Source organism: Mirounga angustirostris, unplaced genomic scaffold, assembly GCF_029215605.1.
Source record: "Mirounga angustirostris isolate CCGP_5_RB_7025 unplaced genomic scaffold, mMirAng1.0.hap1 SCAF_9, whole genome shotgun sequence".
In the NCBI taxonomy this organism is placed as follows: domain Eukaryota; kingdom Metazoa; phylum Chordata; class Mammalia; order Carnivora; family Phocidae; genus Mirounga; species Mirounga angustirostris.
Window position 1 is genome coordinate 5,398,532 of NW_026991717.1, and position 142,148 is coordinate 5,540,679.

The 142,148-nt window shown below is 48.0% G+C and overlaps 1 protein-coding gene, 2 long non-coding RNA genes and 1 pseudogene across 9 annotated transcripts; 2 read left to right on the top strand and 2 right to left on the bottom strand.

Moving 5' to 3' along the window:
* Nucleotides 1-837: 837 nt before the first annotated feature.
* On the bottom strand, nt 838-3,756 carry LOC123862255 (uncharacterized). Of its 3 annotated transcripts, none has more exons than XR_010404822.1 (4): nt 3,208-3,756; nt 2,701-2,780; nt 1,259-1,380; nt 838-1,121 (listed from the first exon to the last, which is right to left on the bottom strand). It is a non-coding gene; the product is annotated as an uncharacterized LOC123862255 (long non-coding RNA). The 3 variants fall into 3 exon arrangements; XR_010404821.1 differs by having other exon boundaries at nt 2,989-3,756; XR_010404820.1 differs by having other exon boundaries at nt 2,957-3,756.
* Nucleotides 3,757-3,859: 103 nt separating this feature from the next.
* Nucleotides 3,860-104,817, top strand: CRTC3 (CREB regulated transcription coactivator 3). 4 transcript variants are annotated; one of them, XM_045899363.3, is made up of 15 exons: nt 3,860-4,150; nt 13,932-14,030; nt 63,877-63,996; nt 71,955-72,016; nt 73,990-74,052; nt 76,125-76,225; nt 82,515-82,550; nt 84,216-84,301; nt 85,958-86,007; nt 91,071-91,288; nt 94,262-94,560; nt 99,408-99,608; nt 99,696-99,776; nt 101,062-101,164; nt 101,464-104,817. In XM_045899363.3, exons 1-15 carry the CDS (start codon nt 4,019-4,021, stop codon nt 101,667-101,669), a joined length of 1,857 nt encoding a protein of 618 aa, XP_045755319.1. In that variant the 5' UTR covers nt 3,860-4,018; the 3' UTR covers nt 101,670-104,817. The 4 variants fall into 4 exon arrangements, with proteins under 4 accessions (XP_045755319.1, XP_045755320.1, XP_054369275.1 ...); XM_045899362.3 differs by having other exon boundaries at nt 3,861-4,150; nt 101,461-104,817; XM_045899364.3 differs by lacking the exon at nt 99,408-99,608 and having other exon boundaries at nt 101,461-104,817.
* Nucleotides 104,818-110,586: 5,769 nt separating this feature from the next.
* Nucleotides 110,587-127,229, top strand: LOC135361525 (uncharacterized). Of its 2 annotated transcripts, XR_010404827.1 has the most exons (4): nt 110,587-118,365; nt 119,717-120,430; nt 120,731-120,823; nt 126,248-127,229. It is a non-coding gene; the product is annotated as an uncharacterized LOC135361525 (long non-coding RNA). The 2 variants fall into 2 exon arrangements; XR_010404826.1 differs by lacking the exon at nt 126,248-127,229 and having other exon boundaries at nt 120,731-122,091.
* A 2,195-nt stretch (nt 127,230-129,424) lies between these two features.
* LOC135361524 (transcription factor BTF3-like) lies at nt 129,425-130,723 on the bottom strand (annotated as a pseudogene).
* Between the last annotated feature and the right edge of the window lie 11,425 nt (nt 130,724-142,148).

A 142,148-nucleotide genomic window follows, 5' to 3' on the forward strand; every position in this document is an offset into this window, starting at 1 on the left:
TCAGAAACCAGGAAAAAGCTCTTAGAAGTTAAAAATATAGCAGAAATAAAAGTTCAATTAGCAGAGTCAAAGGATAAAGTTGAGAAAATGTTATCAGGAAACAGAGCAACAAAAAAAGAAAAAGAAATAGAAAATAGAAGAGAAAATATATGAAAATTAGAAGAGCATTTTTTTAAGAAGAACAATTTAGAAGACCTATTAACTGAGAGATTTTCCAGAAAGAGCAAAGTAAATGAGAAGAAAATTATCCAAAAATAAGATGATTTTGGGGGTGCCTGGGTGGTTAAGTGGCTGACTCTGGATTTCAGCTCAGGTCATGACCTCAGGGTCCTGGGATGGAACCCCGGGTCGGGCTCCACACTCAGCGGGGAGTCTGCTTGAGGATTCTCTCTCCCTCTGCCCCTCCCCTTGCTCATAAGCAGGTGCTCTCTCTCTAAAATAAATAAATCTTTAAAAAAAAAAGACAATTTTTCAGAACTGAAGGACACAAGTGTCCAGTTTGTAGACACATATCACTGCCCAGACAGTGGACAACAACAAAAACCCCATACCAAGGCATATCATTGTAAAACATCAGAACATTAAGCCTTCAGAGAACGAGGGTGACAAAATAAAAATAAACAATAAGGGCCCTCAAAAACCGGGTCACCCACAAAGGAAAGAGAATGTGAATGGCCTTCTCAATAGCAATGTGAGAAGTGAGAAAACAGTGAAGCAATGTGTTCACAGATCTAAGTGAACAGGATTTCCAATGAAGAAGACTATTCTTAGCCAGACTATCAATCAAATATGAGCGTAAAATAAACACACACACACACACACACACACACAGTTGCATGGGTTTTATGTTTTATGTACTCTTTTTTTTCTCAGGAAACTAGTGGGGACTGTTCTCCACTACAGTGAAGGAGTACATGAAGTGCGAGCACAACGGGGGATGCAGGAAGCAGGTTAGAGGATGGGGGATGAAGGGACCCTCAGGATGATGGTGGGGGCCGCAGTCGGCCCCACAGAGCGACCGGTCCGGGTGGAGCAAGAAGTCCAAGTGCTCTAGGAGAGAAGATCCCCCCAGACTGACCATTCATAGACTCAGCCATGTCTTCCACTATTCTGTTGGAGAGCTGGAAGAAGGATTTGTAATGGGTTGAGAGAAATGTAAGCAAATAAAAATCAGAGGCAGTAATTAACTCCTCCTACCCCCACAACTGTAGAAAAATGGAACTATAGTATGCTATGTAAGCACTTACTACTGACTTACCAAAAATTATCATATAACCACACTGAAAGAATGGGAACAGGGAAGATCATACTTTTGTTGAGGATACAAAATAGCCAGAGCGTCCTTTTCCATCATAGAAAATGAATAGTCAATATCTAAAACTGAAAAAAAAAAATCACAAAACAGCAGGACAAGCTTATTTATAGAGGGAAATGGGAATTACTTCTTTTTAAAATTATAGGCTTTGGGGCACCTGGGTGGCTCAGTTGTTAAGCGTCTGCCTTCGTCTGCCTTCGGCTCAGGTCATGATCCCAAGATCCTGGGACTGAGCCCCGCATCAGCCTCCCTGCTCAGTGGGAAGCCTGCTTCTCCCTCTCCCACTCCCCCTGTTTGTGTTCCCTGTCTCTCTGTCAAATAAATAAGTAAAATCTTAAAAAAAAAAAAAATTATAGGCCTTGTAAAACTATTGACAATTTGCATGTATTTATTTGATTAAAAAATTGAAAATGATCAGGCTAACTATAATAAGAACAGAAATGGACTGAATATCTTCCAAATCATAGGCCCTGTAAAACTATTGTTAAATACTTCGCATGTATTCATTTGATTAAAAAATTGAGAATGATCAGGCTAACCATAATAAGAATAGAAATGGAATGAATATCTTCCAAATCAGATCGGGGAAATGTGGAAATAAAAACCAGTCATTCACTGCAATAAAATGCAGGCATGGTAGATAAATGCACTGGTGAGTCGCTGGATGAATATGGTGGAGTTAGCTCATTACCCATTCCTGTGTCCTCCTGGGCCTTCCTGTATTTCAGAAGCTGGGATTCTGGGTGCAATTTTGGCTCTTCCAATCACACTTTCTCTTATTTGATTTGTAAGGTGGAAGAGAAGCAGAGCCTGGGGGTGTGCTATTCCTGTGGGTGAGGACTGCTGTGGATGTGTCTGATTTCTCTGTGGTGGCTTCTTATCATGACACTAGCCATCCAGTTCAGGAGCTGGCAAGTGCAGCCACAACTTTCCCGTTTAAGAAGTGGCTTCCAGATTTCAGAAGGGGCAGTGGCTCTTTTGGTGGCCTGGTTCGGCCGCATGCCTCTCAAAGTCACTCCTGAAGGTTCAGCCTAGAATCTGCTTCTTTTGCCCTCCAGAGAAGCCCTTTAGCTATTTTATACCCTATAATAAATCCTTTTGTACTTAAACTATCTAGAATGAATACTGTTCTCTGAAACTGAACCCAGAGGATATAACAGGAATGCAGAAAATAAAATATAAAAAAAAGTGTGAAAAATACCCCAAAATACAACAGAAGAATTCAATGACAGTGAGAATTAATCCAATTATAATTAATAAAACAAGCTTAACTCTAGCTAATAGAGATATACTCTCATATTAAAATTTAAAAATCCAGCTATATGCTATGAGACAGTATGAGACACATGAAAAACAATGAAATACTACATAGCAGTTAATCATACCTACAGATGAATCTCCAAAACGTAACAGGAAATGAGAGAAGTTGCAAAAGATTATTCAGCATGACGTCGTTTTCGCAAACCTGAAAAACAAAAATTGGTATTCTATACAGTTGGCAGATCCATACATCATACATAATAAAACTATAAAAACACGAGTAGGAATGATATGCACCCACTTGAGCCCAGTGATTGGGAGGAAGGAGAAATAAGGGTAGGGCTCTAGTTAGGTCTAATTTTATATTTCTTTAGTGAGTACCAAGTAAATGAAGCAAAACGCTTTATGTTTACTCTTGAGTGGGGGGCGTGGGTGTCATCAGTATAATTTTCTGGACTCGTCCGCGTGTCTGGTGTTGCCTAGTTGACAAAACACAGCCCCACTCTCGGCGCGGTCCAGGCGCCGTCGTCCGGGAGCAGCTCCCGGGCTGCAGAAGTTGGGGCGACAGCGGGGAGACGGGCCCCTGGCTGGAGCCGGCGTCTGCGGAGGCCCGGGGGGGCCTCGAGAAGCACCTGGAAGAGGGGCCGGGCTGGGGAGCGAAGAGCTCGCACCGGGGCGGGGGTGGCGGCTCCAGGGTGCGCACATCACGAGGTGGTTTTTGAAAAACTGAGCTGCAGATTTGGCAGCTCCGGCGGCGCGGGCCGGGCGGCCCGTGAGCGGAGCCCCCCGACGGCGGCGCGGGCCGGGCGGCCCGTGAGCGGAGCCCCCCGACGGCGGCGCGGGCCGGGAGCGGGCCTGGCGGGCGGCCCGAGGCCCCGCAGCGCGGCAGGCGCGGGAGGGAAGAAGGCGCAGGCGTCGGGCGCCCAGTCGTCTCCCCGGGCGCGAAGCGGCGGCCCGGGAGAGGGCGGGCACGAGGCCGGGGGGCAGAAGCCGGTTCCAAGTCGTAACGCGAACCGCGCGGCCGGGATGGCCCCGCGCCGCGGCCCGTCAGTCACACCGCTGCTGCCACACGGCCGCGCCGGCGTGCTCTGCGGACGCGGCTCGCGACGAGTCTCGGCGCCCGGAGCGCCGGCTGCAGCCCTCGGGCCGCGGGCGCGGGGCCGGGCGGCGGGGGGGGCCGGGGCCGGCGGCAGGCAGCGCGCGGCGGGGGCCGGGGCCGGGCGGCGGGCGGGCCGCGGCGAGGGCGGGGCCGGCCGCGCGGGGGCGGACCTCGGCGCGCTCGCGGCCGCTCGCTGGCTGTGGGGCCGCGGCGGCTCCTCTGCCGGGTCGCGCCGGAGGACGGGCCTTCGGGCGGCGGCTCGGGCGGCCTGCGGACGGACGCGCGGGCCGACGCGCAGGCCCCGCGCCCGCCGTCTCCCTCTCCCGCCGGGCCGGGCCCGCGCCATGGCCGCCTCGCCGGGCTCGGGCAGCGCCAACCCGCGGAAGTTCAGTGAGAAGATCGCGCTGCACACGCAGCGGCAGGCCGAGGAGACGCGGGCCTTCGAGCAGCTCATGACCGACCTCACCCTGTCGCGGGTGAGCGCCCGGGGCCGGGGCCGGGGCCGGGGCCGGGACGCGCGCGGGCGGGGGCGGCCCCGGCAGCGGGCGAGAGCCGGCGGGGCCGAGGCGGCGGCGGCGGCGGCGGCGGCGGCGCGGCCGGGGCCGCGAGGCGCAGCGGGCGCCGGGAGCGGGGCCGGCGCGGCCGCGGCCTCGGCGCTGCCCGGCTCGCCGGCCTCCCGCGCAGCCCGCGGAGGCGGGAGGGTCGCGGGGCCCGGTGCGCGGGGAGCGGGAGGGGGCCGGGCGGGGCGCGGCGGGCGGCGGCGCGAGGGCGGCCTGAGGGGGAGGGCGAACGGAGCCCCGGGAGGAAATCACAAACAGCTCGGAGGCGGGCGGTGCGGCTTCTCGGGGCTCCGCACATCCTCCGCCGGCCGGCCCTCTGGACGGCGGGGCGAGGAGGGCCGCGGGGCCCGGGGTGGGGTGGGGGGAGTCCCGTGCACCGTGAGCCCGGGGCCCGCGCGGGCCGAGGGGGGCTGGGGGGGGTGCCGGGAAGGCATTGCGTGCCGAGCGAGGCTTTCGTCTCTCCGCGGAGGTGCCTTCTCCGGCCGCTTTACTGTGCTCAGCCCGGAGATTTAACGAGCACTGGCAAGGTGCACAGCGTCGCTGGTGACGGAGGAGGGTCCAGGAGCAATGAGTAAGGCGCGAGCCGGGACAAACACCCGGAGGTTGGGAAACTGTTGAGTGAGGCAGTGGAGGATGGAGAGCCAAGAGGAGTGTCCGCGCAGGGCTGCGGGGAGGAGAGTCAGCGGGAGCGGGCCAGGCCTTGAGGCTCCCTAATGCTGACCTTGAAGGACCGTCGCGGGCCCGGGGGAGGATGTGCAGATGCTGGGCAGGGGGCAGGCTTGGAAGGAAGGGGAGCTGAGAGCGGAGTTGCACGCTGCGGGTCCCCCTCACTTAGCTGCAGACACGGTATCTTTTTTGGCCAAGTACAGTGTTTGGGAGAACGTCTTGAATCTGTTGCCAGAACTTTTTAATTGGAAGATTTTCATATAAAACCTTTCCTCTCGCTCTCTCTTCCTTTCTTCTTTCCTTCCTCTCTCTGTCCCCCCTTTCCCTCTCCCTCTCTCTCTCCTCCCTTCTTCCCTCCCAGGTCTCTCCCCTCCTTTTCTTCTTTTCTTGTCTTTAGATATATATTTAAAATTGGGAGACCTGGTAGCAGTCATCCTGAATTCCCATATGACAGCTTTTGGCTGGAGCTGGGTGGTGGTCGCCCCCTCAGCTGGAGAGTGGATTCCCTAGTAGGCCACAGTTCACACCACACCCTGTCGTGAGCTCCCACACCGAAGCTAGGTGTCATTTGCCATTTATCATATTTTTGATGTCTTCTTTAAATGAAGTAAATGGGAAATGAAATCTTTCTTATACACTTATATTTTTATGCTAAGAAAAAATATAGAGAGATAAAGAAGGCTGAGGATTTCTTTTATTTATTTTTTTTAAGATTTTATTTATTTGAGAGAGAAAGAGGGAGAGCACAGAGGGAGAAGCAGACTCCCTGCTCAGCAGAGAGCCTGCATGGGGCTCAATCCCAGGACCCGGAGATCATGACCTGAGCCAAAGGCAGGTGCTTAACCCACTGAGCCATCCAGGCGCCCCAACGCTGAGGATTTCAATAAATTTTTTTCCTCATGCCCTGAATAGCTTCACTCATTTATTTATCTGCCTGATGTCCACAGGCATATACATGTGTGACCTTGCTTAGATTCAGGGATGAGCATGATGAGCTCAAAGCATATTGAGAATGGTTGGGTGAAAGCTGAGAATTAATGCTGGGGCGTGGGTTGTTATATGTTGTTTAGATAAAGTGTATGTACAATACAGGCACTCTGTTTGTCCATATACCTAGAGTTAATCCAGTCTCACCCAATTCATAAACCGTCTTTAAAGCATCCCTGATAGATAAAGCCACGAGTAACGTATAGACTCTTTTAAGGCAAAATTTTTTCACAGATCCTTTGTGTTTATTTAAACGAGTTTGGTTATGTTACTTAAATATGCTCAAACATCCACTGTGCATGGAGTCCTTTGATCATAGCTGTGTTACAACCATAACTAAAAGACATGCACAAAATAAATTCACTCAACATTAAAAAATGCAATAAATTCAAATTCACATCATTAATTTGATGTGACATATGCTATTTTGCTGAACTCAGTTGAAACTCTCAGTATGGATATGATGCTAACCCCTCTAGTTCAGGTTTTCTCGAGTTTAGCAAGGCTGATCAGGTATGCCCCATGGGGTAACTCAATTCAGCCACCACTGTTCTGTGTTCTAATTACTACAAAATTATGACGTCACTTTGCCCTTCACCTGGTACAGGACATCATTTACGTGTTAATTCCTCCTGTGTTCTTTCTGTGCTACCAATTGCAGGTAAAGTAATACTACTTTGGTCCACTGTGTTTATATTTTTTAATGTATTTTTAATTTTGTTTTGAAAGTAATCTCTATGTCCACCTGGGTCTTGAACTCATGACCTCGAGATCAAGAGTTGCATGCTCTTCTGACTGAGCCGGCCGGGCGCCCCAGGGTCCAATGTATCTATAAACACAAAGGCAGATGAGAACACTGCATTTGCCGAGTTGTATTTGCTTACTTAAAAACTTTAAGGATTTGGGGCACCTGGGTGGCTCAGTCAGTTAAGCGGCTGCCTTCGGCTCAGGTCATGATCCCAGGTCCTGGGATTGAGCCCCGCATTGGGCTCCCCGCTCAGCGGGGAGCCTGCTTCTCCCTCTCCAACTCTCCCTACTTGTGTTCTCTCTCTCGCTGTCTCTCTGTCAAATAAATAAATAAAATCTTTTAAAAAAATTTTTTTAAGGATTATTTTCATAATGAAATTTACAAAACTGAACACTCCTCATAGAGAACTCTTAGATTCCCAGGCATATGTCTGTAAACCTCCAAGGGTCCAAAGATCCCAGATGGAGAAGGATCCGTCCAGCTCATTATATTCACTTATTTTATATTAATTAATTAATTATGAGAGCCAAGGGAGAGGGAGAGAGAGAATCCTAAGCAGGCTCTGTGCCCAGTGTGGAGTCAATCTCACAACCCTGAGATCATGACCTGAGTTGCAATCAAGAGTTGGATGCTTAACCACTGAGCCACCCAGGCACCTCCAACTAGTTCATTACTGGTCACTGGATGGCAGATATACTGACTTTCCATTATCAGCCCATGACAGACATCGATAATCAATCTAGATATTCTTTCCTCTCTGAGCCTGTGCTGGGCTCCAAGGCATTCTCTACATAATCAGAGCCAGTCCTTAGAGTTCGAGTTAAATCCTATTTGCCTAGTAGGTGGGATAGACCAGATTATGGGGAATTTTTCACTCTAGCTTCAGGGTTCAGCCTTATTAGGAAGCAGTGGGAATATTTTGAGAAGAGAATGCTAGTGGGGTTACTTAACCTGGGATGGTAAGAAGGGTTAAAAAGTAGAGGCAGGCGTGCCTGGAGAGAGGCTGTTCCTTTGTTCATTCATTAATTTGTCAGTACTGGAGTACCCACTGTGGTTAATGGGGTCTGGGGGGGGAGGGGGAGGTGAAGACGTGTCTTGCTTCAAAGGTCTTAGTAATTTGTTCATCAGATACTTACTGAGTCCCCAGTGTGTGCCAGAGGTTTAGGATGGACATTGGGGATTATAACAGTGAGCAAGCAAAACACAGTCTCCTTGTAGATTTTAGGGTTTAATGGAGAAGATATTCTTTTGACAAGTAAGGACACATTTTAATGAATATTACAAAAGGGGAAGCAGATGTAGCTCTGGAAATGAATGGTAGGGAGTCCTCACCTCTTCTAGTGGCCTAAAGGATTAGTGGGGGTAGGGAAGTCATTTGAGGGTATGAGGTTCAGCAAAGGGATAAAGAGGGTGATTTGAGTTGAGGCGTTCACAGGGATCAGATTGTAGAGACAGGAGATTTGGGACTTGATCCTAAGGACAATGGAGAGTCATGAAGGGGTTGAAGTAGGGGAGATTTGCATTTTAAAAGGATGCCTGTAGGGGCGCCTGGGTGGCTCAGTCGTTGAGCGTCTGCCTTCGGCTCAGGTCATGATCCCAGGGTCCTCGGATCGAGCCCCGCATTGGGCTCCCTGCTCGGCGGGAAGCCTGCTTCTCCCTCTGCCACCCCCCCTGCTTGTGTTCCCTCTCTCGCTGTGTCTCTCTCTTCAAATAAATAAATAAAATCTTTAAAAAAAAAAAAAAAAAGGATGCCTGTAGCTCCAGAGTGGTGGATAGAGCTGAGGGGAAGGTGGCAGAGAAGCCGGAGGGAGGTCGAGATAGTGGTCCAGGAGATGTGATGATGGCCTTGACACTGGGGTGGTAGCAGATCAATACTTAGGAGCTAGAAATGACCAAACTTGGTGAATGCGTGATGCCCGGCTTTCAGACTTGAGCCATTTCAAGGTATCCTCCATTAAGAGGGGGAACACTGGTGGGAGCAGCGGGGGCAGCAGATGCCTCAGTGTCAGGAGACCGTGGGGCACTGAGGTAGAGATGGTCCAGCAGGCCATTGTTTATATGGCCCTGAAGCCATATACGGATCTCCAAATAAGGAGGCAAGTCTAGACTAGTGATAGAAATGTGGGAACCTTTGGTGTGTAGTTGCGCTGCCCAAGCAGAATTCCTAGAACACACCTTGCACATTGCTGACCTGGATTCTAATTTGGTCCTTGTGGGGGTGTAGGGTGTGTGTGTACCTGGATGCTTTTTTTTTTTTTTAATTAGGACCAATGGTGAATATTGGGATTTTATATTAAAGTTTGGATTCTGGCTTCTTTTGAAAAATGAAATCATCTAACAACACTCACTACATTTCTGCATGACAGCAGTTGCCGGGAGCTCCCATAGTGGCTTCCCCATTGGAAAGTGCATGTATGTGTTCAGTTTGCCACAGTCCCCAGCGCTCCCTGTGGTGTTCCTCACAAGGATTCCAGCTACTTCACTTACTTCTCTTCCGCACTTGGCACCTGCAGACATTTGAGTTTGTGAGCCCTGCTATAGAGTGAAATGTGGAGAGGACCAAGAGAAGCCCAGGGAGCCCCACCATGTAAAGGGGAGGTAGAGGAAGGGAGCCAGCAAAAAAGACCAAAGAGCAACCAGAGAGGGAAAGGAGAGCATGTCAAGCAGCCAAGCCCAGTGCTGTTGACTCGGTCTGACATGATAAGGACGTGTCCTTTGGTTTAGTCAAGTGAGGCCATTGGTATTCTGGGTGAGAGCCCCTGTGTTCACAGTGAGGTGGTTGGGATGGAGGTTGTGAGGTATCCAGGACCAAATGGAAGGAAAGAGAGACTGGATTGGGAGCTTGTTCCAGAAGTTCAACTTTGAAGGACAACTTGTAGTTTTGAGAAACCACAGGGTAAACACGGCACATCAGCCTGGAGTGTTAATTTAGCTTGAATATTTGGGGAGAATCATTTTATATCATTTCATATTAAAACAAACAAATATTAGATGTGTTCTGTAGCAGTGAGGAGAGGAGAGAGGAGTGGGAGTAGGAGCGTCTGCCTTTGGCTCAGGTCATGATCTCGGGGTCCTGGGATCGAGTCCCACGTCGGGCTCCTTGTTCAGCTGGGAATCTGCTTCTCCCTCTGTGCCTCCCCCTGCTTGTGTGCTCTCTCTCTCTCTGACAAATAAATAAAGTCTTAAGAGAGAGAGAGGAGAAAAGACTAGACATACTGGATTTGGGCTAAATATTGAGTGCTATCTCTTTGCCAGATGCTGTGCTGACTCCTTTACATTCATTATCTCCTGTGGTTTTCACAGTGACCCTAGGGAATGTGTAGCTAGGTTATTCTTCATTTTGCAGATGAGCAAACTGACGCTTGAGAGGTATGGTTGCATGGCTGATGAGTAGCAGAGCTGGAGTATGAATATGGCTGTACCACTGAATGTCTGTGTGCTCCACTGCCTTTATCCCCCTCCACCCCCCAAGGATATCTACTTATACCCGCAGCATCTGTTGAAAACACTTTCCTCATTGAATTGCTGTGGTACTTTTGTCAAAAATCAATTGGCCAGATATTGTGTGGGTCCGTTTTTGGACTCTCTCTTCTGTTCTATTGATCTGTACATCTCTCCGACAGTAGCACATGCTTGAATTACTGTAGCTTTATAGTAAGTCTGGAAACAAGGTAACAGCCTTCCAACTTTGCTCTTTTTATTTTATTTTATTTATTTATTTTTAAAGATTTTATTTATTTGACAGAGACACAGGGAACACAAGCAGGGGGAGTGGGAGAAGGAGAAGCAGGCTTCCCGCCGAGCAGGGAGCCCGATGCGGGGCTTGATCCCAAGACCCTGGGATCATGACCTGAGCCGAAGGCAGACACTTAACAACTGAGCCACCCAGACACCCCAACTTTGCTCTCTTTAAAAATTGCTTTGACTATTGTAGGTTAGTCTTTTGCAGAGCTGTAAATTTTAGGATTATGTTGTCAGTTTCTATAAAAAGGTCTGCTGAGATTTTTGTTTGGGATTGGCTGCTGTGAGACTTTTTAAAAAGGGAATTAGTGAGGCGTGGCTCTCATTTCACAGAGACGTTGAAGGACGGTCCCCTCAAGTGTGTGGCTGTAAGCTGGAGGTTGCTAACTTAAGTTTCAAGGTGGGGCATGTAGGGAAGAGGAGTGGATGAGCCAGGAATGAGTAAGTGGTAGCTGATCTCAGGCCATGGGGGAGGAGTAGTAGGGCGCAGTGAGGTCTTGGGCAAATGATGCCTCAAGCCCTGTGCAGGGGGACAGCTGCTTCTCCGTTCCACGCATTGTTGCCTTGCAAGAACGTACATTTGGTGTTGCTTGATCTTTCTGTCAAGAGAAGTTGGAAATCCAGGTTTTTATACAGTCTTCTGATTCAAAATGGAAGTGTAAAGCATTGAGTGGGTCAGTATCATGTGGGTCAAACAGAACTCTCTAAACATGGCCCCTGACCTGCCAACCTGTGACCTCTGCCTTTGGCTACTCATTCTTCGGTGCCCATTTTCATCCTCAGGAAGCATGACGGCGTTGAAGACAGTCTCTAAAGTTCTTTCTAGCTCATCGATTCTAGATTTCAAAAGAGGAATATATCAAAGTTACTCAGGGGTTTAGGAGGAAGCTGAGAATATCCACAATAATGATGATACTTTGAGAAGTTGTGCAGAGCTTTCCATTTTATACCCCACTGTCATATCTGTTCTCTCTTTTAATCCTTACGTTGTCTTTGTGAAGTAGACGGCAGAATAATTTCCCCAACCGCGTGGGAGCTTCAGGGCACACAGTCAGGTCTTCCGGTTCTGAATGCAGTCCTCTTTTCCCCATAACTCAGCAGCCTGTGAAGACTCTAGAACAGGCACTTTGGGAGGGAGAGCAGGTATGGGAGGTTGTGGGAGGGCGGGCCTTAGGCTCAGGTGAAGGCAGGTGTCTAGCTAGATTTAGAACTTAGCTTGGTTGAAGTGTCAAGGCTTTTGGGTACAAGTTGAAGCCTTTGTGGGAACTCTCTGAAGGCAGGAACCTTGGCATGTATTCATCTTAGCAAGACAGTGCCTGGCACAGTACCTAACGCACACAGTTAAAAGTTTCTGTATAAGTGAATAAATGGATGGATTGATGGAAGAAGGAATCAAAGGCTTGAGATCAAGGGGGCCAGGAATTTTGTCTAGAGAATTTCAAGGACGGAGAGTCAAATGCTTCTGGTAAATGCTTTGAGAATGTTAAGATCAAAAGCTGAGACTTTATTGTTATAATTCAGCTGATAGATGGAAAAGGCTAACTATGTCCTCCTCATATTTGACTCTTGGATCTGGGTTCTGATGAATAGATTATAGCTGCCTCCCAGTGCAGTGTGTTTGGGAAATCAAATACTGTGGGTACAAGGAAGTTAAGGCCGCCAGGGGGTTTTGTATGCCTTTAAAACTTCCAGCCAGATGTAGGCTCTTATCTTTTGGAGATGCATATTGAAATATGGAATGATACAATGTCTGGATTTCTTTCAGTGGGGTGCCATGGGTAGTCAGGGGGTAAAGCTGAGTCAAGACTGGACATAAGATCATCGTGGAAGCTGGAAGCTATTAGTGGGGTTTCATTGTATTCATCTTTATTTTGTATATATTTGAAATTTTTCATAATAAATATAAAGACTGAACAAAATCAGAGAGCTTCATAGGCCCAGCAATGCTTTTGATCAACCAAACTTCATTTTTCTCTGAGCTTGTAAATACTATGATCATTGAGAGAGAAATGGGGGGGGGGAATGCCTGGGTGGCTCATTCGGTTAAGCCTCTGCCTTTGGCTCAGGTCATGATCCTGGGGTCCTGGGATCGAGCCCCATGTTGGGCTCCCTGCTCATTGGGGGTCTGCTTCTCCCTCTCTCTCTGTCCCTCCTCCCTGCTTGTGTTCTTTCTCTCAAATAAATAAATAAATAAATCCTAAAAAAGAGAGAGATAGAGAAATGGAGCAAAGAAAAGGACTACGGCAGATATAAGAATGTGTGTGTGTGTGTGTGTGTGTGTTTGTGTGTTTAAGAGAGGGAAGGGGTGGGGGGAGGGAGAGAGAGAGTCTTAAGCAGGCTCCATGCCCAGTGCGGAGATGATCTCACAACCCTGAGATTATAACCTGAGCCCAAATCAGGAGTCAAATACTTAACCAACTGAGGCCAGGTGCCCAAGAATGTGGGTTTTGAGGTGGCCATAGCTTGGCCTCCTCTAGCTGTGTGACCTTGGGCAAATGTTGAGCTTCCTTAAGTCTGGGTCTCTAGGTCTATAAAAGCAGGATGATATGGTGTCCCTTGGTGGTTGTGGAGAGGGTTAGAGATGAATTGGGTAAAGCACCTGAGGACAGCATCTCGCTCATCTTAGGGGCTTCTATCTGGTAGCTTTTTATTATTATTAGACAAAAGATCTAATAATGAAAGCCTTCAGGGTTCCCATTGCCTCTTTCTTCCCCACGTGAATTATAAGTGCCAAGGATTATGTAATCACAGAGGTAATTTATTGTTTTAGAAACAGAACTCTTAAAGACCAAATTGGGCCGCTTTGGGGTTTATAAGAACTGTAACCAGTTTACTGCGTTTTGAAAAATGAAGCAAGGAAGAACTTCCAGAAGAAAGGCATATGAAAGCAGTGGGATGCCATTTGATACCTGTTGAGTTGGCCTCCTCCTTTGCCCCAATTAAGGATGATATTCAGTGTTAGTGAGCTTTCTTGTGAAACTGTTTTCTCATACATACTTCATATACCCGCTGGGACGGCATTTTGACATTATGTGTTGAGAGCCGTCGAAAGACCCGGGCTCAGAGACTCAGGAATCACTCTTTGGAATGTGTTCTTAGCAAATATAGCCATTAAAGATGATGAATATCCTAGGAAAGAGTTCAGATGTAAGCACGCGGGATCGTACCTGAGTTATGACTCCTGCCATGCTGGTATTACTGGACAGGAGAAGGGAGAACGGTTAATGTGTTAGAGGCCTGGAGAATGGCTTAGTTTTCCTTTAAGAGACTCTTTTATTGCTGTTAGAAGTTGGGCCTGCTTACACACACACAAAGACCTTGCAAAGACCTCACTATCACTGCGCATGGGACATTTGGAACATGGGTAGATTCTTTCCAAAAATAGACTAGTCAAAAATCAAAAGGAACTGGAACCCTGAAGGTTTTAGGTAGAAAAGAAACCGAAACCAAGACTTTCACTCTTGAACCTTTCTGCTACAAAATACCCGTACTTCAATGCTTCCCTCAGATCTTTGCTGTCATCTCTCAACCGTCTTGAAATCTCTTTGTTTCCAGGTCCAATTTCAGAAGCTTCAGCAGCTGCGCCTCACTCAGTACCATGGCGGGTCCTTACCGAACGTGAGCCAGCTGCGGAGCAGCGCGGCGGAGTTCCAGGTACCTCCAGATACTTCCTTCCTCCAGTCTGAATCGGGTGTAAAAAGAAAGGCAGCGATTGTCCTTAGAAAGATTGGATCTTGAAGGATAAACTGGGCCGAGATACAGTTCAGTGTCTTCCGGGAAGCCCGTCATTCTTTTTCCTAGTTTCTGTAGCCTGCCGTAGCATTATCTCATGGGCTGGCTAAGGCAGCCCTGTCCAAGAGAAATATACCGTGAGCCACATACGTAATCCAGACTTCTCTAGTAGCCACGTCAAAGGCAAAGAAACAGGTGCAAATAATTTTATTATTATTTAAATAAATTATTATTTAACCCGGTAAATCCAAAATATTATCATTTCAACATATAATCAGTATAACAAACACAAATGAGATATTTCACATTCTTTTTAAAGTTTGGACTAAGTCTGAAATCTAGTGCATATTGAACGCATACAGCACGTCTCCGTTGAGACTAGCCATATTTTACTACCTTCATGTGGTTGGTTTCTACCATATTGGACAGTGCAGATCTAAGGCCCAGATAGGTGGTCTCTCGCATTTACATTAGTGCAGTGTCATACGGTGCCTCAATCATTCATATCATTGAAGAACTTTTTTTTTTTTTAAGATTTTATTTATTTATTTGAGAGAGTGAGAGAGAGAGCCCAAGAGGAGGTAGGGTCAGAGGGAGAAGCAGACTCCCTGCTGAGCAGGGAGCCCGATGTGGGACTCGATGCAGGGACTCCAGGATCATGACCTGAGCCGAAGGCAGTCGCTTAACCAACTGAGCCACCCAGGCGCCCCCATATCATTGAAGAACTTTGTTCAAAATAATGTGGAATCAGTATTTCAGACAATGATATAGGATACTGTTGTTAAGATCTGAAGTAGACATCCTAGTCTGAAAAATTAGGAGCCTGTCATAGTTCTAATTAAACAATTTAAGATTTGGTGTTGAAGTTGGGAACTTTAAGACAAGGTGTAAGTTAATTTATTTGGATGCCTGTCCATTTTAAAAGCACTATCTTCTTTCTTTGCTGTAAAAGCTGGGTGTACTTGTTTGGTGATGGTCCTATAAGGCAAAAGTAGTATTTAAAATAGAGACTTCCGTTTGAGAGTGCTAACAGGGGCTCTTAAATATAACGGTTATTAGAAAAAGCACAATGTGAACACACTTGTACCCTGTTATACTGGATGTTACATTTCCTACATTGACGTTGGAATCTCACTATGCTGCTGCCTGTATCAGAGGCCTGCCTCGGTAGACCAGATGATCTTCTGCGTTGGCCTCTTGGATCATTCGGTATCCAGATAAAGCAGGTCTCTGCTTTATGCTGGATTTCATGCTTCTGAAATCAGAGCACTGCCAAGGTGTGCTGTGTTTGAGATCCTGATTTTGTGGTACTTGATAGTCAACTTCAGAGGAATATAGATAGAACTTACTATCCTGCCCCTGTCCTGTTGCAGCAGGAGGTGGGATGAACTAACAGCCCTTGGCCTTCCCAGGATTCTTTCTTTGAGTATGTTTTTTTTTTTAATTTTTTTTAAAGATTTTATTTATTTATTTGAGAGAGAGAGAGCATCAACGGGAGGAGAGGAAGAGAGAGAGGGAGAAGCAGACTCCCCACTGAGCAGGGAGCTGGATGCAGAACTCAATCCCAGGACCCTGAGATCATGACCTGAGCCGAATGCAGATGCTTAACCGACTGAGCCACTCAGGCATCCCTGAATATTTTTTATTTTTATTTTTTTGCTTTGAAACAATCACAAACTTACAGAAAAGTTGGAAGTTCAGGATAAGTAACTTTTTTTTCTCCTTGAGAAAATAAGTTGCTAACCTAATGCTCTTTCAGCCCCAAACATTTCACTGTGTATTTTCCTACAAGCAAGGACATTGTCCCTTATAACCCAAACAGAGCCATCAAAATCATAAAATTAATAGTGGAATGTTATTATCATCTGATCCACGGGTCCCATTCATGTGTGGTTTCACCATGTGTCCCATTACTGTCCTCTGCAGCAAAAGGATCCAGTTCAGAATCACCTGTATTTATTGTCCTTAGTCTCCTTCAGTCTAGAACAGTTTTTCAGTCTTTTATTTTTATTTATTTATTTATTTATTTTTTTAAGATTTTATTTATTTATTCATGAGAGACAGAGAGAGAGAGGCAGAGGGAGAAGCAGGCTCCCAAGGAGCAGGGAGCCCGATGTGGGACTCGATCCCAGGACCCTGAGATCATGACCCGAGCCGAAGGCAGACGCTTAACCATCTGAGCCACCCAGGCGCCCCAGTCTTTTATTTTTGACATTAAAGAAATTATTTCTGACTTTTATGACCTTAGCCACTTTTGTAGAGCACCAGTCGGGTATTTTGTAGAATATCCCTCAGTTGAGGTTTGTCTGATGCTTCTTCATGATTCGAGTCAGATTTGTGTCTTTGACAGGAATAGTAGAGAAATGATGCTGTTATTGTGTCCCCTTAAGTGGATGATTTTCTTTTGTCCTATTACTACTGGTGTTCACTTTTATCAGTTAAGGTGGTGTTTGTCAGGCCTCTTCATGTTAAAGTTTCTCTTCCCCTTTGTAGTTAACAAATATTTTGTGAGGAGATACTTCATCCTGATCCTCTTCAAACTTGCATACATCCGTTTATTTATTTCTGTATATCTGATTTTGTGGCTTCTTATTTTATTCAGTGGGTTATAATCCAGAACTATTATTTTGATTTTGATGCTCACATTATCTCTGATTAGGCCAGTGGGAGCCTTCTTCTTGGGATTCTTGACAAACTGAGAAAAAAAGGGAATCCCAGGAACATAGTTTTGTTTTTGTTTTTTTTTTAAGTAAACTTTTTTCAGGTGCAATTTACAATACAATCGACCTTTCTTTTTAAAGATTTACTTATTTATTTATTGAGAGGGGGAGAGAGACAGCGCGCGCGCGCATGTGCGAGCAGGGGGAGGGGTGGGGGGAGAGAGAATCTCCAGCAGAGACTCCCTGTGGAGCGTGGAGCCTGACACAGGGCTCGATCCCAGGACCCTGAGACCGTGACCTGAGCTGAAACCAAGAGTCGGATGCTTAACTGACTGAGCCACCCAGGTGCCCCTCAACTGACCTTCCTTAGGCGTATAATTCTGTGTTGTATACTCACCGCCATAGCCAAGATACAGAACAGTTCTGTCACCCCCCAGCCAGAAGTTCCTATAGGTCCCTTAGTGATCTGCCTCCACCCCCCACCTCCAGCCTCTGGAAACCACTGGTCTGCAGTTCTGCCTATTGCAGTGTGTCCTGTAAAGGGAATCAACGGTGTGTAGTCTTTGGAGTTCTTCTTTCACTTAGTATGTTGCATTAGAGATGCATCCGTGTTGGTGCACACGTTCGTTTCCTAGGGCTGCACTAACAAAGTACATAAGCTGGGTGCCCTCAAACAGCAGAAATTGAGCCTCTTGCAGTTCCGAGGCTGGAAGGCTGAGATCGAGGCGTCAGGAGGACCGTGCTGTCTGGAGGCTTTAGGGAAGAATACTTCCTTGCCAGGTGCCGGGTGGCTCAGTCGTTGAGCGTCTGCCTTCAGCTCAGGTCATGGTCCCAGGGTCCTGGAAATCAGGCCTCGCGTCGGGCTCCCTGCTCAGCGGGGAGTCTGCTTCTCCCTCTCCCACTCCCCCTGCTTGTGTTCCCTCTCTCGCTGTGTCTCTCACTGTCAAATAAATAAAATCTTTTAAAAAAAAAAAAAAGAATCCTTCCTTGCCTCTTCCTAGCTTCTGTTGGTTGTTGCCAGTCCTTGGCGCCCCTGGGCTTATAGCTCCCTCCCTCCAGCCTCTGCCTCCATTCTGTAGGACCTTCTCCCCTGTGTGTGTGTGTGTGTTTGTGTGTCTAACACTCCTTCCCCCTTGTCTTTCAAAGCCACCACTCATTGGATCAAGGGCCCACTCTAATCCACTACGACCTCATCTTAAGTTAATTACCTCTGTCAAGATTCTGTTTCTTTATTTATTTGAGACAGAATGAGAGAGAGAGAGAGAGAGAGTACATGAGAGGGGGGAGGGTTAGAGGGAGAAGCAGGCTCCTCGCCGAGCAGGGAGCCCGATGCGGGACTCCAGGATCATGACCTGAGCCGAAGGCAGTCGCTTAACCAACTGAGCCACCCAGGCACCCAAGAATCTGTTTCTAAATAAGATCACATTCACAGGTACTGGGGGCTAGGATTTGAGCATATCTTTTCAGGGGAACATGATTCAACTCACTGCATTGCATTTGTCTGTAGTTCATTCTTTTTTATTGCTCAGTAATATTCCATTGTATGGGGGTACTGTAATTTCTCTGTCCATTCATCAGTTGATGGACTTTTGGATCATTTCCAGGCTTCGGCAATTGCGAATAAAGATACTCCCATATAGTTTTTTTTTTTTTTAAGATTTTATTTATTTATTTGAGAGACAGAGACACAGCGAGAGAGGGAACACAAGCAGGGGGAGTGGGAGAGGGAGAAGCAGGCTTCCCGAGGAGCAGGGAGCCTGATGTGGGGCTCGATCCCAGGACCCTGGGATCATGACCTGAGCTGAAGGCAGATGCTTTTTTTTTTTTTTTTTTTAAGATTTTATTTATTTACTTGAGATAGAGAAACAGAGAGCGAGAGAGGGAGGCAGAAGCAGGCTCCTCTCTGAGCAGGAAGTCCAACGCGGGGCTCGATCCCAGGACCCTGGGATCATGACCTGAGCCGAAGGCAGACGCTTAATGACTGAGTCTCCCAGGCGCCCACATACAGTTTTTATGTAAATACTGAGTAGAGAAATGGCTGGATCATATGGCAAGTGTATCTTCATAAGAAACTGCCAAGCTGTTTTACAATGTGTCTGTACTGTTTCACGTTCCCACCAGCAGTATAGAGAGTTGCAGTGATTCTACACTGCTCTCCAGTATTTCAGGGTGGTTTTTTCTTTTTTTTTTTAATTTTGGCAAAAAACACAACATAATATTTACCATCTTAACCATTTTTTTTTTTAAGATTTATTTATTTGCGAGAGCGAGAATGAGAGAGAGTACATGAGAGGGGGGAGGGTCAGAGGGAGAAGCAGGCTCCCCACCGAGCAGGGAGCCCGATGTGGGACTCGATCCAGGGACTCCAGGATCATGACCTGCGCCGAAGGCAGTCGCTTAACCAACTGAGCCACCCAGGCGCCCCCATCTTAACCATTTTTAAGTGTATGGTTCAGTGCTGTTAAGTATATTCACATTGTGCAACTTTTTCATCTTACAAAACTGACACTCGGTACCCATTGGACAACAACCGATTCCCCCTTCCCCGTGGCCCCACGACCACAGTCGTACTTTCTGGCTCTATGGCTTTGACTGCTCTAGGCACTTCATGCAAGTGGAATCCTACAGGATTGTCTTCTTGTGACTGGCTCATTTCACTTAACATGGTGTCCTCAAGGCTCACCCATATTACGGAGTGTGGCAAGACTTCCTTTTTATTTAAGGCAGAGCGTATTCCATTATATATAGAGACCACATTTTGTTTGTCCTTTCACCTGTTATGGACACCCGGTCACTTCCACCTCCTGGCTATTGTGAATAATGCCGCTACGAACGTGGGTGTGAAGGTATCTCCTAGAGATCCAGCTCTCCGTTCTTTTGGGGTGTATGCTCAGAAGTGGCATTGCTGGGTCATACGGTAATTCTATTTTAAGTATTTCGAGTAACAGCCGTACTGTTTTCCGTTGCGTCTGCACCGATTTCCACCTCCCACCAGCCGGGCACGAGGGCACCAGTGTGTCCACATCCTCTCCAGCACCTGTCACTTTCTGTGTGTCTCTGTTGGTTTGATAGTAGTCATCCTGACGGGTGTGAGGCGGTGCTATCTCAGTTTAAAAGATTTTTGTTATTCTAGTGCATGTGTAGTGCTATCTTATTATGTTTTAATTGGCATTTTCCTAGTGACTAATGATGTTGAACATCCTCTTGTGTGATTATTTGCCACCCTGATCTCTTCTTTGGTGAGATGTCTGTTCAGAGCTTTTGTCCAGTTTTTAAATGAGTTGTTCATTTTCCTGTTATGTTGTGAGAGTTCTTCATATTTTTTTGGATGCCATTTCTTTTTTCTTCTTCTTCTTCTTTTTTCTTAGAGAGTGAGCATGCATGTGCATGAGCGGCGCTGTGGTTGTGGGGGAGGGGCAGAGGGAGAAGGAGAGAGAATCTTCTGCAGGCTCCAGGACGGAGCCCGAGGCAGGGCTAGATCTCCTGACCCTGAGATCACGAAATCTGAGCTAAAATCAAGAGTCGGGCGCCCAGTGGACTGAGCCACCCAGGTGCCCCAGATGCCATTTCTTTATCAGATATGTATTTTGCAAGGTATTTTTTTTCCCTGTCTGTGGCTTATCTTCTCATTTTCTCAACAAAGTCTTGAAGAGCAGATGTTTTTACTTTCAATGAAGTTCATCAATTTTGTTGTTTTATGATTTGTGCCTTTCATGTCTTATTTAAGACTTATTTGCTTAACTCAAGGTCACAAAGATGTTTTTCCTGTGTGTTTTTTGGGAAGTTTTATAGTTTTAGGTTGTGCACTTAGATAATTTCAAGTTACTTTTTTTTTTTTATGTAGTGCAACATATGGATTGAGGACCACTCTCTTTGCATATGGAAGTTGAATTGTGCCAGCACCATATGTCAGAAGACTTTACTTGCCTGTTGAATTGCCTTCTCACATTTGTTCAAAGTCATTTGACCATGTATGTGTGGGTCTATTTCTGGATTCCATCTTCTGTTCCACTGATCTCCATGTGTCTCATTTTGTTAATACCACACTTTTTATCTATCTGCCTATTTATTTTTTACAGATTTTATTTTTGAGCAATCTCTGCACCCAACGCGGGGCTTGAACCCACAGCCCCGAGATCAAGAGTTGCATGCTCTTCTGACTGAGCCAGCCAGGTGCCCCTAATACCACACGTTTTTAAGAAGTATAATTGATGGGGTGCCTGGGTGGCTCAGTTGGTTGAGCGACTGCCTTCAGCTCAGGTCATAATCTTGGAGTCCCGGGATCGAGTCCCGCATCGGGCTCCCTGCTCGGCGGGGAGTCTGCTTCTCCCTCTGACCCTCCCCCCTCTCATGTGCTCTCTCTCTCTCTCTCATTCTCTCTCTCTCTCAAATAAATAAATAAAATCTTTAAAAAAAAAGTATAATTGACATATAACAGCATATTAGTTTCAGGCATGGAATATAATGATCCGATATTTGTATGTATTACAAAGTGATCACCACAATAAGACTAGTTAATGTCTGTCACCATACAGTTACCAAAAAAATTTTTTTCTTGTAATGAGAAATTTTTAAGATTTACTCTCTTAGCAACCTTCAAATAGGCAATACAGTGTATTAAGTATAGTCACCATGCTGTACATTATATTCTCATGACTTACTTTATTTTATACCTAGAAATTTGTGCCTCTTAACCCCCAAACCCGTTTCATCTGCCCCCCCCTTTAAGATTCCATATGTAAGTGAGATCCTACTAATACCAAATTATCTTGAGTGTTGTACCTTTACAGGAAGGCTTGGAATCAGGTAGTGAGAGTCTTCCAGCTTTGTTCTTTTTTAAAGTTGTGTGGCTTACTTCAGTTGCTTTACTTATCCATACAATTGTAGAATCAGCTTGTTGATTTCTACGAAGAAAGCCTGCTGCGATTTTAGGTGGGGTTACGTGGAATCCGTAGATCAGGTTGGGGAGAATTGACATCTCGATGATAATGAGTCTCCCAATCCATAAACATGGTACAGAAGCACATATTGTGATTCAAGTGAAGTTGCTTATGATTACTTATTTAAACACAGTCCTCTTCCTCTTATGTTTATAGATCACTTCGGAGTTTACCAAATGTTTTCACATCCTGTTATTTTACTGCTCTTTACTACAACATTAGTTTGGTAACCCCAGTACTGTTTGAATATTGGTTAAAGATCAATTTTCTGTCCTAATGGAGGATCTCAAAGCACATTCTTCTCCTCTCACCCATTGGGCACTTGTACAGAGAACAGAGACTTATCAGATGAGTAAGCCAAAGCAGGCTTTTCAGTCTGCCTTCTGCTAATCCTCAGTGAGGGGTGGGTCATCAGTCAGGGGTGGCTAGGGTTACAGCCCTCCAATCTCTAGGCAGGGCCCAGCATGTGTCCACTGAAGGCAGAGAGAGGAAATGGCATTATCTTCTTTGAAAGCTAGGGCTGTGTCTTGGGGGGTGGGGGGGACATGGGGGAGAGTTGACTGTTCTGCAGCGTGTCCCAGCCTGCCTGAGAGCTAAGGCACCTGTTTGTGGTGTGGCAGCTACAGAGAGAGGGACAGACGGCTTCTCTCTGTGAAGGGCTATTTGGGTGTAGTTAATAACCCTTCAGAGCCTCCATGCAACCTACCTTGTCCTTTTGAATTCTATCACTAAATCTAATCGCACTTTTTATATTTCTGATTACTACATTTTAAAAAAATTGCATCATCTTGTTTATAACTGAGGGTTTATAAGTTCTAACTGATTTAGGGAACAGTCTGGTAGCTAAAGGGAGAAAGCTGTGTTGCACAGCAGTAAAAGTGGGGAGGGCCAGGTCCAGGCCAGTGATTTTCTTGAGGTCTGCTGCCAACGTGAGAGCGTATAATGAGGCCCAGAGTTTGCACAGTAAGTATGTGAGAAAACCAGAACTTAAAAATCAAGTCTGAAAAAAAAAAAAATCAAGTCTGGCTCCTAGTTCAATTTTTATGGTTTTCTCTTCAAATTTTTATAAGATTCTTAAAAAAAAAAAAAGATTGGCAAAAGATATCTGAGTCAAATTCCAATAAATGGAAAACACTAGTAGTAATATTAATCTGAAAGTACTATGGATAATAGCTAGCATTTATTGAGCAGGTTTCACGATTTGTTTCTATGTCGCTTCAGCATATGAAACTTGAATCATGCCAGACAGTTGCCAAATCCACAGAAAACAGGTAACATCCCTGTTCACATTTTGGCTCTTTTCTTTCTCTTTTTTTTTTTAAGAGTTTATCCATTTATTTGAGAGAGAGAGAGAGAGAGCACGAGCAGTGGGGAGGAGCAGAGGGAGAGGGAGAAGCAGACTCCCCACTGAGCAAGGAGCCCAGTCATGGGGCTGAGTCCCAGGACCCTGGAATCATGACCTGAGCCGAAGGCAGATGCGTAACCGACTGAGCCACCCAGGCTCCCTTTGGCTCTTTTCTTTCAATAGTTTTTGCTGGGACCATAAATATTTTTAACAAAATCAGCATCATATTTACTGCATGTATAATTTCATATCTTACTTTTTCACATCGTAAACATTTTTCCATATGTTTAAATGGTCTTCAAGAGCATAATTTCTGGTGACTTAACAATATTCTATCACACAGATGTCCCACAGTTTAACTGCCCCCTTATCATTGGACATTTGGGTTGTTTTCACTGTTTATTCATAGGATGTATGTATGTGTGTATAAATTGATCGTGCACTAGGCCAAAGAAATTCTCAGTAAATTAAACAAGAGAAATTGATTTCAAACATAATCGAAAAAAATCGTAATCAATAATTAAAAAAAATCCAACCACTTGATCAAACATTTACATCTTTTAAAAAATTATTGCATATGTTGTCAATGGCAAGTTAGAATATATAGAGGGAAAAAAGATCACATTTGTAATAGCTTAACAATATATATGTATATGTGTATAAAACATTTGTTTTACTGAAAAAACTTGTTAAGAACTGTGTGAAAAAAATCTATAAAGCCTGAGAGAATATAAAGAGCTAAAAGTTTGCCTTCACTTTGAAAATCTGATGGAAGCTGTGAATCCTGCCTGAGAAAAATATATATACATGTACACATGCTCTCATTCACTTTCTTTTTTTTAAGATTTTATTTATTTTGTTTTTATTTATTTTTTTACAGATATATTTATTTATTTTTAGAGACAGAGAGTACAAGTGGGAGAGGGGCAAAGGGAGAGGGAAAGAGAATCTCAAGCAGACTCCCCACTGAGCATGGAGCCTTTCTCGGGGCTCCATCCCACAATCCTGAGATCATGACCTGAGCCGAAATCAGGTGTTGGCTGCTTAACCAACTGAGCCACCCAGGTGCCCCTCATTCGCTTTCTTAAACTTTTTATTAGGGAAAATTTCAAACATGTTAACACTCATATTTGCATGTATTTTGATCCCATGTGAAGAATTGTTGGCTTAAGATGATTACACTTATTTATAAGTTTGTATTAAATATTTAAAAAAATCACTTTCCTTATCTTCCTATGCCTGGTTTTCTGATTCTGTAAAATGCATCCAAAGAAAATTGTGGACAGTGTTTCAGTAACTTGGTACAAGGTTGGACGGGCAGAAAAAGGAGTTATTTAAAATCTTTGCTTTGCTCCCTTAATCCTTAAGCGGCCTTTTAGCAGCTTTTGATCCTCCTCTGTCCTCAAGCAGAAAATCCAGTCCTGTACACATTTTTTTTTTAATTATTTATTTTAGAGGGAGAGAGAGAGAGAGAAAGAGTGTGCGGGGCAGGGGCGAGGGGGAGAAGGAGAGGGAGTGAGAATCTCAAGCAGACTCCCCATGAGCTTGAGCACGGAGCCTGATGTGGGGCTGGATCCTAGGAGATCCTGACCTGAGCCGAAAACAAGAGTCGGATGCTTAACCCACTGAGCCTCCCAGGCGCCCCCCTAGTCCTATACGTGTTATTTGAAAGCCAGATCTTGAGAGCTGCTTCTTTGAATTTCAAAGTAATATTGTAGGTAGTGTATAGGTATCAGCACGCATGATCTGAAACACCTTCACTTCCTGCAGCCAAAGCTCCCCTCTCAGAGCTCTGCCCAGCTCTTGTCCTCCGCATGGTAGGCTGTGAGCGCTTGAGAGGGGGCAGGGGAGCGATGGAGTGTTGAGATCTGCCCGCCCACCCCATGGTACAAGGAACACTCCCAACCTCAGGAGCTGAATTCCAAGTAGGTGAGAAGCTCTGCAATGAAACGAGAGAGAATGATTCTCAGTGAATATCCTCACAGATTGCGGAGGGTGGAAGGACAGGATGAACAACACACCTGTTCACCTGGTAGTCCATTTTCCCGAAAGGAAGGGCTGAGGCTCCTCCCTGCTATCCGGACGGCTGTGGAGGGGCTGCAGACCACCCTTCCACTGAGTCCCCTTAGGCAAAGCACAGAATTCTCTGAACCTTATGATCATAATGAATCCTTGTTAAAAGGATTTAATGAATGCGGAATAAAAGCAGAAGGGCTTTGGAAACTGATGGCCAAAGCAACCATCGGTTATTAACACAAATACTGCTTAGAGACACTTTTGAAGTAGGAAGTTTGTATCTACTCATTTTTGTCTGTGCTCTTTTTTTTTTAAGATTTTGTTTATTTATTTGTCAGAGAGAGAGCACAAGCAGGGGGAGCGGCAGGCGGAGGGAGAGAGAGAAGCAGACTCTGCTGAGCAGGGAGCCCGACGCGGGGCTTGATCCCAGGACCCTGGGATCATGACCTGAGCCGAAGGCAGATGCTTAACTGACTGAGCCACCCAGGCGCCCCATCTGCACTCTTTTTATTTCCTCTCCCTGCAACCCCATGACCTGTGCTCTCCAGGTATGGTAGTCACTAGCCATATGTGACTGTTTACATTTAAACGAATTAAGATGAAATGCAATTCAGAATTCAGTTTCCCTGTCACACAAGCCCCATTTCCTGTGCCCAGTAGCCACACATGGCTGGCAGCTACTGTCCTGGGCAGGGAGCATTCTCATGCCGAGCTCTGGGCCCCAGTCTCAGCCCCAACTTGCCCCCCAGGCTTCCCCTTCCCATCCTGGCTGGTGCTTGAAGACCATCTTCGCCTCCCTCCTTTTCTTCATCAGCCAGTCAGAGTCCTATGTCCTGGCTAAAGTGCTTATTTAGCTGATAAGAAGAGCATTCTGATTAAATTGCATACAAAAAATTTTTGCAGGGCGCCTGGGTGGCTCAGTCGGTTAAGTGTCTGCCTTCAGCTCAGGGCATGATCCCAGGGTCCTGGGATCGCGTCCCGCATCGGTCTCCTGCTCGGTGGGGAGTCTGCTACTCCTTCTGCCTCTGCCCCTCCCCCCTGCTCATGCTCTGTCTCTCTGTCTCAAATAAATAAAATCTTAAAAAAGTTTTTTTTGCCTCCTCTGTGGCACATGCGTTTCAAAAGAGGATGCTTGCAAAATCAGATCTCTAGTGGGCAGAATTTCTCACACTGAAAGGTGGCAGTTAACCTGAAAGTCTGTGTGGAAGGGCTCATCCTTAAACTATATTGCAAGTGCACACACACATACACACACACAAGTAGGTGTGCATGGAAATGAACAGACTGCCCGGGAGAGGGCTTTGTGTTCTCCTGCTCCCTCTTCTAAGAGAGGAGTTCACTACTCTTCTTTTTTACTTCTCATTAACTGGCCGATAGAGAAATCATAAATAAACTCAGTGCATATTTCTTAAGCACCTGCTCTCGTGGCAGAAATCTAACACTTCTGCATGAGGTGTGGGAAACAGAAGGCGATTAAGCCAGCCACTCCACAGAAGATGGCGGCCCAGTTCGTCCTCGTGAAATACCACCAGCTTTGTGTCCTGAGGTTTGGTGGCCTGCATCCAGCCACTGCCCCTCACCGAAGGAAGGCTGCCCTGCCTCAAGTCATGAATGATCAAGGAGTCTTGGAGACTGTCCCCAAGTGGTTATGTCTTGAGTCACAGATGAGAGAGTCTCCACAGAGGCCTCAAAGCTGCCTCTCGTGCCTTCTGCTGTTCTTCAGACATTCTATCTCTGCCTTCAGCCCCCAGCTCTTCCTATTTACTCACCGTCCCTCATCAGTTCTTTTGTCCCCTGGAGTTTTGGCTGCACTAGCCACAAGCCTCTGCTTCCACTGGGTGCTCCCCAGGGGGAGGCTCTGGTGTAAGGCGGGGTCTGGTGGGCGTCCAGAGGCCCGGGCGTGAGTCCTGGCTGCACCACTGTTTCGCTCTGTGAGCCTGGGCACCTCTTCAACCTCTTGCAGCCTGTTTGTTCATATGTAAAATAAGGGCAGTAATAATTACCCATAGGATAAGCGGAGGAAATGGGGGACATGGAGGCACTGACCAAGAGATGTGGGAGCCAGAGCAAGTTCAGGGAGCGAGGATGTAGAGATAACTGATTCCTTCCCAAGCCACTAACTAACCTCTGTTTATGTGTGCTCATTCGTCACAGCTCGTGGCTTCTGTGGTGTAGTCATCTGCTCAAAAGTTATAAGTGAGAGGGAATTTTGTTCCCAAGGTCATAAACCTTAGCCAGCCCTGCTCTTAGGTACAACATGCTCTCTGCCAGCCATGAAACCCTTTTATCCAAATACTAGTAGATATAATGAGACAGGGCAGTGACCTTCTGCATGAGATTTAGAAGACATTCACACGTTATCTTAGTGTGTTTTACGGAAAGATTTTCACTGATTACTAATAGCTATTTTATGTTATGTCTTAGTTTCTTTTTCAGAGAATGACATTTTTCTGACCTTGTCCCTAAATTCTGTTTAGGAGTCCGTACCTCCTAATCCACATGCACTTTGCAACTGAGATTTTTTTTTTCTTTCTTTTTTATTTTGTTTCTATCTCTGTGTTTGACTTGCTCACTAGTTTACCTTTGACTTTTGACTTCCAGCAGCATGTTCGCCTCTTCTGCTTGAGGAAATGGTGAGATGCATAGAAAGGGGCTTATTTAATAGATTTGGAATACGCATCTGTCCCAAAATAGGAACTGTGTGACCAAGAGTATGGCAGTTGTATTTTTTTTTTTTTAAGTAGGCTCCACGCCCAGTGTGGAGCCCAACGCAGGGCCTGAACTCATGACCCTGAGATCGAGACCTGACCTGAGATCAAGAGTCCAGTGCTCAACTGACTGAGCCACTCAGGTGCCCCAGTAGTCGTATTTTTAATACAGATTTGGGTAGTACTTTTCCCCTTCCTTTTATCTAACGTGTTGAATAGAAGACTTAGGAAATAAAAGAGAAAAGTAGACAACTCATGAATCTCTAGCAGTCGGGAATAAAGGTCTTTGAAATCAAGGGGCAGGAAAACAGCGGCCCCACACACCGAATTAGGAACATCTGCATCCATGGGAACTCGAGCCTGGGGACTGGAATGATGCCACATTCATTCTGCCTTTCACGTGCTCCCAATTATTCATGCACTAGAGGGTCAGGGATAGCATGGGTACTCCAAATAGTGCTTTTGTAGCTGACTTGTATTCCGTTCATTTAAAGTTTCAATGCCAAGAAGGTTGTAAGAGATGGGAACTTCTGCGAAGTCCATCTTTTGGGTAAAACCAATGAAAAGAAGCACCGTGAGGACTAAAGCACCAACATAAGTTTTGTTTTAAAATTAAAGCTTTAGGGCAATACAGAGGCTGTGAGGTTCGCTGGCTGGAACGTCAGACTCTGAATTCAAGTCCAGCCTCTGCCACTTCCAGCTCTGTGACCTCTGGCCAATCACTTAACGTCTCCCATTGCCTCAGTTTGGGCATGGTAGTCCTGCTCAGATCAGAGTTTTGTTGTGAGGAGCAAACGAGTTAATGTATCTAACACTCTTAGAGCAGAGCCCGGCCCAGGGGGAGCTTGGTGGGGGAGTCTCCTCTCACTCTCAGGATTGTCGCCACCCCCACCCCCGCGGTAGTCCCCTCTGCAGCTGCTCCTGCGCCGCGGGCTTGAGGTCTGGCCCTGCCACTCACCAGCTGGGTGTCCTACTCAAGTCTGCAAGCCTCTAAGAAGGGGTGTGAATAAGGTAAAACAGATAGCACGTGGGAGGCGCCGAGCAGTGCCCCGAGCAGGCGGTGCCACCGTGTCCCTGTTGTGATTGCGGTGGCTCTCAGCAGGGGCGGCTCCCTCCTCTGCAAGTTGTGTCATAGGTTAATTTGTTCTTACTGACAGCTAAAACTTAACAGGTTGAATTTTAACAGGTAAAATGTATTTTTAAAAAGTCATGAGAGGGGGGCACCTGGGTGGCTCAGTTGGTTAAGTGACTGCCTTCAGCTCAGGTCATGATCCCGGGGTCCTGGGATCAAGTCCCGCATCGGGCTCCCTGCTCAGCGGGGAGTCTGCTTCGCCCTCTCCCACTCCTCCCTCTTGTGCTTTCTCTCTCAAATAAATAAATAAAATCTTTAAAAAAAAAAAAAGTCATGAGAGGGGCTTCTGAATGGCAGAGTCGGTTAAGCGTGGGACTCTTGGTTTTGGCTCAGGCGGTGATCTCAGGCAGGTGGATCCAGCTGGTAGTCGGCTTGCCTCAGAGGGCAGAACTTGGGATTCTCTCTCTCCCTCTCCTTCTCCTGTGGACCCATATGTGCATGCTCGCTCTCTCTCAAATAATTAAATTTATTTTTTTAAGATTTTATTTTGTTTATTTGACAGAGAGAGACACAGTGAAAGAGGGAACACAAAGCAGGGGGAGTGGGAGAGGGAGAAGCAGGCTTCCCCGCGGAGCAGGGAGCCCGATGCGGGGCTCTATCCCAGGACCCTGAGATCATGACCCGAGCCGAAGGCAGACGCTTAACAACTGAGCCACCCAGGCACCCCATAATTAAATAAATCTTAAAAAAGAAAAAGCCAGAGCTAGGACAAGGTTATCCCCACCATGACATTATTGCTGTTCAGTCCTATTTTGGGAAGTGGAGAGCACCTGTAGAAAGCAGGCCTGCGCCCCCAGGGTTGGGCACACCCCGGGGACACCGGTTGGAACACGGGCCCAAAATTGGAATGTTCAGTGTCCCGTGTGGGGGCAGAAAACATGTTTGAGAATCTCTGGTGGTGGAGTGCTGTGCTTTCTCCCACAGAGGCCACGACGCACACTCCCACATCCATGCTCCTCCACGTGGCAAACCTTTGCCCCCCCACTGCTTGCCAGGTGGCAGCCCCCACACCGAGCCGTTCTTTCCTGCCACACAAGGAAGAGGCGTGTTTGACTGCTGAAGTCACTTTTCACCATAGTAAACAGCTACCGTAACTTGCCCTGACTTCTTATTCATTAACTAATATTGGTTGAGTGCCTGTTATGAATGAGATATTATTGGGCTTATGAGGATTATTGAGAAAATGTCCATTTAAGAAGCTTGTAACTAAGCTTGATGGACGACAGGTCATAGACACAAGAACTGCAGCTGAAAAACCTTTTGCTTCTTCAGCTTCCATTTTTAGACTTTCACATTCAGGAGAAGTAATTCATTGTATTTGTTTATAGCTTGTTCTGTAGTTCTTTGTTGTTCATTATAAAAGTAATACATGCTCATTGTATACAATTTGGAAAATATGTAAAAATTTAAAAGGAATAGAAAAAATTCTATTTCATCAACAAAAATTTCCACTTTAATGTGTTTTTTGAAATTTTCATGCATGGGGCGCCTGGGTGGCTCAGTCGTTAAGCGTCTGCCTTCGGCTCAGGTCATGATCCCAGGGTCCTGGGATCGAGCCCCGCATCGGGCTCCCTGCCCGGCGGGAAGCCTGCTTCTCCCTCTCCCACTCCCCCTGCTTGTGTTCCCTCTCTCGCTGTGTCTCTCCCTGTCAAATAAATAAAATCTTTTTAAAAAAAAACTGTTAAAAAAATAAATAAAATTTTCATGCAACTTGTATAAAGGTAATATCACTCTCCATATTTATGTTATGTCCTGTTGGTTTTGTTTTTCATTTCAGCCATTACATAATCATTATTTCCCTATGTTATTAAAATACTTTATAAGTAGAATTTCATTTTTTTAAAGTAAGTTTGTTTTTTTGAGAGAGAGAGGGAGAGAAATGGGGGAAAGGGGTGAGGGAGAGAGAGAATCTCAAGCAGACTCCACACTGAGCACAGAGCCCAATGTGGGGCTTGATCTCACAACCCTGAGATCATGACCCAAGCCGAGATCAAGAGTCGGACACTTAACAAACTGAGCCACCCAGGTGCCTCTGTAAGTATAATTTTAATAGCAAAATATTTCATATATGATTTATAACCACTCCCCCTTTATGTTGGACATTTTGGTTGATTCCAGTTTTTCTTCATTAAGAGCAATATAATAATAAACACCTTGGTGTATGAGTCATCTGTATTTCTGATCATAGATTTCCATAGGCAGAATTATCCAGCCAAAGAGTAGAAATATTTGTTGTTGTTTTCTAAGAGTAGAAATATTTGTAAGGTTATTAATACACGTGGCTTCATTGCTTTTCGGCACAGATACTTAACCTAACAGAATTGTTTTGTTTTGCTCTGAATATTTATTACCTGAAGTATAAGAGATCCAAAGCCTTTGCACATGTAGCATTCCAAGCGTTGACTATTCAAGAATGACTCCAAAGTTCATGACATAAAGTCGTTTGCATATTTACTGAAGCACAGAATTAATCACATGGGCCTCGCAGCTGCTGTGTGTACAGTCAGGTCCCCTGGTTGTGGGTGACGAGGGCTGCCGGGCCGCCTCTGGAGTGGCTCTCATACATGGCTGTCAAACTGTACTTATTTTTTTAATATGGAGAACTTCTATGAAAACTGAAATGGCTGTTAATGTATGGCGTACAAATATGCAGAGAATATATGTGTCCGAGAAATGTGACCCCAGAGCAAACCAGGAGTTTGTACAGATGTTTACATATTAACAAGAGTGAAGATTTGCAAAAGTCTCCTGGTTTCTAATTGCTTGGTAGTCTGTGTGAACCTGTCATTTCTGGAAAATAAGTGCAATTTCATTTTTAGTGCCGACTGAAGAAATTCTTCTCTTTATAATAAATCATGAGATGGTTAATATGTATCTTTATAAGAAAATAGGAAAATAAGTACACAGATGAAATCATCAGACAATGAGCTGCTAATAGATATTGTGCCCTTACTTGCTTTAATTTTAAAACAGATTTCTCTGTATTTTGGTGGGAGTGTCTTGTCCTCCAGCTAGGAAAGAGAGTATTTCATCAGTGTCTAGGAGTCTGAGAATAAGCGTAGCAGAAGAGACCTCGCTTGGGCCAATCGCACGTTAATCTGCTTAACCTTGGGCTTCTGAGCAGAACAGCCATCCCACCCGCCCTCCACGCCACAGTCTACGAGCAGCTCCCCCTCACCCCTTTGTCTGAGCTGTTGCTCCTTGAGGTTGCTTTCTGTCCTTTCAGTGACAGGGAAGTGGTGGTAGCTATGGATGCCTCCTGTCTGGCCCCCCGAAAACTAGCACCCCGACTCTTCTCCCCATGAGGATCTCGGACTCATGCAAAATGGGGCCTCCTCGTGGGGTGGGGTTTTTGCACACCTGGACCTCTCACAGAGTGACTGGCCTCGTGGCCTGCCCATGTTAAAGGCCTAGAATCAGTCTGTAATATACCGATGTCACCCGATGATGTGGCTGTGGGTGCGCGTGGAGTCCATTCTGCCTGGTTTCTGGCTTCTGTGGTAGCCTTCTTTCCCAGACTCCGGGGCCACTTGGCCCCTGACTAGCCAGCCTATCACCCGTCTCTAGGACCCAGCTCTATCTGAGGCCGAGGGACTGAGGCCGCCTCAAACTCTGTAATTTGGCTTCAAGTCACTACGTTGGCCTTGTGCCTCAGCTCTGATAACTGGACTCTTGTCTGGCTCCTGGGTGCCAGAATCCCATGGTAACCTGCTCATATCCCAGTGCCTTGTTTTTTATCAGCTTCCCTCCCAGGAACTGAAGTCCTGCCCTGAAACACAGTGACCGATGCACTTTCCTGATTTTGCCTCTCTGACGGGATTCCAGAGTGCCCCAGATCTCTCATTGTTCTGCGGTGCCTGCAGTCAGGAAGCCTCTGTTCTGGACACTTATCTCAGCAAATGGCAACTCCATTCTTCAGTCAGTCAGGCCCAAACCGCGCCCCCCCCGCCGGCATACCCCGTCCCACATCTGAGCCTTCAGCACATTCTTGGTGCTACATTAAAAATCTATCCAGACTCTGAGTACCTCGGTCCGAGCCCCTGTCATCTCTGCCCCAGATTCTTGCAGAGAGCCTCCAGACCGCCCTCCTGGCTCCTGTCCTTGTCCCTTCCAGTTAGCCTCAACACTGCCATCTGAGTGACCTGTTTAAAATAGGAGCCAGACCATGTCACTTGTCTTTTCAGACTCTCCGATGGCTTCTTCTCTCACTTCTTGTAGAGCCAGAGTGCGAAGTGCAGTAATGCCCGGGAAGGGCCTGATTCCCTCTCCGCTCTTTCCCAGGACACATCTGTCTAGCTCCGGCCTCGCTTGCTCCACTCCAGCCACGCTCCCCGTTTTCTGTGCTCCTTGAGCCCTCCCTAGGATCTCTCTGCCAGGACAGCCTTTTCTGGCCATACTGTATGTTTCTTTTACTCTATCTTGTTTATATTCTGGGTCCTCATTACACTGCATTAGAACGCAAGCTCCCGGGCGCCTGGGTGGCTCAGTTGGTTAAGCGACTGCCTTCGGCTCAGGTCATGATCCTGGAGTCCTGGGATCGAGTCCCGCATCAAGCCTGCTTCTCCCTCTGACCCTCCCCCCTCTCGTGTGCTCTCTCTCATTCTCTCTCTTTCAAATAAATAAATAAAATCTTAAAAAAAATAAAAATAAAAAAAATAAATAAAAGGACGGGCCTTGGGCACCTGGGTGGCTCAGTTGGTTAAGCGACTGCCTTCGGCTCAGGTCATGATCCTGGAGTCCCTGGATCGAGTCCCACATCGGGCTCCCTGCTCAGCAGGGAGTCTGCTTCTCCCTCTGACCCTCCCCCCTCTCATGCTCTCTCTATCTCATTCTCTCTCTCAAATAAATAAATAAAATATTTAAAAAAAAAAAAAAAAAGAACGCAAGCTCCCTGCGGGCAAAGGCACTTCGGTTCACTGCCTTGTTTTCCAAAGCCTGGAACGGCGCCCGGCCAGGGTCTGGGTTCATTGAATATCTGTTGGGTGCACATGTCAGGTCATTGCAGATGTGCCACATGGCAGCCCTGTCCCCACGCGCTGTGTGCGCGTTATCTCATCCAACCCTCCCCATACCCTTGGGTGTTGGTCCTTCTGTGATTCCCATTTTGCCAGTGAGGAAACCAAGTCTTAGGTTAAGTGACTTGACTAACAGGATCCGAGTTGTGACACAAATATTCGGATAGGGCAGCATGTTGGAACAAACATAGACTTTGTTATTAGAGTTATTAGACTCTGTCAAGTATCATTTGAGTTAAAACCTCTTCAGGCTTAAGTTCAGTTATGAAATGTGGGCAGTGATTCTATCTCTTGGGTAGAAGGACTGTGTGAGATTGTGGCTATGTGATTTTCATATGTCTTTTCTTGATTGCGGGTCCAAGGTTGGTATTTTGTTCACGTATTTATTGGCCGTTCACATTTCTTCTTCTGGCAATTTCCTGACCATAAGCTTTGCCCACTTCTCTCTTCTCTCTCTCTCTCTTTTCTTTTCAATTTGCAGGAGTTCTTTGAATGTGTTAAACAGAGTTTCTTCCCCAGTAGCATTTGTCTTTTGAGAATGTTTTTGGAATCTTCCTTTATTCATATAGTTAGAAGTCCAGTGTTGGTGATTGGTCAAGTCAGTGAGAATACAGATTATTCATTCAACAAATATTTACTGAGTGCTAGAACTTTGTGGGATATTCTGTCAGTTGGGACAGCTCTAAATCCTGGCTTTTGGTCTACGTCACTGACGGCGGCTCTCTGCTCGGTTTTAGCAGATTCTTGAAAGAGAATGTGTTTTCTTAGAGTCAAGTAGACCCAAACATTTCCCAGACTTTGGCCACATAATCAGAAATTTCAAAAGAGTTCTGGAATTTATGGGCTTGGCTCCAAATGGTCAGGCATACGTTGTCTTCTCTGCGGGCAGTTTGCTTTCAGCTCACCCCACCCTCCCGGCAACTACCCAGCGTGAACAGGGCAGCTGATGAATACCTCAGACATCCCCTGTGGGGTGAACTGCACAGGCCGTCCCAGAAACCGGGTACACAACTCATGGTCAGAGCCCGAGAGGCTCTTCCACAGCACGTGACATAATGTCAGGCGCGGCCCTGCAGATCCTCACGGGACTGGGTGTCGCAGCCGTGGGGAACAGGCGCTGCAGCGCCCACAGGCTGCCCGCCCGCCACGCAGGTCCAGTTTGAGTCTGGAAGTCATGGAAGCACCTTGACATCACCTGTGTTTCGGTTTCAGTGTTAGTTTGTGGGGAAATCTCAGCCAAGAACTGTCCTGTCAGCCACTTGGGAGCTCAACCACACAGGTCCCTCACAGACCTTGGACACCACACCGGTCCTTGCTCTGAAAACACAGCTTCGGGAAATCTCTTCCATGAGTCTCTACGACCTGCCCCTCAGTGCGTCAAAGTAAACCCAGTTTTCATGCTGTGCTTCAGTGTTTCAGCATGGCGTCAGGAGTCACACCAGGGAACCTGTTTACCAGTCTCCGCACTAACCAGCATTGGGCCTTCGACACAATCCTTAACCTCTCCATGCCTCAGCCCACTCATCTGAGATGTGGTTGCTCCTTAGGACCTACTAGAAAGTTGGTGTGAGGCATAAATTAGTTAACGCATGTCTATCCTTAGAACCTCGCCCAGCACATAGTTATTGCTCAATAAATGCCGTAGAGCTCCTGCTACAGACTCTCCCCCTGTTGAGCAAAGTACTGGCAGCTGGACCTCCCGGCCTTCCAGCTTGACTCAACAGACGGCTGACACCACTGTCCTTTCTTTCTTTCTTTCTTTCCTTCTTCCCTTCTCTTTCTTTCTTTCTTTCTTTCTTTCTTTCTTTCTTTCTTTCTTTCTTTCTCTCTCTTTCTTTCTTTCCTTTTCTTTCTTACTTTTTTCCTTCCTTCCTTCTTTCTTTCTTTCTTTCTTTCTTTCTTTCTTTCTTTCTTTCTTTCTTTCTTTCTTTCCTTTTATTTATTTATTTGAGAGAGAGAGAGAGCATGCAGGGGGAGGGACAAAGGGAGAGGGAGAGAGAATCCCAAGCAGACTCCTTGCTAAGCACGGAGCCCAGTGTGGAGCTTGACCCCACAACCCCGAGATCACAACCCGAGTGGAAACTAAGAGTTGGCCACCCAACGGACTGTGCCCCCCAGGCGCCCCATCCTCTCTTTCATTGCAGTTACCCTCTCTAGGGCCAGAGACCGAAGCTTTAGCTATTTATATAAAAGCTTCTTCTATTCCAGATGGCTGGTTACATCCTACTCATTCTTCACTGACTAGATGAAAACACTTTGACTGAAAGTCTTCCTGAGCCTGTCCTGGGTCAGCCGGGCTGTGTGTCGATTGATGCCCTGATCCCGTGCAGCTTCTGGGAGACGCAGAGGGAAATGCCCAGAGGGAGGACAGGCCTGGGGGGCGGCAGAGCCAGCGCCAGGACCCAGCCCAGGTCCCCGGATTCCCTCGCCCTTTGATTTCCCGTGAAGTTCAAGTCATATTAATGTGAAGCTGAAGTTGAAGTCATATTAATGTGAAGCAGCCCTCCTCCCTCTCTTTCCCAGTCCATCCTTGGACTGCCAAGTCATAAAAGGGAGGGAGAAGCACTGTGTGGAGAGCTGTGGCCGTCTCTAACTGAACTTTCAAGTTCTCACATTTTTTTGGCCGTGGAACCCGCCAAAGTTTTGTCCCCATTCCCTGCAGTTTCACAATAGTTGGGAGTCAGAATCGGTCCCTCTGTTATGAAACAGCCAGTTTTCATACTTTAAACTTTAAAATGAAGCTTTTACTTGTTTATGATTACTTTGGACGTTTTCCAGGAGTCACGATAACATCTGTGGAAGATTCTACACAGGCCTTGATGCCAGATACCGAAGTGGTTTCCCTGTTCAAAGGCAACAGTCTGTGCCTCAAGGAACTCCCCGGGCATGGAAACTGGCTGCCTGGACAACAGCTCGCTAACGAACGCCTAGGCCCTTCTCCGTCTGTACCCCCAGCCTCTCGGGGATGTGACTGCAGAAAGCGCTATGCCCCCCGCCCTGGTTTCTCCTGCAGCCTCTTGGGGCGAGGAAGGGGGGAGTTGTCACTGTGGTAACCACCTGCTTTTACGCTGGTTTGCTGGGGTGCCGGGGAAAACCCCTCCCCATAGACAGTAATTAGGGAGAAGAGTACAGTCGGAGTCCCAGCCTCCTGTTGCCCTCACATCAGCCCTCCGACACAAGTATTGTTACCCCCCCCTTCACTGCTACTTTAACAGTCATGTGCCCGAGGTCACACAAAAGTTCAGTGACAGAGTCAGGATTCAAACCCAGGTTTATCTTTCCTAGGCTTTTGCTCGTATTTTGCCCATTAAACAAATAGACACACACAAAACCAACTCGTTGTCAGTTAGGAAGAGTGTCTTCTTCCTTTTTCTCAGCCTGGATAGATGCCTCTTTCTGGTCACCGGGGGCCCTCAGATGTGCAGTTCAGTGTGAACTTTGCTTGGCTCCTTTTAGATTATGCCATGCTCTGTTTGTTCACTCGCTCAGCCACCTGAGACGTCTTTTTGCTACTTTAATCCTACTTTCAGTCCATGCCTGACTATTGAGGAAATCTCTCCTTAGGTTAGTCTTACCCACCCCGCCCCCGAACTAGGATTTTCACCCTGGAACGTGGTCAGGAGAGGCCAGCCCTGTGACGCTAAAGCCAGGGTGGAGGAAGGGGATCGGTTAGCAAAGGAAGGAGCAGGCCAGTGGGGGTCCAAGAGGTTAGAGTCAGTGGGGGGCTGTCCACAAGAGCAGACATGGCCACACAGGCTGTGATTCGTCCTCCGCTCTTGAGACCGTGGTTGCCTGTGGCCTCAGGAGCTCGGGGACCTGACGTTGAATCAGAGATTGTGTTACGTCTGCTCGGTGTCTCTCGTCAGCCATCTTGTCATTGATGAAACTGCCCAAGAGATGCTTTCAACTAGTCTGTGCCTGTTCAGTCTCTAAGGAGTTTTGGGCGTTAATTTAGAATTAATTAAGTTAGGGCTATCGTTTAAAAGGTTTGAAGCAGCTTGTAAGTTAAAATGTAACTCAAAACAAAGCAGAGAGAATATTAAAGGGGAAACATTTATGGGAAGCAAAACAGCCTCGCTTGGGCTTCTGCCAATAATGGACAGCTCTAATTTGGAACAGAGCTCTTTCCAGGACTACTTGCCCTGGCAGATGAATCAGAATTCTTAGAACCAGAATAGACCCTGTAGCTCTTTTGATGTAATACTCTCACTTTATAGGTCAGAAAATTGAAAGCAAGAAAAATTAGGTAATTAGTTTAATGTTACTCAGCTAGCATAGTAAGTAGCTGGTGCTAGAATTAAAATCTGCTTATTTCGTGTGGAGATTTTCAACCGCTTCATACCATTTGACCAACACATTTGCACTTTGTTTCTGAATGCAGTGGAAAAGGAAATTTCCTCCCTCCCTCCCTTCCTCCCTCCCTCCCTCCCTCCCTCCCTTCCTTCCTTCCAGACAAGGTTACCACTCTTAGTATAAGTGCTACTGCTGCTTTTTCCACTCCCACTGTTGGTGGAAATGTCCTGAATCGGCACCAGGCACTATGGTTCAGTGCTTTGTACACATTATGTAATTTTCCTGGTGCTCCCAGAGGTAAGTAGTTACTGCCTCTATTTATGGGGGATGCAATGGAGGCTAAGAAGGATTTAGCAACTTCCTTAGATCACACAACCAGGCTAGAACCAGATTTCAAGTCTGGGCTCTTTGATTCTGGAGTCCACGCTAGTAACTACTAGCTATCCTTCTGGCAGGTTTTTTTTTGGTTGTTTCTTTTGTTGAATTACTAAAACAGAACTATTTTCTCTGAATGCAGAAGTTGAAACCTGTTGAGGAAATTCAACCAGCGTATTTCTTGAAGAAAAAAGAAATCATTTCCTGATTTCTTCATTTGTTAGCCCCATGACATCATTAGGGCTGGTCCTAGCTGCTCTCACCCTTGAAGTGGGAATAGTTCTGTAGAAACTCCAGAAGCTGCTCACAGGATCAGGCGCCCGACCGTCCTCTTTGGTTCTGTCTGCTCTGCACCAGGCCTGTAAGCCTGGGGAGCTCACCATCCCAGCCACTGGGGAAAGACAGGCCGTGAAGTCCCCAAGACTTGTCTCTGCAGTTACTGTGGACGTTCTTCTCTTGATTCTGATCTGCTTTTACTATAAACCCTGTCTTGCTCATTGTCAGAACCCTGGCTCTGGAATGGCAGCTCTCAAGCTCTCTCTGAGCCTTTGGACTTGTTCGTATTTGCCATGGGTAGAAAAGTCAGGAACTGGGAAGTTCACCCAGCAATGAAATCTTTGGGAATACGTTTGTTGTCGCTATAAGCCATGACACATGGACTACAACAATAATGAGACATCAGAGGCAAGAGTGGTTAGCTCTTGGTAGAGCTTGTAGCTCTTAGTGTTTGGGCACAGGATTTAGGCAGCTTGGATTCAAAGCCTCCTCCACCCTTCATGAGCTTCACACTCAGGAACATAAGATGAGGATAATAATGGTACCATTTCACAGGGCTGTTGCGACGCTTCCATGGGATGATGGGTATGAAGTGCCTGGTACTGTACCTGGAACACTGTAGATGCCAATAAAGGTTAATTATTATCCAAGTGACAATTTAGCGTTTTGCTCATTAAATCAGGAAAAAATTTTTGAGTTAATACTCAGTGTTGGTGAAGGGGTGATGAAATTTGCTCTTGTATGCATTCTTTTTTTTTTTTTTTTTAAAGATTTTATTTATTTGACAGAGAGAGACACAGCGAGAGAGGGAACACAAGCAGGGGGAGTGGGAGAGGGAGAAGCAGGCTTCCTGCAGAGCAGGGAGCCCGATGCGGGGCTCGATCCCAGGACCCTGGGATCATGACCTGAGCCGAAGGCAGATGCTTAACGACTGAGCCACCCAGGCGCCCTCTTGTATGCATTCTTACAGTTATTGTCAACTGGTGTACATCTTTCTGAAAGCAGTGTAGGGATGAAGAGTGAAGATATTTAGTGTGAAGAGTATTGAGATAGTTTTTTTTTTAAGATTTATTTGTTTATTTTAGAGCGAGCGTGCATGAATGGGCGGAGGGGCAGAGGGAGAGAGAGAATCCCAAGTAGGCTCCTCGCCCAGCATAGAGCCCGACTGGTTTGATCTTGTGACCCCGAGATCATGACCTGAGCTGAAATCAAGAGTGGGACGCTCAACCGACTGAGCCACCCAGGCACCCCTAAGGTATTCTTACTCTTTGATGAATTCTACTTATGGTACTGTATCCTGAGAAACTATTCCAGGGTATAAAAAGAAAACTTTAGGCCTGATAATGTTGCAGGATTATTTTTCATTGCAAATCATTGAAATATCATACATCTGCTTAGTACAGTGTAAAATTTTGAATGTAAAGGCTCTGCAGCTACCTGAGGAAGCGTTGAGCAAAAAACTTAAAAGGAGCTACAAATCTTATGCCCCGGCGATTACAGGAGCATATGAAGTTTCTACGTAGGTGCTAGAACGTAGCTGGTTTGTCTCCAGGGCCTTTCTGACAGGTGTCACTCTGTGACTACTTTTTCTTTCCGTGGAGCTTAAAAAAAAAAAAGAAAAGAAAAAAGAGAAAGAAAACCTAACAATGAGCAAAACATAGAACCTAATCCCATGCCTGGGTCTCATCCGCCTTGCCAACCTCTAATCTTGGGCTGGGGGTAGTGAGGGATGAGGCAGGGCTCTGAGGATTCACTTTATCTTATGTGGCTTTCTCTTCCAACTCAACCTTCTCTGGGTAGACCCTCAGTAGGGAGGCAGGAAGGGATATGCGGGCATCAGTGTGATCTCTTACCCTCTCTCACCTCACCACTGTTAGGGGTGTCCTTAGTGAAATTCTTAACAATTTCTTCAGTAATACAAACATTACATTAATGTTCTTTTTTTTTTTTTTAAGATTTTATTTATTCATTTGAGACACAGAGATACGGAGAGAGAGCATGAGCAGGGGGGAGACAGAGGGAGAGGGAGAAGCAGGCTTCCCGCTGAGCAGGGAGCCCAATGCGGGGCTCGATCCCAGGACCCCGGGATCATGACCTGAGCCGAAGGCAGACGCCCAACCATCTGAGCCACCCAGGCGCCCCTGCATTAATGTTCTGATACTTCTTTACAATGATAATTTTGGGGGTATAACAGTAAGTTTTAAAAATAAGCCACTAGGCTGTAAACTAATTACTAAGTACAAAGCGAAAGTCCTCAGGGGATGAGAGGTAGGTTAGTGGTGAGAAAGGGTCTGGGATGCCTGTGGTCTGCTGTACACATTACTTGATTATAAAAACAGTAATCTTTACTTCGGCTTATAAAAGCCTCATGTTTTGAAAGGGTGCAGCAAAATGTTCTCCAACCAAAATGACTGTGTCCCAAGGGCCTTGTCAAAATGTCTAGCTTGGGAATGCAGCTATGAGAAAACATGCCCAGGAACATAACTCTTGAGGGAACACTGTGGTTGTGTTTGGATGGAAGGATCCTAATTCCACCTTCCCCCTTCTGTGCTCCTCAGCTGTCTACGATGTGGTTTTATTTCTACAAGTCCAATCTGGCAAATAATTGCTGAATACCGTCTGTGTGTCAGACCCCGTCCTTGCTGCTGGGGATGGGACAGTGACCCATGACGGCATGGCCACTGTGTGGTTGAACTTCAGTGGGAGAGGCAGATGTGTTTACAAGCCACTGTGAGACCACGTGAAAGACGCAGGGTAGAGGAGTCCAGAGACTGGGTTGAATGCATCTTAGTGCTGCCTAACTGAGCCTGGGGGTGGCGGGGGCTTGGGGGGTGCACCAGGGAAGGCTTCCTGGAGGAAGAGACGTCTGAGCTGGGACCTGAGCAAAAGCAGCACTGTTTGGCAAAGTTGGGAGGCAAGAGAAAGTTTGTTCTGTTTGAGGAAGGGGAAGTTGGATGAGACTGGAACATAGCTGAGTGTGAGATGTGGTGGTGAGGGATGGGGCCGGAGGTTGAAGTAGGAACCACATCACGAAAGACCTTACTTTCTCATTTAGATTTTGTCCTAGGGGCAGTGTAAAGCTATTGGAAAATACTTATTTGCTTGCCCACTTGCTCACTTATTCTTCCAAATTAATTTCTTTTTTAAGATTTTTAAGTAATCTCAAAAAAAAAATATTTTTAAGTAGTCTCTACAGCCAGTGTGGCTCAAACCCACAATCCTGAGATCAAGATTCGCATTCTTGGGCGCCTGGGTGGCTCAGTCGTTAAGCGTCTGCCTTTGGCTCAGGTCATGATCCCAGGGTCCTGGGATGAAGCCCCGCATCTGGCTCCTTGCTAAGCGGGAAGCCTGCTTCTCCCTCTCCCACTCCCCCTGCTTGTTCCTGCTCTCACTATGTCTCTCTCTGTCAAATAAATAAATAAATAAAATCTTAAAAAAAGATTCGCATTCTCTTCCGATTGAGCCAGCCAGGCACCCCACCAAATTAATTTTTATATGAAAGTAATACACATTTGTTGCAAAAAACTCAAATAATATAGAAACATATAAAATTAAAAATATAAGTTTCCCTTTCCTTCACATCCTCCCCCAATCCTAATCCCCAGAGGTACCTACTAAGTGTTTCTTTAGCACCCTTCCAGAAGTTTCCTGTGTAAATGCAAGCATATATCGTATACACATACTTACTCTTCACACAAGTGAAAGCATGCTGTACTAAATAATTTCTGCCTTAAAAGCAAAACTTAACATCTTGGACATTTTTTCCGATTAGCATATAAAGATATATATTCTTTTCAATGGCTGTATTGTATACCTTCATATTGCTCTCCCATTATTTACCTAACCAGTTTCTTATTGAGGGACATTTAGACTGTGTCTACCTTTTCACTGTTATGAAGCAACACCACAGTGAGCGTTCTTGTTACATATATCTTTGAGTATTTCTAAAAGGGTATCTGTAGATATGTTCCTAGAAGTAAAACAACTGGGTAGGATTGTTTGCATATTTAAAATTAAGGTAGATATTGTAAAATTATTCACTATCGATAACATTTTTGGCTCCCACCAGTATCGTCAGAGTGTCTGTTCCTCACCCCAGAATATACCCATTTTAAAGATTTTATTTATTTATTTGCGAGAGAGAATGAGAGACAGAGAGCACGAGAGGGAGGAGAGTCAGAGGGAGAAGCAGACTCCCCGCCGAGCAGAGAGCCCGATGCGGGACTCGATCCCGGGACTCCAGGATCATGACCTGAGCCGAAGGCAGTGGCTTAACCAACTGAGCCACCCAGGCACCCCAGAATATACCCATTTTAAAACTTGTAAGAAACATATAAAATTTATCATCTTCACCATTTTTCAATGTACAGTTCAGGAATGTTATGTACATTCACAGTGTTGTGCAGCCAACCTCCAGACATTTTCCTCTCGCAAAACAGAAACTCTGTACCCATTAAACAACAGCTCCCCATTTATCCTTCCTCACCCCCACAACCACCAGTCTATTTTTTTTTTAAGATTTTATTTATTTATCTGACAGAGAGAGCAAGAGAGCACAAGCAGGGGGAACAGTAGAGGGAGAGGGAGAAGCAGGGTTCCTGCGGAGCAGGGAGCCCGACGCGGGGCTCGATCCCAGGACCCTGGGATCATGACCCGAGCCGAAGGCAGACGCTTAACGACTGAGCCACCCAGGTGTCCCCCACCAGTCTATTTTTGTCTTTGAATTTGACTTCTCTATGTAACTCATATAAGTGGAATCATACAGTACTTGTCTTCTTGTGGCTGGCTCATTTCACCTAGCATGACGTCCTCCAGACTCATCCATGTTGAAGCATGTGACAGGATGTCCGTCCTTTTTAAAGCTGAATAGTATTCCATTGTATGTGTATGTCACATTTTGTTTATCTGTTCTTCCATCAGCGAACGTTTGAGTTGCTTTCATGTCTTGGTTATTATGAATAATGCTACTGTCGACATGGGCATGCACATATTTCTTTGAAATCCTGCTTTCAGCTCTTTTGGGCATATACCCAGAAGCAGGATTGCTGGATCATATGATAATTCTATTTTCCATTTTTTGAGGAGTGACCATACTGGTTTCCGTAGTAGCCGCACCACTTTATGTCCCTGCAAGCAGTGCAGAAGGGTTTTAATTTCTCCATATCCGCACCAATGCTCATTATTTGGTGGGGGCGGGTAGTAGCCATTCTAACGTGTGTAAGGTAATAAATACCTTGTTGTGGTTGATTTGCAGTACAGCATCACTGAGCGTCTTTCCATACGCTTACTGGCCATTTGTGTATCATCTTTAGAGAAATGTCTGTTGTCTGTTCAAGTTGACTATCCATCTTTTCCATCTCTGCCAGCCTAATGGGTAAAAAATTATACCTTGTTTTATTTGGCATTTCTTTAATTATGAGCGAAATGTATTCATTTATTCAGCAAATAATATCGAGTGGCCCCTGTGTGTCCGGCACTGCTCTAAGGACGTAACACAAAACCCAGATGGAACCTCTCTTTACGCTTCTCCGGCCATTTGTACTTCCTATTCTGTAGACTGTGTTCTTTTTTTTTTTTTTTTTGGTAAAGATTTTATTTATTATTTATTTGACAGAGAGAGACACAGCGAGAGAGGGAACACAAGTAGGGGGAGCGGGAGAGGGAGAAGCAGGCTTCCCACTGAGCAGGGAGCCCAATGCGGGGCTCGATCCCAGGACCCTGGGATCATGACCTGAGCCGAAGGCAGACGCTTAACCGACTGAGCCACCCAGGTGCCCCTGTAGACTATGTTCTTAAGCCTTTTGCCTATTTATTTTTTATTTTATTTTATTTATTTATTTTTAAAGATTTTATTTATTTATTTGACAGAGAGAGAGAGCACAAGTAGGCAGAGTGGCAGGCAGAGGGAGAGGGAGAAGCAGGCTCTCCGCCGAGCAGGGAGCCGGACGTGGGGCTCGATCCCAGGACCCCAGGATCCTGACCTGAGCTGAAGGCAGCCGCTTAACCGACTGAGCCACCCAGGCGCCCCTTGCGTATTTTTTTTTTAAATCGTAGTGCTTTTTAAAAATTTTTTTTAAGATTTTTATTTATTGAGAGAGAGCACATACACACAGAGGGAGAGGAGAAACAGACTCCCCATGGAGCAGGGAGCCTGATGCAGGACTTGATCCCAGGACCCTGGGATCATGACCTGAGCCGAAGGCAGATGCTTAACCGACTGAGCCACCCAGGCTCCCTTTTTGCCTCTTTTTCTATTGAGTACTTTATTTTTTATTGGCCTATAAGAAGTCTTTATTATATATTAGGGGAATTGTCTCTTTGTGTATTGGTTTCTATTGCTATGTAACAAATGACCACAAATAAAAATTACCTTTTATTATCTGACAGTTTCTGTAGGTCAGAAATCTGGCTATGGCTTATTTGGTCTGTCTACTTTAGGGTCCCCCCAGGCTGCAGTCCACATATTGACTGGGGCTGTGGTCTCCTCACAGACTGAGCTGGGAATATGCTTCTGAGCTCCTTCAGGTGGTTGGCAGAATTCATGTCCCTGTGGTTGCAGGACGAAAGCATCACTTTTTGCCAAAGACTCCCTTAGCTCCTATGGGCCCCCCAAACTTCCTTGCCACGTGGGCTTCTCCAACACGGCCTCTGACTTCATGGCAGCTGATTTCTTCCAGGCCAGTGAAGAAGAATCTCTTAGCACCACTACTAACAAGACAGAGTCTTATAAATATCATAACATAATCATGGGAGCAATATTCCATCACTCTTGTGATATCCTGTTGATGAGAAGCAGGTGACACGTCCTACCCTCACTCACGGGCAGGGAATTACACCAGAATGTGAACACCAGGAGGTGGGGATCATCAGGTGACACCTTAGAATCTGTCCACCACAGTCTGCCATTTATATTCCAAATATTCTCTCCATTTAGTCATTTTTATTTGGGAGTTTTCTGCTCTAATTTTTATGAGACAAATGTATTGTTCTTTTTTGTGGCTTCTATGTTATAATTTGTAATATGTTTAGAATGGCCTTCATCACTCTAAGATTTCTTAAGCTTCACTTTTTTCAACTCATATTTTGTTCTAATACGATTATTACTTTGGAATTTATGGGTTTTTTTAAAGATTTTATTTTTAAGTCATCTCTACACCCAACATGGGGCTCGAACTCACAATCCTGAGATCAAGAGTTGCATGCTCTACCAACGGAGACAGCCAGGCATCCCACTTTGGAATTTATTTTGATGTGAGATTTGAGACAGAGATCCCACTTCTTTTCCTCTATGACCAGTCCATTGTCTCAGTTCTTGAATAATTTAATTTTTATATGGTTCTTTCTGTTTTCTTGCTTTGTTCCATTGATTTGGCCATTTAGTCTCCTTTCCATTCCACATCAGTATAGTTACTGTGGCTTTATGCTATGTTTTTGATTTTAATGTTACTTGTTTTTTGAATGTATATATGTACATATACATTCAAATATATATATACACATATATATAAAAGTAGACATTCATCTATGATATTTGTTTTTTGGCTTTCTTTATGATGGATTCTTTTTCCATATATATATATGTTCATGCAGTTCAAGATTAAAGATAATCAGAAGAGTGTCCAGTGAAAAATACTCCTTCCATCTCTATTCTAGACACTCAGTTCACTCCCCAGAGGCAATCAGTATTGTCATGTCTGTTTATTCTTTCAGGGATATTTTGTGTAGATAATCAGCAAATGTGAATGTGTAATGCATTATGCTACCCTTTTACCCTGAAGATAGCTAACCATACACATTTCTGTACCTTGTTTTTTTCTACTTAATAGATCTTGGAGATCTTTCCATAACAGCTCACATATAACATCCTTATTCTTGGGTTTGTTTGTTTTTTTTTGAATACTCAGTAGTATTCTGTTTATGGATCTACCATAATTTATTCAACTAGTTCCTTAATTATGAACATTTATTTACATACTTCCAAAAAATACACACCTTATATACATATAATTTTATACACATGCAGATATATCTGCAAGAAGAAATTTCTAGAAGTGGAATCTCTGGGGCATTTATAGTTTTGGTAGATAGTGTCAGTTCTCCCTCCGTAGAAGTTATACCAATTTACATCCCTATCTGCCATGTATGAGAGTGCTGTTTGCCCACATCCTCCCCAGCTCAGGGCTTTATCAAACTTTTTGATCTTTGTCAGTCTTATAGATGAAAAGTCATGTTTCTGTGTAGTTTTAAATCGCATTTCTCTTATTATGAGTGAGATGCGTTTTTTCCATGTTTATGAATCATTTGCATTATCTCTACTGTAAGCAATCTGTATCTTTTGACCTTAATTTTTTTGGGTGGTTGATCTTTTTCCTATTGGTGTTTTTAGGAGCTCTCTATGTATTAGTAAAAGTAGACATTTATCTATGAAATTTGTCTTTTGGCTTTCTCTTTGATGGATTCTTTTTCCATGCAGACATCTACATCTTTTTATGCAGCAAAATTTAATGTTTTTAAATGGCTTCTAGGTTTTTTGTCATGCTGTATTCTCTGATTCTTGTAATACTTTATGCCTTCATTTTTAGATTTAAAAATCTTTGATCCATCAGGAGCTTATGCTAATGTAAGGCATGCAGTGCAGTTCTGACTTAATTTTTTTTCCAGTTCGCTTGCCAGTTGTCCCAACACTGTTTATGAATAATCATCTTTTCTCCACTAATTTAAAATGCCACTTTTATCATATACAAAATTCCCACGTATTTTGATTATATTTTGAGACTTCCTTTTCTCTTTTATTGATTTATGTGTCTATTCATACACCAGAATCTCATTGTTTTAACTGATTTTTGTAGCTTTATGTTATGTATTATAACTCTGGTAGGGTTAATTCACTCTCATGCTTTTTTTCAATGATTTTTCCAGGCTATTCTTGCTTGTTTATTTTTCCGGGTGAACTTTAAAATCGGCTTGCTAGGATCTTTTTTTAAAAATCCTGTTATTAATGGGTTTTATGCAGCTGAAAATGTGATCAGATTTGTATTTTAGGAAGATTACTCTGACTGCAGTGTGGAAACTGGGTTGGAGGAAACAAGATTAGAGACAAAAAAGACCAATTACAAGGTTGTTACTGTAATCCCGAGAAGAGTGGATAGACAGAGAATGGATGATAGTAGTGGGTTTGAGAGGTGTTTAGGAGGTCAGAGTGGCCAGACCCGGAGATGCCAGGGATGGAGAGATTTGGGGGAGGTAACACTCAAGGATGACCCCAAGTGTCCTGGGTTAGGCAACTGGGTGGTGCCATTCCCAGAGATTCAAAACAGATGGAATTGGGCTGGTTTTGGAGGAAGAGGACAAATTCACTTCCAAACATGTTGAGTTTGAAATGCCTGTGGGCTCTCCTAGAAGAGTGTCCATGGGGCTGTGGACTACACAGTTCTGAAGCATTGGAGAGAGATCTGGGCTGGAGAGACAGAGTTGAAGGACAGCAGTGAAGAGCCTCAGCATTCAGAGGATGGTCAAGAAGTCCAGGAGTATGCAGAGAAGACTGGAAAGAAACACCCAGGAGTCATAGGAAGCCCGAAGAACGTTTTTTAAAAAAAGTGAATTGTTACTAATTTCAGACGCCACTGAGAGGTCGAGTAACCTAAGCGCTGAAAAGTACTGTTGGATTTAGTAACAAGGAGAATCCACAGTTACCTTGGGAAGGGACATTTCAGCGGAGTAGAGAGGGGAGGAGGCCGCGGGAGGGACTGTGGGGGGGGGGGGGGGAAGGAAGTCCTGGCGGTAAGCCCTTCATCTTGAAGCTTGGCTGCAAAGAAGAGAGGGGACATGGATGGATGAGCCAATAGAGGGGCAGAGGGTTGGGATCCTCTTTGAGGACAAGGCAACACTGACACGTTATAAGGACTTAGAGAAATTGGCCAACGTGAATGGTCTAAAAGAGAGTGATCCCATTATGATGTTGGCGTATGTTCTCTGACAGTTTTGACTTTCAATTTTGTTGAGTTTTCTAAATTTTTGTTTGACTCTTCTTACATTTTTCAACTTCAGACAAAGAACCAAGAAATTGGAATCAGGTTTACAAACTTCATTGGCGATGAAGTTGAAAAGCAAAGTACAGAGAAGTCTACTAATATGCCACCATTTATGTAAAAAAAAGGAGGAGCAGAAGTAATAGATATTCTTATTTGCTGTGCATGCATAATCCGTATTTGGAAGGACTTGCAAGAAACTAGCAATCAGGTTACCCATTGGGCATTGGGAACCGGACAGAAGGAAAACAACAGTGAGAGGTCGCCTCTTCACTGTCATCTTCATATCTTTTTATTTAAGAATGTAAACATATTACTTATTCAAATCATTTGATCTAAGCTGGTTGGTTATCTCTAAAAGCAATGGTTCTGGCAGAGCCTGAATTTTTTGTTAGTGATAGCCCTAATTGTCTGTGATTTATCTGTCCTCTGCATCCAAGAACCACTAAGAAGCACTCTTGCTTTATGCTCCAAGGTGTGGATCTTTGCCCTTTCTCTACTCTTCCCCACGGGACACCAGAACCCTTGGGGAAGTGGACAGTCCCGGATCTTGGGTCAGGGAGGAGGACTGTGGCCTGGCACTGCCTGGCCCTATTAGCCACAGCTTGACTGCGTGGGCGGTTAAGGGTTGCACACCCAATCCCACCATGGGCACCAGGGAGCAGTTCTCCTACAGTTCAGTCAGTTCTGATGCTATCTGGAGACAGGATCCGATCCTACAGATTAAGGGCTCCGTCCCACCTGACTGTTCCCCTCCTCCTCACATGCACACAACTTCAGGTCCCCAACTTACCTACAACTTCTGTCCAACTTGGCTACAAGTCAGAAGTTCTTATGACCTCCTTCCTCTTTGGATTCATTTAATTTGCTAGAGTGGCTCACAGAACTCAGGGAAATAGTACTTATGTTGACCAGTTTATTATAAAAGGATATGATAAAGGATGCAGATAAACATCCAGATGGAAGAGAGGCATAGGGCAAGGTATATCGGAAGGGGCACAGAGCTTATGCTTTCTCTACTCTCCCCAAAACTCCATGTGTTGAACCCCATCCTTTTGGGTTTGTACACAGGCTTCATTACTAGGTATGAGTGATTAAATCATTGGCCACTGGCGACTGAGTCAACCTCCAGTCCCTCTCCCCTCCGGGGAGATGTGAGGGGCCCTGAAAGTCCAGTCTCCAACCATGCGGTTGATTCTTCTGACAAGACATCTTTGTTGCTCTCATCACTTAGGAAATTACAAGGCTTTTAGGAGCTCTCTGCCAGAAACAGGGCTGAAAACCAAGTATTTGTTATAAATCACAGTATCAGTTATAAAGCTGGTTTATGGGGAAAGGAAAGGAGAAAGGAGATTAGTCCTTACCCTGATACAGGCAGAAGCTTCACCCTGACTCTCCCCTTCCCAGCTGTGGCACATCCCAGTGACAGTCCTGTGACTTTCTGTCTCTCCATGATCATTATAAATTATTCCCAGGGAAATGAAAACAGGATTTTAACAAGATATCTGCACTCCCATGTTAATCGCAGCAGTATTCACAATAGCCAAGATATGGAAACAACCCAAATGCCCGTGAACAGATGGATGGATAAAAAAGATGTGGTCCATATGCACAATGGAATATTATTCAGGTACGAGAAAGGAGGATATCCTGCCATTTGCAACACCATAGATGGACCTTGAGCACATTATGCTAAGCGAGGTAGGCCAGGGAAAGACAAGTACTGTACAGTATCACTTATATGTGGAATCTAAAAAAATTAAACTTGTAAAAGAGTAAAACAGCAGTGACCAGGGCGTGAGGGGAGAAGAGTGATGGCGTTTAGGGGTACAAGCTTGTCACAAGTAGTAAATAAGCCATAGAGATGTAATGTACAGCATGATGAATGTAGACAGTATTCCACTGTAATTGTTAATGTGATAAATACCACCATATGTGCAATCATATTACAATATATAACGTATTAAAGTAACATGCTGTATACTTTAAACTTACACAATGTTAGGTATCAAATTTATTCAATAAAAAAAATAAGTGTAGAAATGGAAAAAATTATTGCCTGGAACTCCAAAAGTTTTAAGATCTCAAAATTTTTCCAAAGAACAAATAAGTAAAATACACTGAAAATGAAAGAAAAAACTATTAGCTTTGCTCAGTAGGTTTCATTGTGGTTTTAGAGCAAATATCTGAATTATTGCACTGGTTAAACATATTTTACTTTTAATCTCTAGTTTTATAGTCCACGCTGATCGCACACCCCACTGTGGAACATCAGATGAAATACAAAAAAAATCACCACAAAATGTTGAAATCCCACAGACGTAACCAAGTTCACTAGTGCTAGTTTTCCTTTTCCACTTTCTAGGGTACCAGGTACTGAGGGATGGGTGATGTTAGGGCTGTGTTCGTACCTAATCTGAGTCAGCTGAACTCTCACTCTTCTTGCAACTAAGGAAGCTGGTTGATGACCGTTTTCTTTTCTGGGCTGCAATGGTGAGGACCCAACACAGGATCAAATCATTAGCTTTATGAGCTTCATTCCTGGCCACTCAGTAGCTCCCCAGGCTCCACGGGGCTGGGCCCTGGGATGAAAATGGGACATCCGCACCGTCCCTTCCCTCCTCCCTCTTCCCAGAAATGAGGCCATCTGAGCCTGCATAGGCAGGGCCAACCTGGCTCATCCCTCCAGTTACAGGCCAGACCTGGAGAAAGGCCCATCTTGCTTGTAAGGGACAGACCCTGCCGATCCGTTGGGAACCAGATGCTGCCCCTGGTGTGGAGCTCAATAGCCCATCCAAAGGAGGGAGAGCAGCTCACGTCCGTTTTCCCCCTGCCCTGTCTGTAGGCAGAGGTGGGCACTTGCAGATAAGAAAAAAAGGCTTCCTTTTATGAGTTCTGCCCATTTTTCTATTTGGTTGACAAAAGGAATGCCCAACCAACTGAACTCAGAGTCTCCAAACAAGCAACCGGACTCGCAGTTTTAACTCAAATTCAGTGAAGAACTCGGTCCCACCAACACATTCTTCCACTGATGTAGCTTGCTTGCTTCCTTCTGGAGAAGAACCCTCTGATGATGATGAATTTTTAGAAACCTCTCATCCGGGCAGATTCCCTCAAGAGATTTCTCCAGGGACGTGTCCCAGCCCCGTGTAAGGGAAAACATACCAGAAGCACGGCTGCATGAGAGAGGAGTGGCCGGCCTGGGAAAGTGGTGGGTCCCGTCTCTAGCACGGCTGCCGGGGGGCTGCACGGGCCTTCCCGACTTTCACGAGTGCGCGTACGGCCAGCTGCACGCTGTGTGTGTCTCTCTGTGAGCGAGGACCCACACGAGGAGAAGTACCTGGGCTCTTGGAAATCGAAAACAGGATATATTTTTTTAACTCAGTATGCTCTATTTAGGATTGCTATTGTAGCTAACTAAATGTACCAGATTATTTTATTCCCCCCAAAAAACATTTTCTCATGATACTTTTCTAGCTCCTTTGGGATATCATGCACTGATTTTGTCTTTTAAAAGTCATGTAAAAACAGTATTTTAGTCATAATTTTTGCTGGCTGTGTGGTAGAGAACCTCACCTTTTGCATGTCTTTGGAAGTTATTGGGGTAAAGCTTAAAAAGTGTTACAGTGCCACAATTTAATTTTTAAATAGTAAACTTTTGGGGGCGCCTGGGTGGCTCAGTGGGTTAAACGTCCAACTCTTGATTTCGGCTTAGGTCATGGTCTCGGGGTTGTGAGATAGAGCCCCCCGCCCCCCACGCACCACACATGCTCTCACCCACTCTCTCTCTCTCACATAAATAAATCTTTTAAAAAAATTAAACTTTCTTTTTTTAAGATTTTATTTATTTATTTGACAGAGAGAGACACAGCGAGAGAGGGAACACAAGGCGGAGTGGGAGAGGGAGAAGCAGGCTTCCCGTGGAGTACCGATGTGGGGCTTGATCCCAGGACCCAGGGATGACCTGAGCCGAAGGCAGACGCTTAACGCCTGAGCCACCCAGGCGCCCCCCAAAATTAAACTTTTTATTTGGAAATGTAAAATGTACCCAAAAGTAAGGAATAGAATAATGAATGCCCCCTTATACTCATCACCTATTTCAATATTTTTTCCAGTTTTATTGAGATACAGTTGACATGTAAATTGTATTAGTTCAAGGTGTACAACATAATGATTTGCTGTATGTATATGTTGTGAAGTGGTCCTCATAATAAGTTTAGTTAACATCCATTACTTAACAGTTACATTTTTTTTCTTGTGATGAGAACTTTTAAGATCTTCTCTCTCAGCAACTTTCCGATGTACAATATTGTTAACCACCACCATCGTGCTGTCCGTGACATTCCCAGAACTTACTTACCTTAACATGGAAGTTTGTACCTTTGGACCACCTTCACCACCACCTCCCATCCCCCAATATTTTTCAACATTTTGTCAGTTTCATTTATCCCCCCCTTGCTTTTTTTTTTTTAATTCCAAATTACAGATTTCTTCTAGACTCAGCAACATGTCTTAACACGTTTCATCACAGTGGTTTAGGCAGTGTGATTGGGAAGGCAGTGATTGTGATTGGGAAGGCAGTAATTGTGATTGGGAAGGCAGTGTGATTGGGAATGAGAGAGGGAAGGGAGCAGGGATAAAGGTGGTCAGCAGCGGTGGGGGGGGTGTTCCTTAACTCCCGTCCCTACTGCAGGAGGAGGCCCGTGCTGGGATGCAGCTGGGCTCAGGCACCCTGACCCCCTTTCCTGCCTGATCTGAAGTACCCCCCCCCCCCCGATCTGTCTGGCTTCCGAGGACACCTATGGCCTCACTCTACTGGCCAGCTGCGGTCCTGTATAACCTTGTATAACCTGCCTCTGGACCGGCCTCCTTTGCCCTGTTACTGCTCAAGTTGTAGCTCGCGAAAACCAACTCTCTGCTTCCACAGCTCCTCATCATTGTCGTCATCGTAAGAGGCAAATCAGCTTCTTCTGGAGGAAATAACTGGGCAGGCCCAGTTTACCCAGAACTAATCTCTGGGGTCACGATCATAGCCGCAGAGTTAGAGGTCAGACTGCACTCAACAGAAGGCCTCCCTCTCTACCAAACACATCACGCCAGGCAGGAGAATGGGGCAGGAATGGGCAGCTTCAGACCTCTCCCTTTGTGGGGGCTCGTGTGGCATTTCTGGAAAGATAGTAAGATGCCTTGAGAGGCTTGGGGTCTGCTTTAGCCCTTACCGTGCCCACACTCATCCCGGAGGGGCTGAAGGGGAAACTCTTCATTTTATTATGGAAAACTTTAGCCATCCACAAAACAGAAAGAGAATAATAAACTCCCATATAGCTGTCAAGAGTTTCAATAATTATCAGCATTTTGTCACTTAAACTTTCTGATCATGCACCCTCGCAGTAAAAAAGAGTTTTATATCCCCAATCTGGGTCTCTTTGTTTGTTTATAAATTATAGACACATACACTCTACTGTTACATCATGTACACAAAAAGTAGAAAACTGAGTGGAAACAGAGCTTCTGGTGTCTTCTTCACACCCCGTGCACATCTTGTACGCCCCCAGAGGGGCACACACTCTGCTTTGGAGCCCAGCTATTTGGAAACAGAACGAGAGAGCAAATGTGCATGGGAACCCACTGTGCTGAGAGGGAAGACTCTGGGGGCAGGATGACAGGTCTCACTACTTCCAGCCACTGCATCGCTGGGATGTCATCCCCACCTCTTCAGATAAGAAGGTGTGCAGCCCGGGGCGCCTGGGTGGCTCAGCTGGTTAAGCGACTGCCTTCGGCTCAGGTCATGATCCTGGAGTCCCGGGATCGAGTCCCAGGATCGAGTCCCGCGTCGGGCTCCCTGCTCGGCAGGGAGTCTGCTTCTCCCTCTGACCCTCCCGACCCTCCCCCCTCTCATGCTCTCTCTCAAATAAATAAATAAAATCTTTAAAAAAATAAATAAATAAAAGGACGGGTCTTGGGCGCCTGGGTGGCTCAGTTGGTTAAGCGACTGCCTTCGGCTCAGGTCATGATCCTGGAGTCCCGGGATCGAGTCCCACATCGGGCTCCCTGCTCAGAAGCAGGGAGTCTGCTTCTCCCTCTGACCCTTCTCCCTCTCATGCTGTCTCTCATTCTCTCTCTCGCAAATAAATAAAATCTTTAAAAAAAAAAAAAAAAAAAAAAAAAGAAGGTGTGCAGCCCGGCCCAGGACGCTGACCCCTCTGCCCCTTCCTGAACAGGAGCCCCCAGTGAGCTCTGGGCCCCACACTCTGGGTGCGTTTTATGCTTTGCTGTTCTTTCTTTCTTTCTTTCTTTTAAGATTTTATTTATTTATTTGACACAGAGAGAGAGAGAGAGCACAAGCAGGGGGAGGGGCAGAGGGAGAAGCAGACTCCCCACTGAGCAGGGAACCTGACACAGGGCTTGATCCCCTGGATCATGACCTGAGTCATGATCTCATGACCTGCCTTATTTCCCACACGTGTTAAGTCTTCTAACCGACTGAGCCACCCAGGCACCCCGCTTTGCTGTTATTTCTTATTCTGACAGATTATTTCTCCTGGCCCTCTAAGGTCATTTTGATTGCTTTTGTGTGTGTGTGTGTGTGTGTGTGTGTGTGTGTTTGGACCTTTGCTGCCATAAGAAACAAACTTTTATCTCTGTCATTTTTTAGAGTAATCTTTTAGTTTATCTCATTAACTTTACTTCCCTTTTAGTTTTCATTTATAATAAGGAGGAGGAAGGGGCAACATAAGGGCCCCAGATGTGGTGATAGGGCAGGTCTCTAGCCTCAAGGTGGGGTGCCAGCACCCCTCCTCCGGCCTGCTCTGTTCTTTGTAACTTCTTTGCACCTTCATGGTAGGGCTCGTTTGGTCCTTTGGAGATCACACCCCAAATTCATTTGGTCAAAAAGGGTATAGTCTCCAGGTTAAAAAACACACAAACAAAAACCGAAACATCCCTGGGGTGATTCAGGGGCTCTAAGGACCAAATCACCCTGCCAGGCTGGAGTAAGACTGGCCCGCTGCTGAGAGAGAAGCCTCACCTCGTTCCCCGAAGTTAGGAGCTTTACAGTCTGGTGGACCCAAGACCTCACCCTCTGGCAGGTGTGTAGGCGCCAGCCCCGGCCTGGTCCTGACCCCACAGACAGCAGAGGAAGAGCCTGGGGCCTGCAGTGAGGGAGGAGGAGCAGGTCTGACTCTGGAGATTTGTAAAGGAGTTGGGTTTTTTTTGATTCTTTTGATTTTTTTGATGGTGGTCTAGAATAGAGTCTCTAATCCAGCCATGAAATCGTTTTTCTTCTGCACAGTTTATTAGGTAAAATTAAAATGGTCCGTGTAACCCCAAGGCAGTGAATTAATAGCCTCTTCTCTGTTGTGGGCAGGTCCTCACAACTCCCTCTCCTCATCATGAGAACCAAGGGAGATACAGGCTGTGGCTGGAATGATCCCCAGCTGGGTTCACAAGAGAGGCACAGTTGTCCCTTTGTTAGACTTGCCCTTTGACAAAGAGGGGGCCTGTAGCAGCTTCCATTAACTGGAGCCTGCATTAAAAAGCCCCTCAAGCTCAAGGAACCTGCCCTATTTCCCACACGTGTTAAATCTTCACTCTTCCCCACGAGAAGTTCCTTCAGTCCTAGAGGCCAATCTTTCGTAACTTCCCAAGAACTAAAGCAGTGAACTAAAGGACACCATCACGGGCGGGCCGGAAGTCCTGCAGAGCACAAGAGTGAGTGTAAGTGTGACCTTGAGGCCACGCGTGGGCTCGCCCTTTCCAGGTGAAACTTCCAGTCAGTCCGCTGTCCCACCCCGCCCTGCTGGGGAGGAGGGACAGCACAACAGAGGAATTTAGAATGATTGAAGAAGCATCTTAATTCTCTAGGAGGAAGCGTGGGATGGTCAGTAAATAGCCTTGGGACTTTCAGCTAACCTTTTATAAAATACGAGGTTTGACACCTGCAGTTGGCACTGCTGGGTCCAATAGCAAGTTGCAGGTGTGCCGTTCATGCTGCAGGACAGTCCGAGATCCCAGCAGGGCTGGTGTCCTTCCATCAAATCTTAGCTCTTCGGAAGATTTACGAGAATGTAATTTTATCTGGAAAATTTCCTACCTTTTTACTTTCTTTCCGTGGTGTGCCAGCAAAAATCCACTCACAGTCTCAGGAACAACTGATTTTATGTAGGCTCCTTAGCCACGGAGGCAAAACGGCGAGGTGAGCCCAACCCTGCAGGAGGCTCAGGGTCCTGAGTTCAAGCTTCTAGTTGTTACTAGCTGTGTCACCTTGAGAAAAGGCCCTCCTCATTCTGGATCCTGGTTTCTCATCTGGAGAAGGAAAGCATGGAGCTGGGGGGCTGGTGAGGTCAGCAGTCCCTTTGCTTTTACTTGTGAAGCTCACCCTAATGAGCCACCAGCCCCCGTTCCTTCCTCTTGCTCATCCCCATGAAAACGGGATGGCCCAGTTTGTTAGGCTCAGGTAAGACGTGATGGAAGACCTGAGGGGGCTCCCTTCTGAGTGCTCCCCTTGGGTGTTCTTTTTTTTTTCCTTTTTTTTAAAAAAGATTTTTATTTGAGAGAGAGAGAGAGAGCACAAGCAGGGGGAGCTGCGGAGGGAGAGAGAGAAGCAGACTCCCCACTGAGCAGGGAGCCCAATGCGGGGCTCAGTCCCGAGACTCCAGGACCATGACCTGAGCCAGAGGCAGACGCTCACCCGACTGAGCCACCCAGGCGCCCCACCCCTTGGGGGTTCTTAACTGATTCTGTTGCTTAGAGGCTTTCTTTGTTTCCTGGTTCACTGCTGAGATGAGTGAGGTTGCTACCTAAGTCACCCCTAGTTTAGGCAAGTCCCCTGTCCTCACACCATAAGGTAACAGGGACGTCACACGGAGCACATCCTCTGTATTGTCGAAGCTGCCTGCCAGGATGTATTTCTAGTGTTGACAGTGGTATTCCAGGAGAACATATGCTTCTCTTACAGGAGTTTTATCTTTTTTTTCTTGATCTGTAGTCATCAGGCGTGCCAGTGGAGCTATTGAAAGTTGCCTTACGTAGAATTGTTTCTGTTTGAATGCCGTTTGGGCACCCCTTTGTAAAGACGCTGCAGTTAGGATATTCTGGATCAAGGCTTTTCAAAGAAACTGTTTGCATGCTTCATCCTGGTATTCTGCATGTTTTGTTTTTATTTTATTTCATTTTTATTTTTTTGAGAGAGAGCGCACACATGCATGTGAGCTGGGGTAGGGAGGGGCAGAGGGAGAGAGAGAATCTTAAGCAGATTCCACACTCAGGGCAGAGCCTGATGTGGGGCTTGATCTCACGACCCTGAGATCATGACCTGAGCCGAAATCAAGAGTGGGATGCTTAACCGACTGAGCCACCCAGGCACCCCATGTGCATGTTTTAAATACATTTTTATTTATCTTTTTAAATACATTTTTAAAAACTCACTAAAGCTTCTTACAATGTAAAAACATATTTAGTCATCCTATTAGCATTTAGAAATTCATTTTTCACGTGAGAAAATTTGCAAGTTATAGTTCTCCCTTTTTTTTTTTAAGATTTTTATTTATTTACTTATTCGACAGAGAGAGAGAGAGAGAAAGAGAGAGAGCACAAGCAGGGGGAGCTGCAGAGGGAGAGAGAGAAGCAGACTCCCCGCTGAGTGGGGAGCCCAACGCAGGGCTCTATCCCAGGACCCTGGGATCATGACCTGAGCCGAAGGCAGACACCCAACTGACTGAGCCACCCAGGCACTCCACTTCTCCCTCTTTTAATAACATCGTATAGAAATACCATCATAAGCTAGAATTGATCTTTGTAGCAAGAAAAAAGTGCTACTTGGTCCTTCACGGGCAAAGAATATACTGTAGCCAGCTGCTCAGTCGATTAAGCCTCTGCCTTCAGCTCAGGTCATAATCTCGGAGTCCTGGGATCAAGCTCTCACACTTGAGCTCATTTCATAACAAGGGCTTAGTAGGAATCTGCTTATGGCTTATTAGTCACGTGGAAAGGTCTGGGGTTTCTAATTAACCACAAACTTGATATGCCAACAATGTGGTACATCTGCTAAAAGGGTTAATGCAAATATAGGTCACGTTGATAGATCAGCAGTGCCTAATCAGAGGAAGTATTTTTCCCCCTAGGAAAGGTAAGGAAAGTCAGCTGCAACTTTTCAGCCATTCATGCCAGGCTGCAGCTCTCCGAGGTGATGTGAGGTGGGCAGCAGATGGGTGCCTACACACACAAAGATGCCTAAATGAGATCTTGGTCCCCTGGGGGAGTGCTCGGAGCGCTCGGTAGTCTATGCCATTGGCTCTGGACTTCTCCCCGGAAATGGACAACTCCGCTTCTTTGGAAGATTTAGACATCCTGTTTCATCTCAGAAAGAGTTCTCCATCAGTATTGGCCCTTTCACGCCACCCTCCCCCCAGCAGCCATCCTAATACCTGCACACCTGAGCCAGTTTGCCATCCACACGGAGATACTTGCAGAAACAATCATGAGCCCGAGACCAGGGCAGTGTGCACGTGGACATCCAGTTCTCAGCAGCGCCTTGAACTCGAGATATGCCTCCTTTCCCCCAAAGCCCAACCACAGAATTGGTGAGAATTGGCTGTAGCCAACTCAGGAGTCACTCTGCCCCCCTGCCCCCCACCCCGAACCCCGCTCATTGCTCTTCACTGTTGAGGTCTGTGGACCCTTGGTGTTCGGGCTGCGCTCCAACTGCAGTCTGCCTTCTCTCAGATTTGGTGACTGACGCCCAGAATCCACCTTTCCCCTGCCTCGGGTGACCACTCCGTCCTTTCTTCCCACACTCAGCCCCTGGCAGTTAGGTCACAATGTGAAGCAGAATTTGATAGCTTACCCCTTCGCTGCTAAGGTTCCTGGGTGAGCCTCCTGGTGCCAAACCTCATCGTCAGGCTGCCGACGCGGGCGACTCTGCATTATCTCGGCTGCCACTGAGAACATTGCCCCCCGGTTTGCCGCTCCCATCTGCTGTCTAGTGCCCAGGGGGCCGTGTGAAGACTTGTGTTGACTCAGGCCCTGCAGAGATTATTGGACCCCCCATCTGTGTATGTATTTCAGAATAAAAACCGTTAAACCATCCCAAGACAAAAAGGAAAGGAAATCCAGCTCAATTCTGATTTTTCCCACAATGATACTTTGAACGTTATTGGGCACCCTCTCAAGTAGATCCTTCCTCTTCTGCCTTGCCCTTGCCTTGCTGGTGTCCTAAGCATGTGCTTGGTCTGTCTGTGGGTGGTCCAGCACTGGCGCCCCGACATCAACGGGGAAGGAGCTCTTGGAGATGGAGGCACAGAAGCTTTCTTGTCTTCATTTGGTGTCTGGGTCCCGTGTTCCGAAACAGGATGGCGTTTGGCAGAGTCCGAGCCTGAGGCCATCCTCAAAACACGTAGGAACCAATTTGCAGGCTCTTTCGACTTGGCACCCCTCTTGGTGCTCTTCAAAAAATATAGGACTCTCTGTCTCACTGCGGCCTCTCTCTGCTGTCACTACGTATTAGTCAGCTTTGCTGTGGGAACAACCATTCCCCAAACTCTGGGACTTTGAGCACGCTTTTTTTTTTTTTTTTTAAACTCCTCCTCGCTGTTGTTGTGGCTCTCCTCCACGTCTCTTCTCCTTCAGAGGCCGAGGGAGCATCCCTATCTGGGCATGGAATTCTCATAGCAGCAGGAAAAGTGTACGAGAGGTTCTGTTTGGACAAACGCATATCAACGTCTGCTCATGAGCCATTGGCCGAAGCCAGTCACAGGGCCCTGCCAGTGTTCTTTCCAGCCATTCGTCCCAGGTGGCAGCTTTTAGAGGTGCCCTGGCATGGGCGGCAGATGGGTGCCTAACGAAGATCTAGGTCCCTTGGGGATACTTTGGGAGGCTCAGAATACTGAGTGAGCCCCTAACAGTGGTGCGGCTCTTGCAGTCCATAAAAGGACTCTGTAGGGTGGCCTCACCTTTAACAAGATGCTTCCCAGCATCCACCCACCTGGACATGCATCCTCTGCTCATGCCCAGTGGTCATAGTTGGCTTGGGCTGCCCTAACAGAATACCACAGACCTGATGGCTTAAACAACAGACATTTATTTTCTCACAATTCTGGAGGCTGGACGTCCAAAATCAAGGTGTCAGCAGAGTTGGTTTCTGGTGAGGCTTCTCTTCCTGTCCTCACACGGCCTTTTCTCTGTGTGTACGTGCTCCTGCTGTCTCTTCCTCTTCTTATAGGGATCCCAGTGCTATTAGATGAGAGCCTTATTACCTCATTTCACCTTCATTACCTTCCTGAAGGTTTTGGGTCCACAGACAGTCACACTGGGGGTTAGGGCTTCAGCCTGTCAATCAGGGTGGGGCTGGGAGGACACTTCAGCCGGTAGCGCCCAGTATCCCTGGGACAAGGCAGCTTTCACATGCATGATCTAATTTCGTTTTCTCAACAAGCCTGTGAGGAAGTTATCAGCAGCATCATTTCCACTTTACAGATAAGGTGAAGTGACTTGCTAGTTAGTAAGGGATTCTGGACTGGAATCGTTTGACTCCAAATCACATCTTCTTTGAACTGCAGCATGGAGGGTGGGCCTTAGAAGGTTAGAAGTGAAGTACTGAGCACCTCCTGAATTAGTAACTAGAAGGGCTACAGAGTATCCAGAAAACTGTTCACAAAATACTGTTGAGTACAGAATATAGACCATAAAAATAGATGTGCTTTGTGGGTACAAGCCTTGTAAAAGCTGAATAAAACTTGAAAAGGAACAGAAAGTATGATGTACTTGGCCTTCAGGGTGCCAGGGTTCTAGTTCTTTTTGTATTAAAGTTGACCTAAGAAATACATTTTTTTTTTTAAGATTGTATTTTATTTTAGAGAAAGAAAGAAAAAGAGTGAGCATGAGCAGGGGGAGAGGGAGAGGAAGAGTCCCAAGTAGACTCCGCACTGAGTACAGAGCCCGATGTAGGGCTCAGGCCCATGACCCTGAGATCATGACCTGAGCCGAAACCAAGAGTTGAAGGCTTAACCGACTGAGCCACCCAGGCGCCCCAGAGTACGTTTTTAAATAACAGAATCTTAGCTCTCAGCAAGGCTAACGCCATAGTGTTTCACGGGCTTCCTCACTCCAAGTCCACCTCAGCGCCCGGCTTCCCTGACTGAACACTAGCTTGAGCTCATTTCACAAACAAGGCAGGTCCCTGTGAGTCAAAAAGGCTCAGTAGTCCAGTGTCATTTGGAGGGAGATCAGCTACCACAGGGGCAGAGAGTTGTAGTCCACAGTGAGGAAGAGAAGGAAATTAAAATGTTAGCAGAGACCATCCCCCCTACCCCCCAACTGAGTCCAAGTAGCAATACAGGATTCGGGTCCGTGGGGATGAATGCAGAAGAAGCGAGTGTAAATAGCACGTATGTGTATCATAGGAAGTCTGTAAGACGTTCCCAGAACTTTCTGCTTTTTCAGAACCCCTTCTAAAGACTCTCAGCCCCACCTCTGTAGGCTGGCCTCTGAGAGCCCAGTCTGGAGTATTTGTGCTGAGACTCCTCAGTGAAAACGTTGTGTTTTCAAGTACATTTAACATCGCTGTAGTGAATAGTGGTTGCATTACCAGAGAATCCTCCCTTTTATCCTGGAACAAAGCCATCTGTCCCTTCTGTCTACGTGTAAACAGGCTCTGAAAAAGTGTGGGTATGCATCCTCTTGATTTACAAAGGTATTTCGACTTGTCACTCCCTGGAAGAGTGTGCTGTATCGTCTGAGATCAACAGCCTGCTTACCCGTCATGATGGCTGTCTGTCTTCCAGGCCCTCAGAAGTTGTTGCTCCCCAAGATCTCTTTATTTTAGGAGTTAACAGATTCGGGTTGTAAAAATAGATTAGAACCGTTAGACTCAATTAGCCCAGACATTTTATCAGCCCGCTGAGGAGAAATAGGAGTCATCCCCAAATCCAGTGTGAGAAAATCCGTATGTTTAACAAAGAAAAATTAATGACCAATTCTTAGCTAAAAGAAGCTTCCCTGTAAAAACATATTCCATTATGTGATTCCCTTCAGAGTAAGCTAACTATTTACATATGATTCCATTTACATAAAAGAAAAGCTGTTTTCATATGTTTCACAAACACAGCCCTTAACACATCATATGTGTGATATGATGGTACAGCCTAGCGTTTGGTCTTCGACAACCAAAACCAACTTGCCTTCTATGGTGCCTATCTCAAAAATGTTACAAATGTACCCCAAGCCTCCTTAACAAAGGACTTTGGCTTTATTGAGCATGGATTTACCCTGAATCTGTTTATATTTTCACTTGTGCCATGTGGGGGAATAATGAGTTGCACATTTTCAACTTGTGTTGAGGTAGTATTCTCTCTTTGCTTAATTCAGGGGCTACAAACTCAAATGTCTAACATAGTAAGTCAATCCAGGGGTCTGGTATAAGCATTCAAAGCCTGAGAATGGGTGTCCCGCCCAGAGAAAGCAGCCACTCTCGATTTCTGCCCCTTCTGCTACATGGGAATGTGGGACTGGCGTGGCCAAGGGGTTCGGGTTTTTCACTGGAAGCCTCAAACCGGAATTTTTAAACATTGTCAATTCATAAAAAATTTAAAAAGACTCTCTGCAGAACAAATAGTCCATGATCTGTAGGTATCCAGCTTATCTCTATCTTAGATATGCTTCTTGTGCATTTCAGGTGTACTTCTGAGTGTCTGGGGTGTGATGTATGAACCCGTAGTCCCACCTCTGAATTATGACAGCTTTTAATATTATCATTTTTTCAGCTTTCACCTTAACACATAGAAGACTGTTTTAAATTGCTCTGTAACCCTATGGAAACAGCTCCACGTGCTACCTGATTTGATTTGCCTTGACTCGAGGCCCAGTCGTGAACACCTGTAGAAACCTGAAATCAGTCCTTTCATCTGCTGTTGTTACCTGTTGTTGTTCTTGAGGGTGAGTGGCAATTTCATGGTCACGGGCTGACTCCTGTCCCTTCTCTCTGCAGCCCTCCCTTCACCAGGCTGATAGCGTGCGGGGGACCCGCCACCACGGGCTGGTAGAGAGGCCATCCAGGACCCGCTTCCACCCTCTCCATCGAAGGTCCGGGGACAAGCCGGGACGACAAATATCCTTTCTCGTTGTCTGGGCGTGGAGTATGAGTTTTTGAAATGTTTGAAAGGTTTTCAGGACTTATCTTCCCCACGGTTCCCCTTTGGCCTCAAAGCCTTCATTTTATCTGATGAATGGAGGCAATAAAAATAAATGAGTTGGAAACTAGAAACATCTCTGCAGCTAAAAGTTGGAAAGATCATCGCGGGTATTTACTTGATGAAAACATTGATAGAGTTGAGTTAAGGGACATAACATAAACAGCCTGTAACTCAGCCCTGTTGCAAGGCCTCCTCAGCATTTTCTTCAGAAAGTAGCCAGGTCAGAGCTAAACCTGACTTTGAACCAGGTTAGAGAGAGTTAGTCTGTCTAGCTAAAACAGACAGATAAGTGACTTATTTTTATTCCTGCTGACCTGGTGACCTGCCGTTAGAACTTACAGCAGAAATTTCATAGGATCTTCTATTTTTGGAGTTCCAAACTCAGCAAATGACACCTGAGATATAAAGCTGGTAGTTAGGAAAATTCTTACACTGTCCATCGGCCAAATCCTATGCTGTTAAGTAGGAATAAGGAGAAGGAGATTGCAAATTCCCCTGATAATTTCATTTATTGGGGGCCGGGGCTCGGGGGGTGGGGGGAGGTCACCGCTGGGCCACCAGCTCTGTGCTCAGGGCTTCAGGGACACAGAGCTGAGCTGGGTTTTGTGGAGGTTTTGTGGGAGCGGACAGAGAAGCAGTGTGCCAGGAGGGCGGGCGCTCTCCCTGCACGCTCCTCACGGGTGGAGGAGGGCACAGGAAGGCGGGGTGAGGGTTACTGCAGAGCCAAATTCCTGGCAGTGATGGTGGAGCTGGCTTCACGAGAAACCAGGAAGTGGGGGGAGGGCACGCATGTTTGCTGAGCACCTACCCATGCCAGGCACTGTGCTGGGCAATTGATGTGTCATGTAGTCCTCAAGACTCACTGAATAGTTCGTTTTTTTTAAACTCCCGTTTTCCAAGGAGGAAACTGAGCGTCAAAGTCACTTGTCCGAGATTCCACTGCTGAGGTTGGAAGGGCACAGATTCAGCCCCGGGGCAAGCTGAGCCCCTGCCTGGGCCTCTCCCCGCTCAGGGGACCACTCGGTGGGTCGGCCCGGGACCCCCCGTCAAGAGAGGCCCTGTGGGAGGAGCTGTGGGACCCACACAGGGAACCAGGACCTCTCCTGCCTCCCCCACCCCCATTTCTTGCTGTTTCCCATTTGGAGGCAGGGATAGTGACTGTGACCAAACTGTTTCCACGTTTGGTCCACGAGAGACGCTGACTTGTAGTCTTTGTGGATTTCGTGACCACTGTCAGGGATGGTGGGGATGACGGCTGAGTCCGCGGGTTTCCTTCTGGAATTGTCCTAACTTCCATAGAATCCAGCCGGTTCTTCCGCTAGTGCACATGTGTGGTTGGACTAAGTACATCAGACCGTTGTCTAGATGGCTGGGAGTTTTCAGGCAAAAGGCTTTGAGAGTTTCTTTGTTTGATTTAACAATATGTTTTTCTCCAATTTTCCATTCTTTTTTTCTCCTGTAGGTGTTCTCTCTAAATATGATAATATACACGTGCCATATTTATAAATACATATTTGTAGCTATCTCAGATCCTTTTTGCAGCAAGTGTGGTCTAGGTATATACATAATGTTCACTGCTTCTCTAACTGAAGGAATAACTTAGAAGACGAGGGGATCAAAGGAAAGTGTCAGAGGGGGATATTCATTCACTGAAAAATAATTTACGTATTCACAGTGTCAGGCCCCGTTTAGACACTGTAGGTGTAACGGCGAGCATGATATGCTCCCTGCCCTCACGGCGCTCACAGTGATCACAGCACAGTGTGGAGAGCTGTAGCTGAGACCACGCGGGCTGTGTGAGCTCGTAGGAGGGGTAGCCTGGACCAGTGTTGGGGGGCCAGAGAAGGCGTCCTGGAGGTAAATCTGAGGCTTGAGGAAGCAACAAGTAAGGGGATAATGCATTCATGTATTCAGCAAATAGCTACAGTGTCTCTTCTCCGTATAAGTACTGTTCTTTTTTTTTTAAGGTTTTATTTATTTATTTGAGAGAGAGCATGAGCAGGGGGAGAGGCAGAGGGAGAAGCAGGCTACGCGCTGAGCAGGGAGCCCGACACGGGGATTGATCCCAGGACCCTGGGATCACGACCTGAGCCGAAGGCAGACGCTTAACGACTGAGTCACCCAGGTGGCCCTGTACAAGTATTGTTCTAAGCACAGGAGACTCGGTGGTGAATAAGACATGTCCCTGCCTTCATGCGTGTACAGTCTGGAGGAGGGGACAGACAGCAAACAGTACAGCAATGATTAAGGCAAATGACCGCACATGGTGCTAAGTGGTACAGAGAGAGGAAGACAGCTGGAGAGGGAACATTCCAGGCAGAGGGAATGTCTTGTGCAGAGTCGTGGAAGGAGTGACTACACCGTATGTTCAGGGGACTCTGTCTCCTTCCAGTTACACCCTATTTATCATAGGGTGTAACTTGACCCCATGGACGAGTCACCTTGTGACAGCAACAGCAAAAAGCAGGTCACCTCCAAAGGGGAGGGGAAGCAAAAACTAAATATGCAGATAAATTAAAGTTCATCACACAGTACAGGTCTGAAACATCTCTCCATATGCTCTTCCTAAGCATCTGGCTGGGGCCCGGGGGCTGGACATCTGCTCGTTCAAAAAAGCTTAGGCCTGTCCCTAAATGGACAGGGGGTCTCTCCTGCAGAATCAAGGGACCATGAGTCCCATGAAATATAGGAGAGGGATGATTTTATGTCGAAGATGCTAATAGATTCAGGAGAACTTAGAGAAAGATTCCATCTTTCCTTTCATGGCCACATTCATTTGATTTAGAAATAATTTGCTTAAAATGGTGGCCTTTCACGTGTGTGTCTGTTACCTCCCTAACGCCTCTTACCCACTCTGTCCTTTGCAAGTGTTAACACTGTTTTGAACAGTTTGTTAGGACAAAGAGAAAAAATGTATTCAGACTTGTCTTCTTACAGCTGTTTCTTGGCTTGGAAGTTATTTTAGAAGGGGCAGACCAGCCTAGACAAGGGTTCAGTCCTATGATACATAAAATGAACATTGTTTCATAAATATTCTGGCTTCCGCCCAGAGCAGGCAGCTAGAGCAAAGCAGAGCTTGGGCTGGGGAGATTCCTTCTGCAGTGGGCGGCCATGGCATCCGAGAAGGCGAGGGCCGTGGGCTTTGTTGCTGGCATGGGTGGCCGCCACAGGCAAAGATCAGGACGCTGTCCCTCTGGACTCTGGCCTGGGGCCACCCTCAGGGCACAGGAGAGGCCCTGCCTGGTCCCTGGCTGGGGCCTGAGCTTGAGAACTCAGAATACAGGCTCTTCTACCCTTTTGCAAGTGCTCATGCCTTCAGCAGCCCTCCTCACTCCTCGAGGGCATTAGACAAGGGTCCCAAACCCCATCTTGCTGAATTTCTGAACAATTAACATAAATATTATCCCCGTGGATAATAACAGTGAGAAAGAAGGGGACACACTGAAGAATAATAGAAAATGCCTTCCTCTAAATGTATTTTTAGAAAGCGAGAAAAAGAGTGAATGTCTGGGAAATTTCTGATTTATATTCCCAACAAGGTTCAAGAGTACATTGCATCTGAGAAACCAGCATGGACGGTCGTGAAGAGAGGCATTAAGACCGGCCAAAGTTAGGAATGGCTTCCCTCTTTGGAACAGGCTTTGCTTTGATTCTTTTCATACAATGAGATGAAAATTTTAGGGCGCTGGTTTATAGAACACTGTTTCTTTGACACGCAGGGTGTTGTTAGGTTTGAGGCAACGCTACTCTCCGTCCCCCCACCCTGAGCTTCACAGTTGAGGTTAGGGTTCCAAGAAGCCCTGCAGTTAAGAAACGGTCTCTTCACCCAGGACTGACAGAATTTATTGGATCACAACACCCAATTTTTACCTAATACCCATCAGTGATTTCCATTGTGAAGGACAAGGAAACGGCTGGGGTGTAGAGTTTTCAGGGGAACCGAGTCAGACTTCAGAATTCCCCATGCCACCTAGCTGTCACGCGTGTGCCTAGGGAAGCAGGAGGACGTTCTCATACACGCGAGGACTCCAGAGGGTCCCACTCCTACACGTCCCTTAACGTTTGATTTTAAGATGTATTCTAGCAGGACATAGTCGGAGGCAAAAAGGACAAGAGGAAGTAGCGTGATGGCAAAGACATGATTGAGAAATGAGGAAGGAACCCAACTGTGACCAGCTTTAGGTCTTCAATCTGACCCTGGAACTCGTCTTGGTGGGCGGGTTCTATTAAGCTGACTCGGAGTTCCCTCGCCCCGCCAGCTACACGGGAGGTCACAAGCCTGCCCCGCGAGCGCCGGCCCGGGAGGACCCAGAGTCCTCGAGGCTAGGAGACAATGTGGCCAGCGTCCAGGCTGCCTCCAGCAGGCCACTCCTGAGCACTGCCCCAGGTGCACTTACTACAGGGGAACAGGAAGCCAAAAGAAGAAGCCTGGCTGTGCTCTCCAACCACGAGGCAGGGAGCACAGAAAAGACACAGGGTGGAACTCTCTGGCGCTTCTGTGGCTCAGTGACTCCACCCATGGGTACGTGGGCCAACAGATGTCCTGTCTTATCAGCAGAAGAGCTACTCCCCTTCCTTTGGGGAAGAGTGAGTAAGAAGCTTCCCTCTGCAGCTGCCCATGGGGAGAAGGAGTTAGGGGCGCCCCTTTGTCACTGGGTTGAGGCAGGAACATGAGGAGGAGTTTCCTCTCCAGAGCTGTAGGCACTTGGGGAGCACCTCGGTCAGGGAAATACTGAAATACGGGCGGGCAGGCTAGAAAAGGGGCAGAGGCGCCAGGGAGGAGGAGGAGGAGGTTTTCAGGTGGAGTCTGAAGTACTTTTGTTGTGAAGCTGAAGGGGCAGCAGGAGACTCAGACTTGGGGTCCACACACTATTGGCAGCCGGGGGTCTGGGTTTGTGACTTGCTGCACTCCCAGGGCCGCCTCGAGCCAGAGGCCGGGGTGGGGCTGACCCAGGCGAGCTTGGGGGGGCCCGGCTCTGTGTCCTCGGCACACCGCCCCAAGTGTCTCCAGCCTCCGGGGCTGCCCCCGCTGCGGGGTACCCAGCAATTCTGCGGCCCTTCTCCCCAGCAGCTCCCTGGGGAGAGGCTGCGAGGCCGCAGAACTCCGGGAGTGGCAGGATTGGAGGCAGAGGAGGAGGCCGCAAAGGAGCCGGGAAGGAGTGCATTGGGTGGGGCAGATACAGAGGTGCAGGTAGAAACCTCTTTATCGTAGGCTAACTGACTGGGGCGGGGGTGGGGGCGGGGGGGGTTGGCCGAGGAGCTGGTCTGGCTGGCTGAAAACCCTGTGTTTCTCTGGTTGCTGGCAGCTGGTAGGCATTCCAAAAATGTTTGTTGAATTAATGGTAAATTCAGGTTTACAAATAAGGCTATTTTCCCCATCCTAAGGTGGTTCTGTAGGACCTATCAGTGTGGTGGAGTAGTCAGAGCCACCTGAATGAACCTTTCGGAAATCTGCAGAAGAAGAAGTGAACCTTTTCTAGGTTTCCCTTTGGTTGACTTTTTTTTTTTTTAATATTTTATTTATTTATTTGATAGAGCGGGAGAGCACAAGCAGGGGGAGCAGCAGGGAGAGGGAGAGGGAGAAGCAGGCTCCTCCCCAAGCGGGGAGCCCGATGTGGGACTCAGTCCCAGGACCCTGGGATCATGACCTGAGCTGAAGGCAGACGCTTCACGACGGAGCCACCCAGGCGCCCCACCCTTCGGTTGACTTTAACTGTCAGACGATAATAACATTAGTGGTTCTCTTGATGCCAACAGTTCTTGGTTTTTTTGGTTTTTTTTTAAGATTTTATTTATTTATTTGAGAGAGAGAATGAGATAGAGAGAGAGCGCACATGAGAGGGGGGAGGGGCAGGGGAGAAGCAGACTCCCTGCCGAGCAGGGAGCCCGATGCAGGACTTAATCCCGGGACTCCAGGATCATGACCTGAGCCGAAGGCAGTCGCCCAACCAACTGAGCCACCCAGGCGCCCCAGTTCTTGGGTTTTTTAATATTCAATAAATGAGACGTGACAGTGAGAATTAAGAATGCTCAGAGGTCACATCTTTTCACATTTGATGCCTCAGCCTGGTCGTATTAAAAATCCCAGCCAGGAATGGTGGCGCGCCCGGGCCCTGGCCCCTCGGGAGGCTGAGGGGGGCACAACTTGAGCTCGGGACTCTGGGGTGTAGTGCGCCATGCCGGTCAGGTGTCTGGGCTAAGTTCTGCACCAACACGGTGACCTGCAGGAGTGGGGGACCACCCGGTTACCTTAGGAGGGGCAAAGCTGCCCAGGGCAGAACAGAGCAGGTCAGCAGGGGGATGGCTCCTGTCAAGAGCCGCTGCACTCCAGCCTGGGCAACATAGCCAGGCGCCCATAAAAAACAAATTTGAGGAAATCACTACATTTCATGTTGTTAATATACATCGGAAAGCTTAAAATGCAAACTGGAACCTTGACGTTGAAGTAATCGGTGTTTGACCATCATGTTCCTGTTCTATCCCTGCACACTGAGTTGTGTTAGCTTTTCTGGATGGAGATTCATCAAACTGCAGGAAAGGGAAAGATAGATAACCACAGGTAGTGGGAGTCAGCACCTCCTCGCTAATGGCTCTGTTGGCCAAGATGCTGGAGTGTTTCGTCTCAGGGGGAGGGGGAGCTGCTTATTTCATGACCACCTTCGCCTCTTCTGTCTCCTCCTGCACTATTCCAGTCTGCCCTTCGTCTACGTGAAGCCTAATAGTTAATGTTGAAGAAACGGTACTCTGTTGAAAATCCTCTCTTCTATTGTATTGACTTTGATTCAGATGAAGGAATAAGCTAACTGGATAGGACAAAATGAATACACAGAAAGTGAAACTTGGGATCATAACGCTTCTCCTCAGAGAGGACGCCGTTCACACCAAATCATTGGGAACCTATGAGTGACACCTCGTATGAGTGCCAGATTCTGGGACGCCCAGGCCAGACCTGCATGATAGGCCCCTCCCCTCCCTCCTGAGCCCAAGCAGATGACAGCTTCTATATAGAATCATTAAAGATTTTTTAGCAGGAGAATATTATGATTTAAAAAAAATTTTTTAAAGATTTATTTATTTTTAGAGAGAGAGAAAGAACAGGAGGGGGGGCAAAGGGAGAGGGAAACCCAAGCAGACTCCACACTGAGTGCGGAGCCTGACACGGGGCTCAGTCTCCCAACCCTGAGATCACAACCCTGAGCACATGACAAATCTAATGCAGCTCTCTTTTGGTTATAAGTAATGGGAATCCTCCGCTTGAGAAAAGGAAACTCACTGGCTTATGTCATTGGAAGCCCAAGGGCTAGATCCAGGGCTCATACAGTATCATCAAGACTGTATCTGTGAGCTGCCACGTCTGTGTTGACTTCCCGCAAGGACAGGCTTTCTCTTGCAGAGCTTTACAGGACTTTCAGGCTCACCACCCCAACCGAGGGCACTCCCTTGTCTCATCTGAGGCTCTCTTGGGCTTGTTTGTGTCATGAGCCCGTCCCTGAGCCAATCACTGTTTCCAGGGGTATAAGGTACCTTGACTGGAAATACTGAGCCTGGTACATCCCCCGGGACAGAGGGGCCCGCACCGAAGGACGTCCTCACCAGGTTTGGGGTGAAGGGTGGGGGCAGTTCTTGTAAACAAAAGATGCTATGCAGGCAAAAAAAAAAAAAAAAAAAGAAGACCCCACATAAATCACAAAGAGGGCACTGGTGGGAAGAATAGGTTTTCCAGAGGAAGTTTATCAGAGAGAGCATGAAGAACTGTTGGTGTAGAGAGAGATAAGAACCAGAAACTTGGGTGTTTAACTCTCCACAGTTCTGGCTTCTTCATTCTGCTTCAGCCTTCCATTAATTTTATTTTTCCTTTATTAAAAAATTTCACTTTGATGGTAGTACTTTCGGAGCCAATTACTCCTCACAGCCCCTGGATGAGAGTTGGCCAAGGTAAGCAAGCTGTGTTTTAAAAGCTATGGTGGGCACGTGTTGTTTGTCGATTTCACTTTCTCTTATCTTTTTTTTTCTTTTTTTTATTCTTATGTTAATCCCCATACATTACATCATTAGTTTTAGATGAAGTGTTCCGTGATTCATTGTTTGTGCATAACACCCAGTGCTCCATGCAGAACGTGCCCTCCTTAATACCCACCACCAGGCTAACCCATCCTCCCACCCCCCTCCCCTCTAGAACCCTCAGTTTGTTTTTCAGAGTCCATCGTCTCTCATGGTTCGTCTACCCCTCCGATTTCCCCTGCTTCATTCTTCCCCTCCCGCTACCTTCTTCTTCTTCTTCTTTTTTTTTCTTAACATATATTGCATTATTTGTTTCAGAGGTACAGATCTGAGATTCAACAGTCTTGCACAATTCACAGCGCTTACCAGAGCACATACCCTCCTTAGTGTCTATCACCCAGTCACCCCATCCCTCCCACCCCACCCCCCACTCCAACAACCCTCAGTTTGTTTCCTGCGATTAAGAATTCCTCATATCAGTGAGATCATATGATACATGTCTTTCTCTGTTTGACTTATTTCACTCAACATAATACCCTCCAGTTCCATCCACATCACTGCAAATGGCAAGATCTCATTCCTTTTGATGGCTGCATAATATTTGGAAGTTTCTGATATAAATCATAGAATCTTATTTTCTCTTAGAAAACTTAGGTCTTTCAGGTAGACTCATAGGCTGATATGGAAGTCTAAGATGAAAAATCATTTTAAAAATCTAGATCTTCGTATTTAAAATCAAATGGAAAACACACTTGGACTACATCTACCCGTAGGATATCCTGATTTGGTATTCTTTTATTTGAGACATGGAAAAACAACTGTCTTTGCTCAGGGTGTCTTAGCCGTTGGAAGGAGTGAAAGATTTAATAAGCCTCTTAAAATGTAATTTGCACAGTGGATTTGATTTGGGTCTCTGAGTATTTTTGTATACAGAGGATATATGCCCCCCAAAATGGAGTATTTTTGAGTATAGAGGGTGATAGAACCTAAAACTAACTGTAAAGACTGGTGTATCCGTTGCTTGCGTGGTATCATTCTCAGATCACCAAGTCAGATTTAGGAGACATTGGAAGTGGACGTTTCACAAGAGAGACATTCAGCGTGCTCTCTGCGTTGAGGTTGACTCTCCTTCCGCTCTCTGGGCAAACCCTGACTGAGCACTTACGGTGAGCAATGTAGTCAGGACCTGGCAAGTCCATATGAGGATGAGTAACAGCAGGCTCCTGCCTCCACGCCGGTTTCAGCTGCCCTCAAGAATCCCGGGATCCAAGGTCGTGGGATAAATACGATAATCGTATTTTCAGTCATAAAAAGACATCTCCAGGCTGATATTTTGAAAATGTGTATCCAAGGAAAAAATGTTTGCAGCTGCCCAGAGCACCGGGAGTAGTGAGAGCAGTGTTTTCGTGAACTGGACCCCTGGGCCAGTTGCGTTCCTCCTCGTGGCTGTCTCCGGGAAGGCAGTTTTCACCTCCAGGATTGTCAGGGCTCCCCCTGCACGCACTCTCGGGGTGTGTGCCGAGCAGTGACTTTTTACACATCTGGACTGAGACCTCATATCCCCTAGAGAGGAGTCGGTCATGGATTTTGAACTATTGCAAAGATGCTTGTCGGCCCTTTTTAAGACAAAACAAAACCAAAGCCCCATATGTGCCCCGCTAGCTAATCCTGTTCTCATGGATTTGTGGTGGTTTTTAATCATGGAAATCAGGAGTCATAGGAATCGGAGAGATCACTCAGTCTGACCTCATTTTAACAATGTTGAGCAAAATGAACGAGGCATGGAGTGTTTGAAGTGACTTTCCCCAGGTGAGTAGAAGAGCCAGTTCTCAAACTCAGGCCCGAGGCTCCCCTTTGCTCCTGTGAATTGAATGTCTTTACTTTTCCTGTCATTCTGGTTTTTAAAGGCAGCAACATCCTTGGAAAGAAGAAAAGCACCCTGGATTCAGGCTGACATCTGCTCTTAACAGGTACCCGGGTTGATTGCTAGTAGAAAGAAATTTAAAGAAGACCAATCGATTTGATTGTCCTGATGTTCTTTATATATTTTCCAGTTGCCAGAGGATATTCATGTCACATGTGTTTATAGGAAGTATTTTTTAGCCTAAGTCTCCCACCATTTATTGACTGTCTGCACAGATAGTACCGAATAGAGGGGGCCCCGGGGGGACTACAGGGTTGGCTCTTACTGTGACTTTGACTAAGTTATATAACTTCTCTGTGCCCCAGTTTACTCATCTGGAAAAGGTAGATAACCATACCTCTCTCAAGGGGTGGTTGTGAGGATCAGCTAAGATCTGTAAGAAACAGGGGGAAGCATTAGCACGCAGCCAACATTAGCTCGTGTCGTGATCGATCTGGGCTGGACTCCAGTGCTGAGTGTTCTGTGGAGGTCAGTCAGTCCTGACAGCATCCTTCAAGAATGAATATTATTTTCTGTTTTCAGAGATTAAATGACCTGTCCAAGGCAACATAGCTAACATGTGATGGAACTGGGTTTTTTTTTTTTAAACCGTTTATAGTGCAAAATATAAAACATACACAAAAGAGAAAAGCATTACCAGAAGGCCCCGTGCCCACGCTTCAGCTCTGGTCCTCATCCGAGTACTGCCATCTACCCCCACCCCTCTCCCACCCCCACCCCACCCCCGCTAGATAGACTATTGCACCTCTAAACGTCTCTAACAGGAGAGGTTGCTAAGAACTTCTTTTAAAGAAAACACAACCACAATGCCATTATCACACTTAACAAAACTAACAGCGATTCCTTAATATTAGCCAATACCCAGGCTGTATACAGATTTTCCCAGTTGTCTCTGTGCATTTGACTGATACTCTCTTGCGCCTCTTTGCATCTGTAAAGGAGCTGGAATCCAAACCCAGGGGTCTCTGATCCCCGGGCCCGTGCTCTTCCTGCTGCCTCACACGGCTTCCGAACCGTTCCCCCCTCCCTGTACCCTTGTCTGAACACAACACTGCCACGGTGCCCCGTCCGGCCACACGGCTTAATGGCCACCTGAGGCTGTCACCTGGAACAGACCACAGAGAAGCATGTTAGGCTAATTTGAAGTCTCTCACAAGTTCTTTTTATGGCAGATAGTTTGAGCCTTGGATGAGAAAAAGTAAGTAATCATCCCTTAGAGTTGAGGCTATGTAGAAATTGGAGCCATGTGGGGCAATTTCCACAATTTGCTATAGATCAGGGGTTCCCAGACTTTTTGCCTTAGGACTCCTCGACAGTCTTAAAAACCATTGAGGCCCTCAAAGAGTGTTTGCGTACAAGGCTGTGGCTGATAGTTATCTATTGACATTGGAAATGAAATTGAGAGATTCATAAAGGATACTTGTTAATTTAAAAATTAAAAAATAGCAGTAATAAACTCTTTACACGTCAACATAAAAGGTACCTTTTTTTAGGAAGCGCAGTTATATTTTCTGAAACAAAGAAGAATTTATTGAGAAGAGTGGCATTGTTGTGCCTTTTACAAATGTCTTGAAGATAGCTGGCTTCTCTGTTTATGCGTTCTGTCCACGGTGACCTCACAACCTCACCGTTGGCAACTCTGCCGTGCTCGTAAGAGAATGAGAGCAGAAGGGCAAAGAACGTTTAGCATTATTTTCAAAGTTGTCTCGACCTTGCATGCTCCCTGAACCACTGCTGTCAGGGACCCTTCATACAGGAGGACTTACTCTCAGATGGAGAGAATCTGGTGCAGAGAACGCGCTGGTCCCAGCTGTCTTCTGGGTGGCAAGGGAGAATGGGAAGCTCCTTAGGGGAAGCTGTGAATCCACACTCTGCATTGTTGAAATAGATCATCATGCCCTTAGCTTCAAAGTGTGGCTATCCAGGTACAGATTAAAATCTTTTTGGGTGTGGGCGATCCTCAGAGGCTGTTATTGATGTGAGGGCCTTTCAGGTAGGTTCAGACTCCTCATCTTAACGGTGCTTGACTTCTCTCCTTTGGTAATTTTCAGCAAAGAATATTGCATTCTTACTAAGGAAAAATGGATTTTCAGTCAGACTCTCTCCTCCTCCCCTTAGGACCAATTCTGATTCCGCTCTTCACACGAGTGCTCTGAGCGCCAAGCCCCAGGACCCCTATGGAGGAGGGGGCCAGTCGGCCTGGCCTGCCCCATACATGGGTAAGACACACAGGCCCCCTGCTCACAGCGTCTGTGCTTTCTCATTCTGTTTGGAATGACTCGAGCTCCAGGATTTGGCCCTCAGTCACCTCTGTCGGCCCCGTGAACCACTCTTGATGTGTCTTCCTTTCCCTGTTTCTTCCTCTCTGATCTACCCCAGCCTACCTGACCAACACCCTTGGCTTTGTTGTCATTTCTGTGGGGCCATCCTTGACCTTCCTCCCTTTGCCAGCCCAGAACTACCCGTGTCCTTGTCACATGCCAGAGTTCCTCCGGGCTCAGGCCTATCTTGGCAGCTGTGCCACTCGACTGCCTTCTCTCCCCCTGCTCAGTGGGGATTTCTTGAAAAGTCAGCATCTTAATGGCCTTACCGCCAGCACGGTGCCCGGCACAGAGGAACCCTCAGTGATGGAGAAATTACCCAGTGGCTTGCAGGCACAGAGCCCCTGCTAGAACACGTGCTAGGTGCTGACATCTCACCTGCCAGGAACCGAACCTGGCTCGCTAAGACGCACTCCACGCCTGCCTTTCCTTCCGGGGTGATAATCTAGTAGGAACAATGGTCTTGAATTACCCGTTTCATAGGCAGATTGACTCTTGTCCACAAACACTTAGGGCTAGGTGTTTGGTCTTAAACCGGGAATAAATAAATCTCGGTCAAGATAATCCAGCCTTTCTGGTTTTCTTTATTTTTCAGACCATTTGAACTTGAAATAGTCTCTGTCCAGAGAACGTTCAAGGTCTTATTCCTTGCACATAGTAGGGGTGGGATTTAGTAATAACTGTTGCTGTATCTGTTCCCTTGGGGCAATTCATAGATGATCGCCTTTGCCTAAAAATTCCCTTACGTTTCAAGTGTGAGATCTACACGAGAGTCGGTCTGGGCCATCTAGCCATGTTTCCCCCCATGGGAATGGGAGCGTCAAGCTGGCAGAATGTGGGAATGGGACAGGGAGCCTGCTGCTCACTGCTTAGAGGAGCGGGGTCTATGGGGAGAGGCTCTAGTTTAGCTCCAGGAGAGGCAGATACGGGAGCATATAAACAAAGGCCAGAAAGGCAGAGACTGTGATCACTGGGGGTGCCAGTAAGTACAGCGACATCCTGGTCTCCCTGGACTGGGAGGGAACCAGATGGACGGGTTTTGACCCTGGAGCCCCGGATACAGAGCTGCCTCTCTGCCTCTTCCATTCCTTCGTTTCTCTTGTCCTCTCTGCAAAGTTTATGCTTCTGCAGAAAGAGCCAGAAGCCTGGAGAGCAGAAGGCAACCATAGGTGATTTAGATAAAGAGCCTTTCGGGCCTGCACACAGAGAGAAAAAGCGCAGAAAGGGATTAACTGGGTGCAGTATTTATGCGAGGAGCCCTGTAGCCTTTGAGGGGAGAGGTGAGAGATGTCGGAAGGGGTGCGTGAGGAGGAATCAGGCAGAACTACGTTAGCGTTGCTCCTGGCAGACGGAGCGAGAAAGAAATCCGGGAGCCGAATTCCTGGGTTGACTTGAGCATCGAGGCGGTCCCTCCTTGTCAAGTCAGCGGCTGGAGGTCGTGGGTCCGCAGCATCTGACGCGCGTGGGGGGCGGGCGGGCCTCCTGCTCCAGCGTCCGAGCTGTGGGCCTGCTCATGCACACTTGCCATGCGAGTGCAGCACAACTCAGAAACACGGCCAAATATGGATGTGTTTACGTGGGAAAGCCAGCGTGTTTAAAATATTATTCAAGTCTCCAAGGATGGGGATTATTTCTGGAGAATTATATTTGTTGGTGGGAGCTATTTTAAATAGTTTCGTGTATTTTCCCCCTGTAATTCATTAAAAGTTTTTCATTTTCTTTCCTTTTGGATTTTAAAAATACCAGCTAACTTTGCAAAAAGGTATTTATTATAGAACCGACCAAATAAAGTAAAGATTTAAAAAGCAATGGGAAAATACAATTGAAGCCCAGGATTCGGGCTCTAGCAGAAGTAATAGTAATTGCTCTTTCCCTGGGAATCCTTCCTGAGCAGAATGATGCACCCTCTTTGTTCCCACTCTCTGTTTGTTTGTTTGCAAGCTGATGATAAGGGAGCATCTGCTCTTACTTAACCACATGAGTAATAAACTGGTACATCCATGAGCAGGAGTCTATGTCCCCAGAGAATAAAGCCATTAGTCTGTTCATGACAATTAGATGTCAGTGGTAAGTGGTCGATGTAAATGACAGGAATAAGCTTATACAACCAGACAAGATTTTTAGTTTCTTCTCATTTCATTATCCAGAATCTATGAAGAGAAGCGATGACCAGATTTCCCTGGCGACAGGTGTAGTTTGCCATTTCACACACACACTGCTGGGCAAGTGTAAGGGCTCCCTGTGGCCCTGGCTGTGTCCCATAGCCCAGAACTGTCCCCTAACTGCCCTCCGCTCCCACATGGTCATGGAGGTGGGGGCTGGGGTGGTCCCTGTCCTTTCTGGGAACAGTCTAGAGCTCAGGACTGAAGAGTGTGGGAGAATTGTCTTCTCTGCACCCACAGCTATAGATAGATAATGAGTTGTACCAGCTTTGGGAACCGTAGCCCCAAGCTCCTCCCCTGGGGAAGAGGCAGGTCTTGGACCTCCGTGACCTCTCAGCAGGCAAACGCTGTGACCTGCATGGTTAAGGAGAAGGTCTGAAATGCAAACAACCCCAAAGGAAGTGAGCCTGTTAATGACCCCTGATTGCACAGAGAGGACAGAGAGGGGGAGGGCACAAGCATCCCCGATCTAAAGAGGGGCAAAAAGCGTCACCCAGATGGCAAGAGTGACTGAATGGGGAGGCTGAAGCCCCAGACGCTTGTTGTGAGGGGACCCTGCTCTGCAAATCCAGCCGGTGCGAGGAGTTTAGAGCCATGAGGCATGGGAGTGGGCAGAGGGTACACGGTCTGTGTCGCGCTTGGGAGGTCAGCAATCAGCAGCTCTGAGGCCCCCAGGGTGCCCGGAACACAGATGCAGCCTTGGCCGCGGCCACCCCTTAGCCCTGTGGGACGGATGTGAGTGAGTTTCCTCTGTTTCCAGATGTCCAGTCACAAAGCGTTCCCTTTTTAGTTTTAATGCTTTATTTCTAGTTGTATCCTACAGTATTTTGTTATCCAGTAATAAAAATCCAGGCGTGGATATGTTGGTTCTGCGTTAGCTTGGCGTCCACATACCAATTATTGCCACCACCATTGTTCTGCTTACCTGAACGCTAAACCTGGGAGCCAGTTGTCTGTAATCACCCTCATTCCCACAGCCCTCACACGGGTGAGCAGCCAAGTCCCGGCCCTCCTGTCCCTCAGTGAGTCTCCGAGCGGCCTCTTTCCTGTCCTCACGCCCGGCCTCCACTTCCTTCTTGCCTGGACCAGCCTCTCGGTTTCCCACATCGTCTCCCTGCCTTGGGGCCTTCTCCCCTCCATCCGTCTCGCACCCCGCCGCTAGAACACTCTCTGCAGAGCTCAGCTGTAATCCTGTCAGTCCTATTCCCTGCATCCTGCCAAGCTCCTGGCAGCCTGCTTCAGTCCAGCCCCATCCGCCATGCCTCCCGTCTCATGCTCCAGCCCGACACCGTTCTTGCTCCTGCCAGACACACTCGGCTTCCCCTTCCTCCCCTCCTCCTCCCGTCTCTGCACTGGGGCGTCCCCTTCTGCCTCACTGCCCAGTGTCCACATCCCTCCGGCCGTTGGACATTCTGGAAGCACACAGGCCAGAGCACGCACGGTGCGATCTTGGGGCTGCTGTGAGGACAACACAGACGGCCTCACAGTGCTGTGGAGCCTGACCCGTAGGACGGGAACCGTAATGCTGGCTCTTATCATTACCATCCTCTTCATTATCCTTCATGAAGGGCCTAATTCACGTACCACCTCCTCCATGAAGCCTTCCTTCTGTGCCCGTCTGAGGGAGAGCGGTGGCACTAACGGGAGAGCAGGTGGGGCTTCTGCTTGCCACTCAGTTTCGTCAGGTAGCCCTCAGCTGGGTCCTCGTGTTTCGGGGCCAGGTCGGCCTCACTGAGGGAGCCCAGGGTGGTTGGGGTCTTGATGATGAACAGATGTTGCAACATACCACACCAGCTTGCTGTTTATTATTTGTAATGGGATGGTCACTGTTTTGTGGTCAGAATGGTCAAGTTCCCAGCCCCTTCCCAAGATGAGGGCTCCAGGGAAGCCAAAAGATGAATCAGAAGTTTCTCTCTCCTCCTCCTGACCGTGCTGATTGTCGCGCTTCACCTTTTGTCTCTCTGCACCTCATTTTCTGATGTTCTGCTCACCTTGCTTTCTTTGTTTTTTGTTTTAAAATTTTATTTATTTATTTATTTATTTATTTATGTTTAAAGACTTTATTTATTTGAGAGAGAATGAGAGAGAGCACATGAGAGGGGGGAGGGGCAGAGGGAGAAGCAGACTCCCTGCCGAGCAGGGAGCCCGATGTGGGACTCGATCCAGGGACCAGGATCATGACCTGAGCCGAAGGCAGTCGCTTAACCAACTGAGCCACCCAGGCGCCCAAGACCCATCCTTTTATTTATTTATTTTTTTAAAGATTTTATTTATTTATTTGAAAGAGAGAGAATGAGAGAGAGCACATGAGAGGGGGGAGGGTCAGAGGGAGAAGCAGACTCCCTGCCGAGCAGGGAGCCCGACGGCGGGACTCGATCCAGGGACTCCAGGATCATGACCTGAGCCGAAGGCAGTCGCTTAACCCACTGAGCCACCCAGGCGCCCTACTTTATTTATTTTTATTAAGTGGGCTCCACGCTGGGTGTGGAGCCCAACATGGGGCTTGAACTCATGACTCTGAGATCAAGACCTGAACTGAGATCAAGAGTGAAATGCTTAACCGACTGAGCCACCCAGGCGCCCCTTAAGATTTTAAAGTAATCTCTGTATCCAGTGTGGTGCTCGAACTCACAACCCCAAGATCAAAAGTTGTATGGTCTTCCCACTGAGCCAGCTGGGCAGCCCTCACCTTGCTTTCTTTGGATGTGTCAAATCGGGATTAAGCTCTAGCCTTGTCCAGGTCCCTCAGTAAGCAGGCCAAGGACGGTCTGCAGACAGTCCTCAGAGGTGATGGTTAAAAACAGATTCCAGGGCCCATTCTCACACCCTCTGAATCAGTCTTTGAGGCTTGGGCCCACGAAGCTGCATTTTAACAGGCTTACCCAAGTCTTTCCGTGCACTAAAATAAAGCCTTAAATTACTAACTTAGGTTCTGCTTCCATGGGCTGAGAGAAGTTCTGTCTTTATGAGTATGCTTAATTTATCAACCTCTTGGTGCTCCTGGGGATTTTCAGTGTTGCCCCTGCCCCTGGGCTCCACCAAAATCATCTGTCTTCTACCTGTTTTAGAGAATTTGCTTCTACGTTCCAACTTTTCGCCGACACTCTACCACCTGGGCATGCCTAGCACTCCCTCAGTGCAGGAACTTGATGAATGCATATTGAGTGAATGATCATTAGACATCGCGTGGAAGCTGTTAGGACTCATCAGGTTAAATGATAGACTGAGCGTCTCCAGAAACTTCACCTAAACTTTAAGCAAGCATTTGAGTATATTTAAAGGCTCAGAACTTAAAACTTTGGCCTGATTTTATACTGAAAACTCATTTAGTGTATTTGATTGTCTCCAAGGTGGATGGTCACACATCACATTCTTGGCATAATTCATGGGTTTTAGCTTAGAGCAATGGAAAATACTATGCTTTATCATCTGCAGTATGTTTTATGGATTAAAAATATTTGATTCAGTCAGAATTTATTCCAAGTCAAATGTTTAAAACTTTGTGAATAGCTATCATATACACTCTTTGAATTGACGGAGACTGCAGATAAACTTCTTTTAAAGATAATTTGATTATTTGCAAGCAATATATATAACATACAAATGGGACTTGCAGTCTGTCCCTCTAGACATGCATGGTCCATGTGAAACAGTCATGTAGACTTTTGGAGTTACCTGCCCTCCCCCCCCCACAACTTGCAAGAGTTTCTATTTGTATTTCTTTATTTTGTGATTTGAATATAGAGGTTCTCAGACTTTGTATATTGTTCTTTCAGGACAGAGGCAGTTAAAAAAAATTAAGACCGAGATTTAAAGGAAAAGTAGAAAGGAGCCAACTTTAGACTCAGATAGGCCATACCTATTTTAATTTTATTAGAAACGCTAATGGACCTTGAATGAGCATCAGTGTACCAAAATCGCCTTGGAATTTTCATAATTCTATTTCAAATCAGAAAGAGTCACTAATTCTTGGATAAATAAAATTGAAAGCACCACATAAAAGTTTTTTTTTTCTTTCCCACCAGGTTTCTGTGATGGTGAGAACGATGTACATGGGGAAGGTATGAACTGCTTTCACCTCCCGGCACTGAGCGAGATGCTGACCGCAGTGTCTCTAGCCTCTCTTCACGCTCCTGAAACTCCTGTTTTCAGGACTTCCCCAAATGCCGATGGCAGCTGATTGGTTCACTTTTCTGAGAGGCTGTATAAAATCCAGGCTGGCCACAATCAGGGGCACAAGAGAGGAACCATGTACTTAAGCTCCTTGTCATCCGAGTCCCCAGAGTCCCGTGGTCACAAGGTTGTGCAGGGAAGCTAAAGTTGTAACCACATGAAAATATGAATGAATCGGTCACTCAAACCATTAGTTATCCCAGGACCCTTTCCTTCTCAGCTGTCTGTCTCTTCCTACTTAGAAAGTTTTGCAAGTCAGTAATTGACAAACATAAGTAAACAATGCCAGAAAAAGGCAAATTGATTGCAAAACGAAATTGCAGAAATTGTAGGAGATACTGAGTTTCATAAAGCCAGTTGATGTTGGAGATCTACCGAGATGACACTGAAAGCCAGTGACAAATGAGTGACACAGTTCTTTTATTCATTCGGCACCAGGCACTGTTTTCTTTCTTTGAATCTTTATAACCTGAAATTTAACTTGGCCAAATAAGCTCTTCAGAAGAGAGTGGCTTGAATACCAGGATTAACAGAGACACCTGGGAACGCTGGGGCAGCCCAGAATATCCGAGCAGACATGACGGCCGTCTTTCTGGCGCTGAGTAAAGAGCATTGCATCTCAGAATCTGCTCTGCAACTTTGGTCTCTGTTTCAAGTGACTTCTTTCTGGGGTCTGTTATCCTTGGGTACGCAGACTGCCCCGTGTGGGGCTAAGACGGGGCAGCCGTGACCATCACCAAGACCTAACAGCATCTGTAGTTTTGAGCAGTCACCAGTGTCTCTCGTGATGCATCCTCTTCCTGACATCAGATGGCATGATCGCCGTTTCACCTGGCCAGACTGAGAACGATAATGCAGAAAACCCTGGAATGGTCCCTTGGTGCAGAGCTGGCCATCCTGCGGCTCTGCCTTTAAGCCCTCTGGGTTCTCCGTTCCTGTCCACCCCCCACTCCTAGCCCATCACCAAGCAGCCTCACGGCCGCCCTGTCTCCCCTATGATGTTCCTCTTCTCTTGACTCTCCTCATTTCTTCCCTCCTGGGCCGCTGTGGTCCCTCCCCATCCCATCGGCTTCCACACTCTCCTTGCCAAGCTTGCGGGGCCCGCCGATCTGGCCTCGACCTTCTAAACCTGATCTCCTGCCAGTCCTTTACTTAGGCCAAGCTCCACTGAGAAGAGCGGCTCGACTCCATAGTTGCCCTCTGTTTCCTCGCTTCTAGGCCTTTTTTTCTTATCTCTCCATCTCAGGAATGCCCTTTTCCTGTGCCGCCAAAGGCCTTCGCTCTGCCCAGCTGCAGAGGCCCGCACCGACTCTTCCCTGTCTACCCCACAGCAGCCCTGCACCCTTGGTTCTCACTGCTCCTTGCAGTCCTGGGCTGAAACCATGTCTTACTCCTCTATGGGGTCCCCACAGACATGCTCACAGCCCCTTCTCTAGTATGCGGTCAATGCATATGTATCATATCAGTCATTTTTTTGCCAAGATGATTTGGCCAGGGGTGGGATGGCTGCCTTCTAAATGCAGTGAATATGTGGTTTCTTTTCCCCCCTTTAGTGCTACCTTTCCCGGGCCCATTGAAAGAAGAGAATCTGTTAAACGTTCCCAAGCCACTGCCAAAACAACTGTGGGAGACCAAGGAGGTAGGGGAGCAGCCTGTGTTTGTTATTTGAATATTTACACTTGTGAGGTCATTGTAAAATCTTGCAGTAGGGGAAATAAGAAGAATTGAGAAAAAAGGAAGTGAGGATATCAGGGGACAGAGATGAACAATGTATTAGGGAATGATGGTTGAAATGAAACTGACCACAAGTTTGTTGATGAATTAGTACAGTGATCGCTTGACTTAAAATTTTCATGTGAATTTTCTCATGGAGAAGAACCTATCCGTCCTTGACTCCTCATTCATGTTCCTAAAAGCTCTGAAGCCTGTGACCAGTCATAGGCAGATTTTTCTGTTTTAGAGCCAAACCTTCTCCCCGTCACCAGCTTCTGTGTGGAATTGCTGGTTTACCAGATACCCGTTTCTTCAATGAAGGGTATTTGACCTGAGTCCTCAGGGAGTCAGTAAGTCAATCATCTGTTTTATGACTTCTCTGAGCCTCTGAGTATTTGCATGTACAGCTGTGCCAGCTGACCACCACCACAGCTCTCTGTGAACCTCACCCCCGGTGGAAGGAGTGTGGCCCCATGGTACTTGACTTGGCCTTTCTTCCCGTAGGAAAGCTGTGTTTCCTTTGAAAGAAAACAGGTCATCTGTTCCAGCTATTAGTGATGCTCTGTTGCAACTGTTTGTGCTGCCTTATGGTCGGATTCCAGTTTCTTCTGCCAGATCTATCAAAGTCATCATTAGCATTAAGGGTGGGCTTGAAAGGGCCTTTTTTTTTTTTTTGTAAAAGTAAGATGTATATGATGTTTCATCTTTTTGGGAGGGGAGGGGGAGATATAATTTTAAATGCACGTACTTTGGGGCGCCTGGCTGGCTCAGTCGGAAGAGCACTCGAGACTCTTGATCTCAGGGTCACGAGCTCAAGCCCCACGTCGGGTGTAGAGATGACTTAAATAAACTTAAAAAAAATTAACATACCAAACAGAGGAGAAACAGCCACACTGTCCTTGTGGCCGTGGGAGGCACAGGTGGTTTTGGAGGCTTTTATCGGAGAACGGCCCTATCTTCTCTGGCAGGAAGGGCGGCGGCACCCACTCTTCCCCAGGTGCCAGGGACTGCTCTCTGCGGAAGGAGGTGCTCACCCTACTTCTTAGGGATTTGCAGCACTCCATAAATCACTTCTGGGAGAAGAGTTGAGTCAGTGGTACATTCATTTTCCCCAGCATCTATTTATCGAGTCCCCGGCACCAGGTGCTCTAGCTGCAGGGATAGTACAGTGAACAACATCAAAAACCCTGCCCTGCTGAAGCTTATGTTCTAGTTGAAATATGTGTTTCCTTCTGACATTAATTTCCTTCTTCTTCACCCTGTTTTGTTTTTCTGTTTTCTTCTTTTCCTCTGAGGCCAATTGGAAAAGCAATGTTTATTTAGAAACTCTCTCTATAAAACATTGGCCTTTTTGAAGGAAATAATACTCATCTAGAAGATAAATTAACAAGGCAACAATTAAGAAAACTCATGAATGCCATGCCTCCCTTGTGCCAGGAGAAGTCTAGTCCGAACTGAAGTGGTTGTGTGTGCAGATGCTCTCACTTGCGCCGACTGGAGCCCCGAGACACAAAGACACTTGTAAAACAACTTGAATTTGACTTTGCAGTGAGTAAGGCCGGGTTTCTGTGTCTCTCCCCAGATTCAGTCCCTGTCGGGGCGCCCTCGATCCTGTGATGTTGGAGGCGGCAAGTAAGTAATGTTCTTCCTGTTCGAGGCTCAGAGACTGTCCCAAAGATTTTCCTGGAGGAAAGTCTTATGACTTTGTCCCAAAACTCTGAGAAACTTCACTTGTTATATGTAACTTGGAAGTCAACCGGACGTTCACAAAAACAAGAGCTCCCTTTGGTACTCGTTTTTCATTCGTTTAAAGTAATTAAGTTATATAAGGGCCGTAAATACACTCGAGCATAGCACGGCCAGGCGTTGGTGAACACACAGCCGGGCCCTGGAAGCAGAGGCAGAAGCAGGGGCGCCCAGAGGAGCCACCAGCCTCGCGCCTGTGGCCGATTGACAGCGTGTCCGTGAACGTGCTTCATGCCACCGAACCGTACATGGACACGTGATAAACTTCCCATCAGGTGTATTTTACCGCAGTTCTTAAAAATCAGCAGAAGGTGAGTAAAGGAAAGGTTGCAAATATAGAAAGAGTGCTTACAAAGCCACTACTCAGCATATTTAGTAGCGTTCAGCTCTACTCCCTGGAAGATTGCAGACAGCTTGCAAAAGTAGGCATGGTACCCACATGAATGAAGAAGCATGTGAGGAGATTGGGACGAAGGACAGGTGGGCAGAGCTGAGGGCTAATGCAGCCCCCACGTCTGCCCTGGGGCATGGGTTTCGGGGTGCACAGCGGTGCTCGCCGGGGAGGAGCTGCTGCTCCTGGGCCATGGCTGCCTGGAAGAACTTTCTTTGGACAGGACGGACCCCTGGGGACCCGAGGGAACTGTGTGCCCAAGGCCGGTTACCACGGTGCGCTCAGGGCTCTGCCACCTCTTGAACTGAAACCAGCTCAGAAGCAGCAACTCCTTCAGGGGCCAGAATAATGTGGTTTGAAAATGGGACCCTTGCACGATCTCTCTGAGGACGAGCACACACTTCAGAAGTCTGTGGGTGCAATAAATCTCCTTCAGGCCATCCTTAAATGTTTCCCCAGCAAAGCATTCCATGAGTCTGACAGCAGTTCGTTCAGGGCATTCCCTACTTCTCTTTTTTTGGCTAAACATAAACTCCTGTGATGAAGAGTCCACTGAGCTGAGCTGAGGATTGACCTCTTCAAAAAGTCCAAAGGCCTGCCAGGACGCTTACCTGGACAGAAGACCGCACACCTCGGGGTGCAGGGCGTCCCCGCAGAGAGGGCTAAGATTCTCCTCAAGAACCCTGACAATTGAGTGATTAGTGCTCTGAAGGCCTGCGTTCCAGAACGGGGCCACAATATTTGGCCACCCCTCTTCCCCAACCAGAGCTTTAAAGCAGGTGTTTCTCAGATACCGAGTGTTGTTTTCTTGCTCTTATGTTAGAGGGAGAGTTCCATTCAGTGACTCGTATTCATTCAGGTACTTATTGACCCCTAATTCCAGGTGCTGGGGTAGAGCCGTGAACAAAGCAGGTCAGATCCCTGCCTTCCAGGAGCTGATGCTCTATCGGAGAGAGATAGGCAGCAACAATTAGGCAAATATGTCATGTGTGGGTAAGCACAGTGAAGAGAAAGAAAGCACGGTAAGATAGGCAAGCCCTTTCTTGATAAGATGCTGTGTGACCAGAACGTGGGAGGAAGTGAAGGGGACAAGGGCTCCAGGCAGAGGGGACAGCAAGGGTAGAGACGCCGAGGTGGGGGTGCCTGGAGAGTAAGGAGGCTGTTGCCGCTTGCTCTGGATGTGAAGTAAGACGGACAGGTAGCACTACCTGTCTCCTGTCAGATTCAAGGGAGGACTCCGGCAGGTTGTAGGTATATTTGGAAAGTAACAATTTGTGTTTCTCTCATCTGGAGAGAAAACTGTTTTGAATGTCACCAATGACCTGGTTCCCACCGGCCCCGGGGACTTTCTCCATCCTTGCTCTGTATCAGTGGGCCCTGCCTTCCCTGCTTCCTCTCCCTGCCTTCATTCCCGTCTGCCACCCACCAGTCAGAGAGCCTGTCCGCTGTCAGGCTGAGCAGCTCTGGGTTCTCCAGGTCATTTTTCTAGTCTTTGACCTTTAACCCTATAACCGATCTCCTACGTGCAGCCAATCGGAAAGACAAGGTATCACATTCAGTTTTTGTACCACCAAAATCTTTCTTCCTCCTCCGTCAAATTGGACACCTTCCCTTCTTCCCCATGTTCCCCCAAGCCTGCACAGTTCTGCCAGGCCCCCTACCTGTACCAGGAAAAGGGAGGCAGGCTCAGCTTCTTCCTGCTCCGGATTCCCCTCGCCAATCTGTCTTCCTAGTCTCGAAGACACAGGTGTCCTCCTGGCCAAGGCTGACCGCCCGACTCACTCTCTGACCCTTGTCTGCACAGGCCTTTCTGAGGCCTCTCCCTCCTTCTGCCCCCCACCCCCACCCCGGGTGTTCGGCCTTGCCTGCCCTACTAGATTTTCTCTCTGCATTTAAATGTACTTACTAAGGAGTCTGCACAGAAGAAGTCCTTCCTTAGCCCTGCATTCCCTTTTAGTTACTTCCTGCTCGTTTCCAGGATTTCTTAGCCACACTTTTGAAAGAGTATTTGCTCTTGAGTCTTCTTCCCTTACTGCTTGTCCACTCCGTGACCCACTGTGGCCTGGCCTCCACCCACACTGTTCCAAGGGGACTGTCCTCAAGAGACGTCCCTATTACGCGTCCTCTTGTCCTGTGGAAACTCAGTGTCTAAGGCAGAATTCGTTATCATCCCCATAGCACCCACCCGCATCCCCAGTCTGCTTATACACCTCAGTGTCCCTAGGCCAGGGTCCCCATGCCGGAAGATCAGGAGTCCTTCTCCAGTACTGCCTTCAGTGTCTCTCGACTCCATCCCCATGCTCTCCTGTGTCTCCTTGGACTACTGAGCAGCAAAAGCCCCCACTCACCTCTGTGCCCCCAGGCTCTGCTCCTTGTGCCTGTCCTCCCTCCCCCATCTATTAGCCACATTGTCCTCAGGATTTTGTCTTCTCCTGCTTGCAACCTTCCACCGGCTCCTTGTCAGCCTGAGCCTCATGTGCTTTCTACCTACCTGCCCAGGACCAGCCCCCTCACCACTGCTTCTCCTGAACTTGACCTTCCTGCCGTATTTCCTGCCGTATCTAAATTCCTCGAGCGTGCTGTGTGGTTTCACACTTCTCTGCTTTGCCCATGCAGTGAACTCTGCCTGAAGTGGTTTTCCCACCTAGACCCTCTGGGTCTTCGAACTTAGCCCAGAGAGCCCCCCAGCCCGCTGGTTAGCCCCTCCACACCTCATGCCACCAGGCTCTGTCCCTGCATTACAGACTTGTACCATGTGGCTGCCTCCCTGCCTTGTCCGAGTCTCTTGAGGCCCTGATGCCCGCAGCTGGTCTCTGGGAGGTGCTTGTGGATGGCAGCGTCCTCGGCGGAATCCCCTCCCCTCACTGCTCCCTCCTGGGTCAGGCCTGGACCATCGCTGCCTCACTCTCTGATCCGTTATGCCGTCCTCCACACCGTGTCCACAGTGGCATTTCTGAAGTGTCATTCTCCAGCTTACACTGGGCTCCCTACCTCCCACAGTCCCTGATCTGGACTCTTCAGAACAACGCATCATCTTACCCTTGCTCACTTCACTCCCCTCCTACCTCATCTCCTGCTACCCACCCCTTCCTGGCTCTGCCCTGACACCCTGGCCATGCTAGGCTGCTACCCTGAAGCATGAGCACCCTGTCAGGTGCTTGGTAAAGTGTTACTTTCCCAGCCGAGCCTGACACTGACAACCCCTGCGTCTCTTGTCCCTAATGGTCATCCCACCCCCATCAGCCCTGGCCCTGCATGCTTCCTTCCACATTGCAAGTGCTTGCTTTACCACCGCTCTGTCTCTCCAGCTTGCCCATGAACTCCAAGAGCAGTGCCCTCAGACCTGGGCTAGACGGCTCCTCCCAGAGCCCCACACTTTAGAGACCCCACTCCCGTGGAGTCTGGAGTCCAAGGGGCACCGGGGAACACACCGTCTGCCTGAGGGGCACCGGGCAGGGGGGATGTGGACTGTGGCCAGGGCTTGGCCTATAGGCTGGGATAGGGGGCCCTTGGGGGCCCTGTGGTGAGGAGCAGGCTGGGGTGGGAAGAGATGGAGGGCGGGCTGAGGACCACAGCCACCTCCCCTATGTCCCTGTGCAGAACTTCCAGGAGCCGGAGGATTCTTAATTTCAATCTGGCCTTCCAGGCTCTTATGGAGGTATAATTTGTCAGGACAGAAACATAGAACATAGTTCATTTAAGGGTTTGTTCACTTGATGCATAACTTTTAGAAGTTTAAACAGATGGTATGTGGGCCTCCATGCACGCTCTTCCTCCAGGCCTGCAGATGTCAGGGGTGGGCCTGACTGCGAACCCACATGCCCGGCTCCTTGGTCTTTGTACCACCAGCACTCAACCCAGTGCCTGGCACACAGCGGATAAGTGAATGCTAACATCTCTTTCTCACTTTAAAATTGATGAAAACTGTAAGCAGATATATCTTGGAAGTATCTGCTTGATGCAGAGAGACTTTTTTTTTTTTTTTGGTGGGAAAGATACTTTTAAAATCTAGCAAAAAGGAGCATACAAATATAAAGCAGTGCCTCACATTTTATTTAGAGCTTTATAGTTTTCAAAGAACTTTTTTTTTTTTAAAGATTTTATTTATTTATTTGAGAGAGAGAGAGAATGAGAGAGAGCACATGAGAGAGGGGAGGGTCAGAGGGAGAAGCAGACTCCCCGCCGAGCAGGGAGCCCGATGCGGGACTCGATCCAGGGACTCCAGGATCATGACCTGAGCCGGAGGCAGTCGCTTAACCAACTGAGCCACCCAGGCGCCCCGGTTTTCAAAGAACTTTTACAACCATAGTCTGATCTGGTCTTGGAAGATATTTCTACAAAGTAGGCACAGCTGACATCCTTAGTCTGATTTGACAGGTAAGGCGGTTGCCCTTCAGAGAGGGTAAGCCAAGGATGCCGGGTCTCAGAACGAGGGAGAGTCCAAGCCTACGTAAGGACTTGCATGGTTGATACCCACTGCCTTTCTTTGACAAGTCTGTTCTATTCCCCAGCAGCCAAATGCACTTTAGAAAGTAACACTCCTCTTTCTTTTTTTCAGTGGTTTTCCACACAACGGTCAGAACATAGGCCTCTCACCCTTTCTGGGGACCCTGAACACCGGGGGGTCATTGCCAGATCTCACCAACCTCCACTACTCAACGCCCATGCCAGCCTCCCTGGACACCAGTGACCATGTCTTTGGTAGTATGAGTGTGGGGAATAGTGTGGGCAACCTGCCGGCTGCTATGACTCACCTGGGCATAAGAAGCTCTTCTGGTAAGTGTCCCCCACTCTGTGAGAACGTACCCACGTACGTACCCTGGTGGCTTAATCATAGGTGGTCCCCAGTGAATCGATGAATGAGAATGATTGCATCTGAGTTAGAGATAGCTACGTACCTATTCTTAGAGCTCTTGACCCTGCTGACATTTCACTTTGGTGGTCTGTTTCTGCTGGATTCCATGAGCTCTGGGACACTCTGCTAGACCTCCTTCTTTATTGTCTTCACCAGCCCAGGTGCCCTGGGACTTGGAGAGTAAGATGCGAGAGTTAAGAAAAAAGCGTCCATTCCATTCTGTGTTCACTGAACAATGTTAGTGGCTCTTTTTTTTTTTTTTTTTTTTAAGATTTTATTTATTTATTTGACAGAGAGACACAGTGAGAGAAGGAACATGAGCAGGGGGAGTGGGAGAGGGAGAAGCAGGCTTCCCGCGGAGCAGGGAGCCCGATGTGGGGCTCGATCCCAGGACCCTGGGATCATGACCTGAGCCAAAGGCAGACGCTTAACGACTGAGCCACCCAGGCGCCCCACAATGTTAGTGGCTCTTATCAACATGGGATGATGGTTTATCACTACAGCTCTCTCTCTAGATCCCTCTGCTTTCCCATTGGATTTCAGAAGAGAATATTTTGAATTTTAGAACATTTATACTGGATGTGATGAAAACATTTTATACTCCATAGATACGTATATTAAATAGAAATCTACCACAGTTTAAAATTACTGGTTCAAATTTCCAGAAGTGCTTAAAAGTCAGCATGTGGCTGTATGAACTTGCGGCCCATGATGTGACTTGGGCGTTACTGTACCAAGTTTGAGCGCCCGCAGCTCAGACCCCATGTTGAAACATGACTAAATTTACTTGTGTCTTGACAGACGTTCTTGTCGATGTCTGAGGCAGGCATTGATCTCTTACTCCCACTGCTGCGGTCCAGCCCTCAGCTGCCCCAGTCCAAAGAGCTGTGGTGTAGACCATTTCCTTGGGAAGGGGTCGCCAGTGATGGTCCATCGGTGGGGGACATGCCTGCTGGTTTCCACTCTGGGTCCAACAGGACTTGTCCACACAGATCAGAATCCACCACTCACAGGAGAGAGGTCCCCTTTACAGCTGTCATCTAGAAGGTTCTCTAAAGCTTGCAGTGGTGCTGCCATTGTCCCACATAATTTTAGGTTTGAAGAATTGATTTTAGAGATAACCTCTACTTACTCACTAAGGTCATTTTATTATCCTGCTGCTCTACCAAGTGTCCTGGTAAATTCTGTATGAACAAGGACATCCAAGATCACATAAGTAACACAGCATCAGCACTTAGCTCCTTGGGGTCTTGGGGAAGCCACCATTCTCCAGGGTGGCCTTTGACACTTCGCTTCAGCTGAAAATCCTATGTTTATCGCTGTGTGTTATTTTCCTCAAAAAAGCATCATTTTGTCCAGAACTAGTATCAAGGCTTTATAGTTTCTAGGCACTCCTTAAAATGCATGGTATACAAAGTCGTACAAACATGTTTGAGCTTTCCTTCTGAATGAGTGGCTTTCTTTCTTTCTTTTTTTTTTTTTTTAAAGATTTTATTTATTTATTTATTTGACAGAGAGACACAGCAAGAAAGGGACACAAGCAGGGGGAGGGTCAGAGGGAGAAGCAGGCCTCCCGCGGAGCAGGGAGCCCCATGCAGGGCTCGATCCCAAGACCCTGGGACCATGACCTGAGCCGAAGGCAGACACTTAACGACTGAGCCACCCAGGCACCCCGTGGCTTTCTTAACTGAAGGTCACATCTTTAGCTCTGATTGTGACTCGAGCTAGCGGATCCATGGAGAGTTGTGCTGTGGGAGAGCTGCATAGGGTTTTATCCAGAGACATCTTTCCTGTGTTTAGAAAAATCATTTGCCAGCAAAAAATGCTTTATTTTGTCCTTGCTCCATTGTAGTAACTTTTTTTTTAAGATTTTATTTATTCATTTAGATACAGAGAGAGAGAGAGAGCGCAGGGAGAGAAGCAGGCTCCCTGCTGAGCAGAGAGCCCGATGCGGGGCTCGATCCCAGGACCCTGGGATCATGACCTGAGCCGAAGGCAGACGCTTAACCATCTGAGCCACCCAGGCGCCCCCACTGTAGCAACTTTTATCAAACACTTAGTTTTTTATGAATGTGAAAGAACACACAGTTGTACGCACCCCGGCTGCTGGTACCAGGATGACGGGCTGAACTGTGAAACACAGGCATTGCCTTCTGAGATACACAGAAGCATCATGAAGTCACAGAGCGAAGCCACTCTGTGCCAGGCCTCGTGCCAAGGCCCCGGCAGGACACAGGACACAGTCCCTGGCCTCACAGAGCAGGCTGTGTCTTGGAAAGTTTCCCAAACTCTCCGGCTCACGCCAAAATTCACAACCCCTTCCCCCAAATAAAACAGCACCAGCAAAAACTTCATTTTCCGTGAATTGGAATAGACTGTGATGAATAATTCTCAGGAGCCAGAAAAGCAGAGAGAAAGCAGGAGATGTGGGAGGGGGTCCCTTCCTGTGACTCTCTGGGGCGTTCAGGATATTTTCAGGGTGCCCCGAGGCGGCGCCCCAGAGCCAGGACTCTCAGAAGGCAGCAGAGGGTCCGGGCAGGGTGCCTGGGACAGAGGCGTTCGGGGGCTCTAAACAGAATGTGTGCACAGCCCTGGGGTCTTTTCGCTGGGTGGGGGCTGAGCCCTGGCCTCTGCTCACCTAGCCCTGCCACCCAGCGGCTGTGTACACGTGTCCTCGTGAGTCAGACTCAAGGTCACCGTCAGGGTGCACGCGCCTCCTCCCCGCCGCGGGTATCTCTGGTATGTGTGCAGCAGGAGAGCCGCCCGAGAGCTGCCCCCCCCACAGAGTCATCGTCAGATCGGATAGGCGGAAGTCAGGTCTTCTTTAGTCTTTGGAAAAGGAAAGATTTGGCCTGCAGTCATGGCAAGGAACTTGTGCACTTGTTGTCTTGTAGGTCTCCAGGGTTCCCGGAGCAACCCCTCCATCCAGGCCACGCTCAATAAGACCGCACTCTCCTCCTCCCTGAACAGCCACCCGCAGACGTCCGCCCCCAGCGCCTCTGCTCTTCACCCTGCCCTCCGGCTCTTCTCCCTCAGCAACCCGTCTCTCTCCACCACAGCCCTGAGCGGCCCGTCCCGGAGGAGGCAGCCTCCCGTCAGCCCGCTCACGCTCTCTCCCGGCCCCGAAGCGCAGCAGGGTTTCAGCAGACAGCTCTCGGCCACCAGCCCCCTGAACCCCTATCCTGCGGCGCAGGTGACAGCAAACCCACAGTCCAACGGGGGGAGGCGCGTGGGGCCTGGGGTGGGCCCCCGTCAGCTGGTGTAGTCCCCGAGGTGTCCCGTGAGACCGGAGGGAGCAAGTGGGAATAACTCAGGAAGCCCTACTCTTGTCCTCACAGCACGTTTGTGGTGATGATCGCTGTTGCACAAACAACACAATCTGTAGTCACTAACTCACAAACCTTGGCGTTGGGGGCCAGGGAGGGCATAGGGAACACAATCCAGACGCATCTAAGGTGGCTGGGGGAGACCAGGCTGGGGCTTTAAAATTGGTGTGGAAAATTATCAGTAACTGAGTCTGTAAGTATTTTAAGCCACTGGGGAAAGCCAAAGAAGACATTTAATACCTTCCTGAAGCTTTGGTATTGGATTAGACCTCTTCCCTAACTACGCCTACAGATTTGAGAAGCAGTACTTTTATTGCTCATGAAGTGATAGGTGTATAATAAGGATCAGGGTCCTCCATAAAAGGACCTAAATAAGTCTGTTTAGAAAGAGGCACATTTTGGGGCACCTGGCTGGCTCAGTGGGTAGAGCATGTGACTCTTGATCTTGGGGTCATGAGTTAAGCCCCATGATGGGTATAGAGATTAAAAAGTAAAATAAAACCAAGAATTAAAAAGAAAGAAAGAGGCACATTTTGAAGTCACAAGCCTGTTACAGAAATTCAGATGTCAAAACATCATATTTTGTCTTCTTGACTTTGTTTTGATTCTGAGCTCTTAGGGTGGCTCTTACCATAATCATCAATGAATATATTTTCAACCTATTGGTTCCTCCCTAGATACATTGTGACATCATTTACTCCCCACCTCGCCATAAATGAGTCATGATTTAGCAAGCAAGAGTTGACAGAACACAACGGAAGGAGTTAGCAGATCCAGTTATTACTCACTCTTAACATGAGTAATCCCTTTCGGGAGAGGGTGAGAGGGTATTTCATAATTGTTTTTTTAATGGTTCTTTTTATGTTATTGGATTGCCTTTAATTTTCTTTTGTAAGATTATTTTATAGGGAAGTCTTGAAATTTGGTGTGTCTTGGTGGGGGGGCACCACCGCCTGCCCCTGGGGTCCTTTTTGGTTTTCTGAAAATCACTCATGGGACTGCCGTCCTCACTGCTGGGGGCATATGCCCCAGCCCCTGCACCACCCCTGCTGCTGCCTGGGCAGGGGGAGGGGGGGGGCATGGTGCCTGTAATTATTAAACATGAATTCAATTAAAAAAAAAAAGATTATTTTATAGGATGTAAAAAATCTTACTCTTGCTTTCTGGCTACATTTTAAGGAGAGCTGTAGGCATAGAGAGCATTCTTTTCCAGATGTTTCCATTTTTTTGTTTGCTTAATTACTAAGATTTAAAAAAAAATCAATGTTATCCATGCACATAGTTTAATAAGTCAGATAGTTCTAAAGGGCTTGTTATGAAACAACATTGTCTTCCCCTCCCCGACTCACCATATTTCTCACTCCCTAGAGATGGCTCCTTTCAACCACTTTAATCTCTTTGGTATAACCATGTTATTTCATGCTTGTTTTGTTCTGGATTTTTAGTGTTAGGTATTATCTGATGACATCCTACCATGGAGGATTAGGATACGGTTCTCTTTCACCTCTCCCCAAACCCCACCCACCTAGACACACGTTTCCTCCTCATTCACACTGTGCTTTGTTATAATTTTGATGAGAGCAATATTCAGTGTTTAGTGTTTTCCCAGTTACAATAGCCAGAGTTGAACCATTTAATATTCCATAAAATAACAAAATGAAAAATATTTTTCTCCTGGGAGTTAATGAATGTTTTGCTTTGTTAGTCTGGTTTTCTATGTGTGTATTGCTTATCCCATCCCCACCTCTTGGAGTTGGGTGGATCTCCTCTCAAGACATTTAAAAACAAGCCCTCTGGGGCACCTGGGTGGCTCAGCTGTTAGGCGTCTGCCTTCGGCTCAGGTCACAATCCCAGTGTCCTGGGATGGAGCCCCGCATCGGGCTCCCTGCTCGGCGGGAAGCCTCCTTCTCCCTCTCCCACTCCCCCTGCTTGTGTTCCCTCTCTCGCTGTCTCTCTCTGTGTCAAAAAATAAATAAAAAATCTTAAAAAAAAAAAAAAAACAAGCCCTCCATGGGCACCTGGGTGGCTCAGTCGGTTAAGCATCTGGCTTCAGCTCAGGTCATGATCCCAGGGTAGTGGGATCAAGCCCCGTGTAGCATTGGACTCCATGCTCAGCGGGGAGTCTGGTTCTCCCTCTCCATCTGCCCATGTGCTCTCTCTCTCTCAAATAAATAAATAGAATCTTTAAAACAAAACAAAACAAGGGGAAAAAAAAAAGCCCTCCAGTAGATTTCCAGCAAAGAGTGCGTGTGGCCTGGCATGACTCAACTCTGTCTTCCTTCTACCCATCATTTAACTCATAATTGGCCAGACACAGAATTCAAATCTGAAATAATTTTCTCTTAAAAATTTGAAGGTATTAATTCTTTGCCTTTTAGTTTCTAGAGTTGCTAGTGAGAAATCCAGTGCCATTCCAATTTTTAATACTTTGAACAAAATGTACTTTTTTCCCTCTGGAGGCTTGTAGGATCTTCTTTTTGTTCCCCAGAGTTCTGAAACTTCAGGATCACATGAGTCTGGATGTTTGGTGGGTTTCCTCAATCTGGAAACTCCTGTCATCCTTCATTTCTGGGAAATCTTCATTAATTATTTCCTGGATGGTTTCTTCCCTTTGATTTCTCTGTGCTCTCTTTCTGGAACTCCTATTGTGTGAATGTTGGACTGCCTGTACATTTCCTTTCATACCCTATTTTTTCCATTCTCCTCTTTTCTCTCCTCATCTTTTCACCCTGCTGTCTGGGAGAGCTTCTCACCTTTATCATCCTGCTGTTATGTCGAGCTTTCCTTTCTGCTCTCATACTTGTAAATTGCCAAGAATTCTCTTTTATCCTCCAAATGAGTGTTCCTTTTTATAGCTTTGTACTCATCCTATGGATGCAGTATCATTTTTTCATCTCTCTGAGGTTTTCAGTGGTAATTTTCATTCTGGTTTCTTCTTTTTATTTTTTGTAACAAAAATTTTCCAAGTTGCATAAAAGTAGAGAATATGATGGAATGAATCCTTCTATATCTGTCATCCAGCCTCAACAATTATCATCATTTTTTAAAAGATTTTATTTATTTATTTGAGAGAGAGAGCACGAGCAGGGTGAAGGGTAGAGGGAGAAGCAGACTCCTCGCTGAGCAGGGAGCCTGATGTGGGACTCGATCCCAGGACTCCAGGATCATGGCCTGAGCTGAAGGCAGACACTTAACCGACTGAGCCACCCAGGCACCCACAATTATCAATCATCATTTTTATAATCTTATTTCATCCACATCCCTACTTTTTGAAAAAATACGTATATAGAGATACACATCGCAAATATTTTATTATGTATTTTTAACAGATAAGGATTTGTTATAGACTAAATAGTATAATGATAATTTTGATTTTTTTAAAAGATTATTTATTTATTTATTTATTTATTTATTTTTGTGAGAGAGAGAGAAAGCATGAGCGGGGGGTGGGGAGAAGCAGACTCCCCACTGAGCAGGGAGCCAGATGCAGGACTCGATCCCAGGACCCTGGGATCACAACCTAAGCTGAAAGGTTAACCGACTGAGCCACCCAGGGACCTGATAATTTTGTTTGTCATGACGACTTCTTCCTGCACAGACTTCTCCAAGTTTCTTTTCTTTGTACATCTGCCTTGGTCTCTGATTTCTATGCAGATGCTTTCCTCACAGTCTGGTGATCCTTGGCGCTCTGCTCATCTTTAAGAACAGGACACAGATACACTGTGTAGACAGGTGGGCTTATTGAGCCTGGTCTTCACTGTAGACTGATCCAGCTCGGCCATTTCCCTGGGGAGCCTCTGGTGCCCTGAGTTTCCGGATTGTCTCTCATGCTGGTCAGATCCCCCGAGGACACTGGCCCATACCTAGACTCCGGCCTCCTGAGAGTCAGGTTGGGAAAGAAAGGTGGAGGCCTCAAGATTCGGTGGGGAGCTCTATTGAACCTGTGTTTCCAGTAAAGCGCCTCACCCACTGGGCTCTGCTGTGTCCTGCCTGCAGACCCTCAGCTCTGCCCTCCAGAGTGCCGCCCCCAGGCTCGCCATGAGCAAGGGCTGTGAAGCCTAACTGCACCTCCTCCTGGCTCTTCACCCCTGTCCTTGTCCGTCCCTGTGACGGAAGTCCGGTTGCCTCTTGGTTTATCCCACTGCCAGCCTCCTCTTGTCTTTCTCAGCTCTGCTGACTCAGCCACGGCTTGTCCGTTGCTTTTCATTTTCCAAACTGTGCTGCCACTTTCTTCCTTCCCATCATCTCTGTCCTTGTGCTGTTTATTATCATTTTAGTCTTACTTATTTTCAAAGTGTTGTTCATTAATATCTCTTGTTGTTTAATGTTGTTTTAGTTGTTTTTAATCGAGGTTTGGGAGACAGCAGAGCTAACTAAGTTCTTTTTTTTCCTTCAGTCTTCCATCTTAAACCAGAAGTATGGCTTTAAAAAAACAAACATGATTTTCACGGAGGACACTGGCTAAATTGACGGGTGTTTTTGTTTTGTTTTTTTAAAGACAATAGAAATTGTCATTGAATGGGAAATGTCTGGTGAGGAAGTGAGATTTAAGATCACTTTGAAAGAGCAGAAGAAGTAGGCTTTGGGGAGCATCGCACAGAGTACCCCGGGGAAGAAGGGCTCAGGCTTTCCCCTCACTTTGACACCTCCTAATCTTAAAGAACTTATCACTTAGAAACGCCAGTCGAAGCTGATTAGTGGCTTTGTTTTACAGATGGTGTCCTCAGATCGAAGCCCACTTTCCTTCCTGCCCACAGAAGCTCAAGCTCAAGTGTCCCCGCCACCCCCCTACCCCGCCCCCCAGAACCTCTCCCAGCCCCTCCTACAGCAGCCCCCTGCCCAGGAGCCTCCTGCTCAGCAGCCCCAGGCCGCCTCATCCCTGCCTCCATCCGGCTTCCCGCTCCTCACGGCCCAGGTGGGTCCTAGTGGGGACCCCGGTCACAAGGGAACACTTACTTGCCCCGAGTTCCGAGCTAAACGTTCCCTTCCTTATTCCCTGAAGGGTTCATCTTTGACCAGCTTCTTCCCAGATGTGAGCTTTGACCAGCAGTCCATGAGGCCAGGCCCAGCCTTCCCTCAACAGGTGAGCGAACATCCAGGCAGGCCTCTTCCTCGGGGCAGGACTTGCACTGTTCAGGCTGCTCAGGGCGTAGAACCCCCCACACCGAATAGACTAGGTGCCCATTGCCCAGATTTCAGGTGAGCTCAGCAGCTAAGGGAGCCTGCAGTCTCCCCTAGCCCTAAAGTGCCAGTGCTGGCTGCCTTATTGGGTGTCAGGCCTCTGCAGAGGAACTCTTTGAACAAGTGGTAGACATTTCTGATGACAGTCTAGTTCTAGAACTGTAGAATGGCTCAGAGGGAAGGGACCACCACAGTCCACTGGTCTGTCCTGCAGAGGAGACTGAGACGCAGGAGGGGCTCGGCCCACAGGCCTGGCTGCCAGAGCTGGCCCAGTGTGGCTTCCCAGGGGAGCTTGGTCCAGCCGGGGCCAGACGTCCCTCCCTCAGATACTTTCATTCAACCCCTTCCTTTGGCTTTTTAGGTTCTCCCTAACCTGGACCTCTCTAGATGTTACAGTGTCCATTAAGTATGGATTGGGCTCTAGGATGGATTAAGGAGAGAAGGAAGGATTTTGAGCGTTTTACAGATCTTAATAATAATTACAACAGTACAAGAAATAAAGACAGATGTTTCCTGAGTAGGCCATGGTGAAGACTCATGGCATAAACCAGTAGTCCCTGCCTCTCATTTTCTGAAGAAGCCCGTTGAGTTTAGATGAGTCAGTATCTCCCTGAAAGATGATAGAAATGCCTACTTTTGAAAGATTAAAAAAAATAGTTTTGGAGTATTAATTTCTGGAAAGGCACCTAAGATAGGCCCCAGTTCTCACCAATCCTCCCAGAGACTGTCTCACGGAGAGGGGACTGCCTGAGGTTCCTCCCTCTGAGCGTAAGAAGGAAAGGGTCCCCCTGCCTCATTTTTCTAGAAACCAAAGGGCAAAAGGGCCCCCTGGTCATCACTTCCTTGGTTATAGAAGGAGCCTTTGGAGGGTTCCCACAGACGGTGTTTCCTAAGGCCTCGGTGTGGCTGGGAAGGAGGAGTGTGTGGGACCAGAGGGGCCACAGAGACCGTGACTGTTGGTGTCTCCTCAGATGGTTTAGTGGGCCAGGCTGTGTGTGAGCAGGGACGAGTCACCCACACTGTGGGCCTCAGGGAGCCCTCCTCCACCCCAGCACCTGCCTGCCTGAGAGGAATATTCTGTGTGGGATCCTAGAGACAAGGGACCCAAGACGGTTCCATGCATGTTGCATTCTTCTCTCCTCGGAAGCAGAGATCATTCCTTACAGTGTGACCTCTGATGCTTCCAGGTGCCTCTGGTGCAGCAAAGTCCCCGAGAACCGCAGGACTCGTTTCATTTGAGACCAAACCTGTATTCCAACTGCGGGGGTTTCCCCAACGCCATCCTGACAGGTGAGTGTGGGCCACCCCTCAGCTCTACTGTACTGTTTGTATTTTGCTGCGTTTTTACAGATGCCATTGTAAGAGAGTTTAAACATCATATAAAGCAAAGAAATGAAAGTCCCCCAGCTCAACTTCAGCTTTTCAAAAGGCAGGTGATCGCTGTCCTGGCCGGGACGCCGCGGGTGGGGGGCACGCGGGCCGTCTCTGTCCTGGCTGGAGGATGACAGTGCCGGCGTTTGCGGGACGTTGTCTGTTGTACATGCCTCCTAACCTGCACTGTTTTCCCCTCTTGCTGCTCCTTCCAGAAGACTCGAGTACCAGCCTGTTCAAAGACCTCAGCAGTGCGCTGGCGGGCATGCCCGAGGTCGGCCTGAACATGGACACTTCGTTTCCATTGGAAGAAGAGCTCCAGATTGAGCCCCTGAGCCTGGACGGACTCAACATGTTAAGTGACTCCAGCATGGGCCTGCTTGACCCCTCTGTGGAAGAGACGTTTCGAGCCGACCGACTGTGAGCAGACGGGAACGGGCCACGAGCATTTCCTGCTGCAGGAGCGGTGCGAGAACGACGTGGCTCGGAGCCAGCTGCCCCCCGGGGCTTGCGTGATCTCGGGCTCCGGACACGGAAGGAGCCAAGTCCGTGAGTCCCCGCGCTCCGACGACGCCCCGTCTCGCACCCCGCGGCTCACTGCACACCGCGGAGCCGTGCCCTGCCCCTCGGGCGAGCGGGCTGCTCGGAGCTTCCGATGACTCCCTCGTCACTGAGACCAGTACACCCTTTCCTTGGCCGTCCAGTCCGTCGATGTGTAAAAGCAGAGCAGAACCGTGGAGCAGGCCGCAGCAGCGTTGCGAGGCGCTCGGAACCACTGACCTTAGTCCACACTGAAGGGGGGCCTGGCCTGCGAGGCACGGAGGGGCTGCGGGCCTCGGGGGTTGGCTCCGCTTCGAGCGACCGTAGCGCAGCACCGCGAGGCCTTCCCCGCTGCGCCGCTGACCACACGTGCCCGGATCACCCAGGTGCCTTAATGCCAATATGAAGAATCTTTACCACGACTTCAAGAACTGATTTGAGTTAAGCAAACTGAACGCTCATTTGTTTTCTCCAAGTATGTAATCTCCTTTCTGCTGCTTCAGTACACCTTTTCCTGTGGACAAGGGGAAAAGGAGGACTGTTTTATTCAGTCACTGAAAAAAAACCAATGCCCCGGTGATGGACGAGCGTGAAGAGAAAAGGGCTTCCTCTCGATGGGGGGCGGGAAGAGAGGAAGGCCGTCGGTTTCTCGCCGACCCACGATGTCTTCCAGATGCGCTCCAGACCAGCGCAGGCCTCCCTCTCCGCAGGCCGGCCGCAGGGATGCTGGGGTCCGAGTCAGGCCCTCCGGCCGCGGAGCAGTGGCAGGCGGGAGCTGTCTCTGTGCAGCAGGAGGGTTCGTGTAGCCCCGCTAGACCGGAAGCTCCTTGAGCGCAGGGACTGTGCCTTGTCGGCTACCAAACCCCGAGCACTTAACAAGTGCGGGCACTGGGTAGGTGCTGTGTTACTGCGCCCTGAAGGCGTGAATGAGCAAACGGAGAAATGAATGAATGAATCTGCCCGGCTGCAAGGCAGTCTCATCTCTAGCTAGCCCCATTCCTTGCCAAATCTCAGAGCTTTAGCTTTTCTAACACTTGTGCCTGTGGTTAAGCTAGGCATGCACTTTAATATGCTTCTAACACTAGGTGACCAACTCCACGGCGAGACCGGGCCCCCGTCTCCTCAAGGGTATGCTCCAGAACAGGCGGGTGGAAACTGTCTTCTGAGTGCATCCAGAATGGCTGGGTGCACTGAGGCCTCGGGGCTCCCAGCCAGGCCCCACCTCAAAAGATCGTCCCTTTCAGATCTGTGTTTTGCTCTAAATTGCTTTTAAAAGAGATTCATTCTTTGAGGTTGAAGAAAACATCTACAGTAAAATGAAGGCCTAATTCGTGAAGCCATCATTAGTCATTATTAGTACCTTAGCGTAAAATAGTATGACTGGATTTCCACCACTGCTTGCCTCCTCTGACTTAGCCCCTGACCAGACACCTGCCAGGTGGGTTCGAAGAGCACCTCTGGGGAGGGGTCTGGGCAGTGGGGCAGGATGTGGGCCCGGGAAGACAGGACGGGGAGGACAGGAGCGCTCAAGGAGAGATGGAAGATGCTGGAACTTTTGCCAGACAGCTACTGCCCTTCCAGAAGACACCAGGAGTGTGGCTGAAGGTCACTAGACTCCCCCGCCCAAAGAAGCAAGGCTCTACCGCGCAGGTCTGCATCGGACACATCGGCGCCCCACGGCAAGAAGAGTCTGGAACGGGATTCTGGGCTGTTAACCTCTCCAGACCTCATCCCATTCCTGTCTCCAGAGGGATCACTTTACCTCCAGTCTCGCAAAGAACCCCGATGGCACACCACTGCAGCTTCCCCTGGGGCCCAAGTCCTCAGCCTCACAGTAGCCCCGAATCTCTGCTGTGGAATACAGCGGGGTCCTCGCCTGAGCTCCAAGCCCTGGTCCCAGTGAAATTTTCGAATCCCTTTACCCTGAGGATCTCGGGAGGGCCGTGACTCGTTCAAGTACAAGCCCTTTCCCTGCGGTGGTACATAGCTCCCCGGTGCGCCGAAAGACGTCAGCTAGCTCCGTGCCGCCTTTCCTGGGTCGGAGGCCCCCCAAATCTGACCTGGCCTTTCACACGGGGAATGGTGCTGATGTTAGGAGTTTGGTTTTTTTTTTTAAGTGGTGGTCCCAGCATAACCCACTCGTTGCGCAGTGCCTTACCCGGGGTGGGGGTCCAGCTCTGTCTGCACAGCAGTCCTGCTTACGGCAGGGGAGCAGGGGGCCAGGGACCTACGCGATGAAGTACGCTGCCCCCCCGGGGCAATCTCCCGGTGACTCATGGAAATGGAGGCTCCCAGGAACAGTGACTTGTCCAGGGGGAATATAATGATGACAATAAGGTTTAGCACTGAATTAAGTCTGTCCTTTGGTCCACCAGTCCAGTCTTTTCCTGTGAAAAGGTTTTGGGCATTATCCAACCCACTTGGCTTACAGGGCGTCAAGGACACCCGTGGGCAGGTGTCACTCTGACCTCCAGCGGGTAGGTCTGCCTTCACGGCTACCTTTGCAACAAACCAGGCGTGGTCCTCGGCATCTGAAGCGGCTACGTGCGTCAGAATAAACGATCTTCCGCTATTTAGTCTTGTCACAAGAAATCGACAGCTGTACTACTCTCATTTACTAGCAGTTAAACGGTATAGAACTAAAAACCTATCTGTGTTCCATTTTTTCTTTCTGTACGGTTGTGGTTTTTAGGACACACGGTGTTAGGAGAACATTTTTCTGATCACGCCAAGACCACCATAAATTCTCCTCTGTCCTGTTTCGTTTCTCCTCAGTCTACTGTATATTAGCCGAGCTGAACCCCCGTGTATTCCAGCCCACCCGCATACCTGAAGACGTTTCCGACTCGCTCTCCTTCGCTCTGCGGTGGGACCATCACAGCAACTAATCAGACTTCCCGCCAGTGTCCTAACTCCCAGGTCCCTTGTTAAAAAAGATATTTAAAGATCGGAATTTGTATAAAGTAGCTTCCAAGTTTTATAATACGTCGTTTTACATCTTTCGTAATTAAAAGCAGCACAATAAGGTTGTATCTGCACTTGGTGTTTTTCTTCAGCCTCCGGAGAGATGAACCGGTGGAAAGCTGTCCCTCTTCCCCCCCCCCCCCCCCCCCCCCCCCGCCCCAGCGCAGCTCGGCCTGCAGGCAGGCCTCCTGGTCCTTGGCTTTGGCAGGTCCTGCCCCGGCCCACCTGTCAAGTGTTGTTAATACACGCGCTGTTGCGCCCGCGCCCAAGAGACTGGAGAAGGACATTGGGGCACAGGGTTCCTTCAAAGCCAGGGAGACCAAGGACAGAGGGCAGCCAGGCAGCGCCTCACTCCCTGCCACCCACTGGCAGCCCCCCTTCCAGACCCCTGCTCGGGCCCTCACCTCACACACCTCCCCTTTTGAGGTTCAGGCCACAGATGCGCCTTCCCCAGCGCTCTGCTCTTTTGTACTGACCTCCAGCCGTCCCCTCTTCACCAAGGGCTTTGGCTCTGTTTTCTGCCCCAGTCCTGCCCCCTGCACACTCCAGCAGGGTTCCCAGGCCTATCTCCCCCCGCCCCCCAACAGCCATGCTTCCTTCAGACCCACCAGCCACACCCAGGGTTGTCACAAAGGTGACTGTTCCAAAGTCTTACTCAGAAATCCCATCTTTACCCCAACTTCCTGAGCCACCATGTCTACTCCGGTCCACACACACCCTGTTCTTTGACCCCATGGAGAGTTCTATCCTGGTCCCTGCTCTCAGCCTCCTGTCCTCTCCTGGCTTCCTTCCCTGTCCTGGCCTAGTCCACTGGGCCAGTGGCCTCCACGAACGTGGTCACAGCCCTCCTGCTCTGACCCTCTGCCTTCCCCTGCTGGGAGCTGCGCAGGAGAAAACCGGCAACCCCACACTGTCTGCTGACCTGACCCTCTCCTGCCACGTGGGGTGCTCCAGACCTTTCCTCTCCAGAAGCCCTCATTTCTCTCCTCAGGCGCAGAAATTCCTCACTCACCATGGCTGTGACTGACCTGCTTTTCCTGTGAGGACGCCCTGCCTACCCCAGACCTCATCCCTCTCTGTGGTCTTCCCCGCCAGCCCACTCTCCGTGGTCTTCCCCGCCAGCCCACTCTCCGTGGTCTTCCCTGCCAGCCCACTCTCCGTGGTCTTCCCCGCCAGCCCACTCTCCGTGGTCTTCCCCGTCAGCCCACACATATGCCTTCTCGCCTCCTTGCTGAGAACAAACAGAAGGAAACAAGCCTTCCTCAACCCGGCTTCTTGGACCACAACCTTGTCTGCTTCCCCTCCTGAAAGAGTTGCTCATGTTCCACTCATTCCCTTCTCCTCACATCCACAGCCCCGGCTGCAAACCCCTCTGCCCAACACACCCCCCTGGGCCCCTCCAGTCCCTCTCCTCCTGGCCCTTCCTTGACCCTTCCCTGCCCCTCGAGCCCTGTGGCCACTCACTTTCCTCTCCTTGGCTCCAGTAAACCCCCTTCTTGTTCCCTCAGGTCACACGTCCATCTCCTCTGCGTATCCTCCTCCATTTTCTTCGGATCAACTGCCCAGTCCTCCAAGTTGACGACCCTCACCTTCATCCTCCTACCCCATCTGCCTGTTAGCTCAGGTTCACCCGCACTCCATCCCATGTCGCCTGCTGCCCTTGTCCTTTGTAGATCTCTGTGCACCAGCAAGCACTCAGAATCAGCCTTCGACACCCACCTTCCCCACGGGGCTCTAGCCCGCGAGGACAGGGGCCATGCCTGTGCACTTGAAGTCTCTATCTCCGAGCCTGGCATGTAGGCGCTCAGTAAATACGCTTAAACTGCCCACTCCTGCATGCTCCCTCTCAGACCACAGCCTCTACCCTGACACGAAAGCTGGACGTGAGCCATCCTGCACCCTCGTCCCCCTTCACTGCTCAGAGCCAGCCTGAGTCCCAGGGCTGTCTCAGCCCCCATTCCCTCTCCGCTCAGCCTGGCAGGGACTTCCCATCTGTCTGCCTCCTCATCTCCAGCTCCGTGACACGGCCTCTACCTGCCCCCAGAAATCTAAAGTGATGGATTTTACTTTTATCTGTGTGCCTCAGTGTTCCTATCTATAAAATGGGACAATAAGCACCCCCCCAACCCCCGCACACCACCATTTCATAGCGCTGTTGAGGGTATAATAAACTCACACAATTAAAGGACCTGGAATTGTGCCCAGCACATGGTAAACATTCAATAAATATCAATTATTGGGCGCCTGGGTGGCTCAGTTGGTTAAGCGACTGCCTTCGGCTCAGGTCATGATCCTGGAGTCCCGGGATCGAGTCCCGCATCGGGCTCCCTGCTCGGCAGGGAGTCTGCTTCTCCCTCTGACCCTCCTCCCTCTCATGCTCTCTGTCTCTCATTCTCTCTGCCTCAAATAAATAAATAAAATCTTTAAAATAAATAAATAAATAAATATCAATTATTATAAGTATTACTTGTTGCGTGAGTATGCTGTCCTTCCAAAGACAGGAGGCACAAATCTTTAGTAGTACTGAACCTGTATAATGCTTGCTTTGAAATACCAAATCTTAGTACAGAGAGGAATGTTTTAAACTGATCTTATGAACATCCTGTTTGCCCAATGAATGCGGTACCCTTTGCAAGTATGGAAATGAGGGTTTTACAATAAGCCTGTCACATGTGACCGTGTCCCAGTGTGGACACTAGATGGAGCTGAGACCATAAGAGTGGCTGTTCAGACCCAGAAACAGGGGAGAGAGCCACCTGACCCTCTTACATGGAGCCTTTAGACCGGGCTGGAGGCGGTGCTGGTTCAAACTGGATCCCCTGTTGGAAGAGTACACTTAAGAAGTCTGTCTAGTGGCCCCTCAGCCGCGGACGACAGACACTGCACATCACATGTCCCTCACGGCCACCTGAGAGTAAGGCAGGGCAAGGGTGACTTCCTGGGTTTACAGAGGAAGACGCAGCCCTGGAGAGGCCCAGCCACCTGCTCCGAGCCCAGGGCCCAGTGCCTCCCTGTGGCCGTGCACGTGGAGCTCCGGGAGTCGCGGGGACCTCGCCCTCCCGAGGGGACCTCGCAGCGGGGGTGGGGGGATGGGGGTGGGTGGTGGCCCCGCCCCCACCTGCCCCAGGGACAACTCCTACCCTCTCCATGGCAGGGAGCTCAGAGGGCATTCCCGCCCCCCAACCATGGCAGGATTGTCTCTTTTCCGGAAATGTGGTGTGTTTTTTTTGTTTTTGTTTTTGTTTTAAGATTTTATTTATTTATTTGACAGAGAGAGACACCGCGAGAGAGGGAACACAAGCAGGGGGAGTGGGGGAGGGAGAAGCAGGCTTCCCACGGAGCAGGGAGCCCGATGCGGGGCTCAATCCCAGGACCCCGGGATCATGACCTGAGCTGAAGGCAGTCGTTTAACCAACTGAGCCACCCAGGCGCCCCGAAATGTGTTGTTTTTTAAGGCTTTGCTTGTATAACAGTCATGCCCGCTCATTATAAGAAACTCATGTAACACTGAAGAGTACAAACAGAAAATGTCCAAGTGTCTCTGAAAGCCAGCACCCCCAGAAACGCCAACGGAGACCCCCTTCCATGTCCATCTTCCGAGAGAAGGACAGGTAGATGGATGGAGAAAGCTGTCCAAGAAAAGGGCTCTCATACAATACATGCTCTTCTGGGGAAAGTACTTAAATTTCACAGAAGGAAAGGAAGCCTAGATGTAACCAAAGAAATTGCCGGGCTGCAAATAATTGTGCTTCTTATGTTTCTAAATTAATTCCCTAAAAGGAAAGAAAAATACCAAGAGGCTGGATTCCTTTCTTGAAGTATGTTTCCACGGTAGATGGCATCTCTTGACAGCCCGTGATTTAGGATGAGGAAATGAGCTCACCACTTCCCATCCCCTTCCCCCCACTCCCAGAAGCCGTGACTTCTTATTTTTACATTGTCAAGGTTTGTGCTGTGTGCATCCTGTCCTGTAACCATCCTTCCCACCATTGTCTGGCCCAGTTCCGTGTGCGCATGGGTCCTCCGCTCCCTGCCGGCCCTTTTCAAATGGCCTTCCCAGTCCCGCTCCTGAGTTCGCTTTATTTTGGTGGTGCTCCTGCTACCTTGACTTGGCCTTCAAGGAGTCCCTTCCCCGAGGGCTGTGTTGGTCCCAGCCTCAGGGCTGGAGCCTCTGGGCTGCAGGATTGGAGACCTGAACTCTGTAATGGGGGTAGGTGGACTATAACATTGGCTGATTTATGCTGGGTGAAATTGGCACAGTTCCCCAGCGTGGGGACAGCCACTACACTTTCCATTGTGACTCCTTGCCGAAAACCGAGTCTTGAACTTGATACGTAACTGAAGTTTCAGACTCTGGAAATGAGGGAAATGACTGGTGGGTGGGGGTGGGGAGAGTATTGTGTTCAAGGAAAGCACATGCCAGGCTTCTAGCCCAGGGGACCTCCATGACCACCCTTCCCATCGCTACCCCCACCCCCATACTTTTCATACCTTTGTCAGCCGTGCGCTATCCTATCTTCACTTGGGAAAATCCAGCTTCTCCTTCAAGGCCTAGGTCAAATGACACCTCCTCTGTGAAGCCTTCTGTGAAGCTTGGATTATTATTTGGCAAGTACATACTTCCTTCTGCTTCCACTGTGGGAGGAGTATACCTCCAGCCCCTTTGGCCAATGAGATGTTTGGAGACTGGGCTGGAGCAAAGCCTTGACATGGGCCTGGTGGCAGAGCATGCCCTCTACTTGGGCTGCTGTCATTGCTGTGGGCACAGTCTCTCCCTGCATTGCCCAGTGGGTCCAAAAGAATGAGACAAGGCAGACCTCAACCAAACGCCTGCCCAGGAGCCAATCTAGCTGCCCAGCTGAAGTTGGCAGGGCTACCCCAGTCCATCTGCAGACATGGGAGTCAGAAGTAAATGCTGCTAACGTAAGCCACTGAATGATGGGGTCATTTGTTACGGAGCATTGTTGTGGTGATAGCTGACCGATACTCCTTCTCTGTCCATTTCCTCTTTTGGGCTTGAGCTGTACTTTGTCCCACAGATTCACTTTGCTAGCCATAGGGCTGATTTTGTTGTAGAGTCTGCCTTCCCTCTTGTCTATGAGAAACTTGAGGCGAGGACTGTGTCTTAATCAGTTCTGACAACCCAGTGCCCAAATAAATGGCACCCAAGGTCATCATTTCCATCAGCACCCTCTGCAGGACAGCTCAGTGTGAGTGAAGAGTCCCAGGCCTCTGCCTCTAGGACACATCTGCAAATTTGGACAAGAAGAGTCAGAAGCCCCAAGCTTTGGTAGCCACTGTGGGGCGGGGCGGGGCCAGGGGAGGGACTCAGAGCACAGCTGCCCTTCCCGGGAGTATTAGGACCACACGGCTTCTTTCATAGCCAGGCTAAAGAAGGGAAACAGGGAGAAGATCTGGTAAGTCCATATTCGAGGGGTGGAGACATAGAGAATATAAACAAAGAGCCTTGGAGTCATAGAAATCGCGGAAGGCCATTTGCAAAGGTGCCCAAATATCCAGGGGGCAGTGATGGCCACCTCACTAACATAATGGAGGTCTGCCCCAGGAGAGTGAGCACAGGGGCCAGAGTTCTGGGCTAGTGAGGGGCAGCTACAGACCCGTTTTCCACGCTCTGCCCACCAGCATCTTGCTAGGATAATCTAGGCTCCAGCTAGCCTAGTTTCCTTAAAAGTTATCATCCAAACCAGGACACTTGGTGAGAGTGAAAGGAAGTGCTGTTAGGAATTGTGCCGGGACAAAGCCTTCACGCGGGCTTGGTGGCAGAGCATGCCCGCTCCTTGGGCATAAACAGGGCCTGGCACGCAGAGACATATGGTCAGCCTGGGCATGAGGAACAGGATCTACAGGTGGTATTGCTCCGGGGCCAAGTGCAGGGGCTCTGGAATCAGAGACCTGGGTTCACACGCGTCCCCACCCATCCTGGCTGTGAAGCCGGCCAAGGCGGTGGTCTCAGTCTCCTCAGCTGGAAAACGGGGATGGCGAGACCCACCTCACGGGCTTGTGCCCACGCTATCAAGTGCTTCCTGTTACCTGTCCTGTTGGCTGTAATTCTTTTTATTAAACCGATCCTTTCTTCCTAGACTCCAGAAACACAACAAAAGGATTTGTTGAGAAGACCAAGCTCACGCTCTGAAGGGGGCACCGCACAGAGCTTTCTCAGCACATGGAGGGGTCCTGGCTGGGCCTCCACCCTCTCTCCCTAAGGCGCTGGTGTGACTCGCCGGTCCGGCCAGGGTGCAGGGGCCACCCTCAGCTCTTCCCCCGTTCCGGAGCCCCAGCACTGACCTCAGAGGATGCTTAGTCTTCTTTTTTTTTTATTTTTTAAGATTTTATTTACTTATTTGACAGAGAGAGACACAGAGAGAGAGGGAACACAAGCAGGGGGAGTGGGAAAGGGAGAAGCAGGCCTCCTGACCGAGCAGGGAGCCCGATGCAGGTCTTGATCCCAGGACTCCGGGACCATGACCTGAGCCGAAGGCAGACGCCCAACCGACTGAGCCACCCAGGCGCCCCGAGGATGCTTAGTCTTAAGCCTGACCTGGTAGGTCCCGACTCTTCCTCAGCCGGCTTTCACGGGGCCTTCATTTCCACTCAACGAGCCCTGCTCCTTGCCAGGGCCGGCCTTACTGATCGCAGGGGAGCCTTGCAGGCTGGAGTCTGCTCAGACCCCCGCCTCCCGGAAGCCAGGCCAGGGCAGCCCCAGCCCCCTGGCGATGCTCGCTGGATCCACGGGGCCATCAGATGTTCTCTCCAGGGAATTTGAGGCTTGAGGGGGAGAGACAGAGAGTCTGGGTGTCAATGAAATCGAGCCACATTCATGGCAGTGCCCTGGAGGGAAGGTTCCACCGAGGCCCATGAGCAGCCAGCATCCCGCCTGGTTACTCAGCTGTTCTCCGAGTTGGCATGCGGCCCCACTCACCTCCTCCTGAGCGCCCTGGAGTGAAGAGTCCCAAAGACTGCCCTTCTTGAGGAGCAGCGTGGGGATCGCTGCAGCTCCGTCGGGTCCCCAGCCTGGGTGGCTGTCCTGCCACCTGGGCTCCCCCTGCCGTCCCTGCCTTCCCTTACCCTTGTGGGTCAGGCGGTGGCGGCGGGAGCCGGCTAGACGCGGCACTTCCTGCTCCAGGTTCTGGAGCTAGCTGTCCCTGGCCCGGCTCTGGGGAATTCCCAGTGTCACACTGCCGCACGCCTCTCGCCACCTCGCTGGAAGGCCTGGCACTCTCGGCCCTGCAGAACGCTGACGAGGGATGCACAGAGGAGTTTCCTGCAGGCCTGGCGCGGGGATGACGCGTCTCACGGAGGGGCTTCCCGGAGGTTGATTTCTGAAACATATCGGACCCCCAAGTCCTTTTTGGTTGGGACCACCTTTGAGGCTGATGTTCGGCGGAACACGCTGAGGAGGACATGGAAGCAGGAAGGGATGGGCGACAGCAGGGTGCAGGGGAGACTTCGAAAAGACGCGGAGAGGATGAACCAAACACCGAGAAAGAGGGGCGCCCGGGTGGCTCAGTCCGTTAAGCATCCAGCTCCTGATTTCGGCTCAGGTCACGATCTCGGGGTCCCGGGATCGAGCCCTGTGTGGGGCTCTGTGCCGGGTGAGGAGCCTGCTTGAGATCCTCTCCCTCGCCCTCGGCCCCTCCCCCGGCCCCTCCCCCACGAGCGCTGTCACTGTCCGAAAAAAGCAAAACCAAACGAAGAAAGAGCACACGAGAAGGCACCCAGCGCTTCCGACACGCCTGTGGGCCCAGGCTCAAGGAAGCCTGAGACGCGCCTCTGACCGATCGTATTATTATGACGCCCGTTGACGACCAGCGTTGGTGTAAGTACGTGGCTGGCCACGAAGCCGCACCTGAACTTGAACGCGAAGCGGAGATGGGGCTGCCGGCCGTCCAGCAGCCCCGGCGTCCTCCGGCTGCCCTCACACAGCCTCGCGGCCCGGCCCGCCGCCCCGGGCGCAGCCCGCCAGCAGCCCCCGGCCCCGAAGTTGATTTTTTTTTTTTTTTCCCCTCTTCTCCAATTCAAAACGGTCTGCGTGGTCATCTGGTTTGTGTGAACGTGTGTGTGGCTTATTAAGATGTTTTTTGGTAAAATGATTATTTCCAGCTGACATGAGTCTAAACCCGAAAACATTTAAAATATATATATATATATATATTTTTTTTTTTTTTTTTTGAGTACAGTTGACACGCAAGAGAAAAATCAAGCTGACCCCCGCCAGACCCAGGACGAGAAGGACGTCGGAAGAGGCCGGAAGCGGCGGCGGCGGCCGGACGGCGTCAAGATGGCGGCGCGAGCGCCGGCCCCGCCGCGGCGCTGCGGCGCGACCCTCTCGACGCGACTGAGAAGATCCGTATTTTTTAAAGATATGTTATCTATTTATTTGAGAGAGACAGAGAGAGTGCCAGAGAGAGCGAGAGAGAGCACAAGCAGGGAGAAGCGGGCTCCCGGCTGAGAGGGACTCGAGCCCAGGGCCCCGGGGCCACGGCCTGAGCCGAAGGCAGACGCTTAACGGTCGGCGCCCCCCAGGCGCCCCGGGAGATGCGTATTTAAAGCCTCTGCCAGGGGACTGGAAACTGCAGACCGATATCCTTCAGTATCAGAGATTATGAGAACTAAAGGATGCTGGAAAGTGAAAGGCAAACAGGTGGGATTGAGCTGAAGGTAAAAACCGTAAGTGTTCCGAAAAGGATGCCGGGAAGACAGGGGGCGGGGGTGGGGGGTCAGGTCCGGGGAGCTGACCAGGCGACAGGTGCCGTGCGGCGCGGACTGGCTCCTGCCCCATCGACTGCACCCCGCAGCCGGTTGCAGATGCCTTTCACGGACAGCAGAGAGATAAGGACGAACTGGGGGGACGCAGGGCTCGTTTCCTTGGTAAACAATGAGCCCTTTATCAGTAGGATAAAGGCCGACACCCAGCTGAAAAACTGGGACCCAGATAGGATCAGGCAGTTCAGAGAGAATGAAATACAGAGAACGAATACCCATATGAAAAGGTTCTGGACCTCACTCATAATTAAAGAGATGCTCATTAAAACAAGGAGATACCTGTGGTTCACCATTAGCAAAATTTGAAAAGACTGCAGGGCTCAGGGCTAGCGAGGGTGCGGGCACACAGGCTGACGCGATGGAAACCAGCACAACCTTTCCGGAGGACAATTTGACATTAGCTAGCAAACGGAATTTAAGGGACTGGAAGAAAATATGATAAAATATATTTTTTATATTCTTGGGGTGGGGAAAACCTTCCTAAAGCAAGACACAAAATCTAGAAACCTTAAAGGGGAAAATGGACAGATTCGGCCTCAAAAATTTAAAACATCTGTAGCGCTAGAGACCGTATCAACGATAAAAGACAACAGGTGCAACATGCATAACGACCCTAAAATATAGAGAGGCCCTTCAAAGCAAATATAAAGCTTTATATTCCAATATATAAATGGTCGAAGGACAAGAACAGGCAACTCACAGGAGAATTCAAATGGCCGCTAGGTGAGAGGAACACGTAGGCTCACTAGGGATCGGAGAAATGCAGATTTAAAAATTGATAATACCTAGTATTGGCCAGAGGAAAGGGGGTGCTCCTGTATGCTGAGGTCATTGTGTGCTGGTAGAGTCTTTTGATGGGCCATTGGGAGAACCTACCAACATGTAAAATGTGCAGATAATCTTCCAGGAATCTATTCTTTGGAAAGACCTGCTCAACTGCACAGGGCTATGCGAACAAATACGCTCATCACAGGACTGTTTGTATTCGAGAAACACTGGAGATGATCTAAAGAATCAGAGGGTGGGAAGAGAAAGGCAGGTTCACTTTTTATATTTTCATATCTGAACTTTTTCTATTTAATATTTTTTGAATTGATGTCCCAGTTGGGGGAAATGCTGTGTGTCTGATTTTCGGGAAATTATCATGAGCTGAAATTCCAGCACCTCCTATCCCTAAACCCATTCATGTGTCCTTGAAATCAACCCAAACAAGCTCTCAGGCACAGCCAGAACAGAGAGGGGAAGCATCACTCAGAATGTGGGATCCATATGACCCAGCCCCTCCAAATGGGAAGAGAGGAAGAAGCGGATTCCCTTCACATAACCCCTTATCCCACCTAGCTGGGGAGGCTGATGTGAGGTCAGGATGTGACCATAACTGCGTGGAGGCAGAAGGCAGCTCCTGGCACTGGCCTGTGCCTGGTGCCTGTAGCTGGGCTGAGCACTCTGCCCAGCCCAGGAGAAGGAACCAGAACAACAGCCCAATCATCCAGCATCAGGTTCAGAATTGCTTCGAGTAGAGCGAGGAAGAGAACTCTTATCACCCCAAGTCATGGGGGCATCTACAGTGAGGTCACATAGCTCGGGAGCCCAGGAGAACAATCCAGGTATAGGAAGAGCCAACACGCTAGTCAAGCCGGGCAGGTGGCAGGTCTTTGCTCTGCTCTCTCCCAAACAGCATGGGTGACTCAGCCCTCCCGACAGTGCCCCTTTCTCTCTGCTTCCACCATTTGGTCTCATCTCACTCATGACTCCCCTCTATGTGATGACTCCTACTCAAGGCTGATAATCCAAATACCTAACAGCTACGAAAGCATAGGCCCCCACCAGGCAAAAGAGACACCAGCTGCGAACAATGGAGAGAGTTGGCAAATTACCCCTAAACTCACTGGCCTAGAACAACAAACACTTATGATCTCACCCACTTATGGGTCAGGATTTGAAACTGCTTAGCTGGGTGGTTCTGACTCAGGCCCTTTCTGGAAGTTGTGGTCAAGATGTCAGTTGGAGCTGTAGTCATTTGAAGGCTTGACCGGGGCTGGAGCATCTGCTTCTGAGCTGTCTCACAGGACTGTGGGCAGGAGGCTTCAGGGCCCCACCGTGGACCTCTCCATAGGGCTGCTTGAGCATCCTTACAACAGGGTGGCTGGCTTCCCCCGAGGGAGCGATCTAAGAGAGCAAGGCAGAGTCACACTGTCTTTTATGACCTACCCTCGAAAGTCACACACTGCCCTTTCTGCAGTATCCTGGTGGGTGCACAGATCAGCCATACTCTGTGTGGAAGGGATTGCACAAGGCTGTAAATACCAGGAGGTGAGGATCGGTGGGGGGCATTCTGGAGCCTGCTCCCTCTCTGAAATCCGCTAATGGATTTCCACCATCCTTAGAACAAAACCTGAATGCTTGCCCGTGGCCTGTGAGGCCTGGCATGACCTGGTCCTTGCCTCCTTCCCAGGCTCATCGTGTCCTTGGCCCACTTGCATTAACCTCCAGACCCAGCAACCTCCCCTCTGTCCCTCAACAACCCAAGCTCATCCTTCATATTTTACGCTCCCTCTGCCTAGAAGTCTCTTTACTAGATCTTTGCATGGTTGGTTCCTTCTTACCTTTCAGGTCTCAGTTCAATGGCACCTCCTCAGACAGGCTTCCCTGAGCACCTTATCAAAAATAACCCCACCCCTGGGGTGCCTGGGTGGCTCAGTCGTTAAGCGTCTGCCTTCGGCTCAGGTCATGATCCCAGGATCCTGGGATCGAGCCCCGCATCAGGCTCCCTGCTCGGTGGGAAGCCTGCTTCTCCCTCTCCCACTCCCCCTGCTTGTGTTCCTGCTCTCACTCTCTCTCTCTCTGTGAAATAAATAAATAAAATCTTTAAAAAAAAAAAAAAAAACCCACCCCTGCCTGGTTTTCTCTCGATCACCTTGAGTGGTTTCTTCCCCCACTATTACAAATTTGTAGATCCTGCATGAATGATACATAATTTTTGATTGGATGTATTTACAAACACAATCAGTACCGATGTCGTGCTGTCAATGCTGTCAGGCTATGTTTTTTCCTTTGTTTCCGTTAGAAAAACCTGTTCACATCACCCTGTGCTCGCTTCTTCCCAGCACAGCACTGACTTCTATCTGAAATGATCTTGTGTATTGGATTATTGCCCTTCTCCCTTCACGTGCCGATGAGAACTCTTGCTTATAGGCCACGGACTTCTTCCTAGCTAATTTAATCTGAAGAGGAATTTGTTAAAGGATAGTAAGCACCTCAAAAACTGCCAGGAAGGGCAGATAGCCAGGCTTGGGGGTCATTTGCGTGGATCAGTCCTTCCATGAGCCACATGCACATACCGCTGTTGCCCAGGTGGGCACTTGAAGCTGGAGACCCCCGTTGGGCTGCCTGCCGCTGCCGCCTCTGGCAGCCAGATGGATCTGCTGTATTCTCCAGAGAAGGTTCCTTGGCACCTGCTTCTCAGTGACCCTTAGCCTCGTGCAGGTGCACCTCATTGGTGGCATTTTGTGTCACATGCTCTGCTCCATCTGCAGTCGAGACTGGGAACTTAACCTGATTTCCACCATGGGGAGCTGTGAGTTCATAAGGTGGGGAATTCTCAAAACCAAGAAAGAGGGGCGCCTGGGTGGCTCAGTTGGTTAAGCGACTGCCTTCGGCTCGGGTCATGATCCCAGGGTCCTGGGATCGAGTCCAGCATCGGGCTCCCGGCTCAGCAGGGAGCCTGCTTCTCCCACTCCCCCTGCTTGTGTTCCTGCTCTCACTGTCTCTGTCTCTGTCAAATAAATAAATAAAATCTTTAAAAAAAAAAAACAAGAAAGAGTATTCCATGGTTTGGGGAGGCCAAAGTGAATTGATGACCTAGATCCTCCACAGTCTCCTTCACCTCATCATCAACTCTTCTTTCCCACTTAAAACTTACAAACAACAGCAAAACCCAATAGTGAGCCAAGAGCTGTTTCCCAAAAGGAAAATAGTTACTTGTGAAAAGAGTTCACAGCTTTGCTCGAAAACTTGAGGGCTTTCTGCCATTCTCTGACCATCTTGCTCATGTTTTTATTGCTTGCCTCTGGGTAGGTGCTGTGAGAACAGGGACCCTGTTTCTCTCTGTATCCTCAGTACCCGGAATGGCGCCTGGCACCTCCTGGGAGCCCATAGATGTTAAGTTAATGAACTGTGTACACGATGTCCCCTCCCACGTTGAGTAAGGCTGACCTGCAGAGATGACAGTGCGTGACTTTCAAACCTCAGCTCCTTTGGCTAACCGCCTTATTCTTTGGCTGTGCCCAATTTCAGGTTCCAGAGAGGAGGAATCCGATCGGTCATCTTGTCTATTTGTACCAAGCCATCGATTGTCAGGAGGGCCTATAAATTAGAGGCTCCGGGGAGAGATGTCTGCCGACATCAGCCCATCAGAAGGGACTGCGAGATCCCAAGATGTGTGTGAGGTGCTCACGTGTCTAGTACAGGGGGTCACATCTCATCTGAGGATGGCATTCTCATCTCTCCATGTAAGACATTGTGGCATCTAGTCAAAGTCCCTTACATTACCACAAATTTCTCTCCAGAACCACACCCACTTCGGAAAACTCCAGCTCAGCGTGTTTCCCTTCCAAGTGGGGACAGATGGCTCCTTCTCTGGTGGAGCACCAGGCAGAGCTGGATTGTCTTATGGGTCGTGTGGTATGGAGAGCACACGTGAGATGCTCGCAGTGTTAGAGGCACGGGGGGCCCGACCCACTGACAAAGCACGGATGCCCATCACACCTTCTTCCCGTTGCTCCCTGAGGGACACCTGCCGTGAGCCATGGAACGCGGGACCTCAGCCCTAAGTACGTTGTTCTCCCCTCCCCGCTTCTTTCTGTTTTCCTCTTTCTCTTCCCTCTCGAGCACATATGTATTATAAGGTTTGGTGATTTAAAAAAAAAAAAATCCACTTGCTCTTACTGGATTTACACATGAATTTCAAGAAGTCTGAATATAAGAGGAAGAAGATGAATCTGATCCCATGAGAAAGCCCCGAACACAGAAGTAAAAGGAGAAAGCAGTGAAATCTTGATAATCCTATTCTCTGAAATAGATCTCTCAGATGAAAGGAAAGAAGATTTTAGAAAACAGCTATTCCTATTGCTGGGGGGGATGAGCCAAGGACAGTGCAGGAGAGCTAGGGGCCCGTCACCTCAGCTTGTCACTGGAACCTCTGGTTAATAGGATTACAGGAGGTTGGATGATTAAACAGAAAAGAGACAAGAGAAACCTTTGTGGCATGTGGGAGAAATCACGGGTGAGAGGGAAGGAAAGCTGGGAGTGTGCCAGACCTCTAGGAGAAAATGTGAACATGCAGGGGGGACAGAAAAGTCCCTGAAATTTCAGAATAAATCAAGTGGAACAGAATCAATAATCAAAACGTGTTTATGTTTTCTCTCCCTCTTCCTCTTTCCTCCTCTTCCTCTTTCTCCTTCCCTTTCTCCCTCCCTCCTCCCTGCCCCCCTCACCTGCTGTCTGTCTGTCTGTCACATACACACACATACACACACACACAGGCAGAGAGTCTTGTCTGTTTTCTTCACAGCTGTCTCCCCAGAACTTAAAAAAGTGCTTCCTCCAGAAGCGCCTGGCTGACTCAGTCCATAGAGCATGTGACTCTTGATCTCCAGGTCCTGAGTTCAAACTCCATGTTGCGCCTAGAGCTTACTTTAAAAAAACAAACGGGTGCCTAGGTGGCTCAGTCGGTTAAGCATCTGCCTTCAGCTCAGGTCAGGATCTCTGGGTCCCGGGATTGAGCCCCACGTTGGGCTCCCTGCTCAGTAGGGAGCCTGCTTCTCCCTCTGAGTCTCTGCCTCTCCCCACTGCACCTTTGCTCTCTCTCGCTCTCAAATAAATAAATAAATAAATAAATAAAATCTTTTAAAAAACCAACCAAACAAAACCCAAAACAGTGCCTAGGTCACAGTAAGCCTTTAATATTTGTTAAATAAATGAGTGAAAGACTTTATAATGAACTGAGACAGGTCATGTTGCACTAATTAAAATGAGAAGCCCGCTAACCCTAAGATGCAACTCGGTGGGATCCCAAAACTTGATGGAAAAAAAATAAAGACTTCTCCTAAATTTTAAGCAGAAAACAGAAAGTTAAATAATTTTCTAAAATCTTGATAACCGAGACAGCTTTGAATTCCACAGGGCAACAGTCACAGCCTGAGACCATGGAGTGAAAACCACAGAGTCCTTGAGGGAATGCGAGGCCCCCAGGACTCCTGAAGCCTGGAAGACAATGGGAGGTGATCTCCAATGGGGCCGCAGAGAAGCAGAGAATCGGCCTCATGGGGCCTTTGGCGAAGGCAGAGGTTAAAGGCCACCTGCAGAGGGAGAGCACTTCCTCCCTCCACCAACACTTTGGGAGCACCCTCGAGCCCTGCCTGCCCTGTTCTTTCTCTCAGGCCTGGAGCCACAAGGGAAGGAAGACTGAATCAGCGCTCAGAGCAGGGTTGGCCTCGCTGCCAGGACGTTGTCAGGCCTGGCAGGGCAGCCTCGACCCTCCCCAGAGGTCCACTGGGGAGGTTGCCGCCCAACCCACTCCTGGCAGCTGCAGCTCTGGGACCCTGCAGGCCCCTTGGCCCCGGGTGGTGACCCACAGATGGTCTTCCCAGAACCTATGATCACGCTGTGCCCCGGGGTGGGCTCAGGCTGGGCACCCCTTCACCCCGGCAGAGTTGGGGCAGGGACGCTGGAGGCCGTGGAGAGCTTCGTGGTGATGAGGTCCTCAGAGTCCGGCCAGCGTGTCTGTGTTCATTATGATGTGGAACGGGCAGCCCGGTCCCTCTCCCGGATCCCCTGTGGCCCCCGCCCTCCAGAGCTCGGCTCCTGTGGACCTGGAAAAGCCTTCTGTCCTTCCGGGTAAGCCAGACCAGAGGCGAGCAGGCGCCTGCCGCCCCCCCCCGCCCCGCCAACCCCCAGCCTCAGCATGCCTGCAAGGCAGGAAAGGCAATGGAGAGAGCACCCCCGAAGCCCAGATCCTCAGCCCCCTGCTCTCCTTCCTTCCCCCCTATCCCCCCTGCAGCCACGTTCCGGCCACAGCACTCATGTGTACGCCTCTTGCCCATCCTTTCTAATGTGTTTGTTGAGTACCCACTGTGCGCCACAAGCCGGTGGGCAGACGTCTCAAAACGTGCCTTTGTGGGGTTTTTGACTCTGCAGAGGTGGTGACCAAGGCAGATCTCTACACAGAGCAATCGTTTCCGGCTCTCCGAGGCTCTGGAACACATCACCCCGCCCATACACAGTAAGAAAGTAAGCAGTACTTTTTGTACCTTGGGGACAAAAATAAAAACCCAGCCACTTAAGTGTTACTCTTGCAGCACCATTGTCTTAATGACTAGGGGAAAAAAAATACCATTGTCTGAACAAAGGGGCATATTTGGGGAGTTTTATTATACTGACTGACATGCTTAATTCCCAGGTCTCTGGGGGAAAGAACGCACCGAGTGTTCCCCTCACCCCCACCCCCACCCCCCCAAAAAAGGATAAAAATAGATTACCAGAACAGACGCAAAATAGCAGCCCCAGCTCCCTTCCATGGCAAGCACTGTCTGGTGACTGACTCACCCAGGGACTCTTCCGAAAGGGACATAGTCCCGTCCGTTAGGTTAAGAGGAAAGGATGATGCGCCTGCCGGTGGCGGGACCAGCTCGGGGATGCTGGCGGAGAGCAGCCAGGCCTGGGGACAGGGGGATGTGTGGGGAGCCAAGGCCAGTCTTCTGTCCCTTTGTCTTCTCTGTCTATGCGTCTGTCTCTGTCTTGCTGTCTCTCTGTCTCCTGGTCCCTGTAGGTGTCTGCCGGCTGGCCTCTCTCAGGACACGAGATCTGTCCTCTCTGCTTGCCCAGAGCATCTGCTTTTCCTCTCTCCCTCTCTTTTTTTTTTAAGATTTATTTATTTGACAGAGAGACACAGCGAGAGGGAACACAAGCAGGGGGAGTGGGAGAGGCAGAAGCAGGCTTCTCACAGAGCAGGGAGCCCGACGCGGGGCTCGATCCCAGGACCCTGGGACCACGACCTGAGCCGAAGGCAGACGCTTAACAACTGAGGCACCCAGGTGCCCCTCCTCTCTCCCTCTCTTTGCAGAGTGGCTTTCTCATCTCTGCTGAACCACGACGGTTCTTTTCATGACCCTAACAAGTTTGGTGCCTACACTAGCTGACCTGGTCTCCAGGTGTCCCGGGTCCGAATCCGTAGGATAGGGAGGGAGGTTGGCTCAGCCTCCGGAGCACTTCCTCTGGGCCAGCCCTCCCCACTGTCCTATGGTTCTGGGAGCATGCGTGCTGGGGCACGGGGCAGGGAACAGCAGGACCCCCTCTTGGGAACGGTGGTAGGTGTGAGAGTTCTCAGATACAGGGGCAAACCCTGGGGATACACCTCCAAAAAGTCTTCTATGTTACAAACCCCACAGAAGAGGTGTTCTTGGAAATCTCTGGGGCGGACCCCACATGTAATGCTCCCTTTTGCAGGTTTTATAAATATATACAAATTTCTAAGGCTCAAAAAAGACATGTTTCACATGTGACTGTGAAAAAAATAGTAAAATAGGTCCCCGTTCCACATGATTCGGGCTGAAAGCTTTTCTAAATGCATCTAGCTGCATTAGCATCTTCATGCAGCCTCTTCCTAATTTAAAGAGACTATAATTATATATCATGCATTGACATTGCTGAAAATCTGTGTAGAAACTTGGCCTGGGAAGGACCTACCCAAAACACGCAGCTTCCTTGATTTACAAATGGCCAGAATCACGTCTGAAAAAAAAGCCTACATCTTGTCCGAGACTGCTCTGGGAACAGTGCTTTTTCCTGTGCACCTTATCCAGACCTCCTCCTCCTCACCTCTCTGCAGAGGGCCGGGAAGGTACACGTGTAGCCAGGAAAAACCACTCAATAAACACAGCTTCTTAAATGTGGGGCCAGGACAGTCTGTACGTTTCAGGGAACACAGCCTGGGGCAGAGCCCCCAGCCTCTTCCAGCTCCTGAATGCCCAACAAACTGCAAAAGAGAGATGTCGGTGTTCGAGAAATGAAATACAGCAGAATTCTGCCATCCTGAATCACAGACTAATTGTTGTTCGAGTAGCTGTGTCTCATCCAAGGCATTTGGCGGTTCTCCCCTCGTTTCCTGGGCATTTCTGAAACCATGGTTTGTCTAGTTTCCAACTGTGCAAAGTCCCCGGGATGGGTAGGACCAGGTCTGCCCTCTTCACCCGAGCACAGAGGCTCTGAGTTGATCTGTTTCCATTATTTTCCTAATTTAATTTTGATTTGGTCAGTCGTACGATAAATATTGATTCAACAGCAGCAGTCCCCTGGTCCGGCCCCGCAAAGTTCACATTCTGAAGTTAGTTCTTTTGGTATTTACCTCCATAATCCTCAATGATGAGCTCCCATGATTGTTCATTGGTTTTTCCGTTTGAGCCATCCTGTCCTGATTCCCAACCTCCAGCTCTGGAAGAGGAAAAGGAAGCTCTTATCACGCCCCTCTCCCCCTGCACACTCCAACACCCACACTAAACACACCTTTTCCCCTCCCTCACCTTCCCAGGAGAATTCTAGCACAATTTTAATTTAATCAATAGTGTTTACATTATTCTGACTGCCGAAGATGCTATTAATGCCCACCCCCCATCATGGGGAGGGCACCTAACCCTAAGTTGGGGGTGGGGGGAGATTTCTGGAAGAAGTAAGAGACAAAAGTGGGAGTTGAAGAACAAGCCCGAGACAGCAAAGGGACGACGGGATGCTGGGGGCCTAACGTGGGCAGTGGGCCGGAGCAGGGGTTGAGGGGTCGGGGGGCAGTGGGACATGAGCTGGGATGCCAAGGGGAGTTGGGCGCAGAGCAGTGTCACGATCAGACTGCATTTGAGAACGAGGCCTGTGGCTGCCGTGTGAGCACAGATGGAAGGCGCAGGCCTGAAGCAGTTTCCCCAAGGAAGACATGGTGCAGGCCTGGACCCAGCAGTCTGGGAACCCCCAGGGCACCTGACCGGGTGGGGACACCGGTCATGGGAGCAGAGAGAAGGAGAAGCTGGCATCCAAGGGAGATGATGAACTCTGGTTTGGACACCCTGGGTCTGAGGTATCTGCGGGATGATATACAAAAAGGCATAAAGACTAATACAGAACGCTCACGTCCCATCACCAAGTGTAAGGAAAAGAAAACAAATATCACCAAGAGAGGCAAAGGCCCCAGAGCGTCCCTCTCTCACTGCATCCCCTCCCCCTGCCTCGAGGCCCCTGCTACCTTGAGTCTGGGGTGTATCCTTCCTGCACCCTCCACCACAGCAACCCACACAGGATGGCCTTGTGCAGTGAGTCTTGTGGGTGAAGGGGTTGCCTCTCAGCATTGCAGGAACAAGTAGGAAGAGAAATCATGGCAGCAACAAAAAAGACAGGAAAACTCTAGCAATCGAAATACAGCAATTGCATGGGGTGTCTGGCAGGCTCAGTCATAGGAGCATACAACTCTTAATCTCAGGGTTATGAGTTCGAGGCCCACGTTGGGTGTAGAAATTACTTAAAAATAAAATCTTAAAAAAAAAAGAGAGAGAAACATGCCTATTGCAGAGAGAGAGAGAGAGACCAGAAGCTCTCTGTCCCTGATACATCGGCTCTGACAGAGGAGTGACAAGTTTAGCGAGTGGCCATCTTAGGAGACAGAAGCCCAGGAGTGGACAACCCACGGGACAATGACAAAGTAACAGGGCCTGGACCAGGAAGGACCCCTCCCAGCTACCCGTGGTAAGGTTTCACCCAGGTCCAGGGGAGGAGGAGTTCCCAGTTCATACCAGACAGAGCGTTGTTTCCAGAGGTGGCCCAGTATCGTCTGGCTGGTCCAGTGCACTCAGCCCATTGCATGGTGAGGGCTCCGTGTTTCCTACAAGTCGATACTCAGATGGGTCTACCCACCAGGCTCACATTTGGCTCAGGAAAATCAAATACAAGCCCTATTGGATTGCCGGGCTCTCTTAGAGCACTTCCGAGGGGACAGATGAGTGAGAGGCTGTCGGTTGACATTTAACTACGGTTCCAAATTTATCAAATACCTCTGTGCAATATGTCCGAGCCAGCCTAGAGGTGGACCAGGCCCGGTGGCCAGAGGGACTGTGGGCCTGCCGTTTGTCCTGCCTGCTCTCTCCTCCTGCCCCACGCTGGGCACAGGCCACCTGCCTGCGTCGTGAAATCACTTGCCTGAGCTCCCATCAATGGTAGTTTTCTGTTCAAGACGTCTTTCTCCTCTCTTTGTTCTTTGTATGGGTCACATGGTATAGTAATCTGCTCGAACTGCCATAACAAAATACCATAGACCCAGCGGCTTAAACAACAGAAATGTATTTCTCCCAGGTCTGGAGGCTGGAAGTCCAAGATCAAGGTGCCAGCAAGGCAGGCTTCATTATGAGGTCTCTCCTGGCTTGTAGGTAGGGGGCTACTGTCTCGGTGGGCTCACAGGACCTCATCTTTTTTTTTTTTTTTAAAGATTTTATTTATTTATTTGAGACAGAGAGAATGAGAGAGAGCACATGAGAGGGGGGAGGGTCAGAGGGAGAAGCAGACTCCCTGCCGAGCAGGGAGCCCGATGCGGGACTTGATCCAGGGACTCCAAGATCATGACCTGAGCCGAAGGCAGTCGCTTAACCAACTGAGCCACCCAGGCGCCCCAAGGACCTCATCTTTGTGCACGGTGGGGAGGGGGAGGGGGAGGAGAGAGTGAGCTGTGGTGTCTTTTCTTCCTACAAGGACATCAGTTGTGTTAGATTAGGGCCCCACCGTTATGACTTCATTTAACCTAAATTACATCCTAAAGACCCTATCTCCAAATATAGTCACATGGGGGTTAGGATTTTAAGACATGCATTATGGAAGAACACAACCGAGTCCACTGCACATAGACACCCAACAACTGCTCATAATCTGGTCTGCAACTCCACAAAGAATAGAAAGAGTCAACTTTCTGAAAGTGTTAGAAATGTTCTCTGTGTGGTGGTTACACAGGTGTGTGTGTGTGTGCATAAATTATTCAAGGTATATGCTTAAGAATTGTATGCTTTGCTATATGTATGTTACACCTCAATAAAAAAATTTTTTAATGAACACTCAGAAAAGAAAAGAGAATCCAATTAAATCTCTGAGGCCTTTGGGAATGAAGAAGGTGGCCTGTGGTGTCCTTAGGCTAGGAATTGACACCAAGGCTTTAATGTGCAGCAATGGAAGCATCTTAGCTTTTATTGAGCATTTTGTTTTGTCAGGGTAGTTTTGGCTATAGGAAAGGGAAGTCTACTCACTGTGTCAAGTAGAAAGAGTTTTACATGAATCCAAAAGAGTCTGAAGAGCAAGACCTCACAAGGGACAGAAACTGGGTTACTCCCTCTTTGCTAACACAGTCTCTCTCTCAGTCTCTCTGTCTCTCTCTGTCTCTCCCTCTCTGACTCCTTCCGTCTCTTTCTGTCTCTCTCTGTCCCCATCTCTCTCTCTCTCTGTCTCTGTCTCCCTCTCAGTCTCCCCCTCTCTTCTGCAATTTCTGACTATGCCTGTGTATCTGCCCCACTTCAGTCTTTGGACCCATTTCCTCTCTTTTCTCATCATGGTTCCAATATGGCTGCCACAGCTGTTGGATCAGTATGAGTCTCCCTCCTCAGCTCCTAATCAACTATTCCTTCCCTTTGTGTCTCTTAGGTCAACCTCCCGAGAAGGGTTCCAGCACACCTTTTTGAGCCAGTGTCCCAATGTAAGTGAAAAGGCTGCCCTTGGGTCCAAACATCTGCAGCAAGAAGAAGGAGGTCATGTTGTACAGTTTGAAGTTACGTACGGGCCAGGTGCTGGGTTAGAATAACCCATTTTCAAAAGAGCTGTGGAGGAGAAGGCAATAAGAGATGACTTTCTCAAGAATGGTAAGTTTTAAGGATCTCCATATATATTTTCTTGTTATGTTTTTAGTTTGGGTCTCAAGGGAAAGCTGGTCGGAAACAGCGCATTGGGAAGTGTTCTCTCCTCTTCGGTTTTCTGGAAGTGTTTGTGGAGAACTGGCATTCTTTCTTCCTGAAAGGTTTGGTGAAATTCAACAGTAAAGCCATCTGGGCCCGGAGTTCTCTTCGTGTGAAAATTTCTTAGCTACAAATTCAATTTCTTTAATAAATATGGGGCTATTCAAGTTATCTGTTTCTTCCTGAGTTGGCTTTGGTAGTTGGAGTCTTTTGAGGGAATTGTCTGTATCGGGACACGTGGGTGGCTCAGTTGGTTAAGCGTCTGCCTTTGGCTCAGGTCATGATCTCCAGGTCTTGGGATCGAGCCCCACATCAGGCTCCCTGCTCAGTGGGAAGTCTGCTTCTCCCTCTGCCCCTCCCTCCTGCTCATGAGCGCACACGCGTGCACTCTCTCTCTCAAATAAATAAAAAATCTTTAAAAAAAAAACAACAGGAAATTGTCCATATCATCTAAGTTATTGATCTTATTGCTATAAAGTTCATAATATTGTCTTATTAGCCTTTTCACATGTGTACAATCTGTAGTGTTGTCCCCTCTCTCATTCTTGATATCGGTAAATTGTGTTTTCTCTATTTTTTCCTGGTCAGTTTGGCTAGAGGTTTATCAATTTCATTGATTTTCTCAAAGAACCAGCTTTTGGCTTCATTGATTTCCTTTATTGTTCTCTTTCCTATCTCGCTGATACCTTCTTTGATCTTTACGATTTCCTTTCATTTGCTTCTTTTGGATTTAATTTACTCACTGTTTTCTAGTTTCTTAAGGTCGAAGCTGGGGTCACCAATGTGAGAGCTGTCTTCTTTTCTAATGTAAGCATTTAGTGCTGTAAGAACGCAGGTCCCGGATAACAGCCCATGACTTGAGCACTGGGTCAAGTCTCATCTGAGGCCACTGGTTCTCACCTCTGGCTACACAGTAGAGCCACCAGGAAGCTTCTAAAAATACCCTTGCCTGGGCCCCACCTCAGGCCAATTAAGTCAAAATCTTTGGGAATGAGCTCCAGGATGAGTAGTTGTCAAAACCCAGCAGGTGGGTTTAAGGGTCAGCCAAGATGGTGAATCACCACCATCCTAGGCTAGTGTTTCTCAAACTGTCTGTAACAAAGGCAGTATTTTGGGTCTTTTTATTCACTTTTATATTCGTGTTATCTTATGATACTTTGTAACATATGACAAAAATGAACTGTATGGTTTCTAGAAGTTTCCCTGCTGAAAAGTGGTACTTCCATTGCCTCTTAAATCCAAGTGTTCTCATTATTCTTTATTATTATCAACAACAGAGGAAAGGAAGTTTGTACAAAGAGGATTATGCACATAGTCGTTTCAACAGTATAGTTGTATCTCACTGTGGAACAGTAACAGTTTGTGGACCATTCCGGTCCATGGACCATGCTTTGAGTAACACTGTCTAGATGGGGCGCCTGGGTGGCTCAGTTGGTTAAACGACTGCCTTCGGCTCAGGTCATGATCCTGGAGTCCCGGGATCGAATCCCGCATCGGGCTCCCTGCTCGGCGTGGAGTCTGCTTCTCCCTCTGACCCTCCTCCCTCTCATGTTCTCTGTCTCTCATTCTCTCTCTCGCAAATAAATAAAATCTTAAAAAAAAAACAACAACAACACTGTCTAGATGTCTTGATTATATGAGCCAGTAACTTCTTTTTATTGTTTAAACTTATTTGAGTTGGGTTTTTGGTTAGAAGAGGAAGATTCCAGCTGAAGTACCCTCCCACAGACATATCCATCTATTCTGCAGTCCCCTGTTAACACGTTTCTCTCTCTCTCCCACACAAGAGCTACAACCATCCCAGAGTAGTGTGCAGTCATGGTTTGTTTGATGATGACTATGTGATTACCGTGTACCTCATTCTGGCCCCCTTTCTGGAGCAGAGCCAAGATGATGTAAACTTCCTTCCCTCCATTGTGGATAATGCTAAAGAAAACTGAGAACACTTAAGTTTGAGAGGAAATGGAAGCACCATTTCTTTTTATTTTATAAAGGGAAACTCTAGAAGCCACAGGATAGCAGATATGGATTTCAGCATATTGGCATTTTTTGGACACTCAAATCATCCCACATGTGAGCAGAGAGAGCTCCTTTGGGTTGCCTCCTGTGTCCTTTAAATGCACCTCATGGTCTTTGATACCTTCCTTGCTTGACCGTTGCAGCCTTGGGATAGCCATTTCTCTGAAGTCCTGGCTCATTTCAGTGGAGAATGGTATTTAAAGACTAAGTTCTTGGGGCACCTGGGGGGCTCAGTCGGTTGAGCATCCAGCTTTTGACTTCCACTCAGGTCATGATCTCATGGTCCTGAGATTGAGCCCCACATTGGGCTCCACACTCAGCACGGAGTCTGCCTGTCTCTCTCTCTCTGCTCCCTTACCTGCTCGCCCACTCTCTAAAATTAAATAAAATCTTAAAAAAAAAAAAAAGACTAAGATCTAGGCAAGATATAGATGGTTGATCCTTGAAATAATGCAGGGGTTAGGGGCATCGACCCCTGCACTGTCAAAAATCCATGTAGAACTCTTGAGTCCCCCAAAACTTAACTGCTAATAGCCTCTGGATGACCAAAAGCCTTGCCGATAACTTAAACAGTCAATTAACACACATTTCATATGTTATATGTATTATATATTATTTTCTTATAATCAAGTAAGCTAGAGAAAAGAAAATATTATTAAGAAAATCATAAGGAAGAGAAAATACATTTACAGGACTGGACTGTATTTATTGAAAAAAATCTGTGTATCAGTGGGCCCACATAGTTCAAACCCATGTTGTTCAAGGGTCAACTGTGTATTTTTTAAACAGAGAAATTACATGATTTTTCAGAAGATCTGTTTGTTCGTTTTTTTTTTTCTTTAACCATAACTAGAGGCCTTTTTTTTTTTTCCCTAGGCAAAGAACTTTATTAACCTTGTTTCAAACTTTATTCCCAGACTTCTTCAGCTTAACTAGCTGCAAAGAATGAATTGTGTATAAGCAAAAACTGAAAAGAGCTGCAGTGTCCAAGGGGCTTGGGCTTAAAAATATTAGAGATCTAGATTTTATCAGATCCACGAACAAAATTTTAAAAAGCAGTCATAATATAAAATAGCAACTCCCAGTAACTTCTTCAAGTTTTCTGTTCTTCAGAAGTTGACTCAATTCAGTTTGCTTCATTCTTGGAAGCTTCATCAAAATTCTCCACAAGATCTGGAACTTCATCATCATCCTCCTCTCCGGTAGCAAGTGGTGCTTTTCCATCCACAGATTGTGTGGGCAGAGCTTCGGCCAGTCTTCTTCAACTAGTCAGACTGTCTGCACCAAGTTGGTTTAAGATCCTGGGTAGCATTTCTGTCAGCTGCTTTGTCTCAGCATGGCCTGTGATGGGGAAAGTGTTCGCTGCCAGTGATGCCTGAACTTTGGGGTTGTTAAAGTGGAATCACTGTTCCTTGGTTTGTGAACATATTCACTTCTTCAATACCAGAGATATTGTTTACCCCTAACTTCTTTAAGGAGAACTGAAGTTTTTTATCATCTGCTGTAGCCGTTCTATGAACCACCTTCTTCTTTCGGCGAGCAGTTCCTTTCCCACCAATGCGCACTTGTGCTTGCAGTTTGGCGAGTTTCTCCTGGTTCATGATCGTTTCTTTCATCTTGTTGGAGCGGAAATGGGACCGCGCGGGGGAATAGGGTTGTCTCCCTCAGGGGGTCTCGGGCGGACCAGCTGAGATTAGGAACACACACGCAGGGACACAAGATGGCAGCTAGGGGCTAGAGGCCTTTTCTTTAAGTCAGTTAATGACCTGAAACCATCGAGTCGCTTGGGATTAAGGAAGGGTTGGTTTGGATTAGAGCGGTTTCTCAACCTTAGCACTGTTGACATCTGGGGCCGGAAAATTCTTTGTTGTGGAGACTGTCCTGTGCTCTGTAGGATGTTCAGCAGCCTCCCTGCCCTCTACACACTCCATTCGAGTAGCCCCCTTCCAGCCGTGACAGCCAGAAATGCCTCCAGACATTGCCAGATGCCCCTTGGAATGCCAAAATCATCCCCTATTCAGAACCACCAGATAGGCTCTGGAATTCTACGGGAAGCGTCTTGGACCAACTAGAGAAAACCTGGGCCCTGATGGGCCACTTATGGCAAGCTTCCTTGCCTCTCCTTCCCCCGTGGGTCTAGTCAGGGTAATGGCTACAGGGTAAAACAACACATTATGGGAAGCCATCTGACCCGCAAGGAGTCATCAGCGCGAAAGTGAGGATCAGCCATTACGTCACGGGCGGCCCCACACCGAAGCCACATGTCACTTTTTGCTCACTTTGCTGAGCCCATGCAGCATCTGACTGAACCGGCTCAAGGCCCGAAGATTGCTCAAACTCTCTGTGCTCCCACGAGGCTCCTTTTCATGTTAGCCCTGTTTCAGAGCTCTCGTTTTACTGTCACCAAGAGAAAGTCCCACTTAATTCATACCAGATGCTGAGTGAGTCGTCGTGAATCAATACAACATCATCCAAAAACCACCGACATGAGTCATAAGGACAAACAGGGCTTTTTTCTCTCTGCAAAACAGTGACTAAAATAGTGTTTTTCCCTTTGAGAAAAAAAAATTATTTTACGCGGTTAAGAACAGGCTTAGAGCCCCACTTTGCGTAACCCATGTGTCAGTGGGTCTGAAAGGGGTGAGCACATGTCCTCCCTCGAGACTGTGTGAGGCCTGCAGCTGCAGGAGGGGAGTCTAGACTGGGGGTCCAGCGACCCCCTGATGCTGTTTTGCAGCTCTGTTTCCATCCGAGACTCAGAGCATAGGAATCTCCATTGGGAAGGAAGGGCCTCTGGGGAGCTTGTGGAGGGCCTTCCAGGAAATGAGCATCCAGACCTCTCTCCCGTGAGCCTGCCTCTATTTCCCCGGATTCTAGTCTATGGGCGTTGGAACCGGTGTCTATCCTCTCTGCGGGCTGAGGACACTGGGCCCCCCAGGCACTCTCTCCTGGGACTCTGATCCTTGAATGGAAGGAGGAAAAAGCTGGGAACAGGTGAGGGCTGACCCGTCCTTGTAGCAGCTGGATGAGACTGTCAGTCAGTTTCCGCTTCTGGGTCCCCAAGGCCTCCCTGGTTTCTGTCCTTTTCCGAGTAGGTTCTTCACCTTTCCCCCTCACTTCATGAGGACTGTGTCCTTGCAGGGAACTCGCCCTGGTCGGGGCCAGTGTCTGTTCCTCACCATACAGCACCAAGGCCTTCTGTGAAAGCCGCCTCCCGCCGAGAGCATGTGGGGCTAGAACCACGCTCAGTGACATTTACGGGGTGCAAGTTAGGAAGTCTCCCCTCTGTAAGGTGAAGTGGGAGCCATCGAGGCGGAAACCTCCCTACACTTACTGCATCATGCCCGGCCGAGGACCTGGCCCTGGATGTGGGCCAGTGGGGGATGGCGGCAAGGGACTGAGGCCTTCAGCAACAAGAGAAAATGAGCCTGTTATCAGGGAGGACCCCAGTGCCACTCTGGGTTCCCGCCATGCTGTGCTGGGGGCCTGGGTGCTCGGGCTCAGCTATGGAGCCCCTGGAGAGGCCTGCCCCTGGGGGCCCCCCGGGAATCTGTCCTGACTCTGCCTCTGGACCCTCCATCTTATTCCAGTTCCCCCGTTGCTCTCTCTTGCCTGTTGTCTGACAACCCTACTGTGCATCACCTAGCTCTCCCCCTCCTAAAACGACTCTCTCAATTATCCATTCTTTCCAATCTCCGTGGCCTTCCCATCCCCTTCACTCCCAGCAGAAGACAAGTTTCTTACTCTACAGAAAAAGTTTAGACCGTCATACAGGAACTCCTTCATCTTCCCAACACAAAACCTGCACCTCCTTCCCCTCTGTGCTTCCCTGGCTTGTGCCCCGCAGCTCCCCCGGCCTCTGTCCACTAGCTGACCCTCCCCCCATGAGTCATGACAATCGAAATGTCTCCAGACATTGCCACATGTACCTGGGGTGTAAAGTCTCCCCAGGTGAGACCCATTGAAGACCAACCACCGGTCACTCTGTCTTACACTTGGGGCCCACGTCTGATCCACAGGAAGTACACACATTTGACCAACCTTCACCTACCTCTCAAATAGAGCCCTTCGTGAAAGCCTAGCCATGGCCATGGCCACAGCCTCCCCTAGATTTCCAGGCATGACTCGGGCACCCCTGTGTCTCCCCGGCTCTAGGGACCACACTTCAGGTCCTGCAGATGGCCCCCCCGACAGCTGATTTGAGAAAAGAAAAAGCACACCTCTCCTCTCCGCTTGCACTCTACAGTGCAGGCATCTCCTGCAGAAATCAACTTCAGAGTTCCTGGCTCCTCCCTGGGCCCATCCAACCTCTGTATAAGGTGGGCGGTCAGTGTAGTGACTCAGACCCCGTGCTCTGACATCTCCCTTCCTGGCCCTGCCTTGGAGCTCCGACAAGGGGGGGCGGCCCTTGTCAGGGGCCTAAGCTACCGTGAGGCAGAAGGAGCTGGTGTTAACATCCGTGGGCCCTTCAGAGGCAACTTTGCTCCTCTTCTCTGGATTCTTTCTCCCTCCTGTTTATTTAGCCTCCTCCTCCTAACTGGAACCTTTAAACATGTTTAAGTCTCTCCCAAAATTAAAAGCAAAGAACAAAATCAACCTGCTTTGACCCTGAAGCTCCTTGCAGCTATCACCCCAATTCTCCCTTCCCCTTCGAAGCCACACTTGGAGAAAGCTGTCTACACCCACTGCCTCCCTGTCCTCACCTCACTCACTGCAGTCTGGCTTCCGCCCTCACCAGGCCCTGGAGACAGCTAGAATGGCCATGATCCGGGCAGGGCTGAGCAGCCGCTGGAGAGCGGGAGGCCGGCCTGACCCCAGCAGGGACTCTGGCCGTGGGAGCGGTAGCAGGGGACGGCCACGCTTGGCCTTCGCCAGGGTTGTGAGCAGAACTGCAGATGGTAGCTTGGACCTTCCGAGCAATTCCAGAAAGAATAGCTGGCCTGGAGTCCTGGGAATGTGCCAACACCTCCTTGCCTTCATTCCTCCTTCCTTCCTTGGTTTGTTCCCTGTCTATTGAGCATTACTCAGGCCAGCCACTGAGGGAGGCACTTGGCCTCCACCTTGTGAATGAAACGGACCTAGTCTCTACCCTCATGGGGTGGATGGTCTACTCAGGGCGGTGGGTAATAAAGAGTCAGGAAGATACACAGTGACCACCTAGATGTTTTATAGAGGAAAAGTACAGAGCAAAGAATAGTGGGGTTTGGCCTCCCTGGAAAGTCAGGAAAGAGCTTGAGGCTGAGGTCTGACTGTTGAGTAGGAATTAGCTAGTCCAGGAGGAATAGGGAGGAAGGTGACAAGGGGACTGAGATAAAGGAGTAAGGGCAGTCTTCCCCCAGGGTACCAGGATTCCAGAAGGAGGAGAGACCGACAGGGCAGGGGGAGCGGGATGAGATGGGCTGGGTAGAAAGTAGGTTTTTATCTCTGCCGCATCATCTCTGTGCCTTGTCGTTCTCCTGCTGAGTTCCGAGGGATGTCTGCACCCTCTGTGGGGTGAGCCCTGCATTTCCTCTGTTCTCCCAGGGCTGCGTGTCAGGACCTAGCTCTGACCTACCCTGAATGGGAGTGTCCCACAAAATTCCACTCGGGCTCTCCCCTCCACCCACACTCTTCTTTCCTGACATTGTCTCCCGGGTCTATGGACCATCCTAACAGATGTGCCGTCCAAAACTCTCTCCTGATGGCCAGGTGCAGAGCTTCATTGGCCCCGTGATTGTCTCCACGTGGGGACCCTGCCACCCTCTCAAACACGGCAGATTGCGGTTTAAAAATCTAAGTCTCATTTATGTCGAAAGAACTATAGAAAATAATATAAGTCAACTTTTTTCCCCCCAAAACCTGATGAGAAAGGGATCAGCTAAGACTGAGAATCTTGAACAGAGCATGAGCATTCGATCCAGACCTATAGAAACCGGGCACAGATGGTGAGCTCTGAATAGCCTTTCTTTACCCTGATAAGGAAACTGAAATCAGACAAAGAGCTTTGATTAGCTGATTAATCAAGTTGGAGCAAGTTCCCAGGAAAGCTAAATTTAACTCTGCCCTGTTCTGTATCCCAAACTGCAGACTTCCTGTTTCATGATTCCTTCCAACTCAGTGTAATTGGAATGTTCCGTCTGGGTGATGGGTATAGGAGGGGATCATTACACTATTCTTTTGTGTGTGTTTGAAATTTTTCATGAGAATCTAAAAAAAGAAGTAACATCTCTCTCTGTGTGTTTTATAAAAGTAACCAGTCTGTCTTAATTGGTTGGTGAGTGCTTATCTGTCATGCAGTCCTTAACCTGGTTTAAGAGAATTGCCTGGGCTCGTGACCGTGCTTTTTTGCAGGACATCATGGGACATGAGACATGTAACCGTGCGTGGAAGTTGCGAATGACATCATCAATGAATTATTTTTCTTTGTGCTCCTCTTCATTCTTCTAACCATATGTGTATATAAATGTGTGTGTGTGTGTGTGTGTGTGTACTCAGAGTTTCTGAGCAAGGAGGAAGTGGTTCAATCTGCTTGTCTCTGAGCAGCTGCTGGCTTTTAGAATAAAGAAGGGTCTCTGCCTCGTTTCTGATTTCAGATGCAGCATGAGACTTGCTTTCATTCACCACGTCTAAATATAAATGCCTGTCTTCTCCCTCCCATAAAACTCAGTCCTCTTCCCTGTAACACCGAAGAAAAGACTTGGCTTCACACAGTGTTTGGGTTAAAGCTGCAAGAGGCTTAAAGGCAAGAAACGTCCAGAACAGTATGCACACCGGAGCGGAAACGTGCAACAAGCTCAGCTCCGCATGGCCGAGCCACCACCGCGCACACGCAGGCCTGTGGGTTCGCGAGGCTGGCGCCCGACCTCCCAGCCGAGGGGTCGCGGGGGGCAGCCGAGGGCTCAGGCTTCCGTTTCTGCCACCGCCACTTTTATTCCTTCCCACGCTTCTCCCCCTCCCGTCTTCCATTCAGCAGAAAAAGACAATCCCTCTTGACAAAAATTTGAGTCGTTCAAGATGATCAGTTGGCACACTTCACCCACTTTGTTGAAGTTTGTATTCTGACATACGGTAGTCACCCCTTCTCCATGGGGGATACGTTCCAAGACCCCCCAGTGGATGCCGACACCGCAGATAGCACCAAAGGGACACACGATGTCTCTTCCTACACGTACATACCTATGAGAAATTGGGGTATCAGTTAGGCAGAGTAAGAGATGAGCAGCAATGACTGATGATTAAAATAGAACATTTATAACAAGCCTCTGTGATACAAGGTAGGTGAACGTGGTCCCTCTCTTCCTCTGAATATCTTATTGTCTGTACCCCCCCTTCTTCCTGTGAGGATGTGAGGGGATAAAATGCCTCGGTGCTGAGCTGACATGAGGTCGATTACGTGGACATTGTGACTTAGCACTAGGCTGCCGGTGAGCTTCTGATGAGGACCATGGTTGAGACCGTGGAAAGTAAAACTGCAGGTAAGGGGGGAGATCACTGTGATGTCAAACATGCGACGTTAGTCTCAAGTGTACAACGTGCTGATTCAGCATCTCTTTGCCTTCCGCGGGGCCCAGCACACGACGCTATTCGAGCACCCCTGACTACATTGCATCCCCGTGACTTATTCATTCCGTACCTGGGAGCCTGTACCTTCCATTCCCCAACACCTGTTTTGCCCATCCCCCCGTGACCCCCCCCCCCTCTGGCAACCATCAGTGTGTTCTCTGGATTTATGAGTCTGTTTCTGCCTTTGTTTGTTTGTTTTGTTTTCTTAGATTCCACTTTAAGTGAAATCATATGGCATTTATCTTTCTCTGTCTGACTTATTTTACTTAATGTTATACCCTCTGGGTTCAACTATGTTATTGAAAATGGCACAGTCTCGGGCGCCTGGGTGGCTCAGTTGGTTAAGCGACTGCCTTCGGCTCAGGTCATGATCCTGGGGTCCTGGGATCGAGTCCCGCATCGGGCTCCCTGCTCGGCGGGGAGTCTGCTTCTCCCTCTGACCCTCCTCCCTCTCATGCTGTCTGTCTCTCATTCTCTCTCTCTCTCAAATAAATAAATAAAATCTTAAAAAAAAAAAAAAAGAAAAAAGAAAATGGCACAGTCTCCTCCTTTTTAAAAAATGGCTAATATTCCTGTGTGTGTGTGTGTACCACATCGTCTTTATCCATTCATCTATTGGGACACTTGGGCTGCTTCCAGATCTTGGCTATTGTAAATAATGCTGCTATAAACAGAGGGGTGCCTATATCTTTTTGAATTAGTGTTTTCATTTTCCTTGGTAGACACCCAGTAGTGGAATTAGTGAATCATATGGTAGTTCTATTTGTAACTTTTTGAGGAGGCCCCACACTGTTTTCCACAGTGGCTGCACCAGTTTGCATTCCCACCAACAGTGCATGAGGGTTCCTTTTTCTCCACATCCTCGCCAACACTTATTGTTTCTTGTGTTTTTGATATTAGCCATTCTAACAGGTGTGAGGTGATATCTCATTGTGGTTATGATTTGCATTTCCCTGAGGATGAGTGATATTGAGCATCTTTTCATGTGTTGGGCATCTGGAGGTCTTCTTTGGAAAAGAGGACCTGTCTATTCAGGTCCTCTGCCCATTTTTAATCAGATTATTTGGGGTTTTTTTAGTGTTGAGTTGTATAAGTTCTTTTTTTTTTTTTTAAGATTTATTTTAGAGAGAGAGAAAAAGAAGGGCAGGGGGAGAGGGAAAGAGAATCTTAAGCAGACCCCCCCCCACACACACACACAGCAGGGAGTCTAATGCAGGGCTCCATCTTACAACCTGAACTGAAACCAAGAGTTGGACCCATAACCAACTGTGCCACTGAGGCACCCCAAGTTGTATAAGTTCTTTATATATTTTAAATATTAACCTCTTATCGGATATATTGTTTGCAAATATCTTCTCCCATTCGATAGACTGCCTTTTCATTTTGTTGATGATTTCCTTCACTGTGCAAAAGCTTATTATGTTGGTGTAGTTCTAACAGTTTATTTTTTCTTTTCTTTTTTTTTTTTTTTTTTTGCCCGAGGAGACATATCTAGAGACGTGTTGCGATGGGCGATGTCAAGAAATTACTGCCTGTTTTCTTCCAGGAGTTTTATGGTTTCAGGTCTCACATTAGGTCTTTAATCCATTTTGAGTTTATTTTTGTGTCTGGTGAAAGAAAGTGGTCTAGTCTCATTCTTCCGCATGGAGCTGTCCAGTTTTCCCAACACCATTTGTTGAGCTTGTCTTTTCCCCTTGGAATTCTTGCCTCTGTTGTTGTAGGTTAATTGACCATATAATTGTGGGTTTATTTCTGGGCTCTCTATTCTGTTCCATTGATCTGAGTGTCTATTTTTTCTTTTTCTTTTCTTTTTTTTTAATTTATTTTTTAGAGAGCGAGCGAGAGAGAAACAGCATGAGAGGGGAGAGGGTCAGAGGGAGAAGCAGGCTCCCCGCTGAGCAGGGAGCTCGATGTGGGGCTCGATCCCAGGACCCCTGGGATCATGACCCGAGCCGAAGGCAGACGCTTAACCATCTGAGCCACCCAGGCGCCCCTGAGTGTCTATTTTTTCATATCCTGGTCTCACTTTTATTTTCTATCTCTCTCTTTTTTGCTAAGTCTTTATTTGGTTTACCAATTTCATTCATCTTTTCCAAGACCCAACTTTTGGTTTTCTCTATTTTTGTTAGTTTTCTATTTCACGGATTTCTACTCTTGTCTTTATTATCTCCTTTCTTCCTGTTACTTTCGACTTAATTTGTTCTTTTTCTCGCTACTTAAGGTGGACCATTAGATCACTGATTCAAAACTTTTGTTCTGTAATATAAGCACTTAAAACCATAAATTTCCTCTAAGCACAGCTATATCTGCATCCCACATATTTTGATATGTTGTATCTTCATTCTCTTTAGTTTAAGATATTTTTATTTATTTATTGAAGATTTTATTTGTTTGTTTGTTTGTTTTAGAGGTGGGGAGGGGCAGAGGGAGAGGGAGTGAGAGAATCCCAAGCAGACTCCCCACTGAGTGAGGAACCCTATGCAGGACTCGATGCCAGGACCCTGAGAGCATGACCTGAGCTGAAACCAAAAGTCAGACACTCAACTGACTGAGCCACCCAGGCACCCCTAAGATATTATAAAATTGCCCTTGTGGATTTTTTCTTTGACTCGTGAGTTTTTTAGTAGTGTGTTGCTTAATTTCCAAATAGTTTAGGCTCTTCTAGGTTCCTTTTTATTATTTCTCTTCAAAAGAAAAACCACAGACCCAGAATTGTATCACTTAGGTTAAGGCCCTAAGTCAGTAAACCAGGACTTGACACCTAACCTAACTGCAGTTTCAACCCCCCCAGAAATGTAACTTTTTACCAGTGGACATGGCAATTTCCTGATCAGCATTAGGAAATATACTGATAGGCTCCTTCTGTTCCCCTTAAGAGGGTAACCTGGCCTAGAAGAATGGATTCTTTGCTATAATTTCCTTTTTTCCACTCCCGCTCTACCTTTAAAAACCCTCCCTTTTCTGTGGCCCTTCGGAGGTCTGTTCTACTTGCTAGATGGGATGCCGCCCGATCATGAATCCTTTAGTAAAACCCCTTAGATCATCAAATTTACTTGGTTAAATTATTTTTAACATTTATAATATAATTCCATTGTTATCAGAGAACAGACTCTATAAGATATCAATCCTTCATTATTTATTTATTTATCTATGTATTTATGTATGTATTTATTTATTTATTTCATGGTCTAGCATGTGGCTTATCTTGGGGAAAGTTCCGTGTGTTCTTAAACAAAAAGCGTACTCCACAGTTATTGGGCATAGTGTTCTGGACACAGGCATGGACAGAAATGATGAGTGAGAAAATTAGAGTTGTAGCCAGTGTGTAGCCAATAGTTCTCGACACACTGGGTTTTAAAAACTTGTTTGGCAAATATCTTTGTCTTGGGGTTGCAAATCTTCAACTGAATAGGAAATTAAAAGAGAGACCCAGGATCATTCCTTTTTTTTTTTTTTTTTTTTTAAGATTCAATTTATTTATTTGAGAGAGAGACAGAAATAGCAACAGAGAGCTCGAGCAGGAACCCTGGGATCATGACCTGAGCCAAAGGCGGATGGTCAACCAACCAAGCCCCCCAGGCGCCCCCCCCCCCCCCAGGATCATTCCATAGCAGTCAGGAAGAACGGAGTCCCTACCAAGAGCCCCTGTGGCTGGTCCTCTTGAAGCAGAAAGGACGCTGGTGGACATTTCACTGGCAGCTCCTGTCTGCTTGTCAAGAGCGAAGCTGTAGGCATTATTACTCTGCCTCTCTGAAGCCGAATTCTCTTTGCAGGAATGGATTCCAGGCCAAAGACTTTCTGCAATGTTTCAGTAAGGGTTTTGTTTTTTTTTCTGGTGGACTTTGATGTGTATCCCAATGTAAGGGGATGGCCCCATGGTTTATAGGGATGTTGGTTTCTTAGGTTGGGTTCCCAAAAGCAAATCGTGAGACAGAAGTCATGTGCAAATGATTTATTAAGGAAGTGCTCCAGAGAGAAACAAGGGAAGGAATGGGGGAGAGACATATAGGAAAGATAAGAAGCCAGCAAGAGTGTGATGTTGGCCAAGCGCCAAGAGATACAAAGGGGAGTTCTGAAGGGTAAAGCATGCCTTGGAGTGTGTCCCTCCTCAGGCCCCCGCACAGGTCAGTAGCCACAGACTCAGAGGAGGGGCACATTAACTCCCAGGCATCCTGGCAAGCTTTGTGTGCTGGTATGCAAAGCAGCCCCCGTAGCCCAAGGGAGATCCTCGAACAATCACAGGGAGAAGCTGTTGGAAATGAATGGCACAGGGGCTGGAGGATCACAGAACAGAAAGGGTGAAAGGGATTGTGATATTGTGATTTATAATAAGAAATGTTTATTTGGTCTTTGTCCCTGATCCTGGCACAGAGCTCCTAAAATTCTTGGAATTGTCTAAGTGATGAGAGTCATAAAGGTGTCTTTTAAAGTTGGGTGAATGAGGTGACCTGGGAAGCCCTTAGTCTTCCTAAGGGGAAGGTCTTGCCAGCAGAGCCAATTTTGTGATCAGAGCGTTGGAACTTTTGGTCCTACCCCCTGACCTCCACGGAGGGGAGAGGAGCTGGAGGTTAATCATTTGCCAGTGGCTAATGATTTTATCAGTCGTGCCTATGTAATGAATCCTCCATAAAAAAAAACAGAAGGATGGGGTTTGGAGAGCTTCCAGGTTGGTGAACAAGTGTAGATTTGGGGAGACTGATACTTGGAGAAGACATGGAAGCTCTGCACCCCTTCCCCATCCCTTGTTCTGTGCCTCTCTTCCATCGGACTGTTGCTGAGTCACATCCTTTTATAATAAATTGGTAATCTAGTGAGTTCAGTGTTTCTTTTTCTGTGAGCTGCTCTAGAAAATTAATCGAGCCCAAGGAGGGGGCCATGGGAACCGCCAACCTATAGTGTTTGGTCAGAAGCCCAGGGGACAACCTAGACTTATGTTTGGCATCTGAAGAGGGGGACAATCTTGTAGGACTTCGCCTTAACCTGTGGGATCTGATGTTATCTCCAGGTAGATTGTGTCGGAACTGAGTGGAATTAGATAGATGGTGATGCAGAGAATTACTTGGTGTGGGAAGAAACAATACCTGTTGGAATTGGAATCAGAATCAGAGGGATCCAAAGGGATATAGGTGAAGCAGCAACAGCATTTGCTATGGTAGGACACTTATGTATGGAAGAGCTTGACATACTTTTTTTTTTTTTAATGCTTTGCACTATAGTAAGATGGCATTTAGTAATGATGCTTTTTAAGTGGGTGTTCCTGAGAGTACAGAAGAAAGTTTCATGAGTCAACCCAGTAATATTTCAAGGCGAGAAAGTCTTGTCTGTTTGATAGCTATGCATCTTGTGCTTGCAAGAACTAAGGGCAAGATCTAGGCTGTTTGATTCAGGTATCTGCACATATCTTGGACAATTTAATTTTCAAAATCCTATTTTGCCACTTCACCCCCCTTGCTGAAAGTCTACAGTGAATTTCATGCTGTTTCTGAGAGGCTTCACAGACTTCCTTTTCAGTATAATCTATAAAGTGTGTGTCTCCTTATCTTAAAGGACAGGGTATTTCAGATCTGACTGTGAAACCTTTCCACAGCTCTTTGATGACAATAGTATATAACATTTTGCATATGGTGATATTTCTATATATCCTATGAACATACATTTCTGTTTATGTGATCAGTAGTTCTTCATCTGGATGAAATTAAACAGAATAATCCTGCTGTGGATTGTGCCCTTCCATTGCATGCTTTAAAAATGGCAGGCATGGAGCCCTGGGTGGCTCAGTCGGTTAAGCGGCTACCTTCAGTCCTGGTCATGATCCCAGGGTCCTGGGATGGAGCCCCACGACAGGCTCCCTGCTCAGCGGAGACTCCGCTTCTCCCTCTCCCTCTGCCCCTCCCCTCGCCTTCCCTTCCCAGCACTCCTGTTCTGTCTCTCCCTCTAAATAAATAAATAAATAAATAAATAAATAAATAAATAAATAACATAAAAATGGCAGGCACGACAGTACTATGACCCACAATGGAACGTTCAGAACG

Bases quoted from the DNA above. Each gene is read 5' to 3' on its own strand.
- CRTC3 (XM_045899362.3), top strand. From the start codon at position 4,019: ATGGCCGCCTCGCCGGGCTCGGGCAGCGCCAACCCGCGGAAGTTCAGT. The intron at 72,017-73,989 runs GTAAGCAAGCTG...TGGTTTTTAAAG, and splicing joins CTGGATGAGAGTTGGCCAAG to GCAGCAACATCCTTGGAAAG. The intron at 74,053-76,124 runs GTACCCGGGTTG...TCCTCCCCTTAG, and splicing joins CTGACATCTGCTCTTAACAG to GACCAATTCTGATTCCGCTC.